We start from the raw sequence: 144,179 nt of genomic DNA, 5'->3' as shown, positions 1-144,179 counted from the left end.
CTCGGAATGCCTGCAGTAGAACATCTGCATTCTACAATTACCCAAGCCTTCAAAGAGGCAACTACGCATTTACAACAAGCCAAGAGAAAATACAAGGAGAATGCTGATCTACATCGGAGTGAAGCACCTACGTATCAGATTGGGGATCAAGTGTGGTTAGCTACCAGACATTTACCACTCAAAGGGCCTCAAACTTTTAACCCAAAATATCTGGGACCTTATTCTATTACGGCAATAATTAACCCAGTGGCTGTTAAACTTGATTTACCAGCTAGTATGCGAATTCACCCTGTTTTTCATGTGTCACTTCTGAAACCAGTGGTACCCGGAACCCGACTACTCAAACCTCCAGAACCTATTCTAATAGATGGGGAGCCCGAATTCGAAGTGAAGAACATTTTAGACTCAAAAATGTTTAGGTCAAAACTGTTCTACCTAATTGATTGGAAGGGGTACGGACCTCAGGAGAGGTCGTGGGAACCCAGCGACCATGTGCATTCACCTCGATTAGTCAGGAAATTCCACCGACTCTTCCCAGACAAACCAAAACCCCCAGAGGGAACAACCTTGGGAGGGGCCTTGGGGGGGAGTGCTGTCATGATGCCCGCTCCCGGGGAGCCGGTTCAAGCCCTGCGTCCCCGAAAGCGGACATCCAGTACCCAGGGAAGGACCTAGCAACCCCATATAGGGGCCCTTTGGACAGTGTCCTGGCGCGTATGGGAGTGCTTGGGTGCACTTACCTGATGCAGACCATGCTGCAGGATCCCAGCCTCCTTGAGGCCTGAAAGTAACTACTTTACCTGTGGGACTAATTTACCAACCGGGCGTGGTCGGGGAAGGATACATACCTGATTGGAGGAAGGATACATACCTGGAACTTCTTCCAAGGCTATTTAAACCCCACCCGAACAGCCACACGTGCTTCGCGTTGTTCTGCATCTAGCAGCTGGACGCTCACCGTGTCTGCTCCTGCATCCTGACTTCTGCCACGCCTGCCAGCATCCTGGATCACCTGCAAAGGAAGAGAAGAAGAGAACAGAAGAAGGAAAAGTCCTTACCTGCTAAATCCGCATCCCGGAGACATCTCGCCGACAATCCTGAAAAGGAAGACTTTTATTTAAAAGCTCATCACGTCGATCGCTGCAGCGCCGCATTCCACTCACCTTTACAGGGCGCCTCCATGTTCAGCAGCGATCATCCGGATTCGCAGTCACGCCCCAGCGCCTAGGGAGAAAAAGACAAGAACAAAAGGTGAGAGAGAGAAGGGAATAAGGAAAGCTAAATCTCCATGTTAAGACTTACCTGTTGATTCATTCCCTCTTCATTTCGGGTCCGCGCCGCATCCTGGCATTTCCGGACCCTGGCCCCTAAGGGGAAAAAGAGACATCAGCGTTAATGAGCGAATGAAAAGACATTACCAAAAAACGCTCATTAAAGAATTACCTGATTTCTACAAGGATTTCACCTCTCATCTCGGGTCGGTGCCTGTTCCCCGGCATTACGTACCCCGGCCCCTATGGGGAAAAAGACACTAGCATTAGTACATTAATGCATGGACACAAGGGAAACCTCTTGTCAAAAAACGTACCTGGAAGCCAAGCAAGTTTGGTTCTCACCAATCCGAAAATCCAGTGAAGTAACTGGATACCAACGCGCCCCTGCATCAGAAGCAGGATGGAGAGCTCGTCCTTCCAGACCCTAAGGTGAGACGCTACGGGGAATCACAGAAGGGTTTCGAGGAGGGTGAGAGGGGAAAGTGGGAGGCCGATTGCATTACCCCGCAGACAGTTAATCCCCTATTTTCGCCTACAGAAGGATACTTCTGCGAGCCAGACAAGCCAGATTTGGGGGCCCGGTCCAGTCCGTCTTCCGAACCCTGCGCATCACCTTAGAAGAGGTCACAGCAGCGTGAACCAGGCCAGCGCCTCCGTGGGAGTCAGGTGAGCGCTACAGTAGAGTAGTCATGCCAAGAATCCTTTGTTCGGAAATTATAGGTACTGGTTCTGGGTTCACTTCTGCCTCTCCCATCCCTATTCGGGATAATGCGTCTACTTTACCATTCTTACAACCTGGTCGATAGGTTATCACGAAATCGAACTCGGCAAAGAACAATGCCCATCGGAGTTGACGTGACGATTGGGCCTTGGCTGTTTTTAAATACTGTAAATTCTGGTGATCGGTGATCACAGTAATGGTATGCCTGGCACAGAGAAGATAGTGCCACCAAGCCTTGAAGGTGTATTTAATGGCTAATAACTCCTTGTCGGTAACACGATAGTTTAACTCGGGTGATATGATATGATATGATATGATATGGCATTTGTAACGCGCCTATACACAAGTGTTTCAAGGCGCGACGAGGCAGGGAGGGGGAACAAGGGGAGACAGACAACGATCCTACTAGGCCAGGTGTCATTCAGATCGCGCAAGTGCATGGGTAGGGGCGACAGGAAAAGTGCAAGGGGGAAAGGGAGAGGGGAAAGTGCAGTACAGGGTTAGTAATGAACAAGATAAATAATAAGGGCCAGCTGGTGACAAGTGCAAGATAAGTGCAGACAAGTGCTGGGAAGGGGGGCTGTAGGGATACAGAGACAGTCCCGCAGTGCAGGGGTTGCCAGGAAGGCAGTGCAGGGGAGAGTGGCTGGGCCAAGGACCGAGATAGGTGAGTGGCCCAGTTGCTGATTCAGTACAGTTTCAGTGATTTAGCAGGGGAGAGGGAGAGAGAAAGCAGAAGCAAAGAGGAAGGTTTTGAGGTGCTTCCGGAACCGGAGATGGTTCTCCTCAAGTTTCAGGGAGGCAGGAAGGCTGTTCCAGAGGGAGGCCCCTGCTGCGGAGAGAGATCTCCCCCCAAATCGTTGCTTGGAGAAGCGGCTGACCCTGAGGGAGTTGGAGGCGGAAGAGCGAAGTGCTCGAGAAGGAAGATATTTAGGAAGGGAGAGTTGAAGTTAATTTGGCCCCAGGCCCCAGAAGGCCGTGTGGACAATGCAGAGGGTTTTGAACTTAATCCTTGCAGCCACAAGGAGCCAGTGTAGCAATTTCAGTCCTGGAGAGATACGGTCCCTGGGCTTGAGGCCAAGGACAAGTCTCGCAGTCCTGTTCTGGATGAGTTGCAGAGGGCGGAGAGTAGAGGCAGGCAGATTTAGATAGAGGCTGTTACAGTAGTCCAGCTTCGAGAGAACCAGGGCTCTGGAGACAGTGAGCTTCTGGGGGAAGGAGAGGAAAGCAAGGATACCTGTGAGGAGGTGCAGCTGGTAGTGTGACTTCTTAGAAACGTCAGAAATGTGAGGAGAGAAGGAGAGTGTGGAGTCAAAGATGACCCCAAGGTTTTTTGCCTTGCAGGTAGGAGCAGGAAGAGGGCCAAGAGAGGCCGGCCAGAGAGCTGCAGGGAAGGAGGGAGTGGGTGTGCCGATGAGTAGAATCTCGGTCTTACTGGCATTAAGGCAGAGGTTGTTGGCGGCACACCATTCCTGGATAGCAGAAAGACAGTCAGAGATGAAGGAACAAGAAGAGGAGGCCGAGGGTAGCCTGAAAATGAGCTGGGTATCATCCGCATAGCACTGAAAGTTGGGGCAGAGAGCAGCGATGTGGTGGGAGAGAAGTGCCAGATACTAGTTGAACAGCCAGGGAGAGAGGTTAGAACCCTAGGGGACACCACAGGTAGAGAAAAAGATGTCAGACAGGAAAGACCCCAGTTGAACCTGGGAGGGTCGATTTGAGAGGAAAGAGGTCAGCCAAGCCAGAGCCTGACCAGTGATACCCAGGTTATCACGGAGACGGTTGAGCAGGATGGTATGGTTGACAGTATCAAAGGCAGAAGAGAGATCAAGCAAAATGAGAACACATGGAATGTTAGAGTCAAGGTTCGAGAGCAGGTCCTCACGGATGTTCAGGAGAGCAGTTTCCATGCTTCTGGCAGCTCTGAAGCCAGACTGATGGTCATGAAGGCTACCAACAGATTCAGCATGGAGATTAAGCTGGGAGATGGCAAGTTTCTCCAGGAGCTTGCCCAGGAAAGGAGTGATAGAGATAGGGCGATAGTTAGCTGGGCAGGACGGGTTGGAAAAGGGTTTCTTAAGAAGGGGGTGCACAAGGGAGTGCTTGAGAGGGGATGGGAAGACTCCAGAGGATAAGGAGTGATTGCAGAAGTCAGCAAGGGCAGGAGCCAAAGAGTCGATGTGGTCCTTAATAGTTTTGGAGGAGCAGGGGTGGACCTGTGTTGACGAGACTTTCATAGATCGGACTTGTCTCGAAACCTCATCATCAGAAAAAAGGGGAACGGCAGAGAAGGAAAGAGGAGGGGTGGCTGCAGAAGGGCCAGAGGATGGGCAGGGAATAGAGGTGGGGAGAACTTTCTGGACCAAAATGCTACCGGGTGAAGCTGGCCAGTTTCAGCGTCCTTTTGAGACAGGACAGCTCCAATGGCTAGACTGGATGCATCAGTTTCCACTATGAATGGAAGTTCAGGGCACGTGTGCTTTAACACAGGTGCAGACGTGAATTTCGCTTTCAGCTCTTGGAAGGCATTTTCAGCTTCTTCAGTCCACATAAAGCGTTTATTTTTTCGCAAGAGTGTTGTGATGGGATGTGCGACATGTGAAAAATCTGAGATGAATCTGCGGTAGAAATTGGCAAAGCCGAGCATGCTTTGTACTCCTTTAACTGAACTTGTTGATGGCCACTTAAGGATTGCGTCCACCTTTCGTGAGTCCATTCTGACTCCCTTTGGGGTCAGGATAAACCCAAGGAATTCAACTTCTGTGGCATGAAAAATGCATTTTTCGAGTTTTGCATATAGTCTGTGCTGGCGCAATTTCTCAAGGACTGCTCGGACGTGCTTCACATGGTCAGATTCTGAAGAGGACTATACTAGAATATCATCGATATACACGACAACACAAACGTCAATGAGTTCACGAAGGACATCGTTCATGAAGTATTGGAAGGCTGCTGGTGCATTGCACAACCCGAAAGGCATCACCTGGTATTCGAATAACCCATACTGAGTGCGGAAAGCAGTCTTCCATTCGTCGCCCTCTTTTACACGTACCAGATGGTATGCCCCCCGGAGATCTAATTTAGTGTATATACTAGCGTCCTTCACTTGGTCTAGTAGTTCAGGGATCAGAGGCAATGGGTATCGGTTCTTAACAGTTATCTGATTCAATGCGCGGTAGTCTATGCACGTTCTGAGGTCACCTTCCTTTTTGGGCACGAAGAACAAAGCTGAAGATACAGGGGACTTGGATGGGCGAATAAAGCCATTGGCAAGGTGCTGGCCTAAGTATTGTCGTAGGTGAAGGTTCTCAGGTTCCATAAGGGCATAGATCCTGCTACAAGGGGGTTGTGTACCGGGTATGAGATCGATTTGACAATCGTACGATCTGTGAGGAGGTAAGGTGTTTGCCTGTTCCTTTTGGAAGACATCCTGGAATTCTTGGTATTCTGGAGGTAGTTGCATGACTGCTGTGGTTACTGTGGCCAGGCCTGCGTTCTGATTTTTCTTTGGGTAACAGGTTTGTGCACAATCCAGGAAGGTTAATCTCTTCTCTCGCCAATCAATACAAGGATTATTTGTTTCCAACCAAGGTATCCCCAGTATCCCAGTATTATTTGGAACTTTGGGGCCTTCATTAGATCAAACACTATAGTCTCTCGATGCCCATCCTAACCCAATAGTGTCATCTCTGCGGTGGAATGAGTTACAGGCCAAGAGGCAATTTCAGTACCATCGACTGTGGTAATGACATCTGAGGTGGTTTTTTGGCAGAGAGGTAGATTCATCCTGGAAGCCAATTCATAGTCCACATAGTTTCCTATGGCCCCGCTATCAATGTATGCCCTTACTGCGTGCATACGCAATGGCTTCCCTGGATCTACGAGGACCATTGGTATGATTAAATGTGAGGTCTGAGTATCCTTCTTCAAGCTCGGCAAGCGGACCTCTACGCTTGTCGGGCGTGGTCGTTTCCCGAGTCGGACTCCATATGGCTTTTATCCACAGCTCCTATCACCTTCTTGGGTGGTTTTACAGGGCAATCCCGTAGAAAATGCCCAGAAGTTCCACAATATAGACACAATTGCATTTGCCGTCTCCTTTCCCTTCCCTTCTGGGTTAAGGGTCCTTTAACCCCTCCGATTTGCATGGGTTCTGAAGCATCAGCTCCTTTGGGGTTAGCATGGGTTTTGACCAACACCCGATTCTCAAACTTGGCTCGGTCAACCTTTCTGTTCTGAAGTCTGTGATCTAACTGGACCGCTAAGTCTATATATTCAGCGCAGTCTTGAGGTGGGTTCACGACTTGAGCCAAGACATCCTTGAGTTCTCCTTGAAGCCCTCAATGAAATAACGTGATTCGTTTTACCTCAGGCCATCCAGTTTCCACTATTAACCTATTAAAGGTCGCGATGTAGGATAGAAGGCCCTGGTTACCCTGTCGTAGGGACAAAAGTTCGTTATCCAGGGCCTGTCCTTGGGAGTGCCGGGCAAATAGTCTTTCCATGCTAGTTTGAAAATCCCGAAGAATTGGGTCATCCTGAGTAACTAGTGGAATTGACCAATCACCTGCACTGCCGCTGAGATATGACAATACAAAGGCTACCTTGGCTTGATCGTTTGGGTAGGCTCCAGGTCTGCATAAGAAGTACAAGCAGCATTGGTTCATAAACACGGCAAACCTTTTGGGATCTCCGGCAAAGCGTTCGGGTGGGGCTAATGGAATATTTCCTGGTAGGTTTATTTGCACAGGGTTACTCGATAACACAGGAGCTGGATTTCCCCCAGAACCAGGTAGGTGTGCTTGTCCAGCCTGGCTTTGCAAAAGTTGCCTAGCAAGGTCATCAGTTCGCTCCTTTGACAAAATCAGTTTTCTCCTAAGAGCATTGGTTTCTTGATGGGCGGAATGCACTTCAGCCCTCAGTTCCCCTAGTAATTGGGCCAATTGGTCAGTCTCTGAGGTATCCATAACGCCCGGGTGGGAGTTTGTGGGTAGGCTTTGCGCTCTGTTACGCTCACCTGGCTCCCACAGAGGCGTCGATCTGAACTGGACAGCTGTGGTCTCCACCAATGTGACGCGTAGGGCCGAGAAGACGGACTGGACTGGCCCACCTAGCTTCGTTTGCTTGGCCCGTAGGAATATTCTTCTGCAAATGGAGAAAGGTAATTAACCACCCGTGGAGTTGGGCGTAAATCCCCCCACCCCCGCTGTTCTCCCCAAAGATCACCTTTGATGTCCCCTCCTATAGTCTCACCTGATGGTTTGAAAAGATGAGCTCTCCATCCTGCATTGAGCGTAGGGGCGCGTTGATAAAAAGTTGCTTCACTGGCTCGAAGGAATTGGTGAGTTACAGAACAATATTGACTCCGAAAAGTATGTAGTTCGTAAGAGTTCACATGTCTGACTTTCACTCTTGTCCGATTCCTTGCAGTTGGCAGCTTGACCCCAGTGAAGAGTTCCTCGTGGTAGCTGACAAAGTTCAGGTAAGGATTTGGCTTATCCTACACAGTTTAATAAAATAAGGCCAGAATGTAACCTGTGGCTTGCTCCCTTATTCAGGTGTGGAGAGAAAATATGAAGTTCGGGGAATAATGCCTCAGGCGGTAAAATTAGGTAAGTCTATTGTGGTGAGAAGAGTTCCCCTTGTTTGTCCCTTCGTCTCACCTTGTTGTCCTTTTGTTCCCCTTAGGGGCCGGGGTACGGCGAGGATGCAATGGAGACTGCGCCGACCCATGAAGAGGAATAGTACCCCCGGCGGTAAGTCTATGGGGGTAGTTACTATTGCCTCTGTTTTTCCCTTGGCTCACCTTTGCTGTTCTTGTGTTCCCCTTAGGTGCCAGATTGCGGCGGGAACGTGCAGAAGGATGCATTGGATCGTGAGGATGCTGTGAAGGCCGGTGAGTTCAGCGCGGCGCTGCAGCAGGCGAGGCGGCGCACGTAAAATGCTTCTTTCTTCCAGCTCGAAGGCGCGGTGGATCTGGAATTCATGTAAGGATCGAAGGTTTTTCTCTTATTCTAACCTCTTCTCCTTCTGTTCCTCCCTTTTTCTAGGAGCAGCAGACTCGAGGCGGGCGTGGCAGAAGACTGGATGCAGTCTTGCAGACATGGTGAGCGTTACGCTGCTGGATGCAGAATAACGCTAAGCGTGTGTTGCACTTCGGGCGTGGTTTAAATAGCTCCCAAAGTATTCCCAGGTAAGTATTCCTCCCAAGCCCTGCCCAAGTAAAAAATAGTCCCTAGGTAATATAGTCCCTTCCAAGCCTCATTTGGCTTGGAGCTCTGCAGCATGGTCTGCATCAGGTAAGCTTGCAGCATGGTCTGCATCAGGTAAGTTCTACTCTATGAGCCTGGTGCCTATGGCGCCAGGACTGACTCTCCTTATGAGCCTGGCGCCATAGGCACCAGGACCGCACCCAAACAGCCACTAGCAAGGGTTTTTGGGCTTGCTCAAAATAAATTGATGCCTGCTTCCGGGTTGCTGGACCTGGTCTGGTTCCCCGGGGGTTGGCATCATGACAGTCACCCAATGAACAGTCAAAATGGAAAATGCGTGTCTTGTGGATAGGGACATAATGAACAATGGAAAAATGAAAAACGCCCATTGTGAAGGAAACTAAAGCAGCAAGGTTCCATTTTCAGCTTCCAATTTAAACTTTGGGTAAACCAAGAGAAATAATGATTCAGATCTGCATTAAACAATGATAGCATAATGTCAGGGATTAAAGTAAATAAGAGGCTACACATAAAAGAAAAACACATGCCACATTGTAAAATCTGTATTTTCTTTCAGATGTAAGATGAGAGTCTGTGAAACTCTCTGAAGAAAACATGCATTTATTTTGTTGCTGGGCAAAAGTCAAAGGCCTTCCCCCATCGCAAGTGCCTGCCTAATGCTTTATCTGGAAGGAACATCTCTGTGGAGCTGGGGCACACCAAGTCTTTACATTGTGCCATCTGAACAGACCCAGCTTGAGTGGGGGAACATACTTTAAAAACCCAAACGTTCAGATCAAAACTGAAGTGAATTTCAGATAACAGATGCAGGCCTAACCTTTGAAGATCTGGCCCTGCGTCCAAGCTGGTTATGGCAGCCATACACTGACCATTGGCATCAAGCTCAAAGTTGCTAGTAGACTTAAATTGGAGACTGTGTAAACATTACCGTCAACCCAGAGCAGATGTTCTGTAGCACGTGATTTCAAGGAAATGGGGATTCCATTTTACAATATAAAATGCGACAAAACGTATCAATGTTAAACTATCTCATCATTGACTTGCATTACAGATGTGTTGTTAGTTTATTAACTGTTGAACCGTTATGACTATGATGGCCATTGAGGTGCCATGCAAAAGCTGATGACTAGCCCAGGTAGATGGTGTTTTCTGTGTTTCTGTCTGATGTATAATAATCCTGGAAACATTTAAAATGTATTCCTAGCCTCCCTGAAAATGTTCTGAGTTTCAAATTTGGGGGGCTGGTGGGTTATTAAATAAAATATCAGAATATAAATATTGCACATTTATAACCATTACAGTGTTCGCATAAAAGATGAATGCTATGCGATGCGCGCATGCAATGTCGTGCCGAAATAAAAGTAACCTCTAGTGATGCATCATGCAGGAAGGAATCTGAATATGTTTTTTATGGCATTTATCAGTAAGTTACAATATTTTGTCATGTAGGTACTTTTGTGCCAAAAACTGACATGAAAACATCAATTTCATCATACAACTCCTAACCCTATTGTGATGCTGGAAATGCATCAGAGGGACAGGGCCTCCGTATCCTTGTCCTTTACTGCTTTTTATCATGTGTTCTGTTGTGTTTTCCGTGCAGGGGTTCATGTGGGACTCCTGGCGGTGCAGCTCTCTCTCTTTTGGTTTGGTGAACAAACTCATGGGATACCCTTATAGCACCCCTGGGTAGGGGTGCAACCCTGTGCCCCTAGTGTATGTTTTTGGGCACCTGTGTATGACCCACAGAGCAGGGTATGGGCTGGTGGCAGCTCTGTGCTGAAATGACTGGTGCCCTCAGCGTCCTCCATTTTGGGATGCCCATGCCCTGTCATTGGAATCGGTAGATTCCAGATGGAGACAAAATGGCCCCCATGGCCTCTTGCCTTCCATCACCTGTTACCTTGATTTTCCCGAAGTCCCGGGAAGCCCTGCCTCTGTCCCTTCCCTCGACTGGCTGTTGGGTGGAAGTTCCGCATATGCTAGTGTGGGGAAGTGCCGAGCAGACAGGCTGGAGCCTTCTCAACGACCGTATGTTGTGGGTACGCCTGTGGGTGGGACCTGGGTGAATGGAGTGAGTGACAAATATACTTTCTATGTTGTGGCTGTCTAGTATCTGGTGGTTGACGCAATGGTTGAGACAGCCCTGCCCGAAACCGGTATGAATGCAGCTTGGAGTGTTGAATGGCTCGGTACTTATCCCAATACACATAACTTGTTGTGAGTGTCTGAAGAGAAGTGAATGGCCTGAATGCCCTGTGTGCCTGATTGGCTGCCTGCCTGCATGAATGACCATGGTCGTGATTGGATGCTTGAGTGTGACCCAGCAGAATGAATGCGAGATCAACAGTATATCTGGGGACCTCTAACTGCTAGGAATCGTGTTCAGAAGCTGAAGTCCACTATGACGAGTAACTGGAGTAACTGAAGCTTGATCTTGAAACCCTGCTAGACGAGAAGAATTGCTGTTGCTCTCCTTCACAAATCTGAAAGCTGCTGTGTTTCAAGAACTGACCCAGAGAGGACCTGGTAAGGCGCCCTCTTCCCAAGCTACGAGGGACCATTGTGCACAGCTGATCTTTGCCTAAGCTCCCTGGTAGGCAGACCTTCGACAGGCTGCCAACCCAATATGGGGATTGCTGCGGAACTCCAAGGAGAAGCGCTCCCGTGCCTAAGAACTTCATTGATCCAAGGACGCTCTCATCCGCATCGTCGCTGCTGTATCCTGCTGGAGAAGGCCTGACCGTCGAAGTGCCGAGGAGCATCCACCGGTGGGTTTCCCGCCACCCAAAGACCACAGAGATGCCGATGACTTGACGCCCTTGCTGGGCCACAGTTCTTCAACTCTTTGCGGTCCAGAACTATCGACACCAAGGTGCCCCGCAAGCCTCTTCCTGGCAGGACGTTTAATCTTCCCCGTCAATGAGCACCGCTAGGAACGACGCGGCCACTTCACCGTCGTAGCTCGACCTCTTCTCCGTCAGACGTTCGACGACCCGTGACTCCTGCCTGAAAGGGAGGACACTCAAGAAGGTCCGTCAATTCCCCGACGTGGAACACTACATCGCCAAGGTACTTTGGGGTTGCAGAACTATCGGAAAGTCTAGTGTGAACAATATATGGACTGGGCTTGTATCTTTCTTCTACAGGTTGCCCAGGTGGGGGGATCTCCACACAGAGCTGTGGTTAATGGTAGTGACCAGTATTCTGCCAATTGTTCAACCATCTTGCTTTCCTTCCTCTCTCTATTGCTGGTTTCCCCTTTATTCAGATCTGTGTGTCATTCTGACCGTATGCACTTTAATGAGATCTAATAACGTTAGTGGTACCACTTTAGAAACTGTATATTTACCATTGCTGATTTTCGGAGTACAAAGTGAGTTATCGTGATATTGTATATACCTTTGAACATTAATTATATAAAGACAGTGTTTTAACCGATGCAGTGTGTGGACATTCCTTTGTGGGTGCTTGGGGACTACACTGTACTTAAGAACCAGCTTGCATCACCTCCTGAGAAGCTAGGCCTTGATTGCTTGATTACTTTACCAATAATATAGAATCTTGGCAGGGGTCTCTGTGCCTCCCCTCTACCATATAGAGAGAGGAAGTGCAGACCCCACCTCCGGTCTTTACAGTTGGTGGCAGCGGTGGGATGCTTATGGTTTTAAGACTCCGTGTATAACCGTGCCACTTACAAAGGATATCTGCACTTTGTTAAATTAAGGTTTAGTCGTGTACAAGATAACTGCATTACAAGCAATGGAATCTGTTGTGAATGGTAAATTGACTCGGATGAGCTTAGAGGCTCTCCAGAGTGCTTGTGAAGACAGGAAGTTAGACTTTATGGATAAGTCTAGGGCTGAGCTGATAGCTGCCCTGGTGGACTACCAGATCGATTGTGAAACTCTTGAAGGGGGGAATGCAACCAATGACGACTCTACCCCGGGGGTTGTCGCCGAAACTGATTCTGGGAACGCCACCATTCTTTGCTGCCTCTGTTCCAAACCCCAGCAGTTCCTTAGAGCTTGAGTTATTGAGGATGAAATTGGCCTTTGAATATCGCAAGTTGGAAATAGATGCTGAGTTTAAGAAAGAGGAGTTGGCACAGCAAGTGGAACTCAAAAATAGGGATCTTGAACTCAAAGACAAGGACACTGAATGTCAGCAAATCCAGTTAGAGAAAGCTCGAGTGGAGACTTCAGCGAAACCAGTTGAGAGTGTCAGGTCCCCAGCAACCAAGTTTCTGAAAGATTTGGTTGGTGTGTATGCGGAGGGTTCTTATATCCTCCAATGGATTGAAGTGTTTGAAATGGCTTGATTGGGCAAAGTGTTGGTTAAGCAGAGTGCCTCAAACTGGATATGACTGTATTCTGAAATTAGTGTGGAAGAAAGGGGTCAGTATGGGTGCATGAAGTGTGCCTTAATCGCCAAGTTTGGCAAATCGCCTACCCAATATCTTAAACGGTTCAGGAATTTTAAGAAACGAGAGAATGTGTCTTGGATTGACTGGGTGAGTGCTGTGCACATGAACATGATGGGATTGATTGTTGGTTACAAAGTGAAAACGTTTGTTGAATTGTCGCACCTCTTGTTTTTTGAGCATTTTTCGGAAGCCTGTTCACCAGAGCTGGGTCAGTATGTCGCTGACTATAACATTTTGGACCACTTTAAGCTGGCTAGGTTGGCTGACAAGTGGGTCTCCCACCGGGTGTCCCCTAAGGACTCCAGTGGGAAGGACAAGGACAAAGAAAAGGGGGCCTCTCAGAAAGCTGAGGAGTCCCAAAAGCAATCACAGTTGGGTAAACCAAAACCTTCCTCTCCGAAGACCAAAAACCTAATGGGGATAAGTCTGTTGTGGGTAGGAGTAAGAGTAGTGGTCCGCCTGCTGCAAAGCAGGGTCCCATTTGCTCCAGTACTGTACCCCGCACTCCTGGCACCTGTTGGGATTGTGGGGCTCTGGACCACCGAAGGGGTGACCCAAAGTGCAAGGGTAAGGCACTTGGAGTCCAGGCTGCCAGCCTGACCTACCCCTACTCCGTACCTGAAGTGGAGGCCACTGTCCTCCCCTTCTCTACTGGGATCACCTTCGGTGCTCCCGTAGAGATTTCCTTAGTGTCCCTTGGGGCCTGGGACCAGTACGCAGAAGTGATGGTGACTATCCCACAAAACACTCGTAGGTTTTTGAGAAGTGTCTTCTTCAATGGCCAGCCTTCTACTGGTTTGAGAGACACCAGGGAAAGCATGACAGTGGTGGACAGGACTCTGCTCAAGCCACAGGACTGTGTAGGTGCTCCTCTGAGAACCACCAGGTTAGCTGATGGGCCTCCCAAATTATCGCTTGTAGCCTTAGTCAACATTACGAATGGAGACAAGACAGCAAAGCTTCCGGTCCTGGTTCAGGACAACGTGCCTGTGAACATTTTGTTGGGAAACAATTTTGTCGAGTTGGGGATGATCAGGGATGGTCTACCCATGGCTGCTGTGGCGGTCACCTGATCGCAGTTCACACCAGGTCCGGCTGCGAGCCCGGTACCCTTGCTGACAGCGAAACCCAAGGTACGAAAGAAAAGGAGGAGTAGGAAGGCCGCCCCTGTGGGGGAGCCCCTGCTCTTCCCTGCCAGGGGAGAGCTGCACATCTGGCTGAATTCTGGCAACTGCCTAATACCACTTGGGTGGAAAGGACTATAAGCTGCTGCAGGATTAAACTTTGTTTGGGAGAGGGAAACTGGGGAAGCCAACAGCTGATTGGCCCTGATTCTGAAGGAGAGCCAGATGAGGGATAGAAGCTGGTGACAATCTCTTTCTGAAATGACCAGACCCTGTGCTTTTCTTAGGGGAGTCCTGTCTTCCCTGAGCGTAAAACCCAAAGAAATCCCATGTTAGTTGCCTTTCTGAAATAACCAATGTGTGGGGGATCTGCCTGCCTTAATATTTTCCATTAATAGTGGGTGGAGGTAATTGTGTAGACCCTTAGCATAATTTTACAAACTATTAATTTAAGTAATTCCCATATGGCTTGACGGAGTGGGGAACACAGGGCAATTCCAAACTTCCACCCTGTAGCGAGTACGATAAGTTATAGTTATTTAAAGTAATTGGGTGCATGGATTTTTTGTCAACTCCTGACTTCTCTAAAGGAAAATAAGTATCCCTGTATAAAAACTACAAATCCTAACTGAACCCCTTAACAAAACATATTCCAAACCAAAGATATATTTACCACTTACCACCAAACCGACAGTTCCCAAAACTGTCCCCACTCCATAGATCTGGCCTTTCAACAGAAGGGTGCTGTGTATAGCTGATGCAGGGGTGTTGGTGCTGGGGAAGAAGTCTTGTGCTATGTGAAACCAGTGTAAATCCACATTGAGAATATATGTTCTTTCATGAGAGTGAGTAAGTGACCCTGATAGCAGAACGGTATCATTGCTTTTAGAGTGAAGGAGGAAAGTTTTTTGTCAATGTAAAAATATTCTTAATAATCTGTGTGATTTCGAGACTGCCAGTATTTAGGTGTGCAGGAAATTAAAACACCAGACTGCATGTGCATGTGTAACTTTTGAGTAAAGCACAATTGTGCTTTGTGTTAAATCTAAATCTGATCAATTACTATCTTCCTGTGTATCTCTGAAATTATCATTTGTGCCACAAGGGAAGGTGGCGTGTAAAACCATTATTAATTAAACCTATACTATAAATAACAAAATATATTCTCTATTTTCCCCAGCCTGGTAATTGGCTCATTGTGGCACAGGGCGAGGGATCAGAGTACATCTATATGAGTCATCAGCAGGGCTACATTGAATCTAAAGTACATTATACCAGTTTATTGTGGAGTGCTTTAACTGGGAGGATGACAGTCAATGGTAGTTTCCCAATTTACCACAACATTGGGGGATCGTGTCTGGGTGTAGCTTATTGTCTGTGTCTCAAGACAAGTGCATGGTGAAAGGCCATTTATTCTGGTGTAACCACATTGAGGTGGATGGAGTATTGTTTGTGTGCTTGTTAAAGTGACACTGCGGCTTGACCCCTGACTGCCAGGGAGGTGGAGAGGTGAGAAATAGGATTGTGCAGAGCACCAATGCAAAGATACATTAATTGAATTCATTGTTGATTTGGCATTCAGTGTGGAAATCAAGCAGTAATAGGGTGATTTTGCCCCAGTGTAAAAATATATTTTACTAAGGTGCTAAACGCCATTGTGAAAATGACTACTGTACAAATTGATGAAGACAGTGAGCATCTCCTAGCTAAATTATTTCTTAAAGGAGAATGTGTTGAGGGCAATGATGGATACTGGCAAACTAGAATTGTGAGGGAGGTGACCTCAGTAAGCAATGATATTTGTCTTGAAGGTCGAATGTTACACCAGGCACTTGAAGCATTTTATATGACCACAACTGTTCGTGATGAACAGATACAAATGGCTCAGCTGACTGCTCAGTTATATTTTCATTTGCTGTTAGTGGAAGAGTGTTGGCAAAATCAGAAGAAAACTTGAGTCCCGTGAAACCACATTAGGAAGAAACCACTCAAAGTTTGACAGACATTCAGAAAAAGGGCAGACAGTTGTTTTTCACCATTCAGTTAAATGAGGGGGGAAGAGCGGGGGCTCGTCAGAGTATGCCTGAATAATGGAAGGAGTTGCCTAGCAGATGTATGCTAAACATTTCCATTGGCAACAAAAGCATACAGCATAATTGTTGGGTCGTGAGGGATGTCCCTTCTACCTTTTATTTTGGGCATTGACATTCTCAACTGATTCACAATCAATTTGGACCTAATTAATAGGAAAGCCTGGTCACGACTGGGAGATAACTCTGTGGGTCTTGACAGCACTGAAAAAGCATTTTGGTCAGCTCAATGGCTCCATTATGCCGTTGAAGTTCAAGTGTGATAAGGACAGGTGCAACTATTCTCCTCAAAATTAAGCAAGGATAGAACCTCAAACATCAGGACGCCTATATAAATTTAAATTCCCATCTGCAACAAGATTTGTATTTAAATCTGACACCTCTAGTAAACCTAGAACACAACACCATTCAAATATGTGTGGACAACAGTCACCCTAGAAATATCACTTTGTGCGCAGACAACTTTATTGGAATGGTGGTTGATGCCCAAAATTATTCCATTTATTTAGGTAATGAAATCATGGGACCAATCCCAAACAAATGTTTCGACATCAGTGACGACATTCCTCCAGAAAAAATGTTGACTAGGCATGGGGGGGAATTTCAAGGTGTACTCTTCCTGTCCCTTACAAGTGGAAGAGGTGACCTGTGACCTTAGAAGGGAGGAGGTAGTGTTCAGAGTCAAGGACCACTACCTCGAATCCCCTGTCCAGGTCAACACCATTAAAATGCATCTCTACACCCAACTGGAGGATGCTGCTGAAATTGACAAGCCCAGGTCTTTCCAGGTTTCAAGCAGATGGTCGATGAAAGGATCAACATTGGTGATACCTGTAAGACCAACAATCAAAGACAAAAGTTAAAACAGGTTTTCCTGGAATTCCAAGATATCGTTTCAGTGGACTCATATGACTGTGGACACACATTCATTCATTCAACCACCATACCCATGGACCCTGAGATGGCTCCAGTATTTGTGAAACAATACCAGTTACCTCTCGCATCCATGGAGTCACTCACAGAGATTATTAAGAACTTAGAATTATGTGGGATAATTTGTCCGATCCACAGTAACTTCAACAACATGGTACTGGGGATACTCAAACCATATTGCCAATGGTGACTATGTGCAGATGTGCAGACGTGAAGTAGTTATACAAACTGTTCCACATGTCAACATGGCCCATTCCCTACATCGATCAGGGACTGGCCCAGATCCAAGGGTCAAAGGTGTATACCTCCATTGAACTGACCAACAGTTACTGGACAGTACCCGTGAGTAGGTAAGACCAGTACAAGCTTGCCTTTACCTTCTCGGGGCAGTAATACACTTGGAACCAAACCCCTTTGGATACATCAGCTCTGGCAATGAGTTCAACATCTTTCTACATAAGGCCATGCCTGACTTGGGCGAAAGGGGAAATATGGCCTATGTATATTATGTTCTGAACTGTGGGTGAACATATAGTGGAAATCCGCTATGTTCTGACCTAGTTGCAGAAAGTCAGAGCAAAACTGTCCTTTCCTAAGGCGCAGTGGTGTAAGACTGTAGTGAACTTCTTAGGGCACAAGATTACCCCTGAGGGTCTTAATTCCCAGGCGAGCAAGGTGGAAGGCTTATTGAAATTAAAAGACCCTACTACTCTGTAAGAATTAAGAAGCCTTCTTGGACTCATTAATTAAAGTTAGACGTTAATTGAAGACTATGCAGAGGTCACTTAACCCTTGGTCCATTTACTAAAGGCCAGAGTCAAGTGGGAGTGGAGTCCGGAACAAGCTGAGGCAGGTAAACAACTGAAAAGGAGCCTTTCCCAGACTCCTTGTTTGGCTTAGCGTTAAGAACGAGGAATTCTTCTTGGAGATGGGGTTCTCAGATACTTGTCTAACAGCATTGTTGTATCAAACGCATGACAAGGTTAACAAAGTCATCTTGTATCTAAGCAAGACTTTGGCCTCTGTGAAGGAAAACATCAATGACTGCGAGAAGGCACTCCTGGCAACGGAATGGGCATTGACACATTACTACCCATTCATACAGAGGGAGCACATCATTGTTGAGACTCCCTCACCCACCCTTGTAATATTATGTCCAAAGTGACTGAATCAAGGCGAGAATGTTAGTAATTCCCGAATTAATTCCTGGATTCTGTCCATTCAAGACTTTCTTGTGGAGACCATATATGGCCAAAACAGGAAGAGTGCCCTAGCGCAAGGGTTGGCGGACTTGCATGATAGTGCTCAAGAAAATGATCACAAGGACAAAAGTCTAATGACCAACAACAACATAGAGGCGTACTTAACCTACCCACAAAAGGTCTATGAAGAAGACATGTGTCAGGGAATAGCCACAGTTTATGTGGATGAGTGTTCCTACCATGTTGACAACAACAGGGACAAAGAACTGGTGGCTAGCATTGGGAATGCCTGGGTAAATGATACACTGGGACCCTCTACAGGTTATAAAAGAGGACCCTGAGGTAGTCAGGTTGCAGAGTTGATGGCCATTTATCATGCCATCCTCACTGCAATGCACCATGTACTGGTCATAATCATTGACTTTGATTATGTCATGAATGGGTTCCTGGAGCACCTGATTAACTGGAAGAATCGAGGCATGCTTTGTGCCAACAATAAACCCCTAAAGCATGCCAGATTGATCCAGTCAATTCACAATATTGTGACCTCCAATGAGATTACCATCTATTGGAAATGGATAAGAGGTCATTCCAAAATAGAGGGGCCAGATAAAACAGGGAATTACCTGTCTGACCAGCTAGATAAAACCAGAACTCTGCAGGGGGATTTCAAAGAACCAGAATCCCTGCTGGGTGAAATCCAAATTGCTGCTGCCACCAGGTCGCAAACTTGTGCTACCTTGAACTCTTGACTCCCAGTAGAGTAAAGATACCCCAGATGCAGATTTGATTCCTGCACAGAAAGAGGACCCGAACATTGGAAAATTCAATCAACACATAGAGGGCCCTGTGATTTTTCCTCTAACAGAGTTGGATTATACCGGTAAAGAGGATCTCCGGGTGTTGATGAAGTTTTCCAAGATGTTCCGGAAACAAGACGGTTTGTTGGTAAGGAGAGCCCTATCAGGCTGTGACCAGTGGGTGGTACCTACCTCATTCAGAAGACTGATGTTGAACCACAATTTTATGCCAGGTTGCCTACTGGTCACACATGCTCCAGGATCTCAATACATAACTAAAGGGGTGTCTGTGTGTGCTCCATTTCAACCCAGTCCACTCACACTGATAGCTCCCCTTAAAAAAGGGGAATGGCACTGCCTTGGTCAGATTTGTAAGTAGATTTCACTGGGCCAGTGATTTCCAACCTCTAGAGGAAACAAGTACATGTTAAGTGTGACATGCTTGTTCACAAAGTGGGTAGAAAGTCTTCCAGCCCTGAATTGTAAGGCTGGGACAGCTGCTGCACACATAATCAATCACATATTCTCTCGTTTCGGCCACCCACAAAGGATTGAGTGATACAGAGGAAGCTATTTTACCAATGAGGTGATGGCAAAGATGTGGGAGGTTCTAGGGGTATAGAGAAAACTCCACATTGCCTACCACCTGGCCTCAACTGGGGGTTGAGAGATACAACAAAACAATTGTGGGCATCCTAAAAAGAATGGTGGCATACTCGGGAACTAGTTGGGAAATTCGATTACTGCTTTTCCTGATGGCTATTAGGTCTACACCATTTTCTGCAACCAAAATGTCTCCATTTGAGCTCATGACAGGACAAAAGATGGTGCTACCTCAACATCTTCTGCACAGAACTCAGACGCAGACACTGATAAATGCATGCACTACCCATGAATACATTGAAAATTTTAGGAAACACCTCCAGCATAATTTTGCTTATGCCCAGCACAATTTAGAGAAGTCAGCTGAGTGGATGAAAACCTACAATGACTGAAAATCCACAAAGAAAGTGTATGAGGTAGGGGACAAAATGTGCCTGTAAAATGTTCAAAGGAACCAAACCAAGGAGCGGACATGCCTTTGTCTTGGCGTGGTGCCTTTGAAATTGTAGATACATTATCACCTGTTGCCTACAAAATCTGCATCCCATAAGGAGATCAGATGGAAGAGACATTGGTCAACATTAATACAGTTGAAAAGCTGTCATCCCTGACAAGCTTTATGACTGATTGAGGAGTATGTAAAGATTGGGTTCTGCTAAAGATGGCTCTGTCATCTTCTGATGTACTAGTTGCTTCTGAATTAAAGTTCTTGTACATCATCTCAAGTACATCAAGTCAGGTACACTTAAGCTTAGAGCAACATGCAGCGGCATCCCCTCTCAGGGGTCTACATCTCCAACGGACTCTCACAGAACACTTTCATACATCAACATTCTTTCAGGCTGCATTCTCTGTCACTCACTCCAACATTCCAATCCTCCAACTCAGGGTCCAGGAGAAGCTTAGTCACTACATATCTCCCCTCTTAATAATAACAAACAACATCTACCAGCAAAAGATACACACTCACGAACACACACCATCCAATGCGCATGCATCTCTTACCTCAAAACAGAAACACTCTACACACACACAAAACCCAGAAACCGTCCTCACCATACTGGGACCAAAACTGCTCCAACAAATGCACTTCCCCTTTTCTACATAGTTGGGAAAGGACACCAAACAACTGGAACATGTACCACTCCAAATCCTCACAATCTCAGGCACGCCAACCTCTCTTCACATCTGCTCAACTTGCACCACACCACCAGCTAACAACCACTCTGTTCCCCCCACAGCCACACCATACACACAACTCCTGGCTGTGTACTACACACGTTCCTAAGAACCAGGCTGGGCATTCCAAACACCCGGATGGACAACACCCAACAATATAGTCACCCAAAGTGCTAGTGTCACCACCCCCAAAAGTCACCTGTGTCCCTAGGACCACCAACCATTGCCAACAGACATGCTGTGAGGGAGCACCAGATAGTACACTCACAACCACACTAGGCACTCACTGCATCAAAACTCACATTCATGAAACACTCTCCAATGTATAACGATAACCCAACATTGCATTTCTACTAACACGAGTTTTACACTAAAATTTCTACATTTTTTAACATTGACTAAAAGTCCCACCTGCAAAACAAAATCATTAGTGTTGCAGAATTTCACAAACCACGTTCCAACTCCATTTACTGTAACATTGACCAGTCCACACAGCCTATTACTTTTAAGAGTCCATCTGCGGGAAGAAAACCGTTAAACATACTATTAACATCAAACTATCATTGCACTAAAGTTACTGCCATCTAACCTCCAACGGAGGCCACGACAGTCATATTCCCACACAGTGCACATCAGACCCAGAATGCACTTTCACCACTCTCATCATGAAATGTGTATAGGCCTAACATGATGGCTAAATTAGCAACATGTTCTCCTTAAGCACAACCACCTGAATATATTTGCACATTGCACAGAAAATATTGCCAACACAACAACAAAAGGAACTTTCCATCACTTCTACGGTATTCTTCATGGGCAACTTCTGCTCCACTCCTCAGCACCAACTCACAAAATTGAACCTTTGGGGATGCGGCCTCCCCCTTTCCATGTAAAGTTCATGCTTCACTTCTTTTGCCGGGCACAACACCTAAATACGCTTCATCTTCATTAACTCCTGTTCTGTATTGTATAACAAATCCGCCAAACTTCTTGCCGCCATCCTCTTTTCACTAGTATTCCCTTCGTGCCACACAACACCCGTAGGGACACGGCAGCTTCCATACCAGTCTATTATAGGAAGGCATGATCACCTTCCACCGCCTTCCACGCAGCCCTGCATCATGGATTATTCATTCGGAAAGGACTTCTGATCACCAGCCAAAACGTTGTGACACTGGAAGACATCATAGGGTTCTTTCCTTTGACACTTCATGGCTCCAACTCAATGGACCTCCACTGGTGACGTCCTCAGGCCCGGAGCACAATCGCCATCACCCTGGGCATTCCAGGGTACGTCATCACTTCCCCTGAGCTGCCGTGGGAGGCAGAGCTCCCCAAGCTAACGGTCGCTGCTCACCACAATGCCCCCCTTTCCTCCAGTTTCACTTAATAAAAATGCCCATGCTTTCAATAATGCGCCACACACACAGGTACTTCAACTCATCTGTGTCTTCTGCCCATCGCCGCGCTGCACAGCTCCCTAATGCTGCCGGCCATGCACACCTCCATTTGCTTCATGCAGTGCTTCAACTGCAACTTCTGAGTCAGCCCAACCTTTACACTCCCTTCACCGCAGACAAGGCTGCATCTGCCAATAGGTAAGACTCGCACCTCATTCCATCAGTGCCTTCATTGTCAGCAATGTCACATATTGTCAATATGCATTGCTTGCTTTTGGCCCCTGTCCTAACATTGTTGCAGCGAGCTCAAAGCCCCTTCAATTGTCTCTGTTTGCCACTATTTTCCTGTAGCCTAACAGATGTTATGCTGCTCATTAGCACAGCGATTGGCTCCAAGCCCATCCACATACTCTTCCAATGGGCTCTAAGCCCCTCCTTAACACTGCAATGGGCTCCAAGCCCCTCCAATCTTCTATTAATGGGCTCCAAGCACCTCCAAATGCTTTGCCAGTGGGCTCCAAGTGGGCTCCAAGCCCCCTTCAGGTGCTGCTGCTATGGGCTCCCAGCTTAGGGCAACATGCACCGGCATCCTCTCCCAGGGGTATACATCTCCAACTGACTCTCACAGAACACATTCATACATCAACGTTCTCTCAGGCTGCATTCTCTGTCACTCGCTCCAACATTCCAAGCATTCAGCTCAGGATCCAGCGGAAGCTTAGTCACTACAGAGTACAATGAAAGTCATACTGAGGAACCTTCTGAGGAATTAAGGGGAGAATGAAAATCCAGAATGGAGACCAAAAGATAGATAATGGGGACAAATTTAATTAATACCCATGAAAAAGAAAATGATGGAGTTTAAAATCTGTTATTGAAACTGCATTTCATATTTGTTCAGTTTCTCTGTAATATTGTACTACGTGTTTCTCAAATATTGTATCTTTAATTCTCTGTAACGTTTCCAGGGAAATATGCTTTGTAAAAAATACTGAACCTCTCTTTTTCTTCCTATCTCCAGAAAGACGAAATTCCTTCCCTTCTAGCTGGGAGGTTGGAAGTGCTGGAGTCCCTGGAGGACTCCTAAGGAAAAGGAGGGGGTTCAATCACATACCCTGCAATTACCAAAAATATAGAAGTGGAGGCTGGAGCTACCACTCCCTAAGGAAAGAAAATGAGCCGGACATGCTCCAACAAAAAAGGACTTCAGAGGAACCCCCACTCGGTCAAACTCTTTCCCATGACTAATGAGGGAAAATAGTTGGGGGGGGCATGCAGGGTCTAATGGAAGCCCCAGTAAAATGAACAAAAAGTCCGGACTTGCCTCCAATGCAAGATACACTTTATAATGGAACAGTGCACACTGGTAAAATGACATGGCAAAGGTCTAAAAACTTCACGCAGCCAATGGCATAGTGAATGTGAGGTGTCTTGCTAAATGTGACGCAATGAAAAGTGAAAAAAGAAAAATGCCCATTGTGAAGGAAACTAAAACAGAAAGGTTCCAATTTCAGCAGCCAGTTTGAAAAAAAACGTTGTTAAAGCAAGAGAAATCATGATTCCGATGTGCATATAACAATCAGAGCAGAATGCCAGCAATTAAAGTAAATAAGAGGCTTCACATAAATGAAAAATACATGACACATTGTAAAGTCTAAATTTTCCTTCAGATTCAATATGAGAATCTCTTCAGCTCTCTGAGGAAAACATACATTTATTTTGTTGCTGGGCAAAATTTGAAGGCCTTTCCCCATCAAAAGTGCCTGCTGGTCCTTTTTCTGGAAGGAAAATCTCTGTGGAGCTGGGGCACACCGAGTCTTTACAATGCACCAGCTGAACAGACCCAGCTTGAGTGGGGGAACATACTTTAAAAATACAAACGTTTAGATCAAATCTGCAGTGAACATCAGATAAAAGATGCAGGCCTTGTTAGGGAGAATTCTCCAGAATGTCTCATTTCCCTTACCTACTGAGTCCCTCAGCAGCTTTGCTGGATTTCTAGGATTTATTTTTTTCACCTAGGAAGAGTGTGAGCCTTTTTTCCCACTCTTACATGTGTTTTGCTGTGTGTTTAACATGTTTGTGTTCATAGACTGTGGAGCTTCACCTACTCCATAGGCATCATCTTTTTACTGTGTGTCACACAACACATTCAGTGCAGTGACACAGGGTTGTCTTTTTTAGACTTCTCACTTTAAACTCCATTTTATGGGACTGACTACTGTCTCCCAGAAGATGTAAAGTTGCCATTGACTTTATTAGTCTTTTTAAATCCACAGACCCAGTACAAACTATTTATTTATTTAATTTTATTTTATTTTTACATTTGTAAAGCGCCACACAGCCCAGTGGCATCGGGGCGCTGTTGCAAGATAATGACTTAGTTTCAGTGCAAGGAGGGGTAGATAGAGGAGGTTACAGCAAGATCGTATCTACCCCTAGCCTGGGAAAAAAGGACGTTTGACATTACATCGGTTATACAGTTGACAGGGCCCAAGAGGGGTTTATACAAACAGCATCGTTTTTATTGCTTTCCTGAAGCACAGGTGGGATTTGATTCCTCTAATCTCGGCGGGTAATAAGTTCCAGTTGGTGGCGGCGAGGACTGGGAAGCTAGTGCCACCTGCTCTGGTTCTGAGGCTTTTTGGAATTGCTAGGCGGTTGGTGTGGCTAGATCTAGTTGGTTTGTTGGAGGGGGATCAGAGAATCTCTGCGCAAGGTAGCATGGTGCTGTGTCATGTCGGCATTTGTGGGTGAGTGCCAGTGATTTGAAAAGGATTCGTTCCTTAACTGGAAGCCAGTGGACGGATTTTCTGGTGGCTGAAATGTGGTCTCTTTTCGAGATTCCTGTTGCTGCTCTGAGGGCATTGTTCTGCACCGTTTGAAGTTTTTTAATGTTTTTGGCTGAAGTGCCTAGTAGGAGTGCATTGCAGTAGTCTAGGCGGGATCCTATGATAGCTCTTGCGATGGTGAGGGAGTTTTCCTGCGAAAGGAAGGGCCTTGCTGCGGTGATAAGTTTTGAGTGGTAGGCTGCTGCTGAAGAGATTGCGTTGACCTGTCTGTCCATGGTGAGGTTGGAGTCCAGGTAGACTCCAAGGGTTTTGACTGTTTTGGAGACCGAGATGCAGCAGTTGTCGATGATGAAGGAGTCATATTGGGGCCCCATTTTATTGATTGTGGCAGGTGATCCGATGATGAGTAACTCTGTTTTTTCGCTGTTGAGGCAGAGCCAATTCTCAGCCATCCAGGTTTGGATGGTGGTGTAGATGGAGATGAGGGTTTTTTGGTCGGCTTCATAGTCTCCGGTGAGAGGGATGAGGACTTGTGTGTCGTCCGCGTAGTTTGTGTATGTGATGCCCATTGCATCGAGGTATTTAAATAGTGCCCTTGTGAAAAGGTTGTACAGAGTAGGAGATATGCAGGATCCCTGCGGGACACCGCATTTAATAAGATGTGACTGGGCGCAGGCTGTGTCCGAGAAGACTTTCATTTCTCTGCCCTTAAGGAAGGATGCTATCCAGGCGGTGGCTTCTGGTGAGAAGTTGCCCGCTGTAGAGAGGTGGTGGCAGAGGGTGTCATGATTGACCAGGTCGAATGCCGCCGAAAGGTCTAGTAGAAGTAGGAGAGCTGGTTTGCCTACGTCTCTTAGGTCATCGATTTGGTTCTTGAGGTCCGTTACTATCTTACATGGAGAACTGGAAAGGGTTAATAGTTGTCCCGTTTTGTTTGTTTCTCATGGAACATTATTTTGTTCCCCTTTCTTTAAGATTTGGCTAGTGACAGTGGTATCTACCATATTTTCCTACCTCGGTCTATGAAAATAGCCTTGGTACTGTTTTAGGCTAAGTTAGTAGCCTCAAACTTTAATACACTGGACCCCATTGACTTTTATTTGGTTCTGGCTGGGTTGATTTGCCATTTATTTTTGTAAAGGTCTTTCTCATGTTTTACTCTGCACGCCAAACCAGGTTTAGTTCCTTTGTTTGCCTTTCTTTGACGGGCAACTGAACAGAAGCCCTGCTTCGGCGCCTGAGAGTCTGCATGGACAGGATGTGAGGGAGGGGTTTTAGGCCCCTGCACAGGGTTCCCTTAGAAACCCAAGTGACACTCTGGTTTGATTGGCTAAGTGACTGTCCTGCCAGGACAGCCACCCTGCTGTGTGATTGACAGCCAGGCTTTGTGAATGGGGGAAACTGCATAAAAAGCAGGTCTCTGGGACTTGTAAGGCAGAGTCGCCACTGGATTGAGAGAACCAAAGAGAAGCTGAAAGAAGAGGACCACTACCACGACTGAACCTCCCTGTGAAGCCCATGCTGCGGGTCCTAATCTCCAAACTTCAACGACAGAGAAGATCTGCAAGGAATCTTCTTCACTTGAGCTGGTGGGACCAACCAGTTCCCAAACACCAAGCAAGGCCTCCCGCTCCTGGTCGAATTTGCTATGCACCACTGCAGTGAACTGGATAGCCAGGAGGACAGGGCCATGTTTGGGTTTTTAAGGAGCGCACCTTTTATTCGGTGCTTTGCTCTGCTGCTGGTTTCTTCCCTGGGCAGTGCAGGACCCTCCAGACTTCCTTCTTCGCGTGAGTCTGACAGTCGATTCAGGAACCGTGAGCCTGCAGGCTCTGCCATGAACTTCTGCCTCAGTTTCAGCCTTCTTCTAAGGTACTGTTCTAACCCGGTTGTTTGTTCCGTCCGACCGTGGTGAAAGTGTTTGAAATCTTTCACCAATCCGAGGGCCTGTCCTTCTCTACTCTTTTAAATAACTTTTCCTTCGACCAACTTTGTTTCGAACTCTTGGCAAAGACTTAACTGTGAACTACTCTGAACTGTGTGATCCTCTAAAAAAGACTCTGAACCATTAACATTGGCCCAGGCCTATTGATTTGAATCCTCATTGTAGCAAGCCCTTTCTGCATTGCCCTGCCTACTTACTTGTTGGTGCTACTTGATTGTGAATAACCTGTGTCTTTCCCTCCCTTTTTAATTGCTAGAGTGCCATTTTGTTCACACTTCATGTTGTGCCTAAGTTGTCCAGAATTGATTGGGTGTTGTGTAGTATATTAAGATTGTAATTTTTCTGGTGCTTTATTTAGTGAACTGTTGAATGTGTAAATAAATGTATATTATTTTACTCAGAAACCTTGAGTCTTTGTTTGTTTGAACCATAGTAATTGCTGTCCTTTGAGTAACTGTTCATACTGATCACTTTACTCTTAAAATGAGTCTGGCTTCTCAACCATCGCTACCACTTTAGTGTGTAGTACAGGCTTGTACCAACGGTGAGTTTGTACTTGCACTTGGAGTCTTAATTGTGTGTGGTGTTCCCAAATGGTACTGCATATGATTCTGCCTAACAGGCCTGACCTCTGAAGATCTCTGTCCTGCATCCAAGCTGGATGTGGCAGCCATATAATGACCATTAGCTTCAAGCCCAGGGCTGCTAATGTATGTAAATTGGAGAAAGTGTAAACATCACCGTCAACCCAGAGCAGATGCTCTCTGGCACGTGATTTCAAGGAAATGAGGATTCCATTTTACACTGTAAAATGAAACGAAACGTATCAATGTTAAACTATCTCATCATTGACTTGCATTACAGACGTGTTGTTAGTTTAATAACTATTGAACCATTATGACTATAATAGCCTTTGCAGTGTCATGTGAAAGCTGATGACTAGCCCATGTTGGTATTCTTTGTGTTTCTGTCAGATGTATTATAATCCTGGAACAATTTAAAATGTGTTCCTTGCCTCCCCGAAATGTTCAGAGTTTGAAACTTGGGGGGCTGGTGGGTTATTAAATAAGATATCAGAATATGCATATTGCACATTTCTAACCATTACAATGTTCACATAAAAAGCAAATGTTTGCTATGTGCACATGCAATGTTGTGCCGAAATGAAAGTAACCTCTACCAATACATCATACATAAAGGAATCTGAATATCTATATATTATGGCATTAATCATTAAGTTACAATATTTTGTCATGTAGGTAAGTTTTGTGTGCCATAAACTGACATGTAAAATGCAAAGGAGAAGAAGGTGTGGACCTGTTCGACGCCAATTTCACCATGAAACTCCTAACCCTATCTTTAGAGAGGGGCTGGAATTAGGGAGTGAAGAGAAATGTAAATGGCCAATCAGGTATGCGAGATAGTATGCTGGCATCTGCTCATATTAGATCAGAGGTCTTCAAACTGTGGGGCGCACCACCCCAGGGGGCCGTGGCTGCCTCCCAGGGGGGGCGCCAGAGCCCAGCATGAAATGTAAAAAAAAAATAGAAAATATAATTTTTTTTTGTTTTTTTGGACGAAATGGGAAGGGGCAGCTCACATGGTCAAACTAGGCCATACAGCGGTCTTAGGCACCAATGAAAAAATGGCCAGCAGTTGCAAATGGATATTCAGTGTTTAGTCAGACTGTTCGAATAGTACCCAAGGGGTTGTTTTTTGTCCAAATGTAAACAAATGGTGATATTTAAAGAATATTTATTCAGAAACAATGGTCAAAAAAGTGGCCCATTTTTACTGGCCTACACTAGCATTTTGCATTGATATGATCATCGCCCTATTGCCCTATAGGCCAGTCCAAGCCTGCCGGCTCATCCATAATGGGTGAGGGGGCGTCCACCCACTGGCCACCTCACCCATTATGGAGGAGCTGAGGAGCCAGCCCAGTGAAACACTGAGCACTCCATCATCTCCTTGTTCCAGCTGAGGGAGTGCTCCTGGGCTGGCTGAACTGTCAAAGGGAAACTCTGTTTGCCTTTGACAGTTAATTTCCCGAGCCGCACATGATCACTGAGCCATGCAACGCTGGGGGTGTTTTGCTTCACCAGCCTTGCATAGCTCATTAGAAATGCTAGCTGGGGCACTGCATGTATGTATGTGCGAGGGGGTGCTCCTGCACCTCCTCGCACATACAGGCAGAGCAACCTGGAGCGGGGCATTTTAGCAACCACGCGAGGTACGTTTATGGTGATTTATTTTTTATTTAAATGTGTATGGATGTGTGTATGCTTGTGTTATGGGACTGTGCTGGTAGCAGGATGGGCAGCAGCACTGGGATAGTGGTGGTAGTAGGGTGGGGAGAGCCTAGGGTCTGTACTGGGGGTAGGGTGTGGTGATGGCACGCAAAGGTTCATAGCGATTTCTACATACTGTCCATCTGGCACTTTTGGGTGGGGGCCGGCCTGCCCACACTTTGCTCAGGGGGGGCCCAGCCCAAAAAAGTTTGAAGACCACTGTATTGGGGGTACATAAAGTGGATGGTCTATGGGAAATGGAGAGAGTTGCCTAAAAACATAAGGGTACCACCCTGCCAGGGGTGAGCTGCTAAAACCCATATGGCTGAATCCTGACAACTGCATAATACCACTTGTTTGGAAACTACTATAAGCTGCTGCGTGATTAAACTTCGCCTGGGAGAAAGAAACTGCGGAAGCCAACATTTGACAGGGCCCTGATTCTTAAGCAGAGCCAGATGAGGGCTAGAAGCTGATGACAATCTCTGACTGGAGTGACCACACCCTGTGCTGTCCATTGAGGAGTTGTATCTTTCCTGAGTGTGAAACCCTAAGAAATCCCATGTAGGTTTCCTGTCTAAAATAACCAATGTTTGGGGGATATGCCTTCCTTAATATTTCCCTTAATAGTGGGTGGGGGGTAATCGTGTAGACCCTTAGCATACCTTTGCTAAATATTAATTGTATTAATTCCCATATAGCTTGATGCAAGTGGAAGCACTGGGGAATTTGAAACTTCTGCCCTCTTCCCTAGCGAGTAAGATACGTTATAGTTATTTAAAGTAATTGGGTGCATGTATTTTGTGGTCAACTCCTGACTTCTCTAAAGGAAGAGGGGTATCCCTGTCTAAAAAGAATAATTCCCAACTGAACCCCTTATCAAAACCTTTTTTAAACCAAATATATACTTACCACCAAACTGACAGCTCCCAAAACTGTCCCCACTCCATAGATCTGGCCTTTCAACAGAAGGGTGCTGTGTATAGCTGATGCAGGGGTTTTGGTGCTGAGGGAGAAGTGTTGTGCTAAGTGAAACCAGTGTAACTCTCCATTGGGAATATACGCTCTTTCATGAGAGTAAGTGACCCAGTTAGCAGAACTGTATCATTGCTTTTGGGGTGAAGGAGGAAACATTGTTATCAATTTAAAAATATTCGTAACAATCTGTGTGATTTCGAGACTGACAGTATTTAGGTGTGCAGGAAATTAAAACACTGCACTGCATGTGCATGTGTAACTTGTGAGTAAAGCAACATTGTGCTTTGTGTTGCATCTAAATCTGATCAAGTACTACCTTCTTGTGTATTCCCGAAGTATTAATGTGTGCCACAGAGAAGGTGGCATGTAATTATTAAAACCATTATTAATGGAACCTATACTATAAATAAAAATATATATTCTCTCTAGACCCCAACCTGGTAAATGACTCATTGTGGCACATGGCGAGGGATCAGAGTGGCTCTATAGGAATCATCTGCAGGGGTAGATTGAATCTGAAGTACAATACTCCCGTTTATTGTGGGGTGCTATAACTGGGGGGATGGGGGACACTGAATTTTAAAGGTGGTCTCCCAATATACCACACCAACAACAGTTGGCAATGACACAAGTAGATAGCAACACTTGGTAATAGGACACCCACCTACGCAGATATTGCCAATCTATAGCAATGGGGCATCAGATGGTAGTCTCTAACAATGGTGCAGGTACCTCTGAATTGTGAATTCAATCATTTTCAGTTCAAGGGTTACCTAGGCGATTGACTGAAATCCTTCACAGTGGGTCTAGTTGGAGTGCAGTTGATGCCAATTCTTGGAAATCTACAGTTGTGCTGGAAATGTTTGGCAATCATTGGCAGTGGCACACGTTCTTGGGCAGTTGATGACGATTCATTGAAATGGGGGAAGTGCCTGGCATTTGATGGCAATCTATGACAAAATAAACATCCTCATTGGGCAACGTTGACCACCTGTGTGGTTACTTTGCCAGGGAACTGGGGGCAGGGGGTGGGGAGGCTGGTCACTCAAACAAGCTGGCTATTCAAAAGTCCAAATTCGAATTTTGCCAAGGTTGTTTGACTTAATTTTGGGAAAATTAAATATGTTTAGCATTAAAAGGTTCATTTGAACAATGATTGTACACGTAATTGCCGGCAATGTTGTGATTCAATCTTGTGTGAAATGCATGTCAATACCACAGTGTTAATGATTCATTTTTACATAAAATCTACTTAAACAAGTTTCCGTAAAAGATTGGTGCAATTGACTTAGTTTGTCTAATTTATTTTTCACCTCGTCTTAATCACCGTGGAAGGCACGAAAACAGAATTTTGTTAATGTGTGGGTTGTTTATTAATCACATTATAACCTCTTGTTATGAACAGACTGTGTCTGAAGTTTCAAAAATGGATCTAAACTTGACAAGTGGAAATGGGTGACGATCAAACCAACACTATATACATGGCGCTTCTTCTCTGATGTCCACCGCCCTTTCATTGTCAGATTGCGCAGATATTAATTATGCCCTCCTTCTTAGCAGAACACCGAGTACATGAAAGCGAGAGAGGCGTTTTACTTTTCCAGAGGGTCGCTCATTTATCATGTTAGCGCATCGTGTTGTTTCAGGTTGTTGTTTCGTGTAATGAGCAGCGTAATGCGATTCCACTGCAAAGTGCCGGGACGCGGACACCCCGCTGAAGCTTGAAAATGACGAACAGTCCCACGTGTACCACACGAGCTTTGACTTTCAGGCTTTCAAATGCAAATGCGTGGTGACCCAGCAGGAGGCCTCGTGCGGAAGTACTTCCCGTTGTTAGGGAAATGATAAATAAAGGTAGTTTATTTTAAATTGATATAAATTCGTTCCGGTTTCAATTAGGGGTGTTTTTTTTTCTTAGTGCCTCTACGAATAGTGAAACAGAAGCAGCCCCTTATCTGCGAACAAACAAGGAAGACCGACAACGCAGCATACACATATCAACACCCCAAAAGGAGCCGCCTCTGAAATGCAGACAGTGAATACATCGATGCTTAAACCAGAGAGCCAGCCCACGCCCGCTATTTGTGAAGCTGTATTCAGGAATAACAATTGCAGTTCAATGTGGTTACCACCTGCTCCACGTCCACTCAGAGAACCCGGGGATGATGAAATGAAGCGTTGGTATTGACGGTGTGCCAAGCCAGTGAACTTGCACTCACGCTCCACTGCAAACTTTCTCTAGGTATTTGGTTGTGCACTACTGTGCCAGGTTACTTGATGCAGAGCTATATAGTGAACCTTTGGATGCCATTCGGCCTTCTGGACCGACAGGTATGTGAGGCAGGAGGAGGAGGCTGACCGTCCAGTGGTGTGGGCCAATTGATCCAAAATACTGTCTCTGCCAGCAGCTGGGGCCACGCAGCCTGGCTCTATGATACAGTACCCAGGTACCTAGCATTTCAAGGGTTCTCCAAGAGCAATTCATTATCCCACCCTAAAAGACAAACAGGTGAGATGATACTTGAGGAGTGTGTTCGGCTGCTTTGTTGCTCTGTAAACGGTTGCCCAGAGAGCATTATCATTTTTTATTTATTTTTTATTTTTATTGGTGTGTTACAAACCTTTAAAAAGCAGAAACATGAGCAAGATGCAATTAATTATAGTATCAACACAAAAAAACAATGAAACATGAAAAAAAACATTAAAAAGAGAAAAGCAAATCAAGAAACACACTCCTCCTTAGGATGCGCTTCAACAGTTGTTTGTTTTTTTACCACTTTTTCTAAAAAGTAAGTTAGTTCAATTGTCAGTTTCCGATCAGAATCATTAAACAGTACACACCACCAGTCCTCGGCGTCGAGCGATGGTCTTGCCGCAAATAGCCTCCTAAATGCTGGTTTCGGTCCTGTGGTAAGGCCAGACACTGTAATGTTAGGTGTTTCAGTGTTTCTTGAGAGTTTCCACATAGGCAACATGATACCACCACTAACTTATCCTTTCTCTTGTAGGTAATTGATTTAGACGAAATTGAAAAAATATCAGTCTGCGAGCTCTTCCAGGGAACTTCTCAAGGTACTGCTAGGCTATGTTGTACCTTTTTGTTTCAGTTGGGACCATACTCATAAACTCTTTGTTTACGTCAGGTGTCTCCAGTGTCGATCCAATCTTGGGTCCACAGCATGGTTTTAACTGTATTTGGGTTGTTTTCCAAAATCCCACTATCCAAGCATATGTCTGCTAGGATTTCTTCGCATCTTTTTGCCCACAAGGTTGGTACACTCTCACTATTACCACTCCCTAGGTCTTTCAGTAGTGTGTATTACAGCTTCGCCTGGTTTGCAGTCATTTTACGATACTCATTAAGAGTGTTCCAAGTTTTTCTTGCGTTAATGGATAGCAATCCCAGTTTATGTGTTAGTCAAGCTGTCGGAACACCCTTAGGCAACCACAACACTTTTGACCAAAATGAGTGTTCAAGAGAGGACCAACATTCAGGATTACAACCAAGAGCTCCCTCGGCACCATGTATCAAGGCAGGAACAGCCTTTTGCTTGTAAATGTCAAACACCGGTGTTAAAGAGAATATCCCAAACTTTTTGTTCAATAAGCAGTTTTGAACAGGAAGTTGCTTACATTTGGCCTTTGTTCTTTCTACCCAAGTAGCATCATTGATAATGGCGCTGACACACATACCTAAATAGATACTTTGTGTTCCCAATCCATGGCTTCATTTCCCAGTTTCCAGACACATTTTTTGGTTTTGTTGGCTCCTATGTTCTTTTGCAGGTTTTGTAGGACCAAGATTTCAGATTTTTTTGTATTAACACACAACCCACTTTGGTGACTGTATTGTTGGAGGATGTTTAATTTTCGCTGAAGGCCAATCGGTGTCCAGTATAGGAGGACCAGATCGTCCGCATACAAGATCCAATTTACTTCATTACCGTTAATCTTAGGCGGAAAGACCTTAGCTCCTTCGTAGGCCTCGCTGATATTGGAAATAAACAAATTGAATATTACCACTGCCAAGGGACAGACTTGTTTAACACCTCGGCACGTTTTTATAGGTTCCGATAAAGTGCCGTTTTTGGTCCATTCTTACTGTTATCGCTGTGTCCGTGTGTAGATCTTTTATTGCCATGATGATACTTTCAGGACATTTCCATGCAATCAATTTTGTCCAGAGCAGCTTTCTGTCGATGCTGTCAAAGGCCTAAGATAGGTCAATGAATGCAAGATATATTTTCTTATCTGATCTAATAGCCTTCATTTTTAGGAAGTTAAGGATCAAAATCCACATCCTACTCCTTTCACAAAACCCATCTGTCGACAGTCTAGATGACCACTTGTCGTTATCCAGTTCAATAGTTGTTTTTGCAGCTGAGTCGCATAGAGCTTGTCTAGAACATTCAAAAGAGCAATGGGTCTATAGTCCTTTGGGTCCGCCCGATTGCCTTTTTTAAAAATCGGCACAACGATCGAACACTTCCCGGTTGCTGGAGTCACTTTTTTAAGACCTATATTTGTGAAGAGGATTGAGCACATGGTCACCCACTCTTTTGGATTCTGTTTTAGTGTGTAGTTTGTCAGACCGTCAGGTCCAGGGGCCCGAGTTGAACTACACCGCAGAATACTTTACAAAATGTCTTCTGTGTCAAAATGAAGGTCCCTATTTGCTAGCTCTGGAAATTTGGTTTCAAGTGAGAATCCATTCTTTTCATACACTTTTCCAAAGTGCCGGACCCACTGGGCTTCTGTAAACATATTCGTTTGTATGGCTTGCTGTTGACAGATGTTATGATTTATTAGTTTCCAGAAATCTTGCACATTTTTGTTAACTAGGCTAACCATCATTACTTCTGGATCTCATTTTTGGAGAATTGCCTTATGAGAGATGAACAAGTTTTTGTATTTTTGTCTACTTGCTTTTCTGGCTAGGTGTTCGCCACTAGCTAATGTAGCATGTTGTCTCAATTATTTGCGCAGTTGTCGTTTTCTTTTCGCAAGTTCTTCATCATACAAATGATTTGGTTGAAAGGAGCCGCTTTTTAGGCCCTGTTCTTGGTATGTGAACTGCTGCAGTAAATGGGAGTACTCCACTTGATTTTCAGAAGAACCACTTGAGTGTTTAAGATACGCATCTGTGACTGACTTCACCTCATGTGGATTTATTTTCAAGTGGGTCCGATTAGGTTCCACTAAGAAACTTTGCTTCCGCCTCTCATGCTTCATTCTCTCCAGGTATAAAACTGATAGTTTAAGTCGACTATGGTCGCTCGAGGGGGACCTCAGTATTGGTAGATAGATTATTTGTTGGTTCAGATTTTCGGACACATAGAAATAATCTATGATCGATGACTGCTCCTTATTGCTCCAAGTTGATTGAGCAGGGATGTCTCCTTTAGTATTGCCATTTAACATCGTTAGGTTTCTTTCATCCATTGCAGCACACCATTTTACTGCTATTTTTTGTGAACCAATTTTTGCTCCAGCCCTAAACTTGGCCACTTTTGTACAATCCAAGTTAAGGTCACCACAGAGCATAATGTTTGGTGTTTCCTGAATGCTATGGATGTCATCAATTAGCTCGCATGCCATGTTTTTAAATGTGGTTGTGCCTGCCAGTTCATGATGCCAGTAGACATTAATTAAATCAAGGCGATTTTTTTCTCAGTATAATGCACCCTGCTCTGCCGCAGCAATCACAGTGTGGATGCTCACACACCAGAGGGACATTCAAGTATGCGGTAGTTTCCACCTTGACGTAACTAGAGGTCTGTGTGCTTCCACCATCGGATTCAAGAGCCAAACTGAATGAATTGATTTTCCATTGAGAGAACATTATAGTACAGGCCCTTAAACTATAGTTCTGATTGTCTTTGAATCTTGAATCAGGCCATTTTCACATTGCATCTTCTACCCTTTCCATATGTTTTTGTTATATCACTATAGAGGCATCTGTTGGTCACACCTCCATGCCTTGTACTGGTGGAGGGAAGTGCTTAGGATATACCGAACACATTCCCTCACCCAATGTTGCTGGTTAATGGTCACAGATCACTGTAGTGGTAGGTGGATGGGCTAAAGGCTGTTCCTTCCCCTCATTAGGGGCCTTTAGAGATGGCACCGATATGTATGGCCTGCTTACCATTTGCTTGTGTAATGATCCAAAGGATGTCTATCGCCTATCATTGATAAACACTAACTGGTCTGTCCTATAGGTCCTGTGGATGACTGTGGGTCAATAACCATGTTGGCTAAACAATACCCCTATTAAATGTCCAAATGATGGAATGACAACTGTTCTCCATGCTAGGAACACAGAAGTGCATGATTCGTCTACAACATCCGAAAAAGGCAACAGTGCCTCTTTTACACTTTCCCCTCAACATGCCATGTGACTTTGCACTTCATAATTTGGAAAACAGAACTGACTCACCATAAAGGGTCATGCCATGGCATGCTTAACTATAGGTGTGTTTAAGGGCAGACTGGCTTTCATCTCTCAGCAGTTCCCCTTGTTTTACATAAGAGCATGGTGTACAAACGCACACATCAGAAGCCAGAGGATTCAACTACCCACCCAGACCCTCACCTGTAGGGATACTAAGCTCCATTGAGGCCCAAGAGCAGATTGGATTACTGTAGCGCTCTTTGTAATCATCCTTTAAGATGGGGTGGACACTCGCACAATAGGTGTCTGAAGGCCTAGTTGCCAAAGCAGCACTTCACCAGCATGCACACTCTACTCTCCAGATGCCAAGGACTAAACCAGACTTTTTTTTCCCATACATCAATCCACATGACAGTAAAGGGCTATGACTCCCACCATAGGATCTTAATGACTTTGGTGCACAGTGCTAAAGAGAGGTACTTTTTGGACATTTATAAGACTAGAAACAGCAAATTAGTTCCAAATAAAAAAATAAAACAGGCAGTCAAAGACTTGCAATGAGTGCCCAATGTATGAAATATGAGTTCCAGTTGGAGAGCCTCAGAAGTATTCTGATACTTGCTGGAGAAATATATGTTTTCAATGTATGTTTCTAGGAGTCCATTGCTCCACTCGCTATGGTCAGAATGGGACTTTTACAAATACAATTGCTACTTGGTCTTCCACTCTGTTTGGAATGTCTTAATATTATGTTCATGACACGTGTTTTGACCTGCTGTGGTCTTCTTCAGGGCTGAAACATGGTCAAAATATAGAAATAATACACATGTGTGAAGTATATAATTCATTGAGACATTGTTTGGAAAACAAAAGGCAATAGAATGTGTTTTTCTCTAACAATTGATTTCCAATTTTTTCAGTCATGTAAGTTATTTATTTGCAAAATGTTAACCATAGATTATTTTGACTTCCAAAAATCTGGAATGACTTACAAATATTCAGGCTAGGATTTTAAGACTTCTGCTTCAACAAAATCCACTACAGCACTTCTGATACACCACTGAAATAGACCTGCAGGGATGCTCTACTCACTTGAAATCACATCAATGCAGGTTCCCTAGGACTTCAACTGTAATCTGCAACCCAATATAGATGTCTTCAACAGTGGTGCAGTAAAGTGGCTGAGTAGACCCTGGTAGACAACTGCTTTTCAAGCTTTTTCTTCCCAACAAACGCTGCAAATGATTTTCTTCATATTGATGCATCTGTGTAAATCTGGGGAGTGGGGGGTTGGCGCAGGGAGTTGTTTCAGAGAACCGGTTCAAAGTGTCACCCAATTTGTCAGACATTTACTGAAGTTGATTATCGTATTGTCCTTGGAACATTTATCATGTGGCAGTTTCTAAGCATCCCAATAAGGTTCCCAAAGCGCAGAGTTGCTTGATTATGTGTGGTTGTGTTAATCGACAAGGCTACTGGGAAATTTGTGTCATATTTTATTTTTAGTGGCTAAATTAATACAAATTCCAAGAATCAAAATGAGGAGCACTACAGCAAGTTAGTTGATTGTACTTGGATGTGACGTCTCTTTTAATCCATTTAGGATTTCCAGCTTCCCTTTGATGCCGGCACATTTGGCAGATCCAAATGATCTCCTCTCAACTTAACCACACAGATTTTGAATGGAGGTTACACATCAATATACAATGTGATGATTTATATTTATAAAGGATAGCTTTCGACTATCTGCTATTTCTGCTAATTGAATTCTTGAGTGATAACAATGGGTCACATATTTATTATAAACACATAACTCATGAAACGCTGAAAAATATTTCATTCATGGCGTCTTCGCATTAACTCTTTATTCACATCAGTTGGCTCTTCCACAGAGTGCTGCACAGTGAAGATGTACTATGCTCCCTTATTTTAGAAGGGAAATGATTCAGCTGGCTCAGAAAGTAGGCGGGGAGGCATCCTGCCACAAAGCCTGCACTAGGCCAACACGATGAGGAGAATCACTTTTGCACCGCATTCACTTCATTTTATTTATTGCTGTTGGAGATCATTCACTCCTAATATAGATCACCCCGAAGTGCTTTTTGATTGAGGAGGAGGGAAAGAGCAGAGGAGTGGTTCAAGAAAACCAGAACATAGAGAATGCTGTCACTTTTTTAAAAAAAGACAGCCATCTTTAGGCCTGTAACCAGTCCTTTTGTGTGATTTCAATATAATACTGCACAAGTAGATGTAATAACTATACTTGGTTTTACAGCCATGATATTTTAAATGCATCTTGTATAATTTATCATTGATTCAACTATTTCTATTAACTTCCCTGTTCTAATCACAGTGGTCTATAATCCACTCAATTTTAAGGCAATCTTAACAATTGTCAAACAAATTGTAACCAAAACACGTGATGGGGTCAAAGGTTTTGAATTACCATTAACCAGTGGCACCGCTCCAGGCAACCTTACACACCACCATTTTTAGTTTGTCTGCGCTACTATAGAAGGGGAGCAGCCATAATCAAATCACTATTGTAACTGCCACCAATGGAAACAAACCTGCATGAAATGCAATTCCACATCACTTCTGCATAGAAACACAAGGAACCCAAAGCATGTATCTACCTAGTTTTGCCTCATCAGTTAGATAAAGGATGTTGGTGTTCTATGGGACAGCGAGCAAGAGACCCACCTGTGTGGGCCATAGGAAACTAACTTTTAACTCACTGATGAGGCCCAACAAGGCTGAAACATGCCTGTGCTTGCTTTTGTTTCCATGCAGCAGAGGACAAGACCTTGCTGCTTGTGCTGGACTGCGCCCATTGGAGGAGGAACAGAGGGTCGTTTTTGCTGCTTGCTGTTTGTAGATAAAAAATGCCTTCTGTTATGCCTTCAAGAGCCAGGTTTTCAGACTTTTCCTGATTTTCTGGTGATCCTTTAGGGTGCAGATTTATTTTTTATCGGAAAATGTGGCACATTTTCTGGTTTCTAAGCATATGTAATTTGTTTGATCATAGGTCTCTGGTTGGGGTATAATAAAGCATGTTGCTCACTGACGTTCAAGTGCCCTGTGGGTGATGCAGAGGGCCTGAAACAGGATTTTTATTTTGATTGGTAGTCAGGCCAGTTCATGTGTTGCCTCATGTTAAGTCTGAGTAGGAGTCTGGCTGCTGTGTTTTGTATTGTTGATGTTTTTCTTATACAATTTGTGATACCTAGGTAAATGCTGTTTACGTAGTGAACTCTTGAAGGAACCAGTGAGAAAATGGCAAGCCTTCTGTGTGCAAAGGAGAAGTGGCACATAATCCGCCAGATATAGGTGAAATGTTAGAAGCACTTTTTGACTTTTGCATTGATTTGGGGTTCCAACGTGCTTCTGTTGTGCATCGCTATGCCTGGTATCTTAATCACTTCAAATGGTTTATGGAAGTTACCCATTTCCAAAGTCCATGGGGTCAGTGTTTTAGGGGCAGCTTGAGGTGAGATCTTCTTTATTTAGGTTTTGTCTTGGATTGCATTTAAAATTCCGTGCTTGCTTCATCGTGCCACGCATGGCACTGGTGCACAATATATCTGCTCTAAGCTTGTTTTATACAAGCCTAGTAGCTACTCCGTTCTTCCTCTCAAATCCTGCTAAAAATTCCAAACTATCGAAGGGTATGAGCAGGAGGACAATCTTTTTCTGTTTTTGCTCCCACTATGTGAACTCACTACAAGTACATCTTAGAGATACTGTTGATTATCTACAGTTCCAAAAGAACCTGAAAACTCTCCTCTTTCGAACTTGACCTCAGGCTTTTTCCCTTCTCACCTCAAATCAGTGTGTGCTAGCGCCTTGATGCCTTTTGGCCATTTGTCTGCGCTCTATAGGTTTACTTACATTGCATTGCGTCGAGTTTTCGATAGTTTTCCGTTATCCATTACATTATTTGTGTAAGGCAGTTTCTGATGGTGATGCTAGAGTTTCTGTCGTCTGTCATATTTTATATCATTTGTGTGACCTTTGCATAGTTGTAACAGGTGAGCCTTTAAGATGTGATGATCTTCATCAACAGGGTCATAAAGTTGTTGAATAGGAGCAGCTAGAGGCTTGATCTCTGTGTACTTCACATGTAATGAGTCGTAGGTTTGAACTGAAAGGGGACAGCCAGGTGATTTCTGTTCTCTACATTAGGAACAGTCTCATCCATTATAGAGTTTTGTTGTGGTGTCCGGTTTCTTCAAACCTTCTTATTACTGTATTGTGGTTAACAGTGTAAAAAATTGCTGAGATGTCGAGAAATCCAAACGATGAGGTGATGTGGTCGTCCTCTGAGATTTTGCAGTTGTCCGAAATAGAAACTAGTGCTGATTTGGTTCCTCTCATAGTTCTAAACCAACTTTTGAGAAATTTAGTATGTTAATAGACTCTGCATTCTCCAGGATTTGGCTGTATACTTAGCTCTCTAGATTTTATGCTGGATGTGGTAAATTTGGGAAAGGAGGGGAAGTTTTTAGGGTTTTTTGGGTCTGGGTCTCCAGAGCAGTTTTTTAGAAGTTGTTTGAAGTAGGAAGTCCTGAAAAGGTTTGGAACAATTCCTGTTTCAATAAATTGTAAAAGTAGAAATATGGTGTTTCATTGTTAAGGATGTGTTTGGAGATGTTATGGGGCAAAGAGTCAATCAGAGATCTGACGTTGTTGCTAAGTTTCACCGATTTGTCTCTCCTATCTCACAGCCATTGGGGTACATACTGAATTGTTGCATCTCTCCATGTCTCCTCTTTTGCCAGAGTGCCAGCACTTATAGAATTTGTAAGTTTCTCCTGTCTTACGTGGGTGGGGGTACACACTTTGCTCTCACAGGGATGGTGACACACACTGAATGTTTGTGGCTCTCTACTCTCAAAGGGATGGATGCAACACAAAATGTTGATGTCTCCCATGTCCCACAGGGGTGAGAGAATACACTGAATTAGTTTGTTTCTCTCAGGAGACGTGAGCACGAATAGAGAGGAGTGGCTTGATGAACCACTCTCAAGTCTGAGCAGAGTAGCTTTCGTGGTGGGACTTGTTGCAAAACATAATCGCAAAATCTCATCAAGGCATACCACACAGTTGTCACAGGATAAACTCACAAGCCTCCTTATGTATTAGTGTTTGTTGTGTTAGGAAATATAACTGTCCTTATTCAAATGCTCCTTACATAGGCAAGCAAATGTTGCACTAGCTAGATAAAAGAAGATAGATAGACTATACACATTTTCAGGGCGTGTCAGATGAGTTCATTCCTTTTTAAAATAATTCCATCATGATCCCTCAAGTACTCTTCTGAAAGTTTATACTTCAACACTCAAAACATTACATACAAAGAATTACATCAAACTATACTGAACAAAGTTGTATGTCATTTTTTGCAATATTTTAGTATTTTATTTTTTCTTAACATTTTTATCCTTTTGTAATTTTTGATACTTTCAAAGGTGGGAAGGAGAAAATGGAATTTGTTTTGCTTCTGGAAGGGGACTAGTTATTCCCCTTACAGAAGCAAAACAAATTCAATTCATAAGGTAATTCCAGTGCCACAGGAAAATTCTCAGCGTTTACAAACATGCTCACGGTGGTGTTTCTCAAAATGATGCTGTGCAGTGGACAGAAGGTGCACAGTAGTTAATTTTCACAGTGCATCACTGTGTTGCTCTCCTCTACAAGGTTTTCCTGGTCCCCTTCTTGATTCCCAAATACTGTGCCTAACAATCGCACTTTTCCACCACTACACTGTGTTACGATTCAAAGAAAGAATACTACTGCCCATGGAAGCTGGCCCCTTAACTTGGAGCCCAAATTGCAACACTAAAATTGTGGAGACGTCTCAAAGCATGACAAGGGGGTGGGGAGTCAGTAGAGAGAGTCCAGATATCAAGATGTACTTGTTAGAGAGCAACACAGCGTTCCCTCTATGTGGCATTCCCAAGTCACTGCAAAGTTCCAAAATGGAGGACCAGCCTCTTACAGGCTCAGTCTATGAAGCACAGCAGTACCTTGATGTGAGAGAGTTAAAATGACACCCAGGTGAGTCCCTCGATAGATACCTGGCAGTAGAATAGGAGAGGGATTCACATTTATAAAAGCACATAAGAGAAAATGGCATGGGTGTCATCAGGCATGTGGAGTGATTTTGAGAATGATGTTAGCAGTATAATGATGAGAGTAGAGGTAGGAGTGGATGGAGGAGTTTTAATGGAAGGAGTTGAAGAGAAGGGCACCATCCGAGGGTATAATGAGGAGGAACACAGAATCTGAAGGAGGAAAGTAGACAAATTATGTTTAAGGAACCACAAAAAGGAGGAAGGGAACATTGGTAGGGGTATGGTAGAAAGAGGTGACCAGAGATGTAAAGAGGAGCGTGTGAAGGGCAGGCAGAAATGTGATGAGGAAGGTGGTGATAAGGAAGATCGAACCATAAGGAAGATGTTGAATATAAAGAGAAGAAGTTGAGGATGCAATAAAGCTGTGTGTAGAAAAGGATGAAAAGGAGACCAACAACATGAGCAAGGAGGAATTTAGCTATCAGAACAAGGCACTTAAAATGGCCATCCTGTCCAAAGGGTGGTCATAGGTGAAAGACGTCAATGTGAAAGGGCTGAGCCCAAAGTGGGAGAAAGCAGAGGTTTGAGGCGTAGAGGAGATGCAAGAAAAGAACAATATGTTTGGTGGGTATGGGCTAGAAGATGAGAGAGCCAAGAGCTCAAATCAGGGGGATGGTGTGGTGCATAAATCCAGAGTGTGGACATGTGTGAGGGTCTGAAAGGAAAGATTTCCCTTAGGTGCAGTTTTACCTCCATTTATGGACCCCCAAACTATTTGCTTTTGTTTGGATAACCTAACCTGACTTTTTCCAGTGGAGCACAGCCTTCAGCTGTACTCCTCTGGGCTTTTGCTTATCTGTTATGGGGAAACAGACACGTTCTTGAGACTCTCAGTACTGGGAAACTATGTTTTCCATAGTCTTTTATTATGTTGCCATTTCTTGGTAACTTTGTATCTATGTGTCAGGTACCTTACTGTACTGCACATAGGGGTCCTTTTTGTTTTGTGGCCTTGGAGACCCTCTAAAGGTTTGTTTGGTGATGATACAAGTGTGCCTAGGACGAACTGGTGGCAGTACTGTTATAGTGTTTTTACTTCTTTTTAATTAACCTTCTTCTTATTCTTAGAGAGGAACAGCTCCTCCCTACTGATGAGGTCCAACCAGACCGAAACACGTGTCTGAGGATGCTGTTGGTACTCTTGTTCAGAGGAGAATTGCCTAGCATTTCGGTGCTGGACTGCCCCAGGGCAGGACAAAGACTGATATGTTTGGGATATTTCTTCTCTGTGAAAGATAGTGAGCTAAAGACTCTGGGTAAGTCTCTCGTAACCAGGACTATAGTCTGGCAGAGAGACTCCCAGCACCCCCCTTGTCAATTTGCATATTTAAGTAACTTTGGGTCTCACCCTATGTTACTAGGGGAATCCAGAGGTGGACGCCTTGCTCACTATTCTTAGAGAGGCACAGCTCCTCCCTACTGATGTTGTCCAACCAGACCGAAACACGTGTCTGGGGTTGCTGTTGGTACTCTTGTTCAGAGGAGAATTGCCTAGCATTTCGGTGCTGGACTGCCCCAGGGCAGGACAAAGACTGATATGTTTGGGATATTTCTTCTCTGTGAAAGATAGTTTGCTAAATACTCTGGGTAAGTCTCTCGTAACCAGGACTAATGTCTGGCAGAGGGACTCCCAGGACCCCTCTAGTCAATCTACATTGACTTGGTGGCTGAGGTACAATGATTTCTGTGGATTTTTTCCTATTATGAAATTGTAGTTGTATCACACTAGAAGCAAGGCAGAAAAGAAGAGAACACAGACACATTTCAATAGACTGTAAGGGACAGAGGTTGATGACTTCTGACATGTGTGGTATTATAAGAAAGAACTGCTAAACGTTTAAAACAATACCATTCTTACACCCCACTGCCAGTGTCAAATATTTTGAGGAGTCCGCCTTGCTTTGAGACAGATTCTTTTATTGTTACTTTCATATTATGACCGCTGTGAAGGTACAATATATTTGTTTAAGCAGGACATTTGCAGAGGTATTTATTATCTGATGCGAAGCTTGCAATGTTCTTTCATGCAGTGACCTTGCTTTTCCATAATGCTTTTGTTCCTGTTCCTAACAAACAGATGTTAACAGAGAATATGAAATACATAACAGGAAATGCATCTCAATCAGACACTTAAAATACATAAACCAGGCTAAAATGTACAAATTAAATTCACTTTAAAAGCAAAACATGTGAACTAGTGGCATCATTACAGGTTTTCTGGTATCTTGGTGGTAAATACTCCAAGATACAAAGGTAATATTGATAGACTAAAGGCCACATTACAAATAGAAGAAAATAAAGAGGCTGTTGAAGGATCAGTGAGCAGGAAAGAGCTTATCTGTACAAGATCCTGAAGTACCAGTATGCAATAAAAAAAAGAAAGTGTACTTTTCTGATATAACCAGATATAGGAGGCATCCATTGTACAATGTTTGCATATAACCAGATTTAGGAGGCATCCATTGTACAATGTTTGCTCAGAAGATGCACTTCCGAAAATTTATAATTTTGGTCAATTGAGTAAAAATACCCAATGGAGTTGAGTGAGTGGATCAATCGAAAACCTGCTCATGCATATGATGTATTCTATCACCCAGAATCATATGTACACCATACCTTGTGACGTGAATAACAACCTCCTGAAACGCTTTCAAATATGTCAAAATGTACATGTCATGTAGAACTAGTTGAATGTTACAGAGAGGCCCTTTTGGAAGGTAAGGTTGACTCAATGGCAGATGCTAAGTGACACTTCAAGGAGATGTGTTACTCAAAAAGTGTTAAAGAAGAAAACGATTGCAACTTTGTGTTTTTGCCATAGAGGCAGTCATGCCTCCAAGAACCTCCAAGAGCCTCCAAGAACCAATAGTAGTGTAGGAAGTAAGAACATATATTCATTCATGAAGGTTCTACATAAGGCTGCTAAATTACATCTAAAAACCACCCTGCAGAGAAAACCTCATGCATTCTATCATGCAGGGGAAATGTACAAAAACTATATTCCACAAGTAGTGCCATCATTGTTCAAAGTGTGTATGAGTGGGAGAAGTATTGTTGAAATCTTGCAAGCCGAAAAATCACACATTTGATCCATATGACTGCTGCTTTGTCACAAACAGTTGTGTTTGAGATCCTAACGGAAAAGGAGGTCTCATGGGGTGCCTTAAAGTCAGTAAGTTAAGATACACGTGTGACCTTCCAATTCAGGTTGCCGTTTGCTTAACAAAACAGTCCGATGACTCACAGCATATTCTTGGTGCAGCATATACCTGACTTAGATTCCGCAATGAACTATAATGCAGCTTATGCTATTGAAGTTCTACTCCAATGGAAGATAATGGAGTATCTGTATCACTGAACTTTGTGAAAATAAGATATTTGTACTGTTAGGCATCTAATTTGGACGTCCTTGAGGATGCACCTGATGGAAAGGGACCCCCTCATGTAATTATGAGACATGTTATCAATAATGACATGACCAAGATCAATCACAGTTAATAATATTGTATAATGCAAGAATGCTGAACTGTGCAGCACAAAAAATAACCCTCTTATGTGAGAGGCTTCCTTCCTTCCATGGCCAGCTCTTCAAGCCAAACCGTGCAGTTTGTAATGAATATGATTTTAATGAAGAGTACAATATTTGAAATCCTATTGAGAAGTAGACTTGCAAGGTTTCTATGCAAAACTGGAAGTATAGCAAATTCTACTTCTTTATTTTTAATTACTTGTTTTTTGCCCTTAGTGTGTTCCAAATGCAGGTGTTTGCTGCCTTGTTATCGCCCCACTAATTGTGTTTAGCACACTTACATTTTGCCCCCTAGAGTGTTCCAAATGTAGGTTTCGGTTAAGTGCGGCTCAGTTTAGTCCAGCACATTTGTGGAGTGAGCCCTGATGTTCGTGTGTTTGCTGGGGGTACCTCCTGCAAGCAGAAAGTGTACACTGATGTCCTGGAGAACAGCTGGTCAACCAGCCTATCTACGTGCATGTGCTTGGAAAAGGCCGGAAAAGATGGTCTTGGATTCTGTCTACACCCTTCTGCTGAGAAAAAAGGTAGAAAAAATACGGCCTTGGAGTCTATCTACATCCTTGCGCTGGGAAACAAATGGCTGAACCAGGAAGCACCCTGAAGTGCGGCTAAGTTCAGTCCTGCAGTCTAGCAGAGGGTCAGCAGCTTACCCATTTTATAACACACAGGGGATATGATATGATATGGCATTTATAACGTGCCTGTACACAAGTGTTTGTCACACAAAGTAATATGATGAGAGACATTGGGCCACATTACGAGTCTGGCGGTCCAGAAATAAGGGTGGCGGTAGCAACGTACAGGCACCCTTTCCAGACCGGCAGACTATAAGTCTGCTTTCCTGGGCCTGTGCATCTGGCAGGTCTGACCTGCTGGGCGCAACAGCCATGGAAAGCAGAGTTGTCATGGAAGCACAGTTATCACCGGTGCTTCTTTGTCCCCGCTCCCATGGAGTCCTATGGGGCTCCATGAGAATGGATACTAACATTTTCTGCCACTTGATATCCCGGTGGCGCCGGGATATGAGTCGGCGGAAACAGTGTTTAAGTCCGCTGGCAACCTGCCAGTAGCATTGGCAGGTTACCGCCAGAATTGTAATACGGCCCATTGTATGCATGCTCGTGTTGTGAAAAAAGTTATACTGGGATTGGACTGATTTTTTTTTTATTAGCGTTGTTTCGTGAATCCCTGATTCAGGTCTGTGACTCTTTGTGATTGGCTCTATGGCTTCCCTCTCAACATCTCGTTATAATTTGCACAGTATGCAACACAAGCAGAGTGAGGTTGACTTGTTGAAGCCACTATCCATTTCTGATAATACCATATTGGAGGATGCAATGGGAGTCCAAGATGGTGTATCTGCCATGTAGATTTTGGACCAAAAAAGGGTGTTGGTGCTATGTGTATAAACAAACCCACTGACCTGCCTGGATTTGGGGTTTGGAATCAAGTGGGTAGTGGGATTCCTGATTAAGCCAACTCAACGTGGCAAAACAATCAGTCACTGGCAGATGTGGAAAACTAATATCTCAGGATGTGTAGCAGTAAGTACAAAGAGGCCAACGAAGACGAGGGCTCAAACATTACCAATTCACTACATGCCAGCCCTGCACTATTTGCAAATTCATTGAACCAAAGTCTTTTTGTGACAGAGACCATGGTCCATGATGGGTCTCTCCCTGGCAGAGTGTAACTGTTGCACGCGCAGGACACCTGCCATCAGGGTTTATCCCGATCATCGAATAGTTCCTCAGTTTTAGTTCAATCACATAATACTACTAATTTGGCAATACATGTAAAATTGCAGTCATTGAATCTATGATGCTTTACACATGGAAGTTGAAACGATTAGGGAAATGTTAGGAACAATGGAGGCATCCATTGAAAAGCAAGACAAATATGCAGGAAAAAGAGCCTAATTTAGTTTATGATAAAGGGGATCCTTTGGCTAATTCATTATTGCCAAATTACCTCAATAACAATAACGGAATCTATGGATGGGAATGTACCTTCTGGTGCTGTAGGTCCTGTCTCTCCAGTGACCATGCACAAGGAAATCAGTGGAGCTACACCAACCCTGGCTTCTCTAGAGCAGGAAGTTGAGTCAATTTCACTGTATAATACAAAAAACAACTCTAATTCTGTCCTGTTAAAAAGAAAGACAAAGAAGAAAGCTGCTGCTTCGTATGCTCCTAAAAGGAGGTACACAAAGACGTTCTTTAGATCCCTCAATCTGGACCTTGCTGAAGTAATGGTTTTGCTGGGGGAAATGACCCTACTGACTATATCTGATAGCCCTTAAACAGCACACAAATCAGAGGCACCAAATAAGAACTGTCAACAAAGAAGGAAAAGGGGTCTAAGGAAGCCTATAAAATGTGCATTCCACCTTTTCTTACAAAATCTTCAGGTAGTAACATAGCTTCTACCAACCAAACTGACTTGGGGAGGTCGATTTAGGCTGAAAGTCTTCTGCATGACATTGATGTTTGCTCTGCAGCTACAACAGTCCAGAACACTCATAGCTCTCCACTGCTATTGTCTCCCTTGATGGACATTTACCAGGAAATATGTGTGACCATCAGTATTGAAGAACCATTGCCCCATTCATTAGGAAAAATAAACTCGGTTAAGGCGGTGTTAAGAGGTCCCTCTAGGAAATTGCCCATGACTCTTTCAAAGCTACATCAAAGCAACTGTTGTATGGGCATGGATGCCCCTGTTAATGGGGGCCAGCGTGGTACTTCAGTTCATCAATCTTCTCTGACTGAACAACCTTCTAAACATCCACGTGACAAGGTTTACTGTCTGTCAAATGTACTCTTGTGGTTCTATTTAATAATTCTGACAGTCTAGTTTTGAATAGGAGCATCATTTTATCCTTATTCAATGATATTCCTCAACTAAGGCTTTTTCAATCTTACGACATTAGTCAAGTTGAATTATTTGTGGAGTACAGTCATTTTTGGGACTGGGCTATGCTTATTTCTGGCAAATCATACCGCATTGAGAAACACCTTCTACATGAGGGTTAATGATGATTGTAAGTCCAACCCAGGGCTCAATGTCTCTATTTTGAAATGTGTAATCAACAGAGAGGCGGCTAGTTCAGAATAATTATCTTGCCTAATGATGGGTCAAAACATGTGCTGAGGGACTGGTCATGGGTTTTGTCTGCTGTGACAGAAAAAGAATGTGGTAGATAGGATGAACTTTAACAAAAGATGTTTTGGCTTGATCTCTTGGATTTACAGGGGGTTTAAGAGCTTTTTGTATCCCGGTGTTGATGCTCCCATGTTGACAAATTGTGAATTGTTTGCTTTAAAAGAAGTCTGGCTAATGGAAGCCTCCACTAGAGATGGCTACAGCGTATTTTTAATAAGGAGATTGGGGATATAGAGGCAGATTGTCAGGAGGGCTACTGGGGGGGTTGAAGAACTCCTTTTGAACAAATATCTTAATATGCCAGGTGTCATCTCCCAATATGTTAGCAGTGAGGCTGTCTTGTCTAAGTTAGCTCGCTCTGGCCCAGTCCACCTTCTGCTTACAAACATTTATTGGAATGGCTTAGAAACCAATCGAGATTGGCTTTTTGAGGTTTTAAATACACTGCTGGAGGACTGGTATGATATTGTTTCAGTCTGATAATATCTTGATAGTGGGAGATTTCAATTGTGATGTAGGAGCCTGTTCTGGGCCATCAGGGGTAAGAACAGTACTTGAATAGAATGCCATTAAGCAGAGTCTACATTGGTCCGGCTTTCTGGAAGCATGGTCCTTTTCTAAGCTTGATGGAAACATTAATGATGACTCTCCAGATAGTTACACATGGCAAAGGGGCAAGTCTAACTGAACAGTGGACTATATTTTTAGTTCCGGTTGGTTGAAGCCTAAATTAGCATCTATGATTGAGACATTGTGTTCTTGTAGTGCCCATGCCAATTTGGTTTTGCAGGGTTTTTTGGTTAAGGGTCATATGGATGTACACTTTGTGAAAAATATGGTTGCTTGGTCACAAAGAACAATATCAAAATATAAATCCTTATTATATACCATCATTAACCAGGACACAATGAGCGATTATAAGGAATGAGATCCTATGCCATGTTAGGAGTCATCCATTTGATCAAACAGTCCACGACATGAAAAACACATTAACAATAAACATCAGGAATGTAATGGCTGCTGTGGGGCTTAATGAGGATGACCTCCTAGGGTGTATCAAGAGATTGAAGCAAGGATATCAAAATTGGCTGATTTTTTATCATAACAATCTGGATAACGTGGACAGTCAATCAATGTTATTAATTGCTAATACATTCAATCCATATCTCTTCTGTAAACAGATTAACAGCACTAGGGAGATGTGTTTGCTGCTCCATGCCCCCGAAAATTCTAACTTGCATGCCCAATGGAACAGTTTTCTATTGAAGAAGTTCTCCAGCAGCAATCACACTCCGTTAGGGTTCTCAATGTGTAATTTGGGTGAATTAATGATAACACTGAACGAGAGCAGGGTCAAGGCTGTGATTCAAAAAGCCAAGTGATCAAGGACAGTCAGACTCTATGGGTTGTCCAACTTAATTCTAAAGAATGACAAGGAATTATGGTCCAGTATTCTTTGCACATTTTTTATGAATATCTTTAGGTAGGGCCAAGTACCAGATTCATGGCAGAAAAATTATCTCATGCCAATTCCTAAAAAGGACGACTTTAGTGATTCAAGAAATTACAGGGTTATACCACTTCTGGGTGAATCATCAAAAGTAATCTTGTCACTATTATTGGAACACTTGTCTGCATAGTCAGCGTCTTGTGGGAAACCAAATGTATATCAGACTGGCTTCTGTAGGCATTATGGTACAACCCTGAATGAATTGTTGGTGATATTGTTACAGTCCCAATTCAGTTGGGTGGTCTGTAAGGATATTTGGCGTGTTACAGTACAGAGTACAGCACTACTGCACAAGTAGCACATTTTTTTGCAGCACCACCACAAGGGTGCGGTGCATTGCTATATGGGTTGCCAGATTAACAAGGAAAGACAGGCTATTCAGTCAAAAACGATTTTAACATATAAGATGCAAATCTATTTTTACAGTTAAAAGCACACGTGCTCATTTAAAAATGCACACTATTTTTCACCTGAAATGCCTATATTGCTAGAGACACATTTGAAAATTAACAGCTAACCTATTAACAATTAACCTGACTAATAAAACCTTATTTAACATAACCCACTAATAAAATGTGTTCTCCACTGCAGAATTAGGCATACTCTGAAAACCATTTAAATGCGTGTGCAGATTTTTTTCTTCTCTTCTCTGCCTGATTCTCCGTGTTTTTGTGCACAGTAACTGCAGGAAGAAGGAAGTCAGATTTGCAACAATTGCAAATGTATAAGCGAAGCTATTGTTGAAGAGTAGGAGGATGAGAGATGATGGATTTCATTGGGACACGTCATACAGAGGGCTGAGAGGAAAGTTTTAGTGGGCAGTATCAGGGAAAAAGACAGGCAGACATCTTTCTGCACTATTGGGGAGAAGACCTGGCTGTGGGGCTCCTGACTGAATGCAGATTCCTGTGTCCTGCTGCAGTCGAGATTGGGGAGAGCTGAAAGAAGGACCTTTCCACTGGCTGAGGCATTCCTATCTGCAAAAGCTGAGAATTCCAGAAAATGACCCCGGTTTGAGAAGGCAAGCGTTCCTTTTTGCTGGAGTTAATCCAAGAGAGCCACATTCACAAAGAGAACAACTAAAAAGATAAGGTAATGAGAAGTGTGGGAGCTGAGTGTGTACGGTAATATGCAGTCAGTGTAGGATTCCTGTGCGTGTCTTAATCAAGTGCTAATGTTGAAATTTGAGTTCTGTTGTCCGCCACTCTCTGCAGTGTGTCACAGACAATGCTCTGACTGTACCATTTTATTTCTGTAAAGAATAAGATCGTGTTTAAATACAACTTTTATAATACAGAAAAATATTTGAAAACAGACGGGTGATGTTTATTGTTTACCATTACAATGCTGATGATGTGGGGAGATTTTTAAACAGTGCAATGGTCATTTTAAGACAGATGTGTGCATGTCAAAATCAGTATGAATAATTGTGAGTGACTGTAGCATAGCTTGTTGGAGGTACATGAGCCAACGGGAAGAGAGACTCTCTGAACATAGCTCCCTACCGTATATAAGGTAGTGGAAATTACCACAAGACTACCACATATAGCTCTCTGTCGTAAATAAGTCAGTGAGTTCGCCCATGGTGGCACACCAACACTATCACTGGAAAATGTGGTATTCCTAGAATGCAGGTCTGAGGTCTCTCTAGTGATCACACGAAAAATCTAAGCAAAGATAAGGGATTCTGGACATTGGGGCCACAAATAAAACAAGGGAATTATGCTCACCAAAATACCACCAACCACGTATACCAAATATGCAGATCTGGGTGCTGAAATAATGCATGTCCATTGTATTATTGTTGCACATGGCCAAATCTGAATACAAAGAGTGATTATTGCTAAGTTATTTTTCGGCGGTAATAAAATACCGTCAGGCCCCAAATCTCCACAAAATACCCTACAGTCCAATATCTCTCTCTATGGGCTTTATCACCCTGTCATGTGTGTTTGAACTAGTTGATTGGAACAAACTTCGGAACAAACTGCACATATGGGGCATACCCAAAGGGCTTCTAAAATTGTTAGTTCTAATCCACAAAACGAGCATTGTTCAAATTAGGTTGGACAATCTGGGGAATTTGTGGCCACCTGTTGAAACTTCAGTGAGTTTAAAGCAGGGCTGTGTGCAAGTGCCATGCCTTTTCAACTTGTATTTATCTGACTGTATTGTTTCCATTAGGCAAGGTTGCTGTTTCTGGCCAAAAATAGTCATTGTAAGATTACCGGCTTTATTTTTTGCTGGTGATATTATTCTAAGTGACAGAACACCAATTGGCCTGCAAAGATCACTTACGCAACTCAGCTCCAATGTGGTGGAAAATAGTCTAAGACCTAACGCAGTAAAATCAGCCATAGTATCAACAAGGAAACAGCTGCAAAACAAATGCCACATTGATGAAAGTAAGATTAAGTTTATGAGCAGTGTGGGATACTTGGGTTTTGTGCTGTATTTTAAACCCAGTGGGGGTGCCACAGCTTTACACATGAAAGCTAAATTGTCACATTTTTATGCACAGTTAAGGAACATTTTGTTGAAATGTTGTTTGTTTATGTTGCCACTGATTCTGCACTTCTTTGTTGGCAAGGTGATACCTTCAATGCTTTATGGGGCTCAACTACAGGCAATCGACTTTGCTTAAGATGGATAAACCAGAAGGCATGTTTTGGAAAAGACTTTTGGGTCTCCCTGCCATTTGTGTTCTTTCGCCATGAGTTTGGGATTACCTCATGGAAGACCTATGTGGATATAGTTAAGCTTAGGTTATATTACAAGTTGGCGGTTCCACCAGTTAATTCCTTGTTTGAAGACCTAAAGGAGGCTATGTCGTAAAAATCCGATCTAGCCCTGTGTACGTTTTTACATGTCTATGAGTCAATATTCGCAAATGCAGGCTTGGATGCAAACAACTTAATGACCAACACTGAAAACACCTATAGCAAAATTAAAACAATGTAATGGTCCTCAGACCAGGATAAGATAGCTAAATATACATTCTTTTATAATGTTCCCCAACTACATAGATATCCCTCCAGCCTCCCGCCTTATCCATTTACATTCCTGAATTCCATGTTCTGGATGATTTGTATGCGTTTTCACTTTAACGAATTGAAATCATTGAATAGGTGGGGGCCGATAGAAGGCCTATTACCTATGGAAAGATGTTGTACACTATGTAAAGGAGAGCCGCAAAGATTAACTCTAAACCACTAGTTTACACATTGAGGGGGTACACTGCCCCTAGGATAATCAGCTTTAAAAAAATAACTTACTCAGGTGACCCTATTATGATTATGAATGCAGGATTTTGAGCAAGGCTGATGGGAGGGGTCTTTACAGCAACTACGATTGAATTGGTAACATTTGAAATAAGGATTCACCAGTAACTCGGAGAAAACATGTATTATTCTATCATCAGGAGAAACCTTGCATGATTCTCGGGAGTTTTAACAAATTGTATCTATTTTATTGATGGATATGGAACGTTGCTTATGTAAAGATGGGAATGTTCTAGCATTGCTACATTTCATATACCTTTTCGCTGTGGATATGTAATATTATCTAATTGTTGAAGTGGTTTACTTAAGAAGAAATGTATGTAATGTTCTACATATTGTGTAAAAGTTTTAATAAACTATTTGCACAAAAGAAAATGTAGTTTATGCTGCCTGTCATCTCGCCACTGTTTGTATTTCATCACTACTTGCATTTTGCCACTCAGAGTGTTCCATAGATCAATTTTTCTGCTCTGTAATCACACCACTAATTGTGTTTTAGCATCCTTGTATTTTCCCCCCAGAGAGTTCCAAATGTCAGTCGTGCTGCCTTGTTATATCACCACTGCTTGTATTTTGCCACTACTTGCATTTTGCCCCAGGGTGTTCCAAAAATAGATTTGTGCTGCTCTGTTACCACATAATTACCAATCCAACCTACTGTTTCTCCTAATCTACAGACCGCCATCCTACAACCCCAACTTTGCCACGAATCTCATAGACGTCATTGCTAACCTCTCCACTTATCATGACAACGTAGCCATCCTGAGGGACTTCAACATCTGGTTCGAAAGAGAAAACAAAACCACAGCATACTCCCTCAGCACCCTACTGGAAAAACTCCACTTCAAACAAATAGTAAATGATCACACCCATAGTGCTGGACACACCTTAGATGCAATCATCTGCCAAGATGGACTCTTGACCTCCTACCCATTGATACCAATCATATGGAGCAATCACCATATGATCCCATTCACTGTCAAAATCCCAAACCACATGATCGCCACAAACAAAAAACTTCCACCTACAAACAAAAGAAACTGGAAGAGTCTTGACCTGGACACACTTGCAGATCTACTGGAATTAACCAACCTAAAACCTCCCAGCTAAATAGAATAACAATGGACTCATTGGAAGAGAAACTTTATACCTGAATCACAGAGGCCCTAGACCAACTAGCACCTGCAAAACCCTTCAAACCCACCACAAAGAACATTACAGCAAGATTGTTCACAGAAGAACTGAGAGAATTAAAAAACAAATACACTAGAAAACTAATGCAGAAAACACTAGAACCAATGGGACAAAAACAAATACAGATGATAAACCAGCAGCCTGAAAGCAAAAATTGCATATGACACTACAAGAATCCAATCAGCAACAAACCCACAAAAAGAACTATTCAAAATCATGAAGGAAATTAAAACCCAACCTTGTGCAACACATGCATGTCATACCATCACAATCCCTATGTGACAACAATCATATTGACAATTAATCTAAAAGCAAAAACAGAAGCAATATAACAGACCATCGATGCCAGCCACCCTACCAAAAATACACCCCCAAAGCTGCCCGAAACCAGCATGCCACGAACCACACAACAATTAATCGATTTGAACCTATAATCGAAGAGGCTTTCAGCAAACTAATAAAAAACACACACCTTGCCAGATCCCCTAGTGACCCATGCCCAGCCGGCATCTTCAAAAAACTCCTCTAGCAAGAAAGCCAGCCTCAGACTTCCAACTACTAATGAATGTATCCCTAAACTCAGGAATAGCACCTGCAACTGTCAAATCAGCATACATCAAGCCCCTGCTTAAAAACAAAACTTGAAAAGTAGAAGACCCTACCAACTACAGACCTTTATTGAATCTACTTTACCCAGCGAAAATCCTGAGAACCGCATCTACAGAGAACTACTCAACCATGTAGAAATTAATGGGATACTCGACCAATTCCGATTCGGCATCAGACTCATGAGAGGAACTGAATCAGCACTTCTCTCCATATAGGATGACCTAAAAATAAACACAGACAACATTACCTAATCATTCCTCATACTATTAGACATATCAGCTGCCTTCAACAGAATCTGACATACAACACTAATAAAGAGACTGGAGGAATGCAGCATAAAAACTGCTGAAATATTTCCTTCCTCACCAACTGAACAGAAAAAGCACACCTACTGCCATTTACATCAAACACTAAAAGCATCATCTTTGGTGTACCACGATTATCAGTCCTCTTCCCACCCCGCTTCAACATCTACATGTCCCCTCTAATGAAGCTTATTCAAACCCATCGACTGACAGCCTACAACTACCCAGAAAACATACAACTGATCTTCAAGATAATCTCCAGCCAAGACCTAAACAATACCCTCAAAAAATGCTTCAGCGATATATACACTTGGATGACAAACAACAATCGCAAGCAAAATCCGACCAAAACATAAACAATGATTTCCACATGAGAAGACAATCCAATACAGAACTACTTACCTGGCCACCATGCAATGAACCCAACTAGAGACTGTGCAAATTCATAAAAAAACATAGGAATCCTCATGGACAACACAAATTCTATAGAAGCACAAGTGAATGCAATATCACATAAATGCTCCCACCTCCTGCGCCCAATAAGAGGGATACTCCCTTACCACAACTTCCCACATACAACCTTAGCAATCCTCTCCCTGGTACTATCAGAATTAGACTACACAAACAACCTCTAACTTGGAATGCCAGAAGGCATCACCAAAAACTACATGGAATCCAAAATACCAGAGCAAAACTATTCCTGAAACTGAGATCACATCACACCACATCACACTGGTCTTGAAAAGTCTGCAGTGGATACCAGTAAAAAAGCATTTGCTTTAAAGCCTCTTCATTACCCACAAATCACTACACGAACAAGGAGCTGAATTTCTCCAAACTAAAATCAACCATTACCTACCAGGAAAGAAACCTAAGATCCAGCTACAACCTCCAAATAGGAATGAAATACTATGAGAAATAAGAATGACATAAGACCACCTAAACGTCAGAAAATGACTGAAAAGATGGCTATTCAACTCAACGAGATGAGCTTAAAAACGTGCACCCCCACAAACCATACTCTGAGACCAAAGCAAGCTTGGAACAGTACGGATTGAAGAACCAACAATAAAACCACTGCACACAGATGCCCACACTGAAACCAATTGAACACTCCTCTTCTTTTCGAAACCCACATACCTCTCACGTATCACACACAGTCAAAAAAGGGCAAGCTAAACTCCCATCTGGCTGCAGGCATAGACATGGAAACGGGACTAAGTCCCTTTTCCATATGGTGGCCATGCTTATTTTTTTGGTTTTTCCTTTGTTCAACAGGAGATTGGTTGCACTAGCAGCGCAGATCTCCTGATGAACAATTGTGAAAGCCATTCACACCCTGGACGAACGCCGGGATCGGAATTGCTTTCATGCCCTACCAGTCAGGCAGACTTTGCCTTTAACAGGCCACAGCCCGAGCTGAGGCCCTCGCTTTGCTCAGCCGGGCATAGTTTGGGCTGGCGGGCCTTTAAAGGCCATATCCGCCCTGCTGGCAGGGCATGAAGGCCATGTTATTTAGTGCTGTAGGCTCTTCTATTCATGCATCTGGTATTCCCAAAATGTGGGGTGTCAGGTATAGTGGGAGCACCGTAGAGCACATCATCACAGGCAATTACATCCTATGTTTTGAAGCATTGCAACACCTTACATATGTTGCACTGTTTGCCGGCTACATGGAAGTGTTCTTCAAGAAGCATTCTCATGCTTACATTTTTAAAGAGTTAAAGACATTACAAAGCACATATTTCAAGAGGTGTGATATTTAATATCTGCTAGCCACCATGGGAAAATGTAATATTTCTATTTAAATGAAGGATTTGGACAGCAATCAAGGATAGTTCCACCCAACATTTGAAAATGCACACATAAAATGAAGCAGTGTTATGTGGGAATTGTGGAATCTTTGTTGAAAATAGTAACGTTAGTTAGATCTGACTAGAATGCACACATTTTATGTTTGTTTTGTTATGTAACATATCACATTACATTATACAAATAAATAGCAGCGCATAAATACATCATCATAGGCACATACGAAAAGAACGACAAGTTAACAGACCATACAATAATTCATAGATTATAAAAACAATCCCATGAAAACCTTAAAACTATTCCGATCAATCAATGCCTTCATGTTGCAATTTTGAAAAGTCCTGATCACCACAACCAAGCTTTAAAAAGCTACTTGGTGTCACAATCGCGCCTTACTTGATACCAGTCCGAGGTGTCTCCTGATGAGAGTGGTCTCTGGTCCCCTGGGCAGCCACTGTCAGCAGGGGACGAAAACTGTATCTTGGGTCTGCCCAGGGGAAGCAGAGTGAATAGAGATCTGGGAAAAAACCTTTGGGTAAAAGACCTGCCAGCCAGAATTCAGGAACTCAACAAGTTGAAGAAACATCCATCGGAGTCCAACAGGAGGAAGGAAACATCCACCAGAGTCCAACAGGAGGAGAGAAACATCCACCGGAGTCCGACAGGAGAAGGTAACCAACAAGATTGGCAAATACTTCAAGGATGGAGTATAGGAATGAGAGCAAAGGCGGGGGAGGCAGGAGGAGACTAGGAAGGGAAACAAGGAGAAGTAAGCAAGGGATAGAGAGGAAGGAACAAAGTGAAGCACAACAGAGTAATGTTACAATGCGTTGTCCCTGGCTGTTTACCCAGTGTTATGCTTTCAGGCGGATGGCGCCATGATGCGCAAGTCAGGGATCACAGTAAGCCGTCTGCCATGATGCATAGGGCGGAATTGTTTCTAACGCCTCCAGACAGAACATACCGTACCGGTCTCAGCCGTGTACAGCGGCGAACCATGACACTTGGCTATTACATTTGAACACAAAGGAGCACAGCTCTAACCAAACAATCTTATACCATTAGAAACAAAGTAGGGTTTTAAATATTGCCTCCTTAAATCTTAGTAAAGAGGACAAATTAAGTTTAGAAGAAGTGAATTTAACTTCCTCTTACTTCCATACAATAGGATAAATGATCAGATATGTTTTTTTCCAACAATGTAGTCATGCTGCAGCAGCAAAGTGCCAAACCTAAACTTCATAAAAAAAAGCCTCAAAGGTTTTGGCTTCAACATATCCAAGTAGTTCTCATATCCATAACTTAGTGTGTTTGTTCCATTAGAGGGTAAGAGATACAGTAGTATGTATGTTAATAGCTATAAATTTATCGTCTTTCTCAAAATATCTGGTCTTGATTACAGCCTTGGTTGACATATCAATCTGTAGAGGAGGTCCCAGACATGGCCTATATCCCAACCCCACAGAGTGAGGTGCCAGAAACATACTTGCCAAAGCATGTGACGTATGAGGAACAAATGAGCCAACAGAGAGTAGCTCTAGGACTCTGCCCAGTGCACATCAGAAGAGCAATACCTGTTGAAGTGCCTATAACCAGACAACCTTGGGTAGCCCGGTACCCACTGAGACAACCGTACCAGCAGTTAACACGCTATGAAGACTACTTACAGGCTGTCCCCGAAGAGGCCCAAAGAGCCTTAATGGAAGGTAAATGGTGACGACATAAGAACCTGGACAGTCGTACAGATGAACATAAACGATGAACGAAAGTTGACACACAAGGGTGAAACGTAAGGAATAAAGTTGTAAAGGACGTGTAAGAGAAAAGGCGTTAATATAAAGAAATGTAACAAATAAGTGAAATAAGCACACATAACTGACTGAAGTGCCTCTAAATAGGCTCGGAACGCAAGAAGCTAAGAGAATGATACTGCTTGCAATGCTTAGTAGAAGAATAGAGCAGCATGCGCCAACTATATATCTACCTCAATAAGGCACACTATACAAATGCGACTCCATTTTGTAAAAGCAGAATTAAGCCCAGGCTGCAAAGGGCTAGCAAGGCAAAGATTCATATTCCAGCCAAAGCCAAAGGGAAGAGCGGAATCGAAACTTAGTGAGAAGTAGCACATGCTTGGGAATTCGAGGTCAACCTAAGGAAGGGAGGAGAGCAGCAGTTCCGGAGAATCGAGACTTCAGAGCATAACAGCCAGCCAGTGAAGGTCGAGATAAAGAGGCCCCAGGCAGGTGGCGAGGCTACAGGAGAATCAAATACACAAATACAAGGAAAATTAAGCAGATTCATGGTGAACAGACACATGACCAGTCAAGGGCGAAGAGGTACCAACGTCTGATGTCATCCAGAACCCGAGGATGCCATAACGTTCCCAGATAAGAAGCTACAGTTTTGAGGCCATCCTCAGCCAACTAATTGACACATAGCCCTAAAGTACTGATTGATGGAAGGGAGGCAGGGTGAATCTTGGGGCACAAGGCACCTGGGTGCCTATTCTGCATGCTGCTAATTAAAGTAGAGATTTATGCCTAGGGGTGTAACCCACGCAATCACAATGGACCGAATAATCTAGGGTCCTAAAGCTGTAGAACCAATTAGACGTCGTGCTTGTAGTGATGTCTATCATGAGTGATGTAGATGGATGGGCGTAGATGCCCACCCAATAAGAGTTATCCAATCCCTACGCTTTGTTACCATATACGGATATAGCACCTATACTTAAGTTACGTTTTCCAACTAATAGAATTGCAGTGTAAACTTATGAGTGTTACACGTCAACGATGACGATTTTTGGGTATAAGTATTGCTGTCTGAATGAAGAATTTGGGAGTTGAAGCGAGACAGGCGATCGCATCAATGTTGATTACCATTTGTTTCCCTGTTTTTTGTACTTGTCATTAAACTGACTTCCCTTTGCTAAGCCGTTGACTTGTCCTCATTGATTGGTGATGGAGTAAGTGAATCCCGCACCCCATCTTCTTCATGGTGTGGCTATCTTGTTTAAAGGTGCTGGGGGGGCAAGCTCTGAATCTCATGGGCCCGTTCAGAGATCGCTTTGTCCTCCAGTACAAATCGACTCAGGGTTCTGCCTATAATTAGAACAACCCAGGCAAGGCAAGTGATTTCTAGTATGCTTGAACCAGTGGTAGCATTTCCCTCACTCCTGTGACAAATTATCTCTACCAGCATCTCTATACTTTGATAGAGAGGACAAAATCCAAAGTCTGTCCGAGTGCAATAAAGGTTTGATAAATGCTAGGTGGCCCAGGCTCTGCATGTTAAATTCTAATAGCAATGGAAGTGTTGGAGTGGACAAGAGAAGCCCAGTGATGTTTTTCAGAAAACCATTATCTGAGAAGACTCTGGGCCTCATTACACGGATGGCGGAGAACCATGGCGCTATTAGCGCCATGGTTCATGCCGGTAAAATACCGGCACCGCCTTGGCGGAAAGGGGAATTACTGCCCCATTCCAAGGTTGGTGGGGGGGTAATTCCCCCTTCCACCATTGCCCTTCCCCATTCCCATTTTTGCCCCATAGGGCTCAATGGGAATGGGGAAGGTGCTAATTACAGTACCGCAAATTGCGGTACCGTAATTAGCTCCCTGGGTCCTTTTGCAGGTTGGTTTTTAACGCCTGCAAAAAGCAGGTGTTAAATCCCCCAACCCGCAAAGGGACCTTGTAGTAAGGCGGTAAGGATTTACCAGTACCGGTATTTTACCGGTACCAGTAAATCCTTACCGCCATCAGTGTAATGAGGCCCTCTGTGTTTTATGTCAATTTGGCCCCAAAGTTCAGCTCCATAAAGGGTGGTGTGTCAGGCCTGCCACTGATATGCTTCTATAGAAACTTTCAAAACCCTCCTCCCTAATTACTAGAGAATTTGGCAATCACCCTACTATATCTCATTAGAACCAGGTTATCTTTGTCCACCTGATCATGCCAGGCTCTTTTTGAGGTTACTCTCAACTCAAGGTAATCATATGCACTGACCTGTTTAATATTATCACCATTAAGTGAGACATTGACACTGGGGTTGTGCTTCCAATTTAGTCTTACTTACATTAACCTCCAGCCCACTAACCTTACAGAGACAAATTCTGTATTGTCAGCAAACATCAACGTAGGGAATGTATCACTACCTAATGACTGTGCATCCATTTGGGGCAGAGGGCACAACCATTTAAAAAATTGGAAGCTTCATTTCACTGCCTAGGCCCCATTTTACTGTTATATAATTCCTATTATATAACAGATGGATTTCCGATATGATAGAATAGGGAATTTCTAGTTTAACTAAACACTTCCATACTCTATTTGAAGGGATGCAATCAAATGCAGTTCTCAGATCTATGAACATCACAAAGAGGTCAATTCTTCTGAGAAATACATATTGTTCTATGACAAGATCTAAAAGCACTGATCATGCGTGCTTACCCCATGCTGGAAGCCTGGCCGAAGAGGACTAATTGGCCTAAATTCCATACACCACTCTTCCAGATAGGAAAGCACAACTTTGGCAAACAAGCTTACCTCCAGAGTCCAACAAGGATAGCGGGTAATAGTACCTGGGTGTTCTCTTCCTCCCTTTTCTATATATCGGAACTATCTTGGGACCTGTCCATTAATTTGGAATGATATTGGCTGATGTAACAGCATTAAAATGCATAGTCAAGTAAGGTGCCCATGTTTGAGGTTCTGTTTTATATAGATACATAGGGACATTGTCGGAACGAGGGATCTTGCATGCCTTTTGTGAGATGATAGCACTGTATGCTTCATCAACTGTACAAACCAGAGGATTGTGTACTAAGGTCTCTCATCACTGGGAACTCAGTGTGGAATAGCCTTCAACCAGTTATCACTATACACATTCTGAAAATGTGTTACCCACAACTTTTCTGAGATATCACCATGCTGGGTAACCTTCTCGTCATTATTACCATTATTAATCAAGTGCCAGAAAGTTTTACTATCTTTCCTGTCAATTGCTTCTAACAGTTTATCCCAAATTGCTAACCTATGTTCCTGTTATTTCATTAATAGGATGGTTTAATAATTCCTTCTTGCTAAAATAAGACCATATCTATCAAGGGTAAAGGTGGACTTTGTACAGAATATTAAAGTGTCTTTCGCTTTCCTGCATTCTCTATAAAACCAGGCGCACTTTTTAGATGTTGATAGCCTATTATCTGAACATGGTTTTGTAGCATAAGTATAAAACGTAGATATAAGACATTAGCCATGAGTACCAATTCCAAAGAGGGAATGAATTCTTGATATATTCGAAATAATATTGGGTTTGTCAATTCCAGATCCTCCAAATGAGCATATGGATGTGCAAGTGATATTCATAGCAGCCTTCCAACACGCTTTCGTAGAAGGTGGCCAATCATTGTCACCTATCGCCAGACAAGACCTTAAGGTTCGGTGATCACTATTTTCTCTCTCCAATACTTCCATGTTTTGTATAAACCGACAGAATTGAAGGCTCATCAAAATATAATCAATTTTACTTGAACAGTCACCACACACAAAGGTCGATTGTACCCCCCTCATTCTGCCATTACAAGCACTTAGTTTGAGTTTTATCTAGGCCTCGGCCACTTACAGTACAAGTTTATGTTGCCTCTTTGGTTTATAGGCAATTAATTCGGAGATATGCCATATAGCATTTTCCTCATCCATTAATACCTTTGTTAGTTTGAGAGGTTTGAATTTAATGTTAAAATACCCTGCTACACTATTATGAAACATATAATCATGTAATGTCTCTTTCGCAGGGCAATACGTAAACTCACTGTTTGAATGGTATTCATTCCCCTTTCAAGTGGTTGGCGAATATACTTGCCGATTAATAGAACTCTTGTTGTATTTTTAAGAACAATATGTCGTTCTTGCACACCAGTGCTCTGACTATCCATGACATCAACTGATTTAACCACTGCCTGATCTACCTAAGTATGCAAACCACCACTTGGCATGCCTTTTGAACTTTTATAGCAAGAATGTCATATGGAACAAAACCTTGTAAGCTAATTGCCAAGGTGGCTGAGGTTCCTTGAAGACAAATTATTTGGTGGGACCTTATAAAGTTGCACCATCCCTCATCACATAAATTCTTAGTCAGCCCTGCAATATTCTAAGACAATCATCTTGAGGGCAATGGGGGGTAAACTGTAGGGTAAAAGTGGTGTTCCCTACACCTCAGGGTACATCTGTGCTCCCAGGATGCTAAAAAGGTCAATCCACCACAGACGCTGACTCATAAGTAAAAGCATTACACTTCTATTATTACTCTGGGATGATGGCATGATATCTTTAAGAAATTAGCGTTTTGAGAGAGTCCGATCCTGCAATATGGGAAGAGATTAAAAAAGAATCCTGAGTTGGGAGTAAAACCAATAATCCATTATGTTCTTGAAGATGATGAAGTGGTTGAACAACAAAGCAGAGCTCTGACACGTACATAATGTTTAGTGGGCATAATAGGTCATGTGCACACTATTGCACGTTATTGCTTTGAACAGTGCCTGTTGCTGACCATACATTTGAAGAGACATTGAGCATTGCATTGAAATTAGAAGAAGGAGAATAAAAAAAACATTGCAACTCTAAAGTGGCAGTAAACAGGGATGGCATTCTAATTGTCTAATTGTTTATTGAACTTAAACTGATTGGAAATCAATTTTCATCAGATGGACATGGAATTGTCAAAGTTGGAAACAAGGAACAGTGGGGGAAAGTGTGGAATTGAAAATTGTATGTACTCCTCTAGCATACCGCTGCATTTTAATTTTGAACATTGAGCAAGCACTGCAAACTGCAATATTTAAACATTGTTTCTTGCCTTTGTGAGGTGAGGCTTTAGGCTTTACTGTGCATTTCCTTGCAATGATGGCACTTCACCTAGTGTGTAGTTATGCTTGCCTTCAGATCTCTCGCTTCTGACATCTTTCTCTTTTGGCATATGTAAGCGTGTTTTTGGCTAACACTTTCTTTGGAAAAGTGGCTTTAGCAGATGGAAGGCATTTTACGGTAAGCATGCTCAAGTGCCACAGACCGGGTGTGAACTTTTGAGGAGTATATTCAGCTCCAGGTAATGTATCATTTTATACTGTCCTCCCTGAAAACACAGTCTTAACATGTAAGCACGAAGCTGGTATCAAAGACTTGTATAGTGGAGCTTTGTTCTGTGCTTGTATCACTGTTTCAGAATGATTCCTTTGCCTGTCTGGACCTCCCCTTCAATTGAAATGCATGTGTTCTTTTGGATACAAGAGAACGTGAATGGAGGGAGTTTTTTTTCACGTGCATCAAAATCTCGTACTTTCTTTGGTTTGTGCTTTTTACTAATAGATTGTTCACCAATCCACCGGAATAGACAGTGATCATTTTTCCATGACAGAGCATTTTATTGAGATAGTTAAAAACTCGGTTGACCATCTCTTTGCTCTTGGTATTACATTATGTGATGATTTCAAAGCACATATACTTAACTTTAAAATGAACACAGGGAATGTATAGAATCCTATAACGTAGAACACTCTAAAACTGTGCTCTAGTGGCATGTAGAAAATACCAATAAACATGGCAGTACGGTTATAGAGTTAAAGGAAGACATATCAATATTTGCCCAATTGATGTTTGAAAGCAGATCACAGTATAACGTCGCTTTACACAGGACGGTATAGCTAAATGAATTATCTTGTGAACTATGATCACTGTTTAATGATTATTGAACTATGTATGCATCGTTGCCAGCAAAAACTCCGATTGAAATCTTGTAATGAATCCATCCACCACCAGTGCTGGCACAATGCAGCAGCACAAACAGCAAACAAACAACTCCAACAACAGCACTTACCAATACTCCACATGAAATGATCTTATGTGTTGCAATTGTTGTGGGCATGGCAGAGGTAAAAGCTTTGGATAAATCAAAATGCATGCAGACATGCAAATACCTGGATAAAATATTCACCAACATACATACACTTAGGGGATAATTTTACAAGGTGCAATGCAGTCACATGTGTGCAAAAACGAGGCATAAATGCCTTAAACCCGTTTTTACCATTAATGGACACTTATCCGTCTACATTTAGCAGTTATTAAAAGCCAGGGAATTTCATAGGGATCTATTGTAAATGCTGTCTGCAAAGGGTGATTTGCAAGTGACATTTACTTTTTTTCACAAAACATAGAGCAACATGAATGATTCAACGTGAATTGGACAGCTTTCATTTAATTGCATGCAGGTGACCCACCAGCACGTACAAGCTATCGCTGGTAGTTCCCTACATGCATTACAACTTTTTTGTAAAATGAGCCCATAGGTGTTTAACACATTCACACAAAATGTTATCAAAAGTTAAGAGAAGCAATGGGGATTGTGCCAACCCACTGCAGAAACATGGACAGCACAAACATCTAACTATATAAAAAAAGAGGTTTACTAACTTGGACACATTTGAGACACCATTTATGTCAGAGTAAATGTTTTTTGGAGCACCTTTCAGGCAGAACATTTTTTTCCGAATAAGATCTTGCAATTTAAAATCTGTCCATAAATGGCTGGGACATTGATGATTTTATTAACCTTCTGATGGTCATTTTGATGATGCGTTCACTCTTAAATGCCATGCACCATAGAGTGACACCAAGGAAAGTATTAATTAATCGGTACCTTCTGATGACACAAGAGCAGCCCCAAATGTTCTGCACCTAAACTGACAGAAACCTACAAATTATCCCCTATTAGCTGGCTAGACAACATTTCACTGGACAGTCTCATGAAAAAATAGAACATGTGCGATAACAACCTGTGCAAAGACTGCCATGACAAGTCTGAAAACCTGCAGCATTTCCGAAGGTCTTATCCTCAAAGAGAAGGAATCATAACGGTCATCACCTGATAAATTAAAGAATATGTAATGATTACATTGAAATGTTATTCATGCGTGGAGACTTTAATATGGCCATTACACGAATGGGGGCCTCCTTCCTGACAGCAAATTTGAAAATTAGATTCTGGTCGATCAATATACCTGCCATCTAATCCTTGAACAAGTCCCAGAAGATAACGTGCAATCCAACAATGATTTGTTGTGTTAAATGGTGTCAGGAGGCTGTCAGGTGTGATCAAAGATATCTTGTTCTAGGGCTAACATTTTGACAGTGAGAATTTTGAGTCTAATTGTACAGTATTTTAATGCATGGTCCAAGTAAAACCTTTTGTACCTCTACAATTACAGCCTGATTACGAGTTCAGTGGTGTGGCAAAAAACAGTGGTAATGCGGTGGTAACATTCCACTGAACGACAGGCAGAGGAAAAACCTCCTGCATAATTCTGGAGGTAATTCCTCCACTTTACTGACAAAAAACAGCCAAAATGGCAGTATTAACACCAGCAGATTGCCTCTGGTGGTCATACCCAGAAATCCCCATGGAGTCCTATTGACTGAAATGAATTGATACTAACACCACTTACCATCACTTGTAATGCAGCAGTAATTCCACCGAACCAGTAATACTGTTTCAATTTTTGTAACAAGACAAATGACACCTCGAATTACATTGATTTACTTCTTCTGCTGTTGTATTTTTTAAGTATTCTGCATGGTGTTTATAATGTTCACACTCATTTCGAATTCTCACAGCATCATGTATTTTTTGAGTTTAGAAATAAAGCCTACATTTGGTGGTGCTGACAAAATGTACACACATTATCATCTACACTATTTGAGTGCTTGTGCTTGGATGATGATAGTTGATCTTTCTGCATTACTTCCATAAATTCAGTCAAATGGCTTTATCTAAAACAGATCATAGAATTTTGTCATTATCAATATCTGTACATTAAATGTTATTTTTTTGGGAAACCAATGATTGCAGAATACATGTTAGTCACACCACTTTTTTAGGGCTGAACATATTTTTCAAATGAAACCTTAGGAATTAAAATGTGTATTTTCCCTACAAATATTACTCTCCAGATTATACTTGCAAGAGAATAATATTTACACATCATATCAGGCTGAGCTCATTACTATGCTGAGGTGTACTCCAGGACCGTTGACAGATATATAGTCAGAAAGACTGAGGGAGTAGCATAGATCTTCCAAAGAAGACTCTTCCCCAAATTCATACGTTGACACTGTTTCTGTTGAGACCTCATATCTCAGCACCATATTTCACTGTGCTCTTCTATTTGTATTGGAACAAAGTACTCCCTTGGAGCTATATTATATTCTTATGTTTATGAACAAACCCGATTTTTAACGTTACTGCTGCTTTTGCTTTAATTGTAGATTAGGAGATTGTAGGTAGAGGACAAGACCATCCCGATGTAAGTAATCAATCACTTTCTGAAAAAGGATGACGTCCAGACAGAATCTTCAAAAAACAATTATGATGGATGTATGATTTATTAATAACAAGTCATTCTAAGTGTAATAGTTCTCTACTGCTACCAATTGAGAATGTAAAGATTTTGGTATCCTTCCCAATAAGACAATTGCATCTGCATATAATAGCACTGGTTCCAGATGCTCCTCTATGTGTAGACCATCTTTGGCCATTACAAGTACTTTGGTGAACTTGTAATTTTTATAGGCACAAAGGGATGGGCCAAAATACAGCCATGCCTGACATCCATTGGGTTGGGAAAGGTTGGGAGAAACTCTTCTTGAGTGTCCCAAGCAGAACTGCTAGTGGGTATTTGTGTAATGCCTCATTATGAACTTCAGCTGGGTCTCATTGTTACCCAATGCGTAATAGTTTCTCCCACAGTTTTTCCTCTGGACATCAGATCAAAGGCTTAAGAAAATCAAGAATGGCTACCAACACTGACATCTGTTTAACAGTGGAACGTTATGAATGATGTGGTTTAGGATGAAGTTAATATCCTCTTTTTCTAGAGAGAGTGAAGCTACTCTGCGCAGGATTCATAATGGCTTTCTAATTTCTTAAATCATTAGCTGCTTTCAGAATTGCACAAGAAAACATTGCCAATCAAGGTCAACCAGACTTATTGGTTCAAATGTAGTGGTAAGATGTGCTGACCCTTTTTTTTACAATGGCACAATAAGATGATGATAACAAGAATTTGGGTAGGAATATGTTGAGTCAAATTGAAGGAAATAGCTGCTCAAGAGCGGGGTTCTACATGTAGCAGCATACTGGCATTTTCTGGGAAGAATTGAATTATGACGTTGAGACTTTGCTTTGGATAGGTGAGTGATCAATTCTTTAATCTTTATTAGAGAGAAAGGTTCCTGAAAAACATGTAATTTGTCTTCAGTGAACACATGTATATCCCGGCTGGTTCCATCCTTTTCGCATTTCCAGAATTGTTGGCTAGTTTGATTCATCCTTGCTTTTAGGGATCATCAGTTACAGGATCTTGAGACTCTCCCATGTCATAATTAAAAAATAGCAGCAAAGTGTGTGAACCATTCATCTTTGTAGATACATCCATAATGTCAGTCAAAACAGATAATACAATGTGATAATTGAAAAAACATGAAGCACTGAAAGTATAACAAAAGACTTCTCTTTGCATGTCTGCACTATAAATACAGACGTTGTTGAAGTACCATTGACTTCAGAGTAAACAATGTCATTTCTGAACATAGCTTTCAATTGAGAATTTTAAATCTTGCCATAAATAACAGAAATATTTAACATACTATGTTTGTGGGTGGCCATCTTGATGACATCATCTATACTACATGCCACACGCAACAAAGAGAAATTATTCAGCAATAGCTAGTTTCTCATAATACAAAACCAGTCCCACATTGTTCTCACTAAATGTACCATGAAGCATTTCTTTCTACATATGCTCCTGTGCTACGGGCAAAGATGTCTCTTTTCTGTGGTCTTGAACATGTTCTACTATAAGGCTGTTGGAAGGAGTCAGGTACATTGATCTTCTGGCAAGCAAAGAATTTAATTTATAAAAGAAACCCTCTGATTGTCTCTCTTTTCACCCAACTTTTTTGGATTTTAAAGATTTGAAGTAGGCTGAGCAGAAAACCATTAATGAATTTTGAAGATCTATAATTTAGACCAGTTCCAGGGTTTTCAGACCAACTTTAACTACTTTATAGTTTTGGATGGGTGGGGCTTTAGCAGATATTTTCTTCTAGCTGTATCCACAAGATTATATGTGTCAGACAATATTCTATTCACAGGATATATGGTTGAGTTCTGTTCTGCGTTGAGATGGACCACAGGGCACCTACCAGTGTGGAATTCATAAAGCCCTGATGGAGAAATTAAGGCTCTTTCTCAAATTCTACTTTGTCACTGTTTCTTTCGAGACTACATATCTCAGCACCATATGAAACTGTGCTGTCCTATTTACCACAGAACAATGTCTCCTCTTGTGGATATGTTATTTTCACATGTTTATGAATGTACGTGATGATCATCTTTCCTGCTGATTCTTCCTTCTTCTTTGCAGAGGAGATGACAAATTCACCACAATATAGTGTACTCATTCACATTTTGCAAAAAGATGCTGCTCAGATTGAATCTTCAGAACAATACTATTTCGGATGGATGTTTTTATTAATATCCGTATCATTGGATCAATCATTGGATCAATGGGTTTAACGGCGCCGGTAATGGTGGCGGTGCCGGTAAACCCATTCCGCCCTATTACGAGGTTCTCTTGCAGGACCCGCTCAGAACGTCTGGTCAGACCAGACGTCCTTTGCGGGTCCCGCATGGGGACCAGGGATCTAATAACGGGCCTGTTATTAACGGCCCCATTATTAGCTCCCTCCCAATTCCCATTGAGCGCTATGGGGGTTCAAATGGGAATGGGAATGGGTTTTTTGAATGAGGAATTACCGGATTCTCCATGGTTGGAATAACCCGGTAATTCCTCAAGGAACCCGGACTCAGACCCGAGTTTGGAGGCGGCCATGGCGCTAATAGCAGCATGGCTACCTCCAAACTCGTAATGAGGCCCAAAGTGTGTCTCTGTCACGCCATTAAACGACAGCACGACTAAAGGCCTAGAGCCCTGTGAGAAAACGAAGGACTCTGTCAGTGCTTCAGCAGGAGACAGGGCAAGTGAGGAAACACCATCCGACAAGGTAAATTCTGTTGCCCCTATTACCTCTGTCCCCACTTAAGTTTGCACATATGCCTTAAGGCACCTGCTACTTACTACCCTGAAAACCACCAATACCAATTTAGTCAATTGTAAATCTAACACACCTCTTCTGCCCACCAATATCACAAACATGCTTCATTGCAAACCACTCTGTGAACCCCTGAGAAGTCCTCATTTATGCGAACAATTGACTACTTCTCTCCCTTGTTTGGGGAGTGTATTTACAGAGAAATTACTCAATCGTCAACTATAGAAATCATTGATGATTGCTTAAATGAGAGTTCTATCTGTGGCACTTACAAAACTTTAGGAATCCCGCCCCCTTGCTGCAATCGTTCTGTTTCTGACACCAGGTTTGCAGCTCTCTTGCTCTACCTGTAAATGGCCCAAACACTATTGCCTCTTTGGCACCTTCCTTAAGTGCCACTACCCTGAATAATAACCAACTGCTGGTTCACAACTCGGTGATATACATTTTAAATTATAGTCTTCTGATTACTCCACAACTGTCAATATTAAGTCCTACTCTAGACAATAGGTCTGAATTGGTTGGGCCTGTATCCCCTTCTTCACAAGCTAAATTATTTGATAATTCAGATGGGAGTTTAACTATCACACTTCTTCAGATACCCGGTTTAGACTATCTTCTCACATCACTAGTGAAATTGCATAAAATTACTATTGAGCATATTGAGCATACCATCCTATTAAACACTATCCTAACACACCTGGCCCCCAAAAGACCAATAACTAATGTGACCTACAACATCAGTGAAAATATTTTAAATACAGATGAGTCTGATGCATCAGTTGCGGGACTAAAAACTATAAATCCCTCTTGAGATCTTGGGACAACTATAACTAAGATGCTTGATCATTTTCTCTCTGCAAATGCACAATTATTGGGCAACACCTTGGTAGCTGAACCTCTGCCCAGAGGCGTAACGGTACATAGTCGGCTTTCAAGTTGAGGTATACAAATAAGAGGAAGAAACTAAATAATGCCAAGAAAACGATAGGAGCACTCAGACAAGATTACAAGAAAACTTTAATTGACTCTAACTATGCATTTGTGAAACTCACTATAAATGATATTGTTTTTTTTTTTACTCGATCAGCTAAGACTTAAATGACTGCAGAAAGATTAAGAGAAATAAACCATGAAAAGAGAGGAAGAAAAGTAGCAACCTGGGACACTGGTGCAGCAACATCATTGGGTGCAAATATATGCACTCCTTCCTCCCTGTTAGCCCACAAGACCAAGCTTCAATATTTTCTTGTTCTGATCAAGCCATTCTAACTCATATACAACTAAGGAAGCCAACCAATGATAATACTGCTACTTTGGCAGACATAGCACATTTGTTTACTAAGTCTGCAATACTCAGTCCCGCACAGACCACTTGCCAGCCGAAGATTAATCCAACCAACGTTTCCAAAGAAGGCTCTTTGCCTAGACCCAATGCCTGTGTTATGCAATATAATCAGGATAAAGCTCATGCTTATAAGATTTACCCTACTGATTCCATTTACAACAGGCCTCTGTTGCATTTCACTGAAGGATTGCATGTATATAAATCTCTACGAGTGCAGAGCTTATTTTGCCAGAAATATGACCCATCTAAATCATGGACTGTTCATTAACTTATTTAATCAAATCACTCCTTTGCAAAAGATTCACTTCAGATGAAATACATACCATTGAAAAATTTGAGGATGGTGTTTTAGCTACATCACATGTTCATTTTTACTCTAATTTTATATGTTCTATTATATTATCTTTTGACTGTGAGTTTATGGGACTAATGCCATAGAACCTGCACATCGTAGCTATTTCTCAAATAGTCACACCCCTATCACCATAACTTTTCCTTATGAATATAATAGAAACACCCAGGTGGAGAACGGCACCAGGCTTACCAGTGGCTTAAAACCCTTCACACCAGCCTGTAGGGATCACACCAACATTACTGTGAAATAAAAAGTCTTAAGATATGTTACTATTGAAAATACTAAAATAAGCCTTCTTCATCCTGATTAACACAAGCCGGGATTGGCTACCTATGGTACTTCAGTTCTCGACCCTGAAAATACTGGTCTAACTTTATCATACTGGAATTCCTGTGGATATGCACATTACAGTTGTTTTGGATCAGTCCTGTGTGATTGCCCTTCAGTAAACCTGGCTTGTCAATCCTATTACCAATGGTCGGAGGTGTACAATTCAGATTGAAGCCACAAAGGGAATAAATGGTAGATTCACAGGTGGTTTTATATACAGTGTACAAACTACCTTTTAGTTGGAAAAATTGGAAATACTCTCCAATCTGGTATGGGCTGGGTTATATTTATTTTTATTTTATTGAACATTTGTTAGGTGCTTATACAACGCAATGGTGTTTTCAGGTTCCACAAGACAAACGAGGGAAGGGAACAAGGGGAGTAATTAAACAATAGTAAAAAAACAATAAATAATAAGGCAATCATGGTCCTACTAGGCCTTGTGACATTTGGACATCCAAGTGCAGTGAAGGGAGGGGCAGGGCTAGGGAATGGGGGTAGCAGGTGTCGGCAAGTGCAAGTGTGAGCCCAGGAGGGGAAGTACCAAGGAGTTCCAGGCAGAGTCGGACTGGGACAAGAAATAGGCCCGGACACTCAAAGAAAAGTGGCCCAACCCTTGCCTCAGAAAAGTGTCCCACCCCTCACCTAAAAAAAAGTGTCCCCCAAACCGTAATCCGTGAATCGTGTCAATTCACGATTTTACAGAAAGTGCTACTTATGGAGGGTTCATGTGTCTGTTACATTACAATGATATAACTTTGCATACAGACACAGTCTACATCCCTAAGGCCCCTCCCCATCCAAAGCACATCTTCATGGCAATTCTTCAGCTTGCTTTAATCAAGCCTTACCATCAAACTTTGCAGTGTTTTCTCAGATCAGCCTTCAAGAGTTAAGGACTTAACTGGAGCTGTAAACCATCTAATGGTGTAATAAAAAAATGTCGTAGACAGGTCTGCCTTCATCCCTGTAGTGATATATATAGCGCTTTATAGTATTTGTAGCGCTTCACTGAATGTGATGGCATTTTGTTGCCAGCAATAATGTGGCACACACATATAGCCAGTTTTCTATTGCCAGTATAACATGTGAGTATATGGCTGGAGGCATGCAAGGTACAGGATTTATAATACAGTAAAAAAAAAACTCAATGTGAAGCTGCAAAGGGTAAAAGTGCACCATTTTTTTTCTCTCTTCTCTGGAATACCTCATGCATAGGAGACTACATTATGTATATAACTGACTGATTTAATTAACAATTACTAATCACTAGTGCTAACTCATTAACATTAGAATGTAATCTCTGTGTGCAAAATGAGGTGAAAAGAAAATTTGTTTTTAAAAGTGCACTTGCATATTTTTTTTCTCTCTCTTCTGTGTTCAGTTTGCAGAAAGCAGAGAGCCTGCATGCCAGGAAATTATATTAGATACAGTTGCTCCCTGGGTAAAGAGTCTATTGTGTAAAAGTGAAGGCTGATGCTGCCTTTCAACCTGATTGGAGCAAAGTGTCTGCATATTTATCACATAGGCAAAGGGGGTAGGTGCAGAACTCTGCTGAGGGGAAGACTGTCAGAGAGAAGTTAGTTCGTGTTTGCTGGGCTCGGGATACAGATGATCTTGGTGTCGCTGGCACTGGCTTGGAAGTTTCACTGTGCGTCTCAGACACCAAGATTACAGAGGCAATTCTTGCTCACTGGGCCTGTTCTTCTGAGGTGAGTGAAAGAAGGTTGTGTGGGGGAGAGAGCTACAAATCTTTCTGGTAAGCACACACACAGTTGAAGTGAGGTTACTGTGTGCCGTAGTTTAACGAATGACTGATCTAAGAATATCATTTAGGGAGAGTAGCCAAAAGAAATCCCCTGCATTTAATTCATCATGTTATAATGTTACAAAGTGCATTTAGGGAGAGTAGTTAAAAGAAATCCCCTGCATTTAATTCATCATGTTTAATGTTACAAAGCGAATTTTGCTCTGTCTCTGTATTTTTCTCTTCTTTTGTTACAGATAACGATGAATGTACATGGTCAGATTTCATTGTGAATGGTATTTGTCTGCAATGCAAATAATATATAAAAACAGATGGTGTATAGTTGTTTTATTGCATATGGGAATGTAATTTTGACACAGGGGAGATTTATTCTCTTTGGCAATGCATTTGTCATTTTGCCCATGCAGATAGAATAACAAACAAGAATAAGCAGTGATAAACAGGTTTGTGTTTGTATGCTCTGCTTGCATGTTGTTGGAAAGCACCTAATATAATATAGATTGCTGGAGGTCTATAAGCCAGCAATGCCTATGGGCATAGATCACTGGTGTAGATAAAGCCGTGATACCGGCCACAGGCTGTGGGTGGTACTCTATGTAACAGTATTGGGTGTCCCTGGATGTAGGTCCAAGACTCTCTATAGATCACTAGGAGTATTATAATAGTAAGGAAGGTTTTGTGTATGATGGGGTTATAATGTAGGGAAGGAGAATTATGCTCACCACTAAGTAACCTATTACCACAAAATACCGCCAGTAGTACATATTACTAGATTCTCCAATATAATGTAACAAAGTATGGTCACTAGAATGATGTGAGGCCAAACCCAATCTAAACACAAGGATAGGTATTACCAAGGTACCGCTCATCTTTTGGCGGTAAGAAAATACCGGCAAACCCCACATTTGCACAAAATATCCTACATACGTGGTGCTTTGGCCGGGAAAGTGGCTATAGAACTCCTACTGGGCGTGGCAAGTGTGTCAAAGACTCCCATAAGTGCATTAGAGGGAACCCATGTCATGATAGCAGTGTGACACTAAAAGTGAATTTTATAATGTCTCAAATGGAGGCCACATTCCCAGAGCTAGTGCAATATCTGGAGGCAAAGCTATATGCACATGGGACATGGTTATCAAATAATGCCACAGAATGGCATGACCACATCTATGGTGAAGTGCAGAAAGAACCATTACACAGCATTTTTGCAGACGACAGCACAATTCAGGTCTGCCTTTTGAGACTATAAAATGCAGCTGATAAACATGCAGAGAAAGATTGTCTGATACAGCTATGTGCAAAGACATGGTTTATCCTAAATAGATCCCTGCGAATGCAAGAAAATGATACCAAGCTAATTAGCAGGTTAAAAGCTGATCTGGATGGAGCAAGTGAAAAAGAGGAAATTTTAAGAGCAGAATTGGAGGTATGTCAAAAAGACATGCAGTTAAGATATAGAGATCTTGACACTCAATTGTCTCAAAGCAAGAAGCAGTTTGAGGATAGTGAACAAGAATTGAAACACTTGAGACCATTGGTAGACCATATTAGAAAAGACAAAGATGAGGTTATTTTGGAAATGCAGGTTTTGCGAAAAGAACATTGTGAGAAAGAAAGTGATCTCCAAAATGCTGAACAGGAAATGGTTAAAATGTTTCAAGAAAGAGACAAGAGAAACAAAGAATTCAATGAATGCCAAATACAAATATGTGATATGCAGGAGGTAATTAATAAAATGAGTGTTGAAAACAATAATTTGCATAAGGAGCCAGATAAGCTCCTCAAAAAGTGCAAGGATTTGGAACAGCAAATATGCATTTCCAGGTCCCAGGATAGACGGCAGGGCACCACATTCAATGGTGTTGAGGTGAATCCTATTTCTACACAGAGAGCTGGTGTCCCAGCGACTGAGCCGGTGAATGAACTTGGTTGCAGTGCCCTTGGGGGACTTGACACACCCATTGGGGGTCGCCACCAATCCCATACTCCGGAAACCAGGGTTGAATCACAAAGTAGTGAAATCCCATGCATAGCAACAAGTAGCCCCATAAAAATAATGAAATCAATCAAGGCTCTGATTAAACCATTTAAAAAAGGAGGGGAGAGCTGTATAGAGGACCACTTAGAAGTGGTGCATGATATATTCAAAGCCCTCTAGATACCTAAGGAACAATACCGGCAATACTTTCATTTCTAGATGGTCCCACAAAGAGTATCATTAGAAGGTTAAATGAACAGCAGATCATGACATGGGCAGAGTTTGAAAAAGATATTAGACATCATTTTTCTCCTTTCCAATCATTGCAAGAGCCAAAAAATGTTCAGCAGGAGATAGGAGCTGAACGAGAGAGGAAAGACAGCAACACAGAGGGGGATCATGAGGAGGGAAGTTCCCTTGACCTTTTCAACAAGGAATCGTTACTTTCCTTGGCTTCAAGAACAAAGCAGTGTCAGTGAAATCAACACAGCCGGTGAGTTGGGGAGACTGATACAACACTCGTCTGTGTTGAAGCCAAGGTTGCAAGCAGCAACATTGTATGGCGAGTGCTGGAATGAACATTGTTAAAATGTGTGTGATAAGAGACGCAAGTAAAGTTGAAATGCTGATGGGTGACTGAACTTTAAAAAGCGAGATACAATACCTTTGACAGAGTGGTCTGGCATCGCGTGGGTGCTCAATCGAAGGTCTCTGTAAGGTATCCGGGTGAGAAGTAGCAACAGTGAAAGTGAGATAAAGGTTATATCAAGAAGAGAAAGAGTAATTGTGAAGCAAAGTGGTCCTGCTTCGGGTCAAACAAAATCCTGCACACAGTTGAAAGTCTTTGATTTTGATGAAGCAGAGAAACTTGGTCCGAACCTGGCAGAGGGAGACACATTGAAGGTTTTGTGCTAAAGTGGGTCTGAGCCCAGTGGAGGGGGACCCTGGGTGAACAGTAAATCACCCAAGAAGTTGTGCATGTGTAATCCTAAAAATAAATTAACTTTAATGTTTGTCATGTTGCATCAGACCCTCTGAAATTAGAGACTTTGAATGACAATAGACTTTGGCACAGGTTGCCCTCATGTTGAGGTTTTGAACTGCATCCTAATGCTGGAGCTTGAGTGTGCCGCCTTGTCCCCTGCTGAAAATATGGCGAAGAGAAGCCAACGGCTTGAATATGCTAACATATAATTTCTTGAACACTATTCTTTTGCATAACATTATTTCCCCACACTATTTGTATTTAGAAGTAAGGATTACCAATATGTTTATTAGTATAGGTCCTTTTATTTTAACAGACTTGACTAGGACTGCATTATTATTATTTGATGATCATAGCTTGCTCCCATCTTTAGATTTAGGATTAGATAGGCGTTTTCCAAACACAATTGAAGTTCAATAAACACCCTTGAGCAGTGATCATTTTTGACTGTCTTACTGTTTGATATCATGCCTTCCTTACACCTGTGAGCAGAGGTGTACAGTGTAAAGAGGAGAGGACCCAAGACCGAGCCTTGTGGAACACCAGCAGTTGGAGGAGTCAGTTGAGAGATGTTTTTGCTCCTGGAGACAGATAATTGGTAGGATTCAATCCAGGCAAGGGATTCATCACAAATCCCAAGAAGAAAGATTGTTAAGGAGATCAGATTGGTTAACAGTGTCAAAGACAGTGGGCATTTCAAGGGGAATTAGGATAGAGGATATATTGGAGTGCTTAGCAGAGGGAAGGAAGTTAGAGACATTCATGAAAGAAGTTTTAGTGGAGTGATATAAGTGGAAACATGCTTGTAGGGGGTCCTAATGGTTGTGTATGTCTAAGAAGTTGGTGAAACTGTTGAACACAACCCTTTCAAGCGCTTTAGAGAAGTGCATGTGGAGAGACACAGGGCGAAGGTTAGTCAGTAGGTTTGGGTCAGCGCCTCCCTTTTTTAGCAGAGTGATGACACTGGGCATTTTGAAATGGATGGAAAACAAGCAGAGTGGAAGGACAGGTTAAAGAGTTCAGTGAGGTGAGCGGCCACTAAAGGGCCTATAGTCTGGACTAGCAGAGGAGCAAGAGACTCTGATGGGGCACAAGAGGGGTTAGCCTTATTCAGTAGAGGTAGGACTTCAGTATTGGTGTGACTAATGTGAGACTCAGAGGCAGAGGATGATGTTAGTGTAGCTGGAGTGTACAACGTAGGAGGAGTGAGCCTGAGGATGCTCAAGAGAGAATCTCTAATTTTGGGGGTGTGTATAGCAAAGTATTCAGCTTGGTCATTAGCTCTGAGAGTGGAGTTGATAATCATAGGGGTAGGAGGAGTGAGAAGTGTGTTTAGCATTCCCTGTGGACAGCAAGGATGGTTGGAGTGAGAGTCAATGAAGGTGAGGAAAAATTCCCTTTTTGCTCAAGAGAGGACTTGAGAGACTTTAGGGCAGAGAGGTAGAGTTGCAGGTCCTCATGCCAGCACGTACAGCTCTGTTTACTTAGCAGCTAATGCATGTTTGTGTGGAGTGAGAATATGAATGGGGTGACCCATTTTTGAGGACACTGTGATTTAGGGGTGAATTATGGCAGTAGGAAGTGAAAGGAGAAGGAGTCATACAGTAGGGATTCGAAGCTCGAGAATGCACAGTTAGAGGAATATGCATCAGGTATGAAGAAGGAGAGTGTTATTGTAGGGCCGAGTGAAAGGTAGGAATGGCCAAAGTTTTACATTTCCGTTTAGTTATAGTTGAGGAAAGTGGTGAGGAGAGTTCAAAGGGTGGAAAGGAGATGGTTGTGGAAACAATGGAGTGATGAAATAGGGATGGTGTGACAGTATTATTAGTGGCTGAGAGGGAGGTGCAGATGAATAAGAGATCCAAATAGTTACCTCTGGTGAAAATAGTGAAGTTCAGATTTCTGAGAAGTGGTTGGAGCGGGTCGGTTAAAGTCATCTAAGAAAATTAGATGATGTTTAATGGAAAGAGAATCAAGGAGTCGCCTTTGTTAATCAAAGAATCGTCCAATGGGTCCAGGAGGGCGATAATTGGAGATGATATGAACCGTGTGAGGCAGAGCAATAGTAGAGATGTTCAATTCAAAAGAAGTAGAACAGGACATGGCATTGGAGGTTTTTGAGGTATTGAGGAGTGAAGAGAGTAGGTGTCTGATGCCTCCACCTCTGCAGTCAGACAAGGAGAGTGAATGAAGGATAGTTTAAAACCATCTAGGGCTTCCAGAGTGACAGTGTCAGATGTAGAAATCCAGGTGTGATAGCAAGAAGGCCCAGGAGAGAAGACCTGGCGTGAAAGTAGTCAGTAATGAAAGAGGTTTTGTTGCATACAGACTGAGCATTCCAGAGTGCAATGTTCAGGTGATGCAGGTAGAAGAGTAGAGAAGTTGAATCTCAGAGGAAGAGAGGCGAGGTGAATAGGTGTTAGGGGAGGTATGGTTAGCTTGTCAGCTTTGTTTGTTGAAAGTAGGTGAACAAGAGATGGAGTAATGGTCGTTTTGAGATGTGAGTTTTATAATAGGGATAGGAAAGGAGGAAGTTGTAGCGTGATTTGGAGAAAGTGCAGAAAGAGGTGAGTAGGAGGATTAACAGGTGGAGCCGGAGTGAATGCATTATGGATAAGTTCCACAGTGTGTCGAGACAGCACATAAATCAGCAAACACAGGGTACTCGCAGGTGCAGCAGGGAGGAAAGCAAAAGCAAAGGCTAATAGACTAAGAGGCAAACAGGGTGATCAATGGCTGGACTTCACCCTTCACTGTACCTTCCTTAACTGGAACACCCCTGGCTTGATGCCCCTCGGGAGGGAATTACCACAGCAGTCAGGAGACTCTAGGTGGGTGTGCTTTCACATCTTGCATCCCTGTGTGTGCTTCATTGTATTCCTTTATAGAAAAAGAAAATGTGATTCCTGCACACCACCTATTGCTCTACATTTGTATTGTGCACCCCCGTGTCTACTAGGCCACCTCTGAGTTAGGGCCAGGACTGTGCATTGCAGCCCCCCTTTGTTTCTCTTCCCTTCTCCCATCTATCCTCTGCCACTGAGATAACCATCTAATCTCGCCAATCTCTTTAAAATCTGAACAGAAAAAGCACAAAAAAGACATTCTGGGTGCAAATCCTGGATGTCCCATTGCAAACACCTATTTCGGTGTATCCTCCAGAGACATCTTCAATGATATCCTCTTCTCTGTCCTCTCTCCAGACCTATGAACTTCTCATCTCATGTCTACTCTTTCCCCTTTCTCATCCTCTCCCATTAATGGTGGCACCAAGTGGGAAGTCCTCTTGGTGGGCTTCTACTCATGAGGCTGCATCATTAATGTCTGCCACACTGGCACTATCCTGGTTCAGGGCCCTCTTGTAAACTTCCTTCTCTTTGACTGAATCATGCCATCCCTCATTAAACTTCTCCCTTCTCCTCTCTCCCACTCTACCTCCCCCTCTGTCTGCCCAACTCTGACTGAAGTACCACAACCCGGTACTCCACCACAGAATACCTTCAAAGGCAGAGATCATCTCCACCTGGCGACTCTTTACACCAGCTCAGCCAACAAACACTCTGCTGACTTCTGACTCGTTCATGAAGACACTGACCGTGACAGTCTCACTCTTACTGAGACATGGTTCAATGCAGCTCAGTCACCGCTTTTGACTCCCTCCTACCTGACAGCTTTGAGATAATTTCCAAGCTGGTGGTGGGGTTGCCTCAATCTTCCCTGAGTGGGTTCCTTCTTGCATCTTACCCACTCAGCTCTACTCTTCCTTAGAAAGCCTAGTATGCAAATTGATCATCTCTCCCTCCTCCACCCTGACTATTGGTGGGGTTGCCTCAATCTTCCCTCAGTGGGTTCCTTCTTGTATCTTACCCACTCAGCTCTACTCTTCCTTAGAAAGCCTGGTATACAAATTGATCATCTCTCCCTCCTCCACCCTGACCATTGCTACCATTTACCGGCCTCCAGGTGCTACCTCCCTGTTGCTCTTTAATGGGCTGAGTTCTGTTCCTCCTTACTCTCAACCTCCTCCATCCTGCTGCTCCTGGGTGAAGTAACATCCAATTGGACTCCCCTGGCAAAGCATTCCCTCTTTATATTGACCTCTGCAACTCTCTATCCCTTTCCATTCCACCCTCTTACCCAAGCCACTCTGCTGGACACCCTCTGGGTGCCCTCATCCACTTTGACCTCCCACTCTCATCTCCCCTGGTCACCCCTCTCTCTTGTTCTGACCACTCTCTTCTCTCCTCCAAACTGGGTCTCCATGGCCTTGTGATTACTTCTCAAAAGCCCTGCCAACCTCGTTCATGAACATCCATCCAGCTGATTAAACCAGTGTCAGCTGCTGTCTTCACATCCACCTTTATCCCCCCTTGCCCTCCCAACTCAGACTCTACCACTGACACTGCTCTCAGCAACTTCCACCTGTCCATCACCAACAACCTTGACATTCTTGCCCCAGTCATGAGGATCCCCTTGAAAGCCGCATCTAAGCACATTTCTTGGCACGACTGTGAACTTGCAGACCTAAAACAAAAGTGCAGAGCTACAAAACGGATGTGGCAAACCTCAGGCTCATCAAAACTGGCCTGCTGCCTGCTCAAAAGGCATTACAGAATCTCTGTCCGTGGCAAGAAAGGGGCCCACATTCAGGCACTGGTATCTCGCACTTCCAACAACTCAGCTGAACTGTTCAAAATCTGCAGGGAACTAGCCAACCCTTCCGCAGTATAATCCTCCCCTATTCCTTCTCAGGACTTCTGCAATGCATGTGCCACTCCCTTCACCACAAAAACGTAGGACATTCTAAACAGCCTTGTCACTCAATCTCACAAGCTATCCCTCACCCCCTTGCCTCCCTTAGCGGCTCACCCGCCTCGTTCCTCCTTCTCGTCCTTTTGCCCTTGTCTCACCAGAAGAAGTCATCAGAGTTGTCCGCATCATGAAGGTTGCTTCCAAGCAGGTTTCCCCTTGCTCATCCAGAACCATCAAGGACAACATTGTCTCTCTTGCCCTGCACTCGCTGATCACTATAAACATTCTTTTGCTACTGTTTTTTTCCCCTCCTCCCTCAAGCACTCCATTGTGCATCCCCTCCTTAAAAAACCATCAACATACCCTACCTGTCCAGCCACCTACTGCCCTATCTCCATCACCCCCTTCCTGGGAAAACCGCTGGAGAAATTGGCCCTGTTACGGTATGCTATGTTATTTGGCATTTGTAAAGTACTTAATATTTCATTGGTATGACCTCAAAACGCTGGTAGGTTGAACTCCCTCAGGGACCGTAGTCCAGGTTAGTAGAGAGAGTCAGTGTCATAGGGTGCTTGGGTGCACCAGTTATGTCCCAACTCACCTCTCACAGTGAACTTGTTGGTGGACTCCAGGACCATCAACCAGATTCTGAGCATCCAGAGGCACAGAAACGTCTCTTCTGAATAATCCTGAAGAACTGCTTGCATCCCTCAATTCCAACTGCCCTGCTGTCCTCATCCTTCTTGATCTCACATCTGCATTTGCCACGGTCAACCATTCCATCCTCATGCAAAGGCTCCACGACTCCCGTGGTATCTCGCAGCGGGCACTGAACTGGCTGACCTCCTTCCATACTGACCACTCCTCCCACGTCATCCTGGGCTCCTACTCCTCTCCAACTTCCTTCTCCACCTGTGGTGTCCCCCAGGGCTCTAGCCCCTCACCTTGGCTCTTTAACATCCACCTTACTAAGCTGACACTCATCTCCTCCTTCTCGCCAACTTCCAGTGTTATGCTGATGACACATAACTCTTCTTCAAATTTCCTGCTGACCCTCTTGCACCTTCGATCATCCCTGACTGCCTGTCTGCCATCCAGGCCCGGTGCACTTCCAATAATCTCTGCCTCAATGCAAGCAAAATTGAGATCCTTCCCATTGAGACCCCTGCTCCCGACTTCTTCCCCTCACTTTGGCCTTCTTCCTTGGGCTCTCGATCGGCTCCTTCTTCTGAAGCCGTAAGCCTCGGAGTCATCTTCGACTCCTCTCTCTCCTTCCTCCCTAACACTCAGGACATTGCCAAGAAGTCCCACTTCCAGCTCTTCCTTTTCAAAGGAATCCTAGCTTTCCTCACCTTCCCCCAGAAAATCAATGTTAGCCGAGCCCTGGTTCTCTCTAGGCTTGACTATTGCAATAGCCTCCTCCTGAACCTAACTTCTTCTACTTTGCGACCCCTCCAGCTAATCCAGAATAGGGCAGCAAGACTTATCCTTTGCCTCAAGTCCAGGGACTACATCGCTCCTGCCCTAAAAAGTATTCAATGGCTCCCGGTGGCTTCACTAATTAAATTCAAATTCCTCTGTACCATCCACAAGGCTGTCTGGGGCTAGAACCATTCAATCTGCAACTCTCCTTTTACTAAGTATTCCCCCTCTAGACCTCTCCGCTCCTCATGCACCAACTCTTTGTGTGTAAAGCGTTTTGCTAAACAGAGGGCAGGAGGTTGATCAATTTTCTCAGGTGGCTCCCTTCTTTGGAACCTCCTCCCCCTCCCTCTTCATTTTGAGAAGGACTTTCTTAAATTCCGGACCTCCTCAAGACTTTCCTCTTTACCTCTTCCTTCCCTCCCTCTCTCCTCTGCTAATCTCACAGGTACTTGATTGTTATTCAGGGCCCTTATGCATCCTCGGGCCCTGACCTCCCAAAACGAATCGCCCCCAGCTTCTGTCCATCCAATACACTTGCAACAGCTCACCCTCCACCCAGGATGCTCGCACTAACCTTACATTGTACTTCACCTGTTGCTCTGCCATGAGCACCCAAGCACTTATCCAATTCCCCCTCCCTTCTGCACTTGCACATTCTGAACACTCACAAGGCATATTAGGTTCATCCCCCACTGTATTTAATAGTTTTTTTAAAATGTATTTTTAATTGCTTCTCATCCCCTTTTCCCCTCCCTGTTGCCATGTGGGCACTTTGAAACAGTTGTTTCTTCCTGTATAAGCTCCTAACGAGTGAAAAATACATAAATAAAATACATACATAAAACGTAAAGTACTCAAGAATTTGAGAGGACATGGAAGATGATAACATTAGACATGAGCAGCACACTTCTAAGCATTCTGGTAGTATGATAGGTTTGAAGAGTTCATGTTAGTCTTAAAATGCCAGGGAAATCAGTCTGGTGTGTGGTATAGATGAGGATCAGTGCAGGCCAGAGAGAATGGAGTGGGTCAGGTCCGGGTAAGTCAAGTGCACAAGGGGTGCCAGTAGATGTTTGTAGAGTAGATTAGAGATTGATAAGTAGCGAGAGTAGTGAAAGAGCGGGTCGATGTTCATGTGCCCCAGGGAGGCGGATCAGGAATGGCGCAACAGAGCAGTTGCAGCAGAGGGCTGGATCTGCAATGTGCAATTGGTGAAATAGTGCAAGAGGGGGGACATTTACCATCAGGGTTCAGAGCACCAGTCTACCAATGGCATCACTTCAGGCTAAGGTTGGAGGGCAACCCGAATAATGTGGCACAGCAGCAAAATACAGCTTGGCACGACAACCAGACACGGCCGGACAGATCAGACAGGATAAAACAAGGCATTATGAGTGGGCATTGTGAAGGGCTGGCTTTGCGTTGCCAGGTCCCTGGATTGTGGTAGAAGAAGAAGAAGAAATCAGTGGTGTGGGGTATGCTCCGAAGATACAGACACAGGCATTCAGCTGGCAAGTATGGCAGCGCCCATATTTGAAATTGAAATAAGATCGAGCAATAGTGCACAGAGCCCAACTAGGCTACCATCATGGAATAAAACTTGTTATGTATAAAGCACAACAAGACACCAGTGTGCTCCAATGCCCAAGTGGGCTAAGCAAGAAATTGTAGAGCAAGATACTTGATTTTACATCTATGATGAGAAAAAGGGTAACAGTCGGGGCGCTGCAGCAGGATGGTTTGCTGATTGTGAAAGTATGCTGCATCATGGGGGACATTGTGACGAGAAGGGGAATGGATGGTGCTGCCAGCTCCGAAGCAGCTTGGAGGTAAAAATAAGGCCAGACATGATAAAACACAGGCCTCATGAGTGGGCCTTGCGGGAGGGGGGATTTGCCTTGCCAGGTCCCAGGATAGGAGCAGAAGAAGTAAGCATCCACCAATCAGTGGTGTGGGGGTGTGCTTCGGAGATGCAGACAGAGGCATTCAGCTGCCGAGTATGGTGGCAGCCATATTTGAAAGTCAGACAAGATCGATCAACAGTGCCCAGAGCCCAACTAGGCTACCATCAAGGATGAAAAACGTTTTATGCTTAAAGCACAACAAGACACGAGTGTGCCCCAATGCCCAGGTGGGCTAAGCAAGAAATTGTAGAGCAAGATACTTGATTTTAGATCTATGATGAAAAAAGTGTAGCAGTCGCTGTGCTGCAGCACAATGGTTAGCTGATTGTGAAAGTAGGTTGCATCATAGGGAACATTGTGGTGAGAAAGCCAATGGATGATGCTGCCAGCTCCGAGGCAGTTTGGAAGTAAAAGGAAGTATTTTTCTTTGTCCTAGAGCACTTGAGTGGGACTGGCACAGTGAGAAACCCCTTGCATCTGGACCTCTGCTTCTGCTCCTTCAGACAATCTTGAACCAATTTGACTGTGTTTGGAGGCTTCCAACTACACAAGACCTGTGGTGCTGCCTTTGGCACTTTAATCAAACTTCGACTCTCAAGTACAGCACCTAGAAGCCTGGTTTGATGCTTTCAAACCACCCAAGAAAAACATGAAGGTACTGTTGAGAAGTTCATAACCCTGTTCCCCTTTGGGGACCAAAGTGACTGATAAGCTACAATTTCGCAGCCTTTTCAAAGACATATACTTGTTCAGGTGACTTTGGTGCAATGCTCTGCCTATTTAGCTCTGCTGCAGTACCAAGAGTGATATCGCAAATATGCTCTGCATTTTTTGTGATCCCTCCACAGAGGTGGGTTCTGCTAAGTGTATTCAATGAATGGCATATTTATGTGTTTAATTAAAGAATGTAAAGAATTTTATATAAAATTGTTTGGATATTATTTTATTTTGTATACTTTGTACTATTGCTGTTTGGATTGCTACTGTTTTCAAATTCACACCACTCTTACGAGAATAGCCTGGTGTCACGCCCTCTCACACAACCCATCTCTCACTTACCCCCTCACACCTGTCTCCCTCATCAGGCGCTTCTCGCCGTCGTATTCTCCATCCACATCAGCGGGGGAAGCGCGGCAGGCGGAATACCATGTTGGGCGGACCCGCCTCTTTTCGCCCTTTTCCGCGTTGGCGGTTGCCATGGCGCCTCCTGCACAGCCGGCGATGCCAGGATACCAGGAGATACCGGCAGCCCCAATCGCTGGCCGCGTTGCGCTCCACGCAACTTGTGCGAGCGGTCACGTGATGCATCACGTGATACCGCTCGCCGCTTCAAAAGAAGCCGGCAAACAAGACTCTTTGCTTCACAGCTACTTCCACGGATGACTGCCAGGCGTTACCTTTTGCTTCTTGTTTCTCTCCTTGCTTCGACCTTGGAACGCTTCACTTGGACCTGCTCTTGGATTACCCTTGGACTCTGGCGTGCTCTCTGATTTCCCGGACATCTGACACCTATTTGTACTCTGGACTTGCTTTTTGGATTGCCCTTCTGTTTTTGCAACCCTCGGATTGCGTCACGTTTTGCCACGGATCCAGTCTTGCTCCACCAGGTGCTTTCCGGAGTGCCAACTACATCATCTCAGCCTGCCGTGGGTTCCCCTGCATAGGTTTCTTACCTATACTCCACCCCTTTTAGCACTCAGGGGTCCTTCCGGCGTTCCCGATACCAGGCTGACAACGACACTCCCACCTGTGGCCTCAAAGATTGCTAGGGCAGTATTTTACATTCTGCTCGAGCCGTACTTGGGGACGGAGGCGTTACATAACTACACGACCATCAAGTCGGACCCATCAAGTTAGAACACCTGGACTGGCCCACGTTACTACCAAAAGGTCAAGGAGGTATATCTCTTGACTGTGCCTATCTTCCCTTCTGATTCAGATAACTTTTGGTTTGTAGCAGTACAAGGACAGAGTAAGTGGTTTAGCCACTACTCATCCCAATACTCCCACGGAGCAGTATTCATTTTATGGCACAGATGTCCAGTGATGGGATTTGATACAGACTCTACCTACAGATTAGACTCCCAAAATAAAAAAGTGTGTTGTTAATGTTAGAAACACTGATAGGCATTTTTTTATTTGTTACTATGGAACTTGGCAAGTATGTTATGTAGGGCTTGAAAGCAAGCACCCTTTGTGAGCTATGCCAGTTGATGGAACACCCCTGCAACAGTAAACAAAAAAAAAGAATGCTGAACAGTTTGTAGGCTTTTGAGGAATCTATGGGAGTGGTGGCATCACAGGGGGGCAGTAGTGATCTAGAGCAACCAAGTCAATTACCCATTCCACTATGGGGCATAGAGATGTAGGGGGATAGCAACAGTGATAGCTGCTTCCACCATTCTTCACAGAAGGTGGGTGCTGTGGTTTCCGAAAGGTTCCATGACTTCCACCATTCCCAAGCCTCAGTCAGACCCATGCTTCAGTGAAATCCAAACCCTCTGTAAGATCCTAGGTTTTTCTCAATGTGGGTGAACTAGTGGTCAAAGTTCCTCTTACAGCAAAGGTGGATGACACTAGAAGAGCCGATGTAAGGGGGTGAGTGGCAGAGAAAGAGAGAGGCAGTGACTTTAGACAGAAACAAAAAGATTGTGTGATGTGGCACAAGCTGTAACTTAAGGATCAGAGACATCAGAGTGTGGGCTACAAGTAAACCTCTAGTGGGGAGGCAAGTGTTTCCAGTGGTGCTGCACAAGGAAACCCTAGGTGCCACATGCCCAAGAAATTAGTCCAAATATATGAGATAGGGAAAGGCATATTTGATTGAATTGAGGGACTGGAACTCACTTTCTGCCTTCAGGGCATGGAAGGAGAGTTGTGGGGAGCAGCCATTATGAGCCACCTAGTGGTGGCCTGAACTGATGTCATTATTTAGTTAGCTCTTGAGGAGGGGCCTATTAGGCTGTGGGATGCATTGACCTACTCCGCTACACTATGCGGCCTTACTCTGCTATCTATGGTGCAAGATACATTAAAATGGCAGCAAAAATATTTGTGCGTTCCAAAACCTCCAAAACCACATTTTTCAACGCACAAAAAGATAGCTGCACAACTTGCCACCCATGGTGCATGTGTGGTGGAACAGAGCACACGCTGCAGAAAAAGTGCCAGTGGGCTCCATGACAAGAAACGTAGAGTGCAGAGAGAAAAGCAGCGCTTTGCAAGTGAAACTCCAAAACTCACCGTAAATGACATTTACATTGCTGCTAAAACTCCAAAATGCCTGTACACAACACTTCCCACCACTCAGAATCTTGCTTGGTGCTAAAATCCATTTAACCTAATGAATCACTGAGAATGTACAAAGTCCTGAAATGTTAAGTGCAAAACCTCCTCCCCAAAACTGGATTGCCTGTGAATGACAGTTCCTGTCAAATGGGCTCTCCTGATTAAGCTTTAAAGTTATTTAAACTAAAAGTCTGCCGGATTAGCAAATATAAAAGGATTGTTGCTGAAAGAAACACAGATTTCAGTTGTTTTTGATCCCACAGGTTTAAATCTAAGAAAGTAATTTATCAATGTCATTTGATGCAATAAGTTTATTTTCTGCTGCATTTTAAGCCAAAAATTAAGAATAAATTATCCTGGCTGGATCTGCAAGAAGTGGAAAAACAGGTTTCCTCCAAGGGGAGGGCATTCCTCTCAGCAGATACTCACTGACCTATGATAACTGTGGGGTAGGACAGACTTTTGTCTGCAGCCAGAGAATGAACAATGGCAGATTTTCCAGGCCAGGAAATGGACGTGTGAAGAGGCTGCAAACTTGGCTTGCAGAAGGTTCCCAAAAGGAGGGAGCGTTTCCTTGCGGTCCAGGGAGAGACAAAAGGCGGACCATTTGCTGCTAAGAACATGTAATAAACAATTTTTAGAGACTCATAACTTGTTATCAGAAATGGTGAAAAATATCAAAAGGGCAGATTTGTTAGTCTAAATGTTGGCACTACATTTCAAAATGTGGTGGAACTGTGTAGCATATTCTGAACAGGAATGGCGATATATATGTGATTTTATGGGAACTGTATTTATGCTGGTATTGTTAAACTTTACACACACATCCCTATGGTGAACACACATGTTTGTGGAAATTTGGAGAAAGGTTGGAAATTGTTTTAATGAAGAAATGGACAAAATGCTGCAAAAAGGCAAAACAAGATCTCACAGCTGCAGGATTTTGATGAACAGATATTACATAAAATATGGAATCCTTGTGTGTGATTTTTGTAGAGGTTACAAATGTATAAATATGTATTTTGGACAAAATTCGATTTTGATACTAGTGGCTGGCAGAGGTTTCTAAGGATTGTAAAAACCAAACCATAAACTTGACATCACCTGTGTTTGAGCCAATCATTCAGATGCAAGGCGGAGTTGAGGCTCTGATCCAATCCCGGTCCACAGGGGCGAGTTAAGTTAAGCTGGCCCATACACCCATTTTCATGATGTCATTTGAAAGTATAAATAGAGACAGCCGACAACACATAGGGACTCACTCTTCTGATTCTAGTGAAGAACTCTGATCCAGCAGTCAACATGCAGCCTTCAACATCCTTCCAGATCCAGATGCCAAGGACCAGGCCAAGCAGTAGCTGAACCATTTTCAGCAAGGCTTCAATCTTCAATTTATCTTCACAACCCAGTGAAGCGCTGAGGTGTGAGAAAGCTTCCTGAAACTAGCATCCTGAAACTATCTGACTTGCTGCCATAATGCTTGCCTAATGAACTCACCATCTCGCTGATTTGAAATACCCTGAAACAAGAAGGGCAGATCCTGTGCAGTTCCGATGACCAGCCTGGCTGATCCAGTCCCGTGCCTGATGTGCTGTCTTTCCTTGATAGAAGCAATCCATTGACCAGAACCGTGACTGTCCAAATATGTTAAAATCCCAGTGGATTGTGCATATTAATAGGACGCTAGAGAACTATTGTATACCTTGCATTATCTTGTTCCATTCTGATCTCTGCACTATCCCTACTTTCCTAACCAGTAACAGTGTCAAAATCTTTAGTGATATCTTATTATGTCTAGTGGCTAAAAGCGCTATTTTCATAGTCATCTTTATTTGTGTAACTCTGATCCATAAATCCCACTTTGAGTGTTTGGACTGGTGCCGCCGGGGAAGGTGATGGGGATATGTTACTGAAGTCATGAATCAGTCTCAGAGCTTACTTCGTCCCGATTTGGTTGCCTAGCCTGAGTACTCTAGCCTTGAGTAAAAGCATAAGCCATATTTTATTTTTTGAAAAACACCTCTCACTAAAACCTCTATAACTCCCTCAGGTTTTAAGAAAGTTTTAAGATAGAAGTAAAATGTCAACCCCAACTCAAACCTAACACCCTTAGCTACCTCTACAACTCATTGTGAAACAGTGCGATTGACCCGTTGTATCAAAAATCGCATAAGTAAAAGCTTGCCGCGAATTGACATTTGGAAATGTTTTTAAACATTTGAATTACCTTTAAATTATTTCCCACTTGGCCTTTGAGATCCCAACTGTTTCCTTTTGATTAAATCATTGCCTCTGTTTGCTTGCATCTGTTCACATTGGCTCCTGTAGGAATTTATAATAATTTAAGCATTTTGAACATATTTTGTGTTTTTGCTCAGCCAATTCAAAGCCAATACTGACAGTTGAAAAGTCAAATCCGTTTTTCTCTTGTGTTTAAGGGGGGAAGGTGGGAGTGATATTCTATTTGGTCTCTATTATTCCTGAATACCTGCTCTCTCCTCAAATCTATTCAAATTGCCTATTGGAGGGTTGAGGGGTGTTGCAAGGGGATCCCCTAACCATAGTGCTATCTGTTCCAAACCCACTCTGAAGTATTCTTTTCTTTGCTGCATTCCTTTTGTGTTCATTACTTCATTCCTAGCGCATTAAAGATATTATTCATTGTTCCTGTCACCCCATTGGTGATTATTGTTACCTATTAAAAATATATTGTGATTTTAAATACTAAATAAATAAACAAATAATTGCTTTTACAACTAGCCTGATTCCTGGTTCAGTATAACCAGGGGGTATTTTGAGGAGGGTGTGATATGAGTGGTTTATCATTCAGAATATTGAACTTATAGATACAAATAAAGGGTTTCATTTGCACACTACATGCTGGGCGATACTTGGGTGTGTGCCTGATTGAAATCACTTACAGCTTGGGGGCTCGGGTCCGGGATCCTGAATTTGACATACCACTTGTGACAGTATTACACAGCACACTAGCCGGAGGGGTACATACACCTTGTTGGGTTGGCAGACTGTTCTACACTGTACAAGCACCCTTCAAAGGAAATACTCAAAAGAATTGGGCCTGTTTGCAAAGGTAAATTAACCCTGAGATAAGTCAGAAGGAAATTAATATTTCTGTAATGGGAACCCCAGTGGAAATTAATATTGCTAGGGAACACTCCTGCACAAACTGTTTGTGAGGGATAAGTGGCCAGAGCAGGATGAACAGGTATGGTTGCAGGAAATAAAACAACAAGTCACTGCAATCGACCTTGATACCTGGCAGGACAAGGGTCCATTACATCAAGCACTTAGCGAGCTGTACATGGCCCCAAAAATAAAAGAGGAGCAGAGTAAAATTGCCAAAATAGTGGCCTACCTGTACTTCCACATAGGAATCATACAGGAAAAACATGCAGACAATATAGATTTGACAAAGAGGCGAGGGGAAGCACTGCAGAGAATCCAGACCAATCTGGACTCTGCAGAGCAAAGGCTCTAGGATAGCCAAGAATCTGAAACAGAGGCTAGACAGTATATCGCCAAACTAAAAGAAGACCTGGCTATCTCACTGCAAAAGAATGCAGAGCAAGATACCCAGGTACAGACACTGCAAAAAGAGTGTCAGGACACGTTTGACTCTTTAAAACAGAGTCAAAAAAAGCTGGAGCACCAATCAACCTTTAACGGAGTCTGCGCAGAACAGTTAGTTGTCCTACAAGACCACATAGACAAATTAAAAGAGGAAAACAAAACGTTAATTATTAAAGACATCCACTCTCACGAGGAATTTGATGAGGAGCGCCAGAAACCTAGTGCATTTAAAAAACAGAGGGATGACCTGGCTGAGCAGAGGAGCACTCTAACTCAGGAAAGTCAGCCAATTAAAAACTAAGTTGTAGCAAACGAAGCTGGCCCTTCAGGAGTTTAGTGAAATCAAAACTGATTATGAAAAGCTGCTAGAGCACACATGGCAGGTGAAGGATGCTCTGGCCAAGAACAATCAGACCAATAAGGACCAAACTCAGGAGGTAAGTCTCCTGCAGAAAAAAATGGCCCAGTATTTCCAATCTAGGCAGGAAGCACAGAGAGACAATGAGGCTCTCTGTGAAAAGAATGAACGGCACTGCAAACAGATAGCTGTGCAGGAGCAAATCATTGAGACCATTAAGGCCTTAATAGAGGAGCAAAAAGGTCAGATGTTGGCATGTCATCAGGGAATGGGGGCTGAAAGAGATGAGGTAAGATGGGAAAGAGAAACCCCTGAGCATAACCTCAGGACCTCGGTCATCAGGGACTTTAATCCCTTGTGTTCCATGGACTCTGCTACCCGCATGTCCGCTGGCTCATATGAGCCAAGGGCCACGGGGATGGTAGACTTCAGCACAATGGGAAATATGGGACTGACAGATCAACGCCTCCCAGAAATGGATGGGCGTGCATCGCTGTGCACATTCCCAAATCTGAGGGCAAGCCTCTCTGATCAGGAAGACTCCAGTGAGGAGAGAATCAGAGAATTGGGTCCTCAAAAATTTCACCTACCAAGCCAGCAATCTGTCAAATTTGTGGGGGAACTTCATGAGACTAGACCCACCAAGAGCATCTTAAAAACCTCTTCTCAGCTAGGGCAGTGGGGGAGGGTACTCAGCCAATCCTGGGGGCAAGGGAGAGTCAGAAGACTCTTCTGAGCACCACAGGTCTCAGGCGACTAGGCCCCCACATTCTGCCAGCCATTCCCAAGACTGCAGAATCAAGGAGAGCCTAGAGGATCAGACAGCCACCCCCTGTAGCAGTGCCTCTGTGTCAGAGCATGAGTGGACAAAGGTTACTAAAATGAAAAAGGCCAACAAAATGAAGAGGGCCCTAATGAAATATCTCCTGAAGCAAATCAAGACCATTAGGAGCATCATAACTCCCTATCATAAAAATGCCAAATATTCAGTGTGGGAGCACCTCGAGTTGTATGAGCAAATGATGGATACTTTCCACCTGAAGGATAGCCAAAGTTGCTTTCAATATGTCAAGTGGACATTTTCCCCTGAATACTCAAGCTTCTTTGCGGGGCTGGGGGATCAGAACCACTCAAGATAGCCCACCTAGATGGCGGCCATCTTAAAACATGTCTCTATACATAGAAACCCTCAAGAGGCCAGCAAGGCGGCCTACAATCTGCAATGTGGGGAAGACCAGGCCCCACAAGAATTTGTACAAGAGTTGAAACATGCTTTTGCTCAGACCACAAGGAGGGTGCGCACAAACAGTAGGGAGTTCATCAATACCTTCTTTCATGCACTCCCTAAATACACCATGACCCAGCTGGTGAGGGACTTTCATGAGAAGAGATCACTAGACTGGGTCATTGAACAGGCAACTCACATTTATGAAGTGCAGAAACCGGTAGAAAACAAAAGTACCAATACAAATCCCAAACCAAGCAACACCCCTGCTGCTGTTAAGGTGGCGGAGGTGAAGGTTACCCCCATTTTAGATCTGGAGATGGGGGAGCCTAAAAATATTCCTGCACAAAATCCTCCTACCCAAAGGCCCAGAAGGCCCTCGGGCCAATCCCAAACAGGTAGTCAGAGAGGTAACCCCACAAATGGAACCCCTAACTCCCCATAATATATCAGTCCCCGTTACAAGGGCAGCATACCCATCCTGGGCTATGTGTGGACTCCCCCAGCCCAAGGGGGGCGATCCAACCAGGCAGCTGCCAACCCAGGGAACTTCCCTCCTAACTTCCCCCAGGAGGGCAGTAATCCCCCAAATGCTGGGTTGAGTTTCCTTTGGTACCCGCCAAACATCAACCCCCAAAACAACCCTTCTTTCTTTCCCCACTTTTTTGAGCCCAGACAGCCCAATCCGAGAGAGGGGAGGCCCAGAGTGGAGCGGTACCAGAACTATCCCAACCAAGGGTATTATGGGAGAAGGGACAGTTATCCTTCTGTGATCAACTTAGAATGAACCAGAGAACCCCGTACCAGCCAGAGCGGGTGTCCCAACTGGAGCGCCAGGTCCAAAACTTGGCACAGGATATGGGTTGCATGTTGAGGGCTCAGCAAAACCCTCAGATGAACATGGTGGCCCAGAACCCCTCAAATCAATGGTCTGGTACTCCAGAGCAATGACGGGGAGAGAACCCCGACAACCCACTGGTTCAAATCATCTTCTCCTTCAGAGATGGGGGAACTCCTCCCAAAGAAAAATGGGTCCCAAGAGATCGTTATCCAGACTGGGTAGATGCGGGGACTGAGTTAAAACCGGCCAGCATTGAACCCCAGAATGATCAACCAGAACATCACCTTGCCCAAAGCAATTCTGGTGACTGCCTCCAAAAAGGGGGGGCAGCCCGGAATCAGAACCAGGGGAGTCCAAAACTCCCTCAATATCCAACTGTCACCTTTTTCTTACAGGTTCCCAAGCGCCCAAACAGAATCCTGCCCAAACTACCCCTCTGTCAGAATTCAGAGCAAAGAAATTAACCCACCAATTGGCCCAAAATGCGCATTATGTTTGCTCCCTTGAGGAAAAGGAGGGAAGATTGTATGCCCCGGTCGAAATACAGGGGCAATGTACATTTTTGGCACTGATGGACCCTGGATCCCAAGCCACCCTTCTCTCAAAAAGGGCTTTTGATCAGCTGAATTCAGGAAGGGGGGGGAGAGATACCACATCCCTCTCACCCCTCTTCCTGGACAACTTCAGAACTTCAATGGGAATAAAATTCCTGTTGAGGGGACTGCGGATTTAGACAATAAAATTGGGCGACACAAGGTGAAACACCCGGTCATAATTGTGACTCCGAAGGGTACACCATGTTTACTAGGGAATGACATTCTGCATAGATTGTCTCCCCTCATAGATTGTGTAAACAAGGTTCTCTGGACCCAAACTAACCGACCAATAAAATTAAAACATAGTGTCAACCATGTTAGTTTAAATGGCACATGCCACATGGTTGAACAAAAAACCTGACCAAATTGAATTCATTTCCAAAACCACCAAATCCCTGATGTGACAGTAATTGCAGTAGGACAACAAACTGGTGATGGGAAGTCCTCTCTATTTCTGAAAATCAACCTTTCTTCCAGTCTCAAATGGCATTCCACACTGGAAGGAAATACTCTGAAATTCTATACACATTCAGAATCAGAAAATCCCACTGCTATAGTCCAAAATGATGAGAAACCAGCTCAAAGCTTGGCTGACATTCAGTAAATTGGAGAAAAGTTGTTCATCCCCATTCACTTAAGTGGGTATAAGGACTCTGTTCTCGCCTGAGTGTGCGTGAACAACGGTAAGAGCTTCATCAGCGAGGCCATGTTCCGAAAACTCCCAAAAGATCCAGCCATTCCTACATTTAAATTGATAGACAAATGGGAAATGGACCTGGAAACACCCAATTCCAAAAATCTCCTGCCTAGCAGGTGTATGCTCAAAATGTCCATAGGCACAAGAGCATAGTTCATAATTGTTGTGTCCTGCGAGATGTCCCTGCTGAATTGTATTTAGGCAGTGACATTCTCAATCGCTTTGACATTAGTTTGGACCTAATAAACTTCAAGGCCTGGTCCCGATTAGCGGGTAATCCCATGGACTTTGATGACCCAGAGAAAGCATTTTGGTCAACTCAATTGCTGCCATATGCAGTTGAAATACAGAATGGAGAGGAAGTCACCATCCCAGAACAGACCAGACAATTCGCACTTAAAGTAAAAATTAAAAGAGAACAGAAACTGAAAAATCCTGACCCATATGTTCACCTCAATGCCCATTTCCAACAGCAAGGGTTGGAGTTAAACCCAACACCATGCGTCAATACAGAACACGACACCATTCCAATAGTGGTGGATAACAGCAACCTTAGGAGTATCACTCTGGGCGCAAGCACCATCATTGGAATGGCGGTTGATGACCGACATTTTTCCATAGATTTAGGGAATGAACTGGTAGGACCAATCCCCAATTACTGTTTTGACAGTGATAGCGACAATGACACAACACCAGACAGGATCTTCACCCGGCATGGGGGGAATTTCCTGGTATACTATTCCTGCCCTTATGGTAAGGAAGAGGTGACCTATGACTTCAGGAGGGATGAGGTGATAGTTCAAGTCCACCAGGACTGCCTTCCCCACCTGAAGCCATCAGTCCAAGTCAGTACTTTTACCAGGGACTTCTCCACACAGCTGGAGGAGGCCAGTGAGATAGCCAAACCAGAAGTCTTCCCGGGCTTCAGTCAGATGGTTGAAAATAAAGTCAACCTAGCTGATGCCTATGAGACTCTGGAGCAGAAGCAAAAATTGAAACAAGTTTTCTTAGATTTTCAAGATCTCTTTGCGGTGGACTCATATGACTGTGGTTGCACCGAAATCCATACAACAACAATTCCTTCGGACCCTGGCATGACTCCAGTGTTTGTGAAGCAATATCGCTTGCCCTTCGTATCAATGGAGTCCCTTACAGAAATAATTAAGAACCTTGAGTCCAGTGGGATAATTTGTCCAGTCCACAGCACCTTCAAAAATCTGGGGATTTTGAAACCAAATGGCCAGTGGAGACTCTGTGCTGACCTATGGGAGCTCAACAAATGTGTCCATACTTCCCGATGGCCTCTTCCCTACATTGACCAAGGGCTGGCCCAGATCCAGGGGTTAAAGGTATACACTGCCATTGACCTGACCAATGGGTACTGGATTGTACCTGTCAGTAGGGAGGACCAATACAAGCTGGCCTTTACCTTCTGGGGGCAGCAGTACACTTGGACCCAGACTCCCTTCGGATACATCAACTCCGGCAATTAATTTAATATTTTCCTGCAGACGGCCATGCCCGACTTGGGTGAAAGGGGTATCCTGGCCTATGTAGATGATGTTCAAATCAAAAGCTAACAGAGATTCATTATGTTCTGACACAGTTGAGGGCTGCCAGAGAAAAACTCTCTTTCCAAAAGGCACAGTGGTGCAGGACCTGTGTCAATTTCTTGGGGCATGAGATAACTCCTGAGGGTCTCTGTCCCCAGTAAAAGAAAGCAGAAGAACTCCAGAAACTAAAAGACCCCAAAACTCTGTGGGAGCTAAGGAGCCTCCTTGGACTGACGAATTACAGCAGAAAGTTCATTGAGGACTACGCAGAGATCACAAGACTGCTGATCCATCTGTTGAGGGGGGGTCAAGTGCGAGTGGGGTTCAGAACAAGCCGAGGCAGTAAGACAACTCAAAAGAAGCCTCTCACAAGCGCCTTGCCTAGCTTAGCCTGTCAAAAACAAGGAGTTCTTCTTGGAGACAGGTTTCTCAAATACATGCTTGACTGCAGTATTATACCAAAAGCATGACAAGGTCAATAAAGTAATATCCTATGCGAGTAAGACTTTATCCTCTGTGGAGGAAAAATTCAATGTGAGAAGGCACTCCTGGCAACGGTGTGGGCATTGAAGAATTTATGCCCGTTTATCCAGGTGGAACACATCATAGAAGAGACTCCACACCAGCCTCTGCAATATCTCCAAAGTGACAGAATCTGGGCCGGAAATGTGAGTAATTCCAGAATTACTTCCTGGATTCTGTCAATGCAAGGCTTTCCCCTGGAGGTCAGATATGGCAAAAACAAGAAGAGTCCCCTCGCACAAGTTCTGACTGACTTGCTTGATTGTGCCAGAGAAAACTGTCTCGAGGACGAAAGTCTTAAAATCAAGGACAACATGGAGGCATACATTCATTCCCCACACAAAGTCTATGAAGAAGACCAATGTGAGGGAATGCCCACTGTCTATGTGGATGGGTGCTCCTACCATGTTGACAACAATGTGGAAAAGGATCTTGTGGCCGGCATGGGGAATGCATGGGTGAATGATGCCCAGAACCCTACGCTAGGTACAAAATTGGTCCCCGTAGTAGTCAAGTGGCAGAGCTGATGGTTCTGCACCCAGCCATCCTCACTGCTGTCCAACACCAACTCCACAAACTGGTCATAATCACTGATTCAGATTATGTACGGAATGGGTTCTTGAAGCACCTGGTTAACTGGAAAACCAGAGGCATGCTATGTGCTAATAATAATCCATAAAAACATGGAAAATTATTACGACCCTGGCGGAAAGTGACTGACCGGACCGCCACAGCGTAAATAGCGTTTCCGCCATTGCACGAAGGAGCAAAGTGCGGCCCATTCCGACCCATCGGGCACGAGCACCACGGCATGGCGGAAGTGCAAAGTCCGCGATGGCGGAAATGACCCCAAAACGGCCCACACCGCCGCCGTACGGCGCCCTAGGTGCAATACCGCCACCCATCACAGCGGACACCGCAGTGTGCGCCTACCGGAAAGTACGGTGACCGTAAATATACGGAAACGGAAGTAGAAACATGGGCCCGGAACGGGAAACATCCCGCCGTACACCTATAAAACCACAAAAACCACACAACCACTAAAAACACTACCCCGAGACACACCCCAACCCGTCATCCACCCTAGCGAAACCAAGAAAAATGGGAAAAGTAGCGAAGAAAGCATGCGACCGCAAGCGGCAGGTCCACTTCTCCCGTGAGGAACTCACCGTGCTAACAGAGACCCTCCAGGAGAATGCTGCCGTCGTCTTCTCCACGCAAATGACCAGGACGGCACTTGCGAACAAGAAGGCCATATGGGCTCTGGTGGCACAGCGGGTAAGTGCGGTGGGGACCGCACCCCGCAACCCACAGCAATGCAGAAAGCGATGGGGCGACCTGCGGATACGCGTCCGCAGCATACTCTCTGCCAACATTGCCACAGCCACCGGGGGAGGTCCTGAATCACCCATCAAGTTGACCCCCTGGGAAGAAATCTGTGCCTCCACCATCGGAATGGAGAGCATAGAGGGAGTCGGAGGGATGGAGAAAGGAGTGCAGACATCCGAAGATTCAGGTAGGTGGGCCAGATAAAACAATGCTAAATCCACAATGTCCAATCATGTGAAGTACCATGTGTCCACATAGTGCAACAGAAACACATGTCCAGGAGAACGTCCACACACATCGCCCTGATAGCGCACTTTAAAACTCACAATAAATACATAATAATTAAAAACCCCTAAAACACCCACTACACGTGCAGCAGGCACACCCTAACTGCAGGCTGCCAAACAACTGCACCCTCACTCCACACACAAATGAAAGCACCTCCAAGGCCCCGACCCAAATCACCCTCATGTACCACCCCAATGCATGTGATACAATGCCATTCCAATACCCACAGACCCATTAATAACCCTCGCCCTCCTTTACTCCACCACAGGGTCCGATCCAAAAGACGAGCATCAGGACACCCCTACCAGCACACCTGCAAAGAGGGCCAAGACCAACGGCCAAAGACCATCCACCTCAGCTGCACGCATCAAGACACGGCAGCAGCACAAATCAGGTGGCAGCACAGAGGAGGGAACATCAACAGGCACCCCAGCAGCCAGCATGCCCACAACACCACCACCACAGGTCCCCCCAACGGATGCCACAGAAGGCACTGCCTCTGGTGGCAGCAGCACCATAGGTGACACCCCATTGATGGCAGCATGCTCCGACACAGAAGACGGGGATGTCGAAGTCAGATCCATCCATGACCTGTCCCATTCCCCCTGTCTGTCCCATCCCGTACAACATGAGGATACCACGCAGGGGCACCCACAAGACGACGACTGGCCATCCCCCACAAGCCCTGTGGCAAGGCAACATGAGGTCAACAGCCCCTCTGTGACACCCCCGCAAATGGCCATGGCCCAGCAGAGGCAACAGTCCCTCGACCAGTTAATCGTGCAACAGCAGCAACTGGCCACGCTCCTCAAGGACCATGCCGATGAATGTGGGCGCACTAAGGCAGACATAGAAACATCAACTGAGACACTCAGGGCAGAAATGGAGAGAAGTACAGAGACACTAAGGGCACAAATGGAGAGTAGCACCGAGAGCCTGAGAGTCCAAATGGAGAGAAGCACCGAGAGCCTGAGGGGGGAACTGCATGCGACGTCCAAAGACGTATGTGCCGAACTTGCCGCAGTGCGCCGTGTGCTCACTGAGCTCTCACAAACCCTTAGGGACATGCATGGACGTGAGCAGGCAGAGACATCATCCGTTGCAAGTTCCGTCCAGGGCAGCCCCCAACGTAGATCTGGGAGGAACCTGCGCTCCACAGGCAGGGGTGCCCCTGATACCCGCAGAGGGGGCTTGCAATAGCGACAGCCCACTGACAATGAGCATCTTTGGACACTGGTGTTCGGGGGGGAGGTAGGAGGGTGGAGGGGGTGTGTTGGGCTCACTTGGGTGGCGGGTCGATAGGGTGTTCAACATGATATCACATATGCCATAAACAGTGCACGATCAACCAATGAGATGTGTGGACAATGATCTTTGTGTACTAGGCCATCATAGGCGTACAGTCCATATTGTGCATGTACCAGACACACACAGTGCCACGAGTCCCGTGTCCATGTATCAGCCACCAGGCATGAGTGCTAGAAGCATGCATCAATGAGATGCTGACGAATGTCACGGCCCTCCGGTGCCTCGCAGACTCCTTGAGGTGCTGCCACATCCCCACCCTCATCATGACCATCATCAGGTGCTTGCAGTTCTGCGTCAGGGGGCATGGGCACATTTCTACGTACGCACATGTTGTGGAGCATGACACATGCCATGACCATCTTTGCAACCTTCTCATGGCGGTACAGGAGTGCCCCGCCAGACCTGCTGAGGCAGCGGAAATGAGTCTTCAGTAGGCCGAATGCCTGTTCAATGACTACACGGGTACGTGAGTGGGCATGGTTGTAGTCCTCCTCATGCTGGTCCCGTGGGTTCCGGACTGGTGTGAGGAGCCATCTCTTCAGTGGATACCCAGCATCACCTGTATGTGGACGATAAACGTATGATGTGGAATGCCATTGCTACGTACGCACACACCCCCCCCTTCCTGCCAGGTCATTGCCGCATCACATACCCCACATCATCATGCATGAAATGAGACTCACCGAGTAGCCAGGATCTGTTCCCTGCGTGTCGCTCCATGTAGCGTGGTATAGTAGAGTTCCTCAAGACCATAGAATCATGGGTTGATCCAGGGAATCTGGCACAACAATGTGTAATGATCCTGTTGGAGTCACACACCATTTGTACATTCAGGGAATGAAATTGTTTTCGGTTGCGGTACTGGGCCTCCATGGCATGTGGGACGACCAATTCCACATGGGTGCAGTCGATGGCACCAATGCAATCCGGTATGCCGGCAAGTGCATGGAATCCCACTTTTGTGTTGGTAATTTCCTGCTCCGAGCGTGGTAGAGAGATGTAGTCGTCTGCGTGCTGCAGGAGGGCATCGAGCACTTGCAATAGTGTCCGTGAGAACAGTGGCTGAGAAATGCCATGCAACTGTCCGACTGTGTGCTGGTAGGTGCCTGTGGCCAGGAAGTGGAGTACAGACACCACCTTCAGTAGGGGTGGGATGGCGGTTGGGCTATCTATCATGCTGACAAGGTCAGCCTGTGTCATGTCCACAATGGCGGCTATGGTGTCCCGGTCCAAACGGTAGAGGGTGTGGATCTGCTCATCAGTGAGGTTGAACGGATGTGCTTGGAGGCGTGGGATTGCGGGCTGCCTGCGTGGTGGTAGTGGCTGTGCTGGCGGCCCTTGCTGGCCCTGCCTTGGCCTCCTCCTCCTCCTGCGTCTCCTCCGTGCGGCCGGTTGTAGTTGGTGTTCGTCTTCTTCTTGGAGTTGGAGTACTTGCAGTGCTATCAGGTCCCCCAGGGCCAACATCGCGAGTCCTGCCGGTAGCATTTCGGAGTGGGTGTGGTTGTGGGAGGAGACTGGGTGTGCAATTTATGTGTTTTCAGGCTGTATGGCCTCCACCTGTGGTGATTCATTCCACCTGTGCAAGCTGCTCTCCCCTTTGGGCGAGCACGTCCCGCACACAACGCTGCAATTCGAGAAATGGCATCTTGCTATTGCAATCATGTATTTGTACCCGATGGCCGTGTAACATTTGTTGATATGTACATTCGGCTATGGTCCCATTGTTTCACATACAATCTTTGCAGTCGCGAACAGACTTGTGATGGGTCAGTGGAACGTAGTACTCGAGTAACGGTGGGCCCTCATGCATCACTGTACCGAGTTGCAACGACGGGCGGGGCGTCCCATTAGTGGGTGAAGGCAGTTGCCATTTTCACACACAGCCGCACTAGATGGATTAATTTGTGATTTCAAACGGCCACAGATGCCTTTTCGACGTGATGTTGCAAATGAGGAATTCGAAGGGCGGCGCTTTCGGTTTTCAGCTAGCGGCGAGGAGATGCCCACAGGTCTGACTGCAAATATAACGTTCTATTGTTCAATGTCCTTGAGACAGGGGCCATGGCGAGGATGCAATGATTGATATGAATAGTTTGGGATGCGCAATAGCGACGTGGGCGATGAGGCCGGACGGTCCCAAATACATGTTACTTCACAACACTAGAATTACGGGCTGGGGCACTGTGGATTTTGCAGGCTGCATAACGCACAGACTCAATGGAAATTTCTAATGTTATGTGAGTAAATATTCAGGCGTTTTTATACCGGGATGAGGGAATGATGAATGGATGCATGGGCAGGTGATTTGATACAGGGTTTGCCATGTACAGGGCTTCTTGGAATCTATCCGCCTCCCCTGCGCTATGTGATGCAGGGCTGCCATAGTGGGACCATCGTCTATCTGGCCTTGTTGAGCCCTCCCTGTCTCGACGCGCCTTCAGACACTTGTGTCCATGCACGTTAACATCCCCATCTGATGGAATCTGGTTTGACAGACGCATGCACAGGTACACTCGTTTGTGATGGTGTTTACACCTCGATATAGATGGTTATGAGTCGCAAGTGGTTTTGGGGTGGTGATGATCCTTTGGAGTGGGCTAGCATGCATATGGCTGTGGATTTAGTGTGATCATTGAAGTGAGTTGTTCGAATGTAGTTCTGATGGCCATTCTGTTCTTTTTCTTTTCTTTTGGTTGACAGGTATCTCCTCCCCTTTTGCCACTGCCATCTGTATGCCACTCCTGCAGATGGCTTTTACTCCCGACACCTGCTGCTTCGTGTTAATCAGTGGAGCAGCATTACGATCTTATGGGACGATCGCCAATGGGCCACATGCTCTTACGCAGTACTAGTGGCTCGGAGCAACATTTCGGCCTTTCAGCTGGACTAGTGCCTCCCCATTGGGACGGCCCTGCGGTTCTGTGCGCTTCCATGTTGCCTTTTCGTACGTGAATGTGGCTCTGTGTACCATGATGGAACAGGGCGTCACACAAGTAGTAGCTGGTCATTCCTTGCGGATGCAGCCCACAATGGTGATATGTGTTTTGGAGTTCATGGACTAATGGCTGTATGGGCTTGGTGATTTTGTTGTGCATTAAATTTCTATTCTGATATGGGCCGTGTAGCGTTCTTCTTTGCGAGTGATGTGGCATATTCCTATTTGGGGAGCGATGTATTGTGAGGAGATCTGCATTGGGTTCCAGCTTCGGAGTTTAGTTGCGTGGTACTGTGCTGGGCGCGTTTGCCTACGGAGCCCAGTCAGGTCAGGGATGGGGGCTGCCAATATGACTGTTTGAATGTTGTCATGCTCAGGGGCGGGGGATTGGGTTTTGTGTAACAGATGCCGGTCAGCCAGGTGGACTGGTGGAATGATGTGATTTTCGGAATATTGCTGGTCACAGGTGCCTGTGTTTGCGTGCGTTTCTGGGGGGGGGACTGTGGTCATGTCCATTGGAATGGCTTCTGTATTCGTGCCATCTGTGCCCTGCAGCTCCCATTGGCCCCTCTTGTGATTCTTTTGTTCGTTGGCATGCATGGGTGACTTGTACATTTCACTGGTTGCATTGTGACTTCATTGCACCTACGGGGAGTTGTACTTTGTGGGCAGGGAGCGGTGTACAGGCACTCAGTGGGGCCGTTTACGGTTGATTCGCGATGCCGTACTTCTCACCATGGCGGAATGGTACTTTCCGCCATGCTTGATGGCGTTAGGTACATGTCCGCTAGGGTCGGAATTCGCGTACCCTTGCGCCATGGTGGTATTTACGGTTTGGCATGGCGCGCGCGCGCGTACTTGGTGCAGTTAGCGTTGGCGTTCACTACGGTGTCGCTAATGGCTTCGTACTTTGCGGTGACGGGTCATAGTCGCACCGAGCGCTATTCGATGGCGGTATTGCATTTCCGCCATCGTTTTCCGATTTCCGCCAGGGTCGTAATGAGGCCCAAAATATTGATGATCTGGTCATCTCGAATGGGATGACCATCTACTGGAAAAAGATCAAGGGTCATTCTAAAGTAGAGGGACCAGACAAAACTGGAAATGACCTAGCTGATCAGCTGGCCAAAACCGGAGCAATCCAAGGGGATCTACTTGAGATCGAGTCCCTGTTGGGGGAAATCCAAGTCACTGCTATCACTAGGTCCCAGACAAATGCTCACAATGAACTCTCAACTGCCCAATGGAGTAAGGAGACCCAGAACTGATTTGATTATGGCTCAAAAGGGAGATCCAATAATTGGGAAGTTTTATCAACACATTGATGATCGTGAGAACTTTCCCCTGACAGATACCAATTGCATTGGGAAAGAGGACCTCAGAGTGTTGATGAAATATCCAAAAATGTTCAGAATCCAAGACGGTTTGTTGGTGAGAAGATCCATATCTGGCCATGATCAGTGGGTGTTCCCTACCTCTTTCCGAAGCCTGATTCTAAGTCACGCCCATGATGCGGCCACAGCCCGTCATTGGGGGTTTCATACGACATTAGAAATCTTACGAGAGGTTGCATACTGGCAACACATGGGGCAGCACCTCGACCAATACTTGAAGGTGTGTCTTGTGTGTGCACAATTTCAACCAACATCACTCACAAAACGTGCTCCCCTCCAAAAGAGGGGGATAACACTGCCTTGGTCAGATTTGCAAGTCGATTTTATCGGGCCCGTGATTCGCTCCTCTAGGGGGAACAAGTACATGTTGACCGTAACATGTTTGTTTACTAAATGGGTGGAATGTCTCCTGGCCCCAAATTGCAAGGCAGAAACAGCAGCTGCCCTGATGATCAATCACATCTTCTTGCGTTTTGGACTACCCTAAAGGATTGAGTCAGACCGAGGTAGTCACTTCACAAGTGAAGTGATGACAAAGATGTGGGAGATACTTGGGGTAAAAAGGAAACTACACATTGTCTACCCGCAGTCCTCTAGTGGTGGAGTTGGGAGGTACAATAAAATGATTGTGAGCATATTAAAAAAAGTTTGTGGCAGATTCTGGGCCAAGTTGGGACATTCGATTACCCCTTGACCTGATGGCCATCAGATCTACCCCTTCTTCTACAACAAAAATGTCTCAATTTGAGTTGATGACTGGACGAAGGATGGTGTTACCACAGGATCTGCTCTACAGAACCCAAGAGCAGACCTTGATAAATGCCTCCACAACTCATGAGTATGTCGAGAATCTGAGAAAACACCTTCAACATGCTTTTGCGTATGCTGAGCGGAATCTAGAAAGATATGCAGACAGTATGAAGACCCACTATGACCTTAAAACAACTAAAAAAGAATATCAAGTAGAAGATCAGGTCTACTTGTACAATTTACAAAGGAACCAAGCCAAAGAGCGCAATTACCTCCCAACTTGGTGGGGTCCTTTTGAAATTGTGGACAGAATATCACCAGTCGCCTACAGAATCTGCATCCCCAAGGGAAATTTGACAGAAGGGGAAGACAAGTGGGTCCACATAAACCAGCTAAAGAGTTGCGACCCAGGCATACTTTGCGGCAGATAGAAGGGCTTACCGGAAACCCAGAGGGGGAAAATCCAGACAGCTAGAAAAATTATTAAATATTCATTGATTACACATGAGAAAATGGGTAAATTATCACTGAATAATAGATGAGGAATATGGCCAATTGTTAAGGAATGCAATTGTCTTTCCCACTGCTGACATCCCCCGAAGATGTGTGGACACAGTAGTGGGAACATTTCCATACCCATGCTATGTTCTATTTTCTAACATTTGAGCTAAGAATCATCCAAAGAATCACTAAGGACGACCACTTGGGGATCGGGAGAAAAAACCCAAGGAATCTGGAGTATCGTCTCATCCTAATCTGAACCGGCGAGGAGAGCGTGTCGCCTCAATCACTGACGGGAGAAGCAACTGAATTTCTCCACATGGACAGAAAAGAACATCCCAATTGCCTGATTCCCTCTCAACTGTAAGTCAAAACAAAGATGTGAGGGGGGATTTGTCGGATGTATTGACCCACTCTCCTATACTATGCGGCCCTACTCTGCTATCTATGGTGCAAGAAACATTAAAATGGTGGCAAAACCTTTGTGCGCACCAAAACCTCCAAAACCGCGTTTTTCAAAACACAAAAAGATGGGTGCACAACCTGCCACCCATGGTGCATGTGTGGTGGAACAGATCACCCGCTGCAGAAAAAGTGCCAGTGGGCTCCATGACAAGAAACAAAGAGTGCAGAGGGAAAAGCAGCGCTTTGCAAGTGAAACCTCAAAATTCGCCGTAAATGACATTTACTTTGCTGCTAAAACTCCAAAATGCCTGTACACAACACTTCCCAACACTCAAAATCTTGCTTGGCATTAAAATCCATTTAACCTAATGAAGCACTGTGAATGTAAAAAGTCCTGAAATGTTAAGAGCAAAACCTCCTCAGCAAAACTGGATTGCCTGTGAATGACAGTTCCTGTCAAAAATCTGAGTGCAGCACATTGGGCTACCTGTGAATGACAGTTCCTGTCAAATGGGCTCTTCTGATTGAGCTGTAAAGTTATTTAAACTAAAAGTCTGCCAGAATAGCAAATATAAAAGGATCGTTGCTGAAAGAAACACAGATTTCAGTTGTTTTTGATCCCACAGGTTTAAATCTAAGAAAGTAATTTATCGATGTAATTTGATGCAACAAGTTTATTTTCTGCTGGATTTTAAGTTAAGAAATTAAGAATAAATTAGCCTGGCTGGATATGCAAGAAGTGGAAAAACAGGTTTTTCGCCAAGGGGAGGGCATTCCTCTCAGCAGATACTCACTGACGTATGATAATTGTGGTGTAGGACAGACTTTTGTCTGCAGCCAGAGGCTGAATAATGGCAGATTCTCCATGCCAGTTAATGTAGGTGTGAAGAGGTCATAAACTTGGCTTGCAGAAGGCTCCCAAAGGTGGGGGCTACTCCTTGAGCTCAAGGGAGAGACAAGGGGTGGACCATTTGCTGCTAAGAACACGTAATGAACACTTTTTAGAGACTCATAACTTTTTATCAGAAATGGTGAAAAATATCAAAAGGGCAGTCTACATTTTGGCACTACATTTCAAAGTGTGGTGGAACTGTGTAGCATATTCTGAACAGGAATGGCGATATATGTGATTTTATGGGAAGTGTTTTTATGTTAGAATTGTTGAACTTTACACACACATCCCTATGCTAAACACACATATTTGTGGAAATTTGGAGAAAGGTTGGAAATTGTTTTCATGAAGAAATGGACACAATGCTGCAAAAAGGTGAAACAAGATCTCACAGCTCTGGGATTTTGATGAACTGATACTACATAAAATATGGAATCCTTGTGTGTGATTTTTGTAGAGGTTACAAATGTATAAATATGTATTTGGGACAAAATTCGATTTTGATACTAGTGGCTAGGGAAGGTTTCTAAGGATTGTAAAAACCAAACCATAAACTTGACATCACCTGTGTTTGAGCCAATCACTCAGATGCAAGGCAGAGATGAGGCTCTGATCCAATCCCGGTCCACGGGGGCGGGTTTAGTTAAGCCGGCCCATACACCCATTTTCGTGATGTAATTTGAAAGGATAAATAGAGACAGCACACAACACATAGGGACTCACTCTTCTGATTCCAGCAAAGCACTCTGATCCAGCAGTCAACATCCAGCCTTCAACATCCTTCCAGATACAGATGCCAAGGACCAGGCCAAGCAGTATATGAATCATTTTCAGCAAGGCCTCAATCTTCGAATTATCCTCACAACCCAGTGAAGCGCTGTGGTGTGAGAAAGAATCCTGAAACTAGCATCCTGAAACGGCCTGCCTTGCCTCCATAATGCTTGCCTGATGAACTCGCCATCCCGCTGATTTGAAATACCCAGACACAAGAAGGGCAGATCCTGTGTAGTTCCGGTGACCGGCCTAGCTGATCCAGTCCCACGCCTGATGTGCTGTCTTTCCTTGATAGATCCAATCCATTGACCAGAACCGTGACTGTCCAAAAATCTTAAAATCCCAGTGGATTGTGAGTATTAATAGAATGCTAGAGAACTATTGTACACCTTGCATTATCTTGTTCCATTCTGATCTCTGAACTATCCCTACTTTCCTAACCAGTAACATTGTCAAAATCTTTAGTGATATCTTATTCTCTCTGGTTGCTAAAAGCACCATTTTCATAGTCATCTTTATTTGTGTAGCTCTGATCCATAGGTCCCACTTTGAGTGTTTGGACTGGTGCCGCCGGCAAGGTGATGGGGATCCGTTCCTGAAGTCATGAATCAGTCTCAGAGCTTACTTCTTCCTGACTTGGTTGCCTAGCCTGAACGTTCTAGCCTTGAGTAAAAGCATAAGCCATATTTTCTGATTCTAAACTGAAGTCCTTGTTCAAATTTGTGTCTTTATTTTCGAAAAACACCTCTCACTAAAACCTCTATAACTTCCTCAGTTTTTAAGATAAAAGTGAAACCTCAACTCCCACTTGTAGCTAAAATCCTTAGCTACCTCTACAACTCATTGCGAAACAGTATGATTGACCTGTTATATAAAAAATCACATAAGTAAATGTTTGCCGCAAATTGACATTTGGAAATGTTTTAGACACGTGAATTACATTTAAATTCTTTCCCACTTGGCCTTTGAGATCCCAACTGTTTCCTTTTGAACATATTTTGTGTTTTTGCTAAGCCAATACTGACAGTTGAAAAGTCAAATCTGTTTTTCTCTTCTGTTTAAGGGGGGAAGGTGGGAGTGATAATCTGTTTGCTCTGTATTATTCCTGAATACCTGTTATCTCCTCACATCTATTTAAATTGCATATTGGTGGGTTGAGGGATGTGGAAAGGGGAACCCCTAACCATAGTGCTATCTGTTCCAAACCCACTCAGAAGTATTCTTTTCTTTGCTGCATTCTTTTTGTCTTCATTACTTCATTCCTAGTGCATTAAAGATATTATTCATTGTTCATGTCCCCCCATTGGTGATTGTTGTTACCTATTAAAAATATATTGTGATTTTAAATTAATTTCAAATAATTATCTTTACAACTAGCCTGATTCCTGGTTCAGTGTAACGTGGGGGGTATTTTGAGGAGGGTGTGATATGAGTGGTATATCATTCAGAATATTGAACTTATAGATAAAAATGAATAAGGGTTTCATTTGCGCACTAAATGCTGGGCGAGACTTGGGTGTGTGCCTGATTGAAATCACTTACAAGGCGAATATGAGAACCACCATCCTCGGGAAATTCCCACCACATCGGCACCCATAGAAAAATGGGTGATGAATCCTCTTACAATGGGGCAACTGCACCGTCTGAATCCAGAGTTTGCTTACTGTTACATGGAATGTCGTGATGTCAGAGTGAGTGGAGAGTTGAGAGTTATGCTGGCTTGAGGGGATATGCCAATGTTGTTTCTGGCAACTAACTTGGAATAAACCTACTTATAACTTACCTGCTGGTCTGGGTGTTACTCCAGGTATCATGTTTTTACACTGGCGACAGGGATGAGACCCTGTCATGGAGGGGACAGTCGAGAACCAGGAAACATTGCCCTCCATTGAACCCCCTATGTCCCATGAAGAAGTTGTCAGCAGGTTTAGGGTCCAGAGTTGTTTTGACTGGGCTGTGTATCCTTTTCAGCAGACCGAGTGGTGCTGAGTTGAAGAGCCCATTCGGCACACAGGTCGTTGTGCAGTGCAGGTTGGCACAGCAGCTCTAGGGGCCACCAGAGCCCAGTACCTAGTTGGTGCTGTGGGTAGCTGTTCGGCACACAGGTCGGTGTGCGGTACTGGATGTACACTTGGTTCATTGCACCAGTGGTAGGGGGCCTTAACAGGCCAGCCAGCTGGTAGTTTGTGCCCTGGACAGTATGTCTCCGCTTTGCGTGAAGTACTGATGGAGCACCGTACTAGGCGGCGCTGTGGTGAAGCAGTCTGCGCTGAGCCTAGATCTGGAGCGCACCTTGTTCTCCTGCCTGGTTGGCAGTGGAGCGCTGTTAAGCATAAAGGCACACATTGCGTGTGTCTGGAGATGACAGGAGTGTGGACGGGCGCCAGCAGGCCAGGAGGTGCTGGCGATGGTTATCCATTTTCTGTGGTGGGTTCGGAGCCCATGGTGGCGGTGCGTTTTGGGGGCCATGGGTGGCTCGTTGCCTGGGAAGTCTTGGCAAGAGAGGAGCACATGTGCGTGCGCGCCGGTTCGGGTTTGGCCGCTGTGCCCTGCCAGGCTTGTGCTACGTAGAAGTCTCTACAGAGAAGTTGCCTCTGCGACTTCAAAGACGGAATGATGATGTTGCCTGGTCATCGAGAGTGGTTCCTGTGTGGCTGTCGGCGATGCACAGGAAATTTGGCCACACGTGTATGTAGGGGTTTGTATTGGTGGTGGTTTTAGTTGGAATTTTTCCTTGTTCAAGAAATGAAAGGAGGGAGAGGTGTTGTAATGTGTATCTGAGGTTAGGTGGTGACATCACTGTTACATGGAATGTTGTGATGTCAGAGTGAGTGGAGTGTTGCGATGTTATGCTCTGAAGCTGGGTTCAAAGATCTACAGTTGAGAGTTATGCTGGCTTGAGGGGACATGCCAATGTTGTTCCTGGCAACAAACTTGGAATAAACCTACTTATAACTTACCTGCTGGTCTGGGTGTTACTCCAGGTATCAAGATTTTACTAGGCTCTTACTGGTATTGGTTCATGCCAATCCTTTGGCAGGTTACGTAGGAGTGACCAATATCCAGCAAGCCTGACAGGGCAAAGAAGGCCCCCTTAATTTCACTACCAGGGGTTGGACACCTTTTGAGAGAATAGGCATGAACTTTGTGGGTCCTTTAGATCCTCAGACCACCTCATGGAACTGGAACACCTTGGTCATGATATATAATGCAACCCAGTACCCAGAGGTAGTACCCTTAAGAAGCATCAAAGCCTAGTGGCAGAAAAGGCTTTGATAGGTATATTGTCTCATGTAGGGTTCCCTAAAGAAATGCCTACTAACAGAAGCAACAATTTAACTTCAATGTATGTGAAAGCAATGTTGGAAGAATTCATGGTTACTTGCAAGTACTCCACAGCTTTCCACCCACTGACAATGGGCTTGTTGAGCGGTTCATCAAGATCCTAAAGGGCATGCTATGTGGCGTGGAAGAGCACCTGAAGAAAAAAAACAGATATTCCCCTCCCATGCATAGTCCTTATGAGCTTCTGTTTGGCCATCCTGTTAGGGGTTCTCTAAACCTCGTGCTGTAAGGATGGGAAAGTAATCCCTGAACTCCTTCCCTTGACATTGTGGACAATGTACTTGGGCTCACATCCAAAAGGACCAAGCATAGAGAATAGAGCACTGATAACCTCAAGGTCAGCCAAGAGATCATGGAGTACAGGTATAATCAAAGAGGCACAGTGACAGAGGACACTCCAGGACAGATAGTCTGAATTGTAGTGCCTGTCTAGCCCATCACCCTTCATGGTAAGTGGACTGGGACTTGTGATTCTGGGGAATATCACTGAATTTAACGAAATTATTGACACAAAGGCTTAGAGGCAGATGCCCAGGGTCTTTCATGTCAACTGACTGAAAGCTCATTACAGCAAGGGTGTTTTGGTTTTGCCTCTCGTGACAGATGATGAGACTGAGGAAGAGACAGATCCCCTCCAAGATGTGCTCCACACAAAGTACATAGATGGGTGCGTAGAGGAGAGCAATTGGGGAACTGCCAGTACCTGCTGGGACAGTTTTCACTACTGTTCCTACTTACTCCATGGAAAATGGATTGGTGCATCCATGTCATTGACAGTGGGTTCAGTAAGCCGGTGAAGAGCAGAATTGACAGAATATCCTATCAGGTAAACAGCACAAACAAGGAGGAGGTCTCAAATATGTTGGACTTGGTGGTTATTGAGCCTTACCATTGACCCTGGGCTCGTCCTTTGGTAGTGGTATCTAAAATATGAAGTCCAGTTATGGGACAATTGAAGTCTGCTTTTATGTGGACTTCAGGGAGATCACTTCTGTCACCTAGACAGACGCTCAGCCCATACTTGTTAGGGAGAATTCTCCAGAATGGCTAATTTCCCTTACCCACTGAGTCCCTCAGCAGCTTTGCTGGATTTCTAGGATTTATTTTTTTCACCTGTTAAGAGTGTGAGCTTTTTTTCCACTCTTACATGTATGTTGCTGTGTGTTTAACATTTTTGTGTTCATAGACTGTGGAGCCTCACCTACTCCATAGGCATCTTTTTACTTTGTGTCACACAGCACATTTAGTGCAGTGACACAGGGCTGTCTTTTTCAGACTTCCCACTTTAAACTCCATTTTCTGGGACTGACTACTTTCTCCCAGAACATGTAAAGTTGCCATTGACTTTATTAGTCTTTTTCAATTCACAGACCCAGTACAAAATATCTTACACAGAGTACTGGAAAGGGTTAATAGTTATCCCTTTTTGTTTGTCTCTCATGGAACATTATTTCGTTCCCCTTTCTTTAAGATTTGACTGGTGTCAGTGGTATCTACCATAGTTTTCCTACTGCAGTCTATGAAAATAGCCTTGGTACTGTTTTACACTATGTTAGTAGCCTCGAACTTTAATCCGCTGGACCCCATTTACTTTAATTTGGTTCCGGCTGGATTTATTCACCATTCCTTTTTGTAAAGGTCTTTCTCGTGTTTTACTCTGCATGCCAAACCAGGTTTGGTTCCTTTGTTCACCGTCCTTTGGCGGGCTTCTGCACCGAAGCCCTCTATAGGCGCCTAAGGGTCTGGGTAGACAGGATGGGAGGGAGGGGTTTTAGGACCCCTGCACAGGGTTCCCTTGGAAACCCAAGTCGCATTCTTGTTTGATTGGCTAGGTGACTATCCTGCCAGGACAGCCACCCTGCTATGTGATTGACAGCCAGGCTGTGTGAATGGGGGAAAACTGCATAAATAGCAAGTCTCTGGGACTTGGAAGGGAACATCGCCACTGGGTTGAGCGAACCAAAGAGTAGCTGAAGTAAGATGATCACTACCACGACTGAAACTCCCAGTGAAGCCCTGCTGCAGGTCCAAATTGCCAGATGACAGAGAAGATCTTCAAGGAATCTTCCTCCCTTGAGCTGGTCGGACTAACCAGTTCGCCAAACTTCAAGCAATGCTCCCTCCCCTGGTCGAAATTGATGTGCACAGCTGCAGTGAATCGGATAGCCAGGAGGACCGGACCCTGTTTGGGTTTTAAGGAGCGCTGTTATGCTCACCTGGTTTCCACGGGGCGCCACACGATACAGGATGGAGGTCTAAGCGCTATCCCATGGCCCTCTCTGCTTGGTTATGTGCCAGACGTTGGATAGCGTCGATAACAGGAGAGTGGAGGGTTGAGATACTGGTTCTGTGATCGGTGGACTCCCACCTCCCTCCGGTCCAAATCCCCTCTTTTGGGGCTATTGCAAACCTTAGGTTGTTGTGCGTTGAACTTTCCGTCCTGCGTCTCTGTGCACGGGCGCGTGGTTGGTGCAGGCGTTCCGTGGACCTAGATGCTTCACTGGTCCGTGTGCCCTTATGTCGGGTCCAGACCAGCTGTGACTCCGTCTCTGCTTGCTGTCTTCCAGGTGAGTTATAATGTCTTTATTCTGTCTCTTTCTTTCCCTCCGTTTTATCTGTCTTCTCGGATTCTTGCTCCACTACGCTGTTCCCTAACAATGTCTCTTTTTGTTTTCACAGGGATGGTTGTGATCTCGGAGTAGCCGCGCCGATGGCGAAGACCACGGTGAGTTATTGATGTGCGGAGCACTGCACTTTTTATTGGTGTTAATTGCTAACATGTGTTCTCTTCCCTTCTTTGTACAGGTTGCAGTGATGTTCCGGAGTGATGAGCGATCGAAGAGCTACTTGCCAAGGTACGTGCTTTGTTAATGCTGTCCTTGTTCCTTGTTCCTTCTGCCCTGCAGGTTGCGGTGAAACCCAGAGATGGGCGAGGTAAGAGAAGCGCATAGTGCTGCAAGGACTCGCTGCTTGCCCAGGTAAGAATTATTTTTAATGCTGTCCTTGTTTCTTTACCTGTGCAGGTTGCGGCAAACTCCGGAGATGGCGAGGTAAGCGAAGCGCAGGATGGATTCAAGACTGGTTACTTGAGAGGTAAGTGTTCTTGCTCGCTAATGCTGTTCTTGTTCTTCCAGGTCATTAATAGAATCTGGATCTAGAGCTTTAAGCTCGGGCCGCCGGAGAAGCAGATGAGCAGGAACTGGACAAGGTGAGCGTTACGCTGCAGGAGTGTAGAATAACGCAAAGCATGTTCTGCTGTTTGGGTGTGGTTTAAATAGCCCAGGTAAATTAGTTCCAGGCCAAGTAGTTCCAGGCCCAGCTCACCCAAAGCACTAGACCGCATGGCTTGGTTCTAAAGAACTGAGTTGTGTAATAGGCCTCCATGTTGGTTTAAGGTCCAGGTGAAGCCCACTGTGGTGTAAAGGGCACTGCTGTTTTCTGCTGTTCGGCTGGAGAACTGGTGAACAATTTAATAACTGAACTTATATTAATTTGGCTGAAGGAGCAGTCCCACTCCAACTCGCGTAAGCCTGCCGGGCGGGAGCTGACAGCGGTTAAAGTGAGCAGGGCCCTGAACGGAGCTTCCTGTCTTGTCACGTGTCAAGCGTCACGTGACTCAACCAAGCCACTTCTTCAGGAAATGTTCTACAAAAGCAGAACAGCGCGACTCTTGCGGCATGAAGCCCGATGTGGTGTAAAGGGCGCTGCTGTTTTCTGCTGTTTACGGCTGGACACGGCTATGGAACCAGCTTAGATATCTTCAAGTGAGCCTCACATCCACACAAGCTGCCAGCCCTTACGGAGTTGGATAGCTGTGCTTTGTAGCTCACAACTTGTGGAGATGACGTGACGGGCCACGGAAGAAGAGGGGAGGTCGGCTGAGGAGCCAACGACTATGAGGGGAAACAAACAACAGATCCCCTGAAGCCTGCCCCCCTCTTCTTAACTGGAGGTAAGACAGCAACTTCCAAAACCTTTAACACTTCCACTAAGAATATTTTATTGCAAAATGTATCCTCACATTCAGCAATGGATTATTCAGACCCCCCAAGTTTTGTGACTGTATGTCCCCCTTTACCACCGCTTGTTGGTGCTTTGCGGGATTTAAGCTCGGGGGTGTCCTTGGGGAGCGTGATGGATGTCTGGGACTGTGACTCCTTGGTTGGCGGTTGCGCCACAGGTGACATTGTAGCACCCCGTGGAGAGGAGGGTGGGCCCGGGGCATGGGCCCAGGAAGGGGGTGAATGCTGCGGGGCCCACCCACAGTCCCAGACACTGTTGCCTGTGATGAACCAGGATATTCCAGCCAGACATCAGGCGGGGGCCTCGCCACCTGTAGCCGCAATTATCAAGGAGTTGCCTACGGGCAACCGGCGGAAAATTCAGACACCGGCAGGTTGGGTAGAATTTGACCAACTGTCTGTAGGCATGCACAAATCCTTTGGTGCGGTAGTCCCCGGGGTGTGTGAACTACCTTTGACGTCAGACACGGACTCACATTGCACGAGGAGAATACATGTGACAATCGACATCCACCCCCTCCCACAACAAAAGAAACTGTGAGCCTGATACCAAGCCCATCAGAGGTTGGCGCGCACCACGTTGACCTAATCAACAATTCTGATTCTCCAAAAGAGACCGCGAATTCCTTAAGCAACACCTTTGAACATACTGAACTCCTTGATTTGATTACAGAGCTGGGAAAATGTTTAAATCCGACAGATGTGGAAATTCCCCGGCCTAACCAAAAAATAACAATTCCAGCTAAAAAACAAACATCTCACTTCTTAAGAAAAAAATAGGTAACTCAAAAGAAGACTACCAAACTAACAACTAAAAAAGCGAAACTAAGGGGATCCCTACCGGCAATTCCCAAGAAAAGGGAGAAAATCCAAAGTCCAATGGAGAATGAAGAGAAATCACAGAGAATCTATAAAAAAATCAATCTTAAACCAAAGAACGCACCTGAGGATTCAGCACTTCGCCATCTATTCTTTAAAAAAAAAAAAATATGACGAGCGCCTTGCCCTTGGTGAATTATCAGATGTGGAAATATTACAAGGTGCTGACTTAACTCCAATTTGGAGTCAGGCGGTACCTCAAGTCTTCTCTTGGGTAGGTACAAATTCAGGAAAGAGCCTACAGCAAGACCCCTCTAATAAGCAATCGCCCACACGACAAAGCAAGATTTGACTAACCTACCGAAATCTTGCACAGAAAACAACCTTGAGAATTCACAAGGAGTTACTGTGCAGAACAAGGGGGTTAAAAGCCTCAAGGGGATTGGTGAACCAACCATGAAGAAAGCCACCGCTGAAAAGTAATTTCCATGAAACCATCCTTCTTCTAAGTCGGCATCGAGTGACAAAATCAGTATTAGTTTTACTGCTCCACCAACGTGGCTCCTGTGGTCAATAGAGAGAATGTGCTGGATTCACTGGCACCTTTAGTAGCTACAGAGAAAGTTCAGGGAATAGTGCCTCTATTAGATCCAACAAAGGAAGGCTCCTCGCATGAACTAGGCCACTTGAACCTACCAGGAATTAATGACGCAATGTGGCTCTCGGCTTACGAGCCAAGTGACCTTTTGCCCAGATCTAGCAGCAGTTTGGACTTGGTTAATACATCGCCACATTTATCATCAAAAAGACGTCCATCATGGAGACTGTCGGACCTGACAGAGAAGGAGCCATCATCAAAAAAGCCGGACTTGATTGCTCTGATGTCAACTATCACCATTGCATTGGCACCCTTTTCCAAACTTTACGAGGGGATAAATGACACTCTCAAGGATCATTCCACACTTATTGCTATGACACATACGAAAATGACTTATCTGGAAGGATACATCAAGGCATGTGAAAATCAAAAAAGATCCTGTTGGTGAAAAAATGACACACAACACAGATGCAAATAAAGTTATAACAAAGAACCAAAGCACAGAAACAGAAAACTTGATCCGACTATCAAGATCAACTCAAACATCGTCGACAAAGGAGACGAACATGTCATCAAACGTCACCCGTAAAGAAGATCTGGCCCAATCAAGCAAATGTAATGTGGAAACCACAAAGAAAAGCAGACCCCATACTTTGTCCTCTTCCCACTCTAGGGAAATAAGGAAAACAGAGGGTAAAGAAGTCGAACCTACGATGCAAAATTCCCAAAAAAAGGGGTCAAACGGATGCATCGTACTGAAGCTGAACGGGAAGACAAAAATTGATGAGCTTGAGAAAGTGCTTCCACACCCATTACAGAACCAAAACGATCTAAAAGAGGTCATTTATCTGGTTTTTAGGCCCCCAATGCATGCTAAAGGACCAGCAGTAAGGAATGTAACTTTTGTGGAGAAACCAACACCTAACACTCCAGTCGTAGATCAGACTGAAGAAAGTGAAGACGAAAAGGCACTCTCAGTCTTAGCACAATTAAGGGATAATAAAAAACTGGTCTCAACACCAGTGTCAAAAACCACCTGGGTTGATTTAACTCAAATCCAAACAGTAGCATCCCCAGGGACGGAACCCTCAGACAACGACTCCATAGATTTGATGGACTTATCGATTAATTCAAAAGAAGACCAGGAGTCCAATCTCTATTGTCAGGGTGTTACTCACCAGTTGCTGGACTGGTCGGGGCGTTGCTCAACCTTGGGATATAACCGAAGTGGGAGCAGCTCCGGTAAGTATTCAGTCTAAGCTGGAGTGTACACTGGTACGATCCAGAACCAGACCTCCTCAACTCGAGGACCTCTTTAAGGCAACACACCCCTTTGCTGTATAACAAAAACAGTCAGAGGAATCAATTACCCACAAGAGCAGGGAAATCCACACAGCCAAACCCAGGCTGTAAGAAATGAACAAAAGCACAATTATACGTCACTGACTTTGGACATCTCTGCATTAATTCAAGATCAGACCAAACAACAGTACCTGAAGGAAGGGTTTGATAGGGCTCTATGGCAACTACGGGTGGTTAGACTGGGATCAAGAATACTGGAAACAAAGAAAGGATAGGTAAGAGTGATAACCTATGGATTCCCAGGAAAACAAACACCAATGACCCCAGGCTTACCCAATAGGTGTTTTCAGGAAGGAATGTACTAATCAACGGTAGGAAAAAATAACAAACAGGAAGGTTAGTATAGGAAGACTAGTCCGAATGGAACGAGGGTCGCAACATAGGTCCAGGATGGTGCACTACAGGAGAGCGTTCAGAAAGTGCACAGTTGCTGGTGAAAAGTGTCCCAAACACAGTTGTTCACACGATAGTTCCCCGGATGGTTCTGGTATTGGTCAAGAAAGGTAGTGCATGAGTTCATAACATCTTCCCATAAACAGGGGCTTACAAAAAAGGTTGATGTTGCGGGCTGCATAGTGCGCAGCATAGCGAAAGTAGAAACAAAGCTTTATGTCCTCTGTACTTCCAAACACAGGAGTGGTCGAATCCGTCTATAACGGGCTTCGGTATGAGTATGTTGAGCAGCACAGAGAGTTGACAGCCGGAGAGGCAAGTAGGCAGGCAGGCTTACCTTAAGGAACAAAGGCAGCGTGGGGGCTCGGCAAGCTGCCGGGACTACTGCCGAGGAGCCGCTGCAAGTGCGGCAAGCCGACGGGACGGCTAGCCATGGTCCAACTTGAAATCCAAGGGTAATCCGATAGACAGGTCGAGAAACGTTCCGAGTTCAAAAGTGGAAGAAATCTGGATCAAAGTAATGGTATGACAAACGCTAATTGGAAGCAGCGTTAAACCTTTGGCAATCGTATTTAAAGGAGGAGGCGTTACCTTACGCGTAGTGCACGTAATCGCTGTGTCATGTGACTACCCGAAATACGGGCAGCGGAAAAGCCACGTCTCCATGGTAACCTCCAGCATTGCCAAACTGGAGATGCTTGGAGATGGGGAACGAGGCGGCGATTCGTAACACAGGGGGAGGAAAACAAACCTCAACAAGAGCCACCTAAAGAGCCGAACAAGGATGTACAGAGCTCTTATTCCCCGCCTTTTATGTCCATTGTTGCAAGGAGAGAAAAGGTGGTTTTACTGCACCAAGGGAGCCTGTCACACATAACTCATAAGAAAAACTGGTCCTTTGTGGACTCAAGGAACCAGGACATTGTCAATCCCGAATCCGACGGCCACCACGAAGACTCCCAGTGGGGTAAAAAGCACAGGCCATCACCCCCCCGGAGTAGGAAGGTACAGGTCGGACACCCACAAGGAAAATCTGCAAAAAGAAAATGAAAAAAAGAGAGATCAAAAAGGTCACAGATGGACAAACTCAAGAGGGAGAGTAATAAAGGGGGAAAGGCTTACCTATAAGGAGAAACCAAAAAGTTAAAGAAACTTCCTCCTAAAGGCAATAGAAAAATCAGACAAGGTGATTCTAAACAGAAGGAACATCATGGCTCTGTCCCAGTGTATCCCCTCATTAAGAGTTCAGAATTAAAGGTAAACTGGACAACATATTTTTACATGTCCCCTCTCTGGTGGTGCGCCTCCTAATTCTACAAGAGGTGGAAAGCCTCATTATTTTGGGGTATGACCTAACCGAATGTGGCACCAATACGAGGACTCCGGACTCTAGGTTAACCTCTAAACTAAAGACAGCCACAGCACAGTACGTTTATGACAAAGACAAAAAAAACTCTTGTTCTAGTGCAAGATCAACTGACTGTGATGAAACAGTCGTAATGGCTTATGAGCAAAACAGGAGAAAAGAAAACAGTGACGCCGTTATCATCATGGAAGACGAAGGTTCCCCATCTGTTAAATTCTTAAAAGGGACCCAAAAATCTTCTGAAACAGACGTCCCCAAACCACACCTAGGCTTCTCGAACGTAGATCGAATACCTAAAGGCCCCCTGAAGAAACTGACGATAACCTTTGCCCCAGAGGAGCGGAGCAACAGAGTAGTCACCCAACAACATAGAGAGAAAGAACTAGGTGCTTCAAAGGAAGGGAAGCAATGGACCTGGATCTCGAGAACCCTAGACTGTGCTAACCGAAGGTAGCCATACCAGGAAGGGCTGGTTGCAGAAGACCTAACTGTGGCCTCCAAATATAAAGAGCACTCTTTTGAAATTCGGCTTGTGGAACACAAGAGGTTTCGACCATCTACTGAGACCCTCTGACGTCCATCTCCAAGAGACATGGCTCAGGGACCAACCATATATGGATGGATTTGAAACCTATTTGGCACGAGCAATCAAGGGACTCTTTGGCCGTCCGTCCTCAGGCCTTTTGACCCTAGTAAGGTCAAGTAAGGAACTTCAAGTCACAAAGGTGATTGAATCATCTCTATTTTTCCAAGTTCTACAAATAAAGTGGAAAAGGAGCTCTCATCATCAGGCCCGTTGCACCGCAGTAGAGATTATAATTTTTTATTCCTACTGGAATCCTATGGCTCAAAGCGACAAGCAATTTCTACACAAAGCAAACCTCATCTTGCAGAAAATCTTCTTGGAATGTGATCTGGCCCATTTGATAATATGTGGTGACCTAAATTCATCATTTCCAGATGCCACAGAGGGAACAACAATGTGCCGTCTGAACATTCTGGCAAGTAAAAGAGGAAGTAAGTGGGCAAAAAAAATGAAGGTGTACGATATGCTAAATCTCCACTCCCTAAGAGGAAAAGAGGAATCCGCCATTGCGACTTGGGAAAAAGGCGACTCAAGTGCGATACTAGAACATATTTTTGTCAACCGCGAACTCCTCTCCCACATCACTAAATTTCGAGATGTACCAACCAAAAACAGCGATCACAACCTCTTGGAATTTACCTGGACATCTTTTCAGGAGACAAGAATGCAAATACAGTCTGAAATAGAAGAGTCTGGTGGAAGAATAAAACTAAAAGTCAAAGTTAGTGAATGAGGTGACCTGACTGACACATATATCGAGGTTGGCCTAAACACACCACAAACTGCCCCGGATTTTGCTCAACATTTAAATATGTATAGGCATACGGTCAAGAACTCAAAGTCTACCTTGACTGGCTATAGCCATACATACGACAAGGCTTTGATGAAGAAAGGAGAAAAATGAGGAAAATTCTCTGATTGGCCAAAAAAACAAAATTTCTTAAGGACCTACAGTCTGAAGCCTTGGCAAAGAAGACCTACAAAAACTGGTTAAAAGCGCACAAAGCGGTAATGTACCAAGCAGACGCTGAAGCGCTTTTTCGGTAGTTAAACGGTCGTAACTCAAGAGACTTCTGGCAAATAATAAAATCATCAACAAATGCCACAGTAAATACATTACATAATTGCGTTGGGGAACAGAAATGGACATCCCATTTCAGAGAACTCCAATCTTAGAGAATCAACATCCCCAGTTTAAATCAGAAGTGGAGAGGTCTTTACCTATCGATGTAACACCCATTGAAATGAAAATTTGTAAATTGAAAAATTCAAGAGCTCCGGGACTGGATGATTTAACAAATGCACATCTGAAACAAGCCCCTGAACAATGGGCGGTGTTCGTTAAAGCTGTCTTTGACAGAATCACAAAAACAAAATCAGTACCGTTATCCTGGAAAAAAGCAACCATAGTGCCAATCTACAAGGCTGGTCCTAGAGACAATCCAAAGAATTACAGACCAATAGCCCTGCTTGACGTCATTGGCAAGCTTTATGGGTCCACGCTACTGGACTTTTTTCAATCCTGGGCCGAAGAAGCAAATGTCTCTGACCCATTTCAATTGGATTTTGAAAAAAATCTCGGAACCCTAGTAAATATCCTCCTAATCAACACCTTAAAGGAGAAAACAAAGGTTGGAGGGCCTCCAATTTACGTGGCCTTTGTTGACCTGGTCCAGGTTTTTGACCAGGTCATCAGGGAGCTTCTCTGGAAAAAGCTAAAAAGAAACAAATGCCCAGTTTCCGTTTTGGAACAAGTCTGAGCACTTCACACAGAAATATCAATATCTGTAAGATTAGACCAACAAGATACCATCTCCTAACCCATTCTTATGTCAAGAGGAGTGAAGCAGGGCTGTCCCTTGGCACTGACCTTGTTCTGTGCATACTTAAGGGATTTCAAAGACACAGAGTTCCAGGTCAGATCCTTTCCACCAAATCTGGGTGGCTCGACCATCTTGCGTCTTTTATACGCAGTCGACTTCATCGTCTTTGACCAAACTCCAATTGGCCTCCAGAGACAGTTGGACACTTTGAGTGAGTACATAAGAACCAATTACTTGGAAATCAATACATCAAAAACACAGATCATGATATTCCAAAAACCATCAAAAATTAAGGCTAACGTCACTTGGCGACTGGAGGGTGAAAAAATCCAAACGGTGGAAGAATTCAAATACCTGGGTGTCACTTTAAGCAACATCCCAACTGACAAGAACATGCAACAAAAACTGTGGGAGAAGATGAAACGCTGAACTGCCCAGGCAAAAAGAATCGAAAGAAAATTTTGTAAATTTTCTTTACAGACAATCATTCAGTTTTACAGAACAAAAGTTGTTCCTGCAATCCTATATGGAGCAGAGGCTTTTCTAACTCTTCCGGACAATCTATGGCAGGAGCTTGAAAGCCTCTTCTGGAGGAGCTTGTTGAATCTACCACCATCAAGACCAATGGTTCTGATCAGAAGGGAGCTCTGCGTTTCATCATTAAGTGCCATCCATGATAGAAACCGCTTAAGTCTTTTCAGAAAATTGATCATGCCTAAACGTCCAAAACGTTTCGATCTCATTCATAACGAACTTTATGACCTGAACTCCAGTCTTTTGAAATCATGGGCACAGAAAGCCAAAGACACCCTGATTGACATAGGATCCTCAGAACTTGAACTCATAAATAATCTGACAAAAGTGACCACGACACTGGAAACGTGGGACTGGATAAGAACCCAAGATTCAGCTTTGGCATACAAGTCAGTTTCACACCTTCTTCTGGCCAGCAGAAGACTGAATGACACAAGAGGGATCTCAACCTCTAACTTATGCCGGTTCTGTGACAAGAGAGAAGAAAAGTAAACTATTAGACATCTCCTTTTGGACTGCAAACGATTGGAAAAAGAGAGACTGACCCATATGATTCATCTATTTGAGGGCCTATCTCATTATGACGAGGAGTTCTGGGGGAATCGTTTAATGGATGGAGAGGGAATGCACGAGACCATCGCTGTGACTCAATTCCTGCAGAACATTGATTTAACGAAAGTCTAGAAGCAGACTATTTCCTCTTTGTTTTTCCAACTTTACCTTTTCTTTTCTTTCTCTCTCCTCCTTCAGGATTCCTTAGGGCTGTACAACCTTTTAACCTTTCATGAAGGATGTAAGAATTTTTTTTTTAAATGTGAAACATTTTAAACTAAAAAAAAGAAAAATAAGGTCAAAAACTGGTATTGTTCTATTCCTGATAATGAGCCTGGCGCCAAAGGCCAAGGTGCCAGGACTGACTCCATGTATGTTTATGATGGAGTTTTAAGGCCCTTGAGCCAGTGTGAAGGGCTTTAGCCCCACTGCTGCCAAGGGGCTGTTATACCTGAGGGGGTCAGGGGCATGGATCGTGACAGAACACCATTTATTCGCTGTTTTGCTCTGCTGTTGGTTTCTTCCCTGGGCAGTGAGGACCCTCCAATCTTCCTCCTTCGTATCAGTCTGACAGTCACTTCAGGAACTGTGATCCTGCAGGATCTGCAAGGAACTTCTGCCTCAGCTACAACATTCTTCTTCTTCTAAGGCACTGTTGAAACCCGGTTGTTCGTTATGCCCGACCGCAGTGAAAGTGTTTTAAATCTTTCACCAATCGACTGGCGTGTCCTTCTCTCTTCTTTTAAGTAACTTTTCTTCCGACCAACTTTGTTTTGAACTCTTGGCAAAGACTTAACCGCAAACTACTCTGAACTGTGTGATCCTCTGCAAAGACTCTGAACCATTAACATTGGTCCAGGTCTATTGATTTGAATCCTCATTGTAGCAAGCATTTTCTAGATTGCCCTGCCTACTTAATTGTTGGTGTTGCTTAATTTTGTGTAACCTTGTCTTTCCGTCCCTTTTTAAATTGCTGGAGTGCCATTTTGCTCACACTTCATTTTGAGTTTAACTTGTCCAGAATTGATTGGGGGTTTGGGTAGTATATTAAGATTGTGACTTTTCTGCTGCTTTACTTAGTGAACTGTTTTACAAATGAATGTGTGAATAAATGAATATTCTTTTACTCAGAAACCTTGATCAGTGTTTGTTTGAACCATAGTAATTGCTGTCCTTTGTGTAACTTCTGATACTGCTCACTTTACTCTTGAGATAAGTCTGGCTGCTCAGCCATCACTACCACTTTAGTGTGTAGTAGAGGCTTGTACCAAAGGCGAATTTGTACTTGCACTTATAGTCTTAATTGTGTGCTGTGTTCCCAAATGGTACTGCATATGATTCTGCCTAAAAATACCGCAGGCAGATAAATGTATTGACAGATTATGCACTGTCATATTCACGAGTACCTTCAACCTTATGCCCGGGTACAGGTCAGCCTAACTGACAAAGAAAATAAAAGGTCAGCAATTTCAACACCAAAAGGGGCACTACCAGTTCAATGTTTTGCCCTTTGGTTTAAAACATGACACTGACACTTTTCAGGGGTTGGTAAATCAGGTCCTACCTGGATCAGAGGACTTCAGCATTGCCTATTTAGATAACATTTCTGTCTTCAGCCAGACCTGTTACCTGGTAAATCCATCTATTCCATCCGAAAAAGGTGCTTCAAGCTATGCAGAAGGCTGGCTTGCCTGACAAGGCTTCCAAGAGGCAGATAGAGCAGGGAACTGTGACTTACGTAAGACACCATGTGGGTGGAAGCCTTCTTTGTCCTCAATGGATACTACAAGCCTTTCATAAAGGAATACAAGACCATTGTCCATCCCCTGAATGATGCAACATCCACAAAAGGTGCCATAAAATGCTCGCTGGACTCCTGCCTGCTGAAAAGCCTTTTAGAAAATAAATGAAGGTTTGTGCAGTGCCACATTTCTAAAGATCACAGATTATGGGCAGGAATTAATTGTACAGATTGTGAATTCAGAATTGGTTCAGTGTTAGTGCAGCTAAACTCTGAGAGGGTTGAGCAACTGTGTGCATATCTTATTATAACCTCGACAAAGCAAGAACCCAACTGGGCCAATTTCGAAAAAGGGGCACTGGCAGTGGTTTGGGCCATGAGCAAATTGAAACTCTACTTTGTTGGTCTCACTTCTATATGGCTAAGTTCTATGCATGGAGAGAGTCCCAAGTTGATGTACTGGTCCATATCCCTTTAGGGATTGAAAGCCATCCAACATATGCCTGGGTAGCACCCCTCCACTGTATATGACCTCCATAGACATGTTCGCCTTTAGGGCGAGCCTTATCCTTAGAATGATGGTGCTCAAAATTATTGTCTGTGGTTCTAGTGAGGGATTGGCATATGGTGTGGGTGAGATAGCCTGAGCTTTTTATATTTGTGTTGAATAGAAACATGATGCAAGGAATCCATTTTAGAAAGGGTTGTCTAATCAGCTCCCCTTTCCTAATGCTCCATGCCAAAAGCAAAGTACACATATGTATCTTGCTGCATCACTCTCCTGACATTTGCAGCACCTGCTCTTCAATGACACATGGTGGGTTCAAAGTACAATGTTGCTTCTTGACAGTTGCTGGAACACCATTTCCCTGTATAAAGAGGCTGCATTTAATTTCGGCACCTCTAACCCAACACCCTATAATTGTGGCCCTATCAGTGTGGTGGCAAGGTGAACTCTAGAATTAACCAATAATCCATCTTTTTATGCTGATTTATAGTACAGAAAATGATTAAAGCCACATCCAATTGTTATACAAATATCCACCCTATGAGCTCAGGTCAGCCATGGAAATTCTAAGTGGATTTGGAGCTAGCCTGTCTGTCACTACAGCAAGTGAGACAAAATACAGGAATTGTGTCTCCTTTGATTCTCTAGGATGGTGGGTAACACCACTCCTCGAGCACAGGAACCCTCATCAGGAGATCTCCTGAGAACCATACTCCAAAAAGTTATTCTCATAATAAAGACTAGCTACACAACAGGGAATTAAACACCAAAGGCCTTTGTGTCTGCTGTTTTGGAAAGGTGGCAGGGTTAGACCAGCCAACAAAGGGCAAAGAGAAATTGTGAAGGGGTTTGTCATCTTGTTTTCATGCAGGGCTGCCTTTCTTTCCTGTTCCCTCCACTCCTGGAGAATAAAAGCTATTTGTGTATGATGCAAGAAGGCAAAGGTTTCTTGTCAGAGTGACAGGTTATGGGAGCCTTACAGCAGGCTTGCTTTTGTCCAATGCCCTGTGCCCTTCTACCTTCATAGGAAAGGGGTCTGCCACTCCTTCCTTGATGTATTATTGGAATTCATACAAGACAAGAACAATTTGTTGGATCTTTTTGGTGTGCAATCCATTAGAAAGATTCTACCAGAGGTGAAGACGGGTGTTCACAAGTCAGAGAAAAGCTTGATCTCCTAAACATCCCCAGGGAGAATTATGGGTGACTACTGTTGTGAACAAGACCTGATGCTCTAGTAGCTGCACTGGAATCAAGCTCCTCACTGGAGGTGAAAGGCTCCTGCAGATTTGGCCAAGCTTCTCAACTTTGTAGTGAAGAGCGCCAAGCAGCCAATTTGTCCTAGAGCTCCTGGAGTGGCACCCACTACACCCTGAGAGATACTCAAAGAAGCTTGACTCCTGTTTTAGCCACATTAATCCATTCTCAAAATAATGTGCCTATGTTCAAAGCTTTTGAACCACACAAGACCTGTGAAGCTGACTTTGGTATTCTCATCGAACATGGAACCACAAGGACAGTACCTAGCAGCCCAGTTCAATACTGCTGAACGACCCAAGAAGACATTAAGGTATTGCTGAGAGGCCCAGACACCCAGGTCCACTTTTGGGACCCTTGTGACTAATATGTCAACCATTTTCACCTTTTTCACTGACATTTATTTTCAAAGTGGTATTCCTATCTATTCACTGTGTTCTCTCAACAGCAGTGTAATTTGTTTATGTGATTTCCTAAATAGTCAATTCCATGATGGTTTGTTCAATATATATATATATATATTTTTTTTTTTAAAGAAACCTTTTGGAGTCTTTCAATTATTATTATTTTTGGGTTGCTACTGCTATCACATTCACACCCATCTTAAATGTAAAGCCTGCCCTCAGCTCACATTACCACAAACAGCGAAGGAGATATAGCTCTTGACTGTGCCAGTTTCACCTTTATGATTGGGGTCACTGGTATGGGCAATGTTGGATGGTGTTTAAGTCTCCCCTTATCAGGAGAGTTGCATATGCGTTATTCTCCTTGTTGGCTGGGGTTTTCAAGTAAGTAAAGAGCGATTCAGTGGGCAGACCTCCCAGTTGGCCGATCATCGCTTTAAAGTTTATATTAAGTCCCTTACAGTGAGGTGCCCTAAGCCACTTGTACACCGCCGTCGTACAATGGATTGGAATATTGATTTTGTGATGGGCCATCTTCGGTAACCACCAACCTCTTTCGATTAAAAAGCTTTTTAGAAAAAATATGTTTGCCCAGTCCGTTTATTGTGACTGGCGCATGAGGTTATTTTATTATTAGCAATGCTATGGTCATCTCTAAGAGGTCCCATCAGTGCAGGGTGCCACCTGTCTTGATTGCCTATGATTTAGGGTGTGACCATGAGCCTCTTATCTCCACCTCGTTTGAGGCTGTAAAAATAGACCCCTGATCATCAGTCATTAATGTCAAAATTCACCCTAGGCTGAGTCTCAACGCTAAAAGACAGACATGCCTAGGTTAATGTGCTTCTCAACATGATTAAACAGATACTGCCAGGAATTGTAAAGTTCTTGGACTCAAAGAGATGCCATTCTGACTCATTACTCTGAATCATACACTTGACACAGGAGTTATCATATCAATGCATTTAATATATACCCCTATCTTCTGAGGGCTCTTATTTTCATTGAACAAGCTAAAGCAAAAGCAGATTATAACATAACATACCATTACACCTATGAACAAAATTGCCATGTGGGCAAAGATCATGTTTGAATAGATAAATAATAGAACAAGTGGTAGTTTTAGTTCAACAGCAAGCAAGTGCAACCTTTATGTCTCATTAAGCTATGCTACACTATACTACACACCATCAGTCTCCATGCGCATGCAACAAGCCCCCACCTGTCACTCACGTTTAGAGCGGCGTCTGCTTCAAATGAAACAACTCCTTCTTGTGTTGATGAGTTCTGCTTAGCTGGCCCTTGCTGTCGCTTTCCTGCTGCTGCTCTGCTCAGGACTCCTCTGCTATGCACCCCTCCTCAGCCCCTCAGGCCTCAGTGCACTGGCAAGTCTGCTGGTGTTCCCCTCTTTTTGTGCATGGGATTTATATGTATGAAGGAACATGGTTCCCCCTTTACGTGATCATTTTCATATCGGTTATTTTTAACAGTGAGGCCTCTGTTCCTTGAGTTAGGTTTCCTATGTAAAACTACATTAGGTGGGTTTTTGCACTTCTCACTGAGGACTCTGCACCTGTTCAGTGAATGCCTTCACTGCACTTTTTGTCATATGTGGAGCTCTGCATCATTATGCATGGTATGCTTCTGCGTGATATATTAATCGGCTACCTGTTGTCAAGAGACATCTCTCTCACTTGTTACTCAGTACTTTGTATAGTACTTTATGGGCCTTAACTGGGCGAATGTGCGCAATGTGTCTGTCAGCGAATCCTAATTAGATATAACACTTCCCCTTGTCCACTGGCTGCTCTCAGATAACACCTAATGGTGTGAAGTCCAAGCTCACACCTACTGGTGTGCAGTTAAAGCAGGCAGTTAGCTGTCATTTGTGGTCTGCTCATCTGCCAGAACAGGAAAGCACCACTTCCAGGAAATCGGGGCCCTTGCTGCGCCTAAGAATATTTGTTCATCAAGTGTGCCTACTAACCTTCTGTGTTAAAGTGTGCTGTATGGTTGACAAACATTTTTCGGCTATCAATGGCTGCAGACTGCATTCAATATGAAAAGCTATCTTAAATTAGGCTTGAGGTCATGTCACTGTTGGCTTATAGTAGTGTGAGGACTGGGTAGGCATTAGCCACTACTCATCCCTATGGTCCTTACAGAGCAGTAGTCATTTTGTCACAGTGATCAATTTCTTCTTCCCAGGTGGATAGTTCCTGAAGTGTCCAAAGAAATGCAAGATTTCTCCTCCCCTAAGGAATCCCACAGTAGGTTCTACCATTTTCCGCAAATTCCACTCAAATGCCAACACCCCATTCATTAGAAATATATTTGATGAGATGGCCCCCAAATAACTGATGGAATTCAGTGAATCCATCATGAATTTGTTCCATGGCGGTAAATCAGCATTCTTACTCTGCATAAGCACCTGTTCCGTTATCTATGGATTTCTTCCTGCCTGCAAGAGAGGGAACTATAAGGAATGCATGGTATCAAACAGTAAGACAGACACAAGTGATCACAGTTCAAGGGTGTTTATTGAACTTCATTTGGGTTCAAAAAGTGCCTAACTAATCCTAAATTTAAAGATGGGCGCAAGCTACAACAATCAAATGATAACAACACAGTTTGAGTAGAGTCTTGTCAAAATCAAAGGGCCTATACTAATAAACCTATTGCCAATCCTTACCTCTAAATACAAATAGTGTCAGAAATAATGTTATACAAAAGAAAAGTGTTCAAGAAATGATATGTCAGGATATCTGAACTGTTAGTTCTCCTTCCCCACATTTTCAGCACGGGACAATGCTGCACACTCGAGCTTAGCACACTCTCTGGTTTCTTTAGGACAAGGATGCAGGTCAAAGCCTCTGCATCAGGGCCTTCTGTGCCAAAGTCTCTTTGCCTTTCAAAGCCTCTTATTTTAGAGGGCATGATGTGACAAACAAGCATTAAAGTCCCTTTCTTCGTAGGATTTTACAGGTGTGTAATTTCTCAGATGATTCACCTTGGTTACCCCTCCACCGGGCTCAGACCCACTTTAACACAATGTTCTCAGGATTTTCACATATCTAATTTCTCTGGTGTTTCACTGTTCACCCTGGGGCCCACTCTGCCAGTCTCAGACCCAACTTTAACACAAAACCTTCAATTAGTCTCCCTCCGCTGGGCTCTTACCAATTTATCTAGTTTCCAAACTTTCTTTACTTCATCAAAGTTGAAGAATTTCAATGGTGCGCAGGATTTTGCTTGACCCCTTGCAGGACCACTTCAATTCACAATTCTTGGTAGACATATAACTTTTTCAACTTTCTCTTCTGTTACTTCTCAGCTGGGTACCTTACAGAGACCTTTGATTGAGCACCCGTGAGGTTCCGGGCTACTCTGTCAAAAAGGTATTGTATCTTGATTTCAAAGTACAATCACTCATCAGCAGTTCAACTTTACTTGCGTCTTTTTATCACACACATTTTAACTATGTTAATTCCAGTGCTCACCATACAATGTTGCTGCTTGTAACCTTGGGTTCAACACAAACCAGTCTTATATTGGTCTCCCCAACTCACCGGCTGTGCTGATTTCACAGATGCTGCTTTGTTCTTGGAGCCAAGGATGGTACCATGGCGGCTGGTGATTCTATGTTGGATAGGAGAGAAATAGGGCAGACATTTAAAGAGATAGAGAGGTAGAGTAGTAGATGGATGCTTTTTTTCAAGATAGGAATAACCTTTTCTCCAAGCAACCCAATGTCCAACCTTCAATCCTTCTGCAGTTTTGTCCTGTATGATGGGCATTCCAACACAACAACCACTGTCTCAAACTCCCATTCCCAACATATCGTAGGTGGACACAGATATTTAAATCTCCCCACCCGTGCTTACACTTATGTCGTCCTCTTCTCCTGACCTATGATTTTCATAACACAATAGAAGGCAATTCTCGCTGGATCCCTTGCAACCAGTTCAAAGCTGCTCTTCTGAGCCCCTCCATGATCTCAAGGAAAGCTATTTTCCTTCATCCTTTCTCACAGATCACATATCAGATATGAATATATCATGGACAGTAAAGCAATTGTGCCCCCCGCCCAGTGCCCTATACCCTCCTTGTTGCCTCCTGCCTCATCCCGGCCCCCCATTTCTCTGTGCCAGAGTGTGCTTTAGTCCTTTTGCTGGCCCTGCACTTCTTTCTTCCTCCCTCTCATGTCCACAGGTACTTCCCATGCTTGCTCTGTCTGCCTTTCACCCTCCTCCCACCATTTTCCGCTCCCCCCTTCCCAGAAACACCCCTACCCGTTATGGCAAGTGTATTCTGAAGTGGAAGGCCACAGTTCTCCTGAAACTAAGGAATTACAAATATATTGCGCTCAGACATTTTTTGAAAATACGCCTCCACTAGCAGGTTTCGCTTGCTGGCTCGAAGATGTAAACAATTCAATAGTAAGACGTTTCCATTAATTTACTTTGAAAGTGTCTGTCGATTAAAACGTACAACTTTAAAGTAGTCCCACAATTATTTGCTTCAAGATGTGCCATCTCACTTTTATTTTCATTAATCTTTTGAAACAGCTGAACACCGTAAACAACACTACTTGATTTATTTCAACACAAGAACCAAATGAAAGTGGAGACAGTGGATTACAGTGATACAAATCTAGGTCTATGCTTGGGGGACGCTAAGTCATATATACTGACAATACACAGTGCACATTTCATTGTAAATGTCTTAGTGCAGTGGGTTAAAACCTGCAAAGGTATAGACTTGTGATTATCTTGAAAGCACAATCATTCATCCTATTTTGAAACAAGCCATCTAATAATGTTTAAAGGGGGAAGCACACACCATAAAAAACATTCTTGCACAGTAGAGCGTGTATGAAGGAGCCCGAATTTAGCTCTGAAAGAAGCACAAACCATGGAATCGGTGACCAGAACTCTATGAATAAGTATTCAGGTGAGCCTAAGAACACATGGGAGCTCTTCACATCCTTGGCAATAACTGTAAAGGGACCCTGGGGACACACGGAATTGAGGACACACTTGTGCAAGTTCGCCCCTCATTATAGGCTAATTGAGTGATAGCATTCAAATCTATCATGAAAACACTAGTACTATCCGGAAGTAGTGACATGGTGCTGCATTATTCTATCTGGGATGCATTTCGAAATAAATGGTTCTACTCTGGTAATTATACGTTTGCAGAAAACAGTTGCAGAAATAAAAATTACAAAGGGAATTGAGGTTGTCGTTCTCAGTTAAGTGTTGCATAAATAAAGTCCTCTGTGTCAATAGCATAATTAGAGTAGCTCAGTCAGGATGCACAAATCTATTACACTTAACCTAAAAACGTGCTTACAGCACTCTGAAGCGAGGGGGGTAGAGGTGTGTATGGAACACACTCAAATGAACGATTAGTTTATATAAATTCAATGATATTACGTGAAATCAGCTTTAATAATCTCAAACAAAATTGGTTTGCAGTGGAAACAAAATGATTTAACATTAATTGCCCTGTTATTACTGTAACTTTTCTGTTTAATGATGAGTAATGTAACACGAATCAGAGGTCTGTGAGGAAGTGTTCCGCCTTAAGGAGTGCTGTAGAAGAAATGGAGAAGACAAGTAAAACGCGTGTCTCTAATGATTTAGGCAGAGAATAAAAGCATACCTATTTTTACAGGAGTGTCCGAGGGCGGTGCGGTTTTGCTGGATAAAGAGTTCTTCGGGGAGGGATGTTGGTTCTTAGGAATGCAATCTGTTTCAGACCTGCTACTCATAACTCTACCCAATTTGAGATGCAGGATCGCACTCCCTTATTTTGTGCCTCCGCCTGAAACACCATTCATAAAGAACTAAAGCAGACAGTAGGTTTTTCGGTGGCTCGGTCATTAGAGACAGACTTTTTACAATAAACAAATTTGACTTCTTATTTTTATTTCCTCCTGAATTTCTGCATGCATTGTTCTTTTACTGTAGGGTCTTTTTATCAGTATGTTTTCCCTAAAGAAACGTATTATGTATAGATTGATATGTGCCACCCTCAACCGAACCCTCATTTCTTTTGCAGTACTGGTTCGAGAGGTCTACAACCTTTGCGTCTCCTGATAGTTTGGACTACAACTTCCATCAGCTCTAGACAGCATAGTCAAAGGTGAGCGATCATGGGAGATGTAGTCCAAAACATCTGGAGAGACGCCAGTTGCGGACCCCTGAAGGCTTAGTCTGAGCGCTGCAGGCCACAGTCACCTGACCCATACTAACATAATCATGTTTGTAAACTTGGCATACCTAAAACATGCACTTTACATCCAGGTTAAAGGACATAATGCCTATTCTGCTTTCTGGTTGATTCAAATATGATCGCCCGTAACCGCGTCAGAATGCATTGCCATTTTCGCACCTCATGCACACCGGCGAAACCCCAGACACAATCTTTGACGAAAAATATTTTCTCTGAAACTGGAGCCTTACCTCATCTTTTAACGCCTGCAGCTGAAACAAATCCAACTAATTTATAATGGGGCAACTAAGCGGTTTACAAAAATAGGCCAACACTGATTATTTCATGCTCTTTTCTCAATGCTCTGGAGCAAAAAGAAAAAACAAAAAACATTTTGCTTCCAGTTTAGTCAACAGCGTGAGCAGAGTACAACACTAATACAAGCATTTTGACACATTTCTGTTTTATTGTCCAATTAATTGCTATACTTACATACACAGGTACAATGGCATATAATATGTGTGATTAAGAGAAATAATAAGAATTTGAATTGTGTCGCACAAAGCAAAAACTCTAAGATAAAATGAGTCCTTGAGCATTCAATGTAAACCTCAGCGAAGATGAAACATGTCCTATAATCTATTGTTGTTATGTGGAAAAGTGGCCACCAAATTCCAACACGCATTGGCAACGCCAACAGTTTGGGCTTTTGTGTGTAGGCATAGGCTATGCATTTGCAAGGCACTACCATAGTCTTACTAACTTGCAATAAGATAGCAACTGCTAGACAATAGTGTGATTATTTGGGTATAGGAGAGCAGTAACTATACAGAAGCCAACACTGTTGGCTTTTTCAATGCTCGTTTTGCGCAGGGCTTCACTGCAAGCAACAGATATAAATCAAATGGCGGAAGGTACACTTGGTTAGAACATTTTATACACCAGTAGCACATTTGGGACATGACGTTTCGCCAGTCATACCTTTACAACAACCATTAAATCATTAATTCTTAACAGATGGCTTAGAAATGCACAGGAAGGGCAAAGTTTGCTCTTACTTCATGATAAAGCTAACTCAGATCTCAGGAGGATGAGTTTTGGGCAGAGAGAGGTAGGTGAGAGTACCATGGCATCTTATAGCAGTGCTTGGCAAATGCTTTATACTTATACACAAGCCAAAACTGTTGGATTTTCCAATGCTTATTTTTAATAAGACTTCAGTGAAGGACACGTATAGTGCTTATAAAGTGAGTGTCTGGAGGCAGGCCTGGTTAAGACATGTTTAGTATACCAGTAGCACAATTACTGCTCCAATCAAGTCATTGGGCCTCATTACGACCCTGGCGGAAATCGAAAAACGATGGCGGAAATGCAATACCGCCATCGAATAGCGCTCGGTGCGATTATGACCCGTCACCGCAAAGTACGATGCCATTAGCGACACCGTAGTGAACGCCAACGCTAACTGCACCAAGTACGCGCGCGCGCGCCATGCCAAACAGTAATTACCACCATGGCGCAACGGTACGCGAATTCTGACCCTAGCGGACATGCACCTAACGCCATCAAGCACGGCGGAAAGTACCATTCCGCCATGGTGAGAAGTACGGCATCGCGAACCAACCGTAAACGGCCCTACTGAGTGCCTGTACACCGCTCCCTGGCCACATTGTACAACTCCCCGTAGGTGCAATGAAGTCACACAATGCAACCAGTGAAATGTACTAGTCATCCATGCCTGCCAACGAACAAATGAATCTCAAGAGGGGCCAATGGGAGCTGCAGGGCACAGATGGCACGAATACAGAAGCCATACAAATGGACATGACCTCAGTCTCCCACCAAGAAACGCACGCAAACACAGGCACCTGTGACCAGCAATATTCCGATAATCACATCATTCCACAAATCCAACTGGCTGACCGGCATCTGTTACACAAAAGCTAATCCCCCGCCCCTGAGCATGACATCATCAAAACAGTCATATTGGCAGCCCTTATCCCTGACCTCACTGGGCTTCGTAGGCAAACGCGCCCAGCACAGTACCACGCAACTATACTCGGAAGCTGGAACCCAATGCAGATCTCCTCACAATACATCGCTCCCCAAATAGGAATATGCCACATCACTTGCAAAGAAGAACGCTACACGGTTCATATCAGAATAGAAATTTAATGCACAACAAATTCACCAAGCCCATACAGCCATTAGGCCATGAACTCCAAAACACATTTCACCATTGTGGGCTGCATCCGCAATAAATGACCAGCTACTTCTTGTGTGACGCCCTGTTCCTTCATGGTACACAGGGGCTACATTCTCGTACGAAAAGGCAACATGGAAGCGCCTAGAACCGCAGGGCCGTCCCAATAGGGAGGCACTAGTCCAGCTGAAAGGCCGAAATGTTGCTCCTAGCCACTAGTACTGCGTAAGGGCATGTGGCCCATTGGCGATCGTCCCATAAGATCGTAATGCTGCTCCACTGATTAACACGAAGCAGCAGGTGTCGGGAGTAAAATCCATCTGCAGGAGTGGCATACAGATGGCAGTGGCAAAAGGGGAGGAGATACCTGTCAACCAAATGAAATGAAAAAGAATAGTATGGCCATCAGAACTACATTTGAATTACTCACTTCAATGATCACACCAAATCCACAGCCATATGCATGCTAGCCCACTCCAAAGGATCATCACCACCCAAAAACCACTTGCGAATCATAACTATCTATATCGAGGTGAAAACACCATCACAAACGAGTGTACCTGTGCATGCGTCTGTTAAAACAGAATCCATCAGATGGGATTGGTAACGTGCATAGACACAAGTGTCTGAAGGCGCGTCGAGACAGGGAGGGCTCAACAAGGCCAGATAGACGATGGTCCCACTATGGCAGCCCTGCATCACATAGCGCAGGGGAGGCGGATAGATTCCAAGAAGCCCTGTACATGGCAAACTCTGTATCAAATCATCTGTCCATGCATCCATACATCATTCCCTCATCCAGTAATGAAAACGCCTGTTTCCATACTCACATAACATGTGAAATTTCCATTGAGTCTGTGCGTTATGCAGCCTGCAAAATCCACTGTGCCCCAGCCCGTAATTCCAGTGTTGTGAAGTAACATGTATTTGGGAACGTCCGGCCTCATCGCCCACTTCGCTATTGCGCATCCCAAACTATTCATATCAATCATTGCATCCTCGCCATGGCCCCTGTCCCAAGGACATTGAACAATAGAACGTTATATTTGCAGTCAGACCTGTGGGCATCTCCTCGCCGCTAGCTGAAAACCGAAAGCGCCGCCCTTCGAATTCCTCATTTGCAACATCACGTCGAAAAGGCATCTGTGGCCGCTTGAAATCACAAATTAATCCATCTAGTGCGGCTGTGTGTGAAAATGGCAACTGCCTTCACTCACAAATGGGACGCCCCGCCCGTCGGTGAACCTCGGTACAGTGTTGCATGAGGGTCCACCCTTACTCGAGTACTACGTTCCACTGACCCTTCACAAGTCTGTTCGCGACTGCAAAGATAGTATGTGAAACAATGGGACCATAGCCGAATGAACATATCAACCAATGTTACACTGCCATCGGGTACAAATACATGATTGTAATAGCAAGATGCCATTCGTCGAATTGCAGCGTTGTGTGCGGGACGTGCTCGCCCAAAGGGGAGAGCAGCTTGCACAGGTGGAATGAATCACCACAGGTGGAGGCCATACAGCCTGAAAACACATAAATTGCACACCCAGTCTCCTCCCACAACCACACCCACTCCGAAATGCTACCGGCAGGACTAGCTATGTTGGCCCTGGGGGACCTGATAGCACTGCAAGTACTCCAACTTCAAGAAGAAGACGAACACCAACTACAACCGGCCGCACGGAGGAGACGCAGGAGGAGGAGGAGGGCAAGGCAGGGCCAGCAAGGGCCGCCAGCACAGCCACTACCACCACGCAGGCAGCCCGCAATCCCACGCCTCCGAGCACATCCGTTCAACCTCACTGATGAGCAGATCCACACCCTCTACCGTTTGGACCGGGACACCATAACCGCCATTGTGGACATGACACAGGCTGACCTTGTCAGCATGATAGATAGCCCAACCGCCATCCCACCCCTACTGAAGGTGGTGTCTGTACTCCACTTCCTGGCCACAGGCACCTACCAGCACACAGTCGGACAGTTGCATGGCATATCACAGCCACTGTTCTCACGGACACTATTGCAAGTGCTCGATGCCCTCCTGAAGCACGCAGACGACTACATCTCTCTACCACGCTCGGAGCAGGAAATTACCAACACAAAAGTGGGATTCCATGCACTTGCCGGCATACCGGGTTGCATTGGTGCCATCGACTGCACCCATGTGGAATTGGTCGTCCCACATGCCATGGAGGCCCAGTACCGCAACCGAAAACAATTTCATTCTCTGAATGTACAAATGGTGTGTGACTCCAACAGGATCATTACACATTGTTGTGCCCGATTCCCTGGATCAACCCATGATTCTATGGTCTTGAGGAACTCTACAATACCACGCTACATGGAGCGACACGCAGGGAACAGATCCTGGCTACTCGGTGAGTCTCATTTCATGCATGATGATGTGGGGTATGTGATGCGGCAATGACCTGGCAGGAAGGGGGGGGGTGCGTACGTAGCAATGGCATTCCACATAATTCGTTTATTGTCCACATACAGGTGATGCCGGGTATCCACTGAAGAGATGGCTCCTCACACCAGTCCGGAACCCACGGGACCAGCATGAGGAGGACTACAACCATGCCCACTCACGTACCCGTGTAGTCATAGAACAGGCATTCGGCCTACTGAAGACTCGTTTCCGCTGCCTCAGCAGGTCTGGCAGGGCACTCCTGTACCGCCATGTGAAGGTTGCAAAGATGGTGATGGCATGTGTCATGCTACACAACATGTGCGTACGTAGAAATGTGCCCATGCCCCCTGACGCAGAACTGCAAGCACCTGAAGATGGTCATGATGAGGGTGGGGATGTGGCAGCACCTCAAGGAGTCTGCGAGGCACAGGAGGGCCGTGACATTCGTCAGCATCTCATAGATGCATGCTTCTAGCACTCACGCCTGGTGGCTGATACATGGACACGGGACTCGTGGCACTGTGTGTGTCTGGAACATGCACAATATGGACTGTACGCCTATAATGGCCTCGTACACAAAGATCAATGTCCACACATCTCATTGGATGATCGTGCATTGTTTATGGCATATGTGATATCATGTTAAACACCCTATCGACCCGCCACCCAAGTGAGCCCAACACACCCCCTCCACCCTCCTACCTCCCCCCCGAACACCAGTGTCCAAAGATGCTCATTGTCAGTGGGCAGTCGCTATTGCAAGCCCCCTCTGCGGGTATCAGGGGCACCCCTGCCTGTGGAGCGCAGGTTCCTCCCAGATCTACGTTGGGGGCTGCCCTGGACGGAACTTGCAACGGATGATGTCTCTGCCTGCTCACGTCCATGCATGTCCCTAAGGGTTTGTGAGAGCTCAGTGAGCACACGGCGCACTGCGGCAAGTTCGGCACATACGTCTTTGGACGTCGCATGCAGTTCCCCCCTCAGGCTCTCGGTGCTTCTCTCCATTTGTACTCTCAGGCTCTCGGTGCTACTCTCCATTTGTGCCCTTAGTGTCTCTGTACTTCTCTCCATTTCTGCCCTAAGTGTCTCAGTTGATGTTTCTATGTCTGCCTTAGTGCCCCCACATTCATCGGCATGGTCCTTGAGGAGCGTGGCCAGTTGCTGCTGTTGCACGATTAACTGGTCGAGGGACTGTTGCCTCTGCTGGGCCATGGCCATTTGCGGTGGTGTCACAGAGTGGCTGATCACCTCATGTTGCCTTGCCACAGGGCTTGTGGGGGATGGCCAGTCGTCGTCTTGTGGGTGCCCCTGCGTGGTATCCTCATGGTGTACGGGATGGAACAGACAGGGGGATTGGGACAGGTCATGGATGGATCTGACTTCGACATCCCCGTTTTCTGTGTCGGAGCATGCTGCCATTAATGCAGTGTCACCTATGGTGCTGCTGCCACCAGAAGCAGTGCCTACTGTGGCATCCATTGGGGGGACCTGTGGTGGTGGTGTTGTGGGCATGCTGGCTGCTGGGGTGCCTGTTGGAGTTCCCTCCTCTGTGCTGCCACTTGATTTGTGCTGCTTCCGTGTCTTGATGCGTGCAGCTGAGGTGGAGGGTCTTTGGCCGTTGGTCTTGGCCCTCTTTGCAGGTGTGCTGGTAGGGGTGTCCTGGAGCTCGTCGTTTGGATCGGACCCTGTGGTGGAGTAAAGGAGGGCGAGCGTTATTAATGGGTCTGTGGGAATTGGAATGGCAATGTATCACATGCATTGGGGTGGTACCTGAGGGTGATTTGGGTCGGGGCCTTGGAGGTGGTTTCATTTGTGTGTGGAGTGAGGGTGCAGTTGTTTGGCAGCCTGCAGTTAGGGTGTGCCTGCTGCACGTGTAGAGGGTGTTTTTAGGATTTTTAATTATTTATGTATTTGATGTGAGTTTTAAAGTGTGCTATCAGGCCTATGTATGTGGACGTTCTCCTGGACATGTGTTACTGTTGCACTATGTGGGCACGTGGTACTTCACATGATTGGACATTGTGGTTTTGGCATTGTTTTATTTGGGACACCTACCTGATTCTTCGGATGTCTGCACTCCTTTCTCCATCCCTCCGACTCCCTCTATGCTCTCCATTCCAATGGTGGAGGCACAGATTTCTTCCCAGGGGGTCAACTTGATGGGTGATTCCGATCCTCCCCCGGTGGCTGTGGCAATGTTGCGGTTGGCAGAAAGTATGCTACGGACGCGTATCCGCAGGTCATCCCATCGCTTTCTGCATTGCTGTGGGTTGCGGGGTGCGGTCCCCACCGCACTTACCCGCTGTGCCACCAGGGCCCATATGGCCTTCTTGTTCGCGAGTGCCGTCCTGGTCATTTGCGTGGAGAAGACGGCGGCAGCATTCTCCTGGAGGGTCTCTGTGAGCACGGTGAGTTCCTCACGGGAGAAGTGGACCTGCCGCTTGCGGTCGCACGCTTTCTTCGCTACTTTTCCCATTTTTCTTGGTTTCACTAGGGTGGATGACGGGTTGGGATGTGTCTCAGGGTAGTATTTTTAATGGTTGTGTGGAATTTGTGGTTTTATAGGTGTACGGCGTGATGTTTCCCGTTCCGGGACCATGCTTTTACTTCCGTTTCCGTATATTTAGGGTCACCGTACTTTCCGGTTGGCGCTCACTGCGGTGTCCGCTGAGATGGGTGGCGGTATTGCACCTAGGGCGCCGTACGGCGGCGGTGTGGGCCGTTTTGGGGTCATTTCCGCCATCGCGGACTTTGCACTTCCGCCATGGCGTGGTGCTCGTGCCCGATGGGTCGGAATGAGCCGCACTTTGCTCCATCGTGCAATGGCGGAAACGCTATTTACGCTATGGCGGTCCGGTCGGTTGATTTCCGCCAGGGTCGTAATGAGGGCCATTAACTCTTAGATGACAGCGCTTCAAGAGCCTGCCATTGTTTTTTTAAAGCAAATTGTGATGGTTAAGCTGGTTTAAAGCAAGCTGGAAGAGTTCCCAAGAGGTGGTGTTCTGGAAGGAACTGGGTGGGAATGGCCACTCGGTTTTGTATTGTCATCTGCAGTCAACGGGTGGGTAAATAACCAAACGAACAACCAGTGCAAACTCTATTTATCAGAGGAGTCATTGTGTGGAAGCTGCCCTTATCCACTCACCAACTCGGCACTGCGAGCTGCTGTAGGCTCTTGCCACAACGCGACACGAACGTGCTTCCTGGAGGAGGCGCAGCATCCCCAGCACATGACTTGATCACGTGACCTCAGGATCCTTCAAAGGACATACGCTGCCGCCTGCACTGTGCGAACAAACAGTGCAAACTCTATTTATCAGAGGAGTCATTGTGTGGAAGCTGCCCTTATCCACTCACCAACTCAGCACTGCGAGCTGCTGTAGGCTCTTGCCGCAACGCGACACGAACGCGCTTCCAGGAGAAGGCGCAGCATCCCCAGCACGTGACTTGATCACGTGACCGCAGGATCCTTCAAAGGACAGACGCTACCGCCCTTGCGGCGTTAAGCCCGAGGGAGTAAAGCCCACTGGCTGTTGTGTGGCTGTTCGGCGCTGGGGAGCTGCACCTGCCGCAAGGACAGACAATACGATGACGACGACGAAGGAGGGCCCACAGACTCGCCAGAAATCAATGTTCTGCAGAAGAAAAGCTTTGTTAAGTTTTCCAAAGGAGGTAAGCCCTACTCCCCCGGTGGAGTTAAAAGCACAAAAAGATCTAATTGAGTTTGCCATTGAGAACGGCTTGGAGGTGGTTACTTGTTTGGGCAAAGGCTCGGTGCCGTCACTAGCCGCTCTAGCCCAAACAACGTTGGGCCCACCCAGAATGATGAGAGACTGTTCTATGAATACATGTAATCAAAGGGCAAGCCCCGACATCAGCACTGTGGAATTGGCTCGGGATTTTTCTCCTTCAGTGTATGTTGATGCGTGTGAAATTGGGCAGACATCGCAATTCGAATTAACAGACTCTGAATTGATGGGAACCATCCTACCAATTGTCCTAACGCAGGAAATGGAGCGGTTCGAATCCCCGCTGTGTAACATTTACTCCGCTGAAAAACCTGGAAAGGCTGATGCCTCCCCGCTTCTTTCTTCACCAGTTAGAGGTGTGATTATTCGAGACACTCCTGGCTCCACAAACGACAAACGAAAGGAACCAAATCTGAACATGGACCCTGGCGAGGGGGCGCTTCCAGATTCGCGTCCAGTACCAGTGCCAGTAATAGAGCAAAACTCTACTGATCTTTCTGTTCGTGAAGCTCGACTGACTGCTCGTTTGAAAGCAGACTTTTTAGCCACCTATGAACGTCTGAACGCCAGTTTTCTGAAAAATCACTCCACAAAGAAAAATAAGTCTCAAAATCAGAAAAAACGACGCTCTGCAAGCAAAAAAAACATCTTTTCTGAAAGACCCGAAACTTCGTTGCTGTCCAGTTCAAACGATTCCGCCCATCAATCGTCATGTGAGAACAGATGGTACAGACGAAGTCGAAAAAAGAGCTGTAACGTGTATTCCACCTGCAGACGACTTGCTTAGAAAGAAAAACGCAGTTCCCAAGATAGCTTAAACTGCCGAGGAGGCGACAAAAACTGATCAACCAGCTAAAAGCTCTATGTCTACCGCGGCAGGAATCCAAATACACAACAACGTATTGGCCGCAACATCAATTGCATTACTTCCATTCATGAAGTTGTATGAATCTATACATGATGCAGTAACCGATCAAATGACCGTGCTGGTAGACATAAATGCAAAAATGAGAAGTCTAGAAAGTTTCTCGAAGGCAATTGATGCTAGATTGGATATTGAAGCTGAAAACTCCTCAAAATGGCA

The sequence above is a fragment of the Ambystoma mexicanum genome, chromosome 5q (genome assembly GCF_040938575.1).
Source record: "Ambystoma mexicanum isolate Mex_15411 chromosome 5q, UKY_AmexF1_1, whole genome shotgun sequence".
NCBI lineage: Eukaryota > Metazoa > Chordata > Amphibia > Caudata > Ambystomatidae > Ambystoma > Ambystoma mexicanum.
The sequence above is the reverse complement of the archived record's forward strand: the minus strand, read 5'-3'. Positions refer to the sequence as shown.